Genomic DNA, 144,179 nt, shown 5'->3' on the forward strand with positions numbered 1-144,179 from the left:
ACATTGTGGGTAAAGCTGCTAAGGGAAAACCAGTTTCCTGTAACAAAGAGTTTTCCGCAAACCAAGGAAAATGTTTGAGGATGCCGAATACTGAGGAGTGTCAAACATCGACAATCAGTACATCTGCGGGGATATTGTAATGTCCCTTTAGCAAAGGCATTTTGTGGAGTTTTTCTTAATATCAAAACGTAGCAGTGTAAGAATGTACTTTAACCAGGTGTTGAAGGAGTATTGGCGAACAAAGAGAATCCACATATGTTCAATGGAAGTTGAAAAGTTTTTAAAAGAGAAATAACTAAAGATTCAAGAAACAGTTACAAAAGTGAAGGAAAAAGATATAAAAGAGGATTTTATTTGAAAAAGAAGGTTGTGAGAGATTTGGATTGCTGCTTCTGGGGGACTCTTGTGAGACCTTGTGGGGAAAAGTAGTGATAGGACTCTTTCTAAATTGAACAGCAGTATTTCTTTTCAACATGGCTATTTGTACAGAAATTGGAGTCTGTAAGCTCTCATTATATAAGGAAAAAGGAGACATTTTAATCTGTGTTTTTATTTGTTCTCTATTTTATCGCAAGTTTTCCCGTGTGGAGTCCCAAATCTTTCTTTGGCATTTCCTTTGTTAATCTGGTTGTAGATGTATTTGTTACAATATTTGTGAGTTCTTAAAGTTTTATATTTACGTATATGTTTGGAAAAAATTATTGCTTACCCTATTAATTATCATTCATAGGTGCGGAATTAATGATCTGTGTCATATGTTTTTTTTCTTCCCCTCATTCTTAGTCTACCTTTGGAGGTTTCCTGTGGTTTTCTGTGCAATGCATCAGGGTTTTCTCTTTTCTTTTTCCTAGAGTTTGCCTTTTCTACTTTCTGGCTAAAAGCATACCCCGAAAACCAAACTAAATCATACGAGAGAGCTGCCCCTCTCAAACGCAGAGGAAGATCACTAATTCAATAGTGACCTCTCCAACTGTCGGTGTGTTTGTCATAGTCCATTGGGCAATTCTAAGTCATTTTCAGAAACAAACCACAGCGACAAATCTGTTTACCAACAATGTCACAAAAATGCTAAAATCTAAAGATTTGGAATACATCAAACTCGAAAAGATTATGTCCCAATCAAAACTATAAAGGCCTATTTTATCATTCTATTGACTAGAACAGCACAAAAATGAACTCTAAACTGAACAAGTTCAAAAAAAGAAGATAGTACTTGATGTATCAATTAATACAGCTCTAATTCTGTGATAACAAAAACCTCGAACCCAACAAAGGTTTGTAATTGAAATAATATTGAAAACAAAACTACAAAGAAAACGATTGCACCATCTAATCATTAATAGCTTTCTACTCAAATACCTAAAATAAATTTATTTGATGAAAAAACGAGAAGTTGTTCCCTGACCTAATTTGACCAACGACAATATAATCAACAGACGTAAGTGAACTACATAGTTACCACTATAAATCTTAGACCAGCACTTGTCCCTCCACCAAATATTGACAATTCAAACTCCATATACTTGTGTTGGACTTGCAATCAACCAACAATAAAAGAAGAGGGCTCTTGTGTGCCCTAATTGTGCATCACTTACGTCAATTGAATGGGGTGGTGACACAAGTAACCCCTGTTGTCTTCTAGTCTTTAATACTCTCTTACATCATTTTTATGGAGAAAGGCCACTTATGAATTATGTGGTTCTACAACCAACTTGGTGAAATCAACGAGGAAGTGTTCCCCCATTATAACTTGCATATATGTGCAATTTCAGGCCAGAAAGGTACTTTTTTAAAAGTGGTGGACCACTCGCTCTGATATGCAGTTGTAAATAACTTTGGGTCAGCAGGGTCATGACAATTAAGGATGCATATCTTGCAGTTGCACATGTTGGTGCCTGTGAACAACAGTGAACTCAATGAGTGTCCCTAGTAAGTTCTATTCAGATTATAGGTGCAACATGTGAGCCCTCGGTATCATCAAATAAAAAAAATCATCAGTTCATTGAATGTCAAATTGACAGAGGGGAGAATAATGAACTGTAGTTAGACAGGAGCAAGGTCGACATGTGGATGGACAAATCACAATCATGAAAACACTTGAGATGGGGTGGTAATGAGGTGATGGTGAAAAGAGCTGTTTACAAATACAACCCATTACAAAAAAAATTGTATACTCTGAAATATAATCTTTGCAACAGATTAGATGGCTAAACATTTGGGGAAGAGAGGACTCCAAATTAGGAAGCCAAGCATCCTATGAAGATGATAGAAAATGAGAACCATCAATTTCTTTGAGCGCTGTAGAAAGGAAGATGACAAGCTTAGTTGTGTAGATGGGACCAAGTTGCTAGGTGGAACCATCATGGAGATTCATATGGTTGTGCATGTTGTTTAATCTGTAGTTGGAACAACTTCATCATCCAGAGCATAAGTTGGTGTTCAAATGCATTCTGTTGTTGGTGTTGGTTGTTAATCTGCCAGGTAAGTATTTGTCCCAAGTTAGGGTTTGGATTTTGGATGGTGCTTTGAGGAATTCTCATCTAGATGGCAATAGAGCCCTGGAGAAGTAGGCCATGCACAACCACAATTCTATAGTGGAAAAATGGAGTCCACTCAAATTGGATGAGTCAACTTCTACAGATGAAGACTACAATGACTTTACTCTGAGCTTTGGTGGCTAAGAAACACCTGATGAAACAGAATCATAAGAGACATGTAACAGAAACACCAATTGTAATGAATCATGATTCAATGAGAAACATAATGGGAGAAGGGTGTTTCTAACATATTATACAGATTTGTGGATAAATGAATATAGAATATGATTTTCTGTAGATTTGCATCCATCGCAGGAACCAGTAATAGTTTTGAATCAAGTGCACCTCAGTGAGACTACCCATTGGGGTTGTTTCCATTTGCAAACTGGTGCACAAGTGTTCAATGTTTGATCATATGGTGCTAGTGCACACAAGGATTTCTTGTCAACACTGATACCCAGAGACCAATCTCTGGGAGTTTAAGCCCAACCACTACTGCTAGAGTTCTAAATGTAATTGAGACAATCCAGTTCTGGAAAATTGTTATTTGCACCGTTCCCCATTAACAACAGCAACATATTCATAAGTGTTTTTTTAAGCAATAAGAAGAGCATAATAAGCATGAAAACAATGTCTATTCAGAGAATGCAATGAATAAGACATTTAAGCTCTGATATAATACATTATCAGGACTTCAAGTTTTGTTATATAAAATTATCGAACAATAATTTAACCCTACAAAAACAGTTTCCATTTAAATGATTGGATGATTAACCAGGAATTGGCATGCTTAATATGATTTGAACTTTTCCCAATCTTTGTTTCTAGCTGTTCTCAGCTAATTCACATGGATATGTTTTTCAAGCTATCATCTGCACCAAAGATACCCAGTTCCTGAAGCTACAGTTGTAGCTAGTCTCCATATTGTATACTATAGCTAAATGCAACAGATTTTTCCATCTCTATCCACATCGCATTCAATTCAGCTGTATTGTCTGCCAAATAAAAGACAAAAGATACATCAACTTTGTGCAAAAAAATTGACATAAGCATAAATAGTCCAGAATACAGATTGAGATTATGTAATCATGAAGAAGCCAGAAACAAGCCCATCCAAAAATGCTGAAAGGAGGCTAGGTTGTCCATATTTCAAAAATAGCTCAATTTGGCTCAAGGTAGTTTCATTAACATACCTTCCAAAGGCCATCATTAAGGTAATGCATATTATCCACACCAATTCCTTTGTTGATAGATTTTCTGACGAAGCAAACAAAATAACTATTAAACCACTATGCAATACATAGAAGAAATCAGAATTTGATGAATAAACTAATCTTGACACTCCATTAACAAAAGCTACAGCTGTCTATGTAGTGCAAGTTTCTCATTCAAAATGGCTGCAAGAACTAAAAAATGAATGAGTGTCACAGGTTGTTGCTCATGACAACCAGCTGTATTACATATATAAAAGGGACAAAAGACCATACTCATCACCAAAAAAATAATTTAAATTATTGATCCTGGTACACAAAGTTTTCATTGAGACAACATAAGCACAATCCTAACTGCATTCAAAACTAAGCATCCCCCTCCTTGTCCCCGTTAAAGAGAAATTTAGAGGAACGTCTCCAGAATGTCTCCCCATAATAGGGGATGTTTCCTGGGACACCCCCGTAGAACACAGAAGTACTACTGAGAGGGGAGGGTGGGGTGAATCAGTAGTACAAAATAAAACTTAATATTTCTAACTCCTTTAAGATTTTACCAAACTTTAATCTGAAGATGAAAGATTTGAAAGATGCAACTGCAGAAATTAAGAAGATGCAACATCAAGAGCTCAACACACAAGATTTTACGTGGAAACCCAATGTGAGAAAACCACGGTGAGAAATGCCGCTAGGATCTACTGTCCTAATCCGGCCTCACAAGTAAACTGATTAAAATTCTCTAAGGGCACCAACCCACCAAACCTTTCAGAGCAACAACTCTTTAGGGCACCAACCCATCAAACCTGTCAAAATAAGAGCAACAACTCTTTAGGGCACCAACCCACCAAATCTTTCAGAATAAGAACAACAATTTCAAATTTTTGAGGCATTAACCACACAATACAAAACAGAAAATCCAGATTACAAAATGACAATCTCTGAAGTTTTCAACAGTATCGATGTTATGTGAACAATTTATCAAACTTCTTATCTTCTGACTTTCTGAATGTTTAGAAAGCATCAAGTATGAGCAGCATTCTGTGATCAGTAAACTTGTACATATCTGTTTGTCACAGTAGTTAACTCCAGATACTTCTCTTCCTGTGTTTCAACTTAGAATAAACATTAGACAAACTGTATTTTAATGTGTGAATAAGAAAATAATATCTGCACTTCCAGAACATAGACTTCTGAGCACAAATCTGTACGTAACCTTTAAATGAAACTGATCAAAAATAAGACAATCTAAAATTATACCTTTCTTCTGTAAAAACTGATAATACCTTGGTTGCAACCCAGAATGATACTCACTATGTAAACTGACCTTTCACAATTACGATCACAGCATCTGTATAACTCACCATGTATATTTATGTATATTTATGTATACACAGGAACAAGAGAATATTGGCAATCCTCGACCTTAGTATCTGCACATCCTATTCACTTTATCATTGCAGTGACTTCCTTATTGATATCAGTGTATCTCTGGGAATAACATGCATTTCTATCAAATCGATTACAATAACAAAGTAATCATCAACTTGAATCCCATTTGTCTTTGCGAGTTTCAACACAACTATCTTCTTTTGCCAAACTATCAACACAACTATCAACTTGAATCCCCTTTGTCTTTGCGAGTTTAAAAAGAACCATGCCCAGTTGTATGGTTAAAATTAGTTTATAACTGCCCAACCATCGAACCAACTAGTACTGGATTCTTTTTAACTTTTTGTTAATTAAATAATGTAACCAATGACAACTACCATCAGTTCTAACCTAAGTTACCGGTTCCGGTTCGGATTCCGGTTCGGATTCAGGTTCGGATTCAGGTACGGATTCGCAGATTCGGCAAATTTTTTTATTTTTTTTGGTACCGGTACGGGTTCGTCCGTACCCGTACATATATATATTTTTATTTTTATTTTTTTTAATATATATATATGTTCAAACTTCAAACATCAAAATTATATATGTTCACAGTTCAAAGTTTCAAACATACAAATATGAAACATACAATGTAACTTTCCCATACAATGATACATAAATGATAACAGATAAATCATAAATCATAAATCCATAATTGCCAATGCCAATAAATATTCTGATATTGATATATCGTAAATCATAAATGTAATATCATATTCATAATTTGCAAAAAAGATAATATTCAAGTTTCAAGTTTCAACTGATTCAAGTGTCAAAATGTTAAAATAAGATTAAAAAATTTGTTTTTTAATTGTTTTTCTTTGTTTTCTAACCCGTGGGCCCCGGTTTTGGGAACCCACGGGTTTGGGTTCACCCGGGTCCTCCCTGGTTAGACCTGGGTCCCACCCGGGTCCTACCATTAAGAAAAGCAGATTTAACATCCATCTGCAGGACCCTAAAGTTCTTATAAACTAAAAATGCCAAAAACATACAGATTGCTTCTAAAGATTGCTTCTAATCTGGCTACTGGAGCAAATGTTTCATCAAAATCAACCCCTTCAATTTGAGCATAACCCTTACAAACCAATCTAGCCTTATTCCTAACAATTTTGCCATTTTCATTCAATTTATTTCAAAAAACCCATTATGCACCAATGACATTTTTGTTAGAAGGTCTAAGAACCAATTCCCAAGTGTTATTTTTCTCAATTTGTGCTAATTCTTCTTTCATTGCATTAATCCAACTGGTATCTAAACTAGCTTCCTTATAAGATTTAGGTTCCATTTCAGATAGTAAAGATAGATAAGCTTCTTCATTATAATTAACAACCTTTTTCCTTGTTTGAATTCCATCATCTTTATGCCCTATTATTTGTTGTTCAGGATGATTTCTTCTGATAAACTTAGAAGGTTTCTTTTCACCAACATTTTCAAAAGTAATATCACTAGCAGTTTTTGAATTAGATTCAACATCATTATCAGAAGAATTTGCAGGATTAGTTGCACCAAAATCATGTGAAGTATTATTGGGATTAACTTCTACAACAGTATCAGATTAAAGAATAGACTCTTCATAGTTGTCACTTTGAATATTTTCATCAATTTTTACATTAACACATTCAACTATTATGCTCAATCTATTCTTATAGCATTTGTAGGCTTTACTGTGAGTAGAATAACCCAAAAACAACCCTTCATCACACCGAGAATCAAAACTACCCAAACCATCATCTTCTCTTTTAATAAAGCATTTACTGCCGAAGTCTTTAAAATATTTTATCGAAGCAAACTTACCATACCACAATTCATATGGAGTCTTCTTGCTATGTGGCCTCAATTGAACTCTATTGAGAGTGTTTATCATTGTATGTATTGCTTCCACCCAAAATCTGGCTGAAATTTTTGCATCATTAAGCAAAGTTCATGCCATTTATTTGACATTCATGTTTTGTCTTTCCACCACACCATTATGTTGTGTTGTCCTGGTTGCAGAATATTGTCTCTTTATGCCATGCTCTTCACAATAAGCCACAAAATCGTTAGAAAGAAATTCTCCAGCCTTATTTGATCTAAAACATTTAACTTGAAAATCACTTTCTTTTTCTACCACTGCCCTGAAAATTTTAAACCTATCAAAAGCTTCTGATTTTTTCTTTAAGAATGTCACGCATGTCATACGAGAAAAATCATCTTCAAATAACATAAAGCACCTTTCATTTTTCAAGCCTTTAGCCCTTGTTGGACCACAAACATCAGTATGGATTAATTCAAGAGATTGCAAACTTGAATATTCTTTAGGCTTAAAACTGATTCTAGTTTGTTTACCTCGTTGACATTCTTTACAAATGATATTCTTAAGTTTAACAATCTTGGGCATATGTCTTATTGAATTCATGGAGCTTATCTTCACAAGATTATCAAAATTAACATGACCAAGTCTCCTATGCCACAGCCAACTCTCATCAACCTAACTTATGAAACAATTCCTACCTTTTGCTTCTTTTAAGTCATAAACATTACTATCAGTTCGATCTCCTTCAGCAATAATTTTTCCTGATTTAGGCTTTCTTATTTCACATCCTTGAGCATTAAAATTCACAAAAATAACCATTGCCGCATAATTGGCTAACACTAAGCAGATTATACTTTAATCCATCAACATACCATACATTATCTGCTTTGAAAATGCTATTAATACTCAAAGAACCCTTACCACGAATTTGTACTGAAGATTTGTCCCAAAATCTTACCGTACCACCATTCCAATTTGTAAATGTGGAAAACTTGCTTCTATTGTTGAATCTGATACTGTTGTAGAAGTTAATCCCAATAATACTTCACATGATTTTGGTGCAACTAATCCTGCAAATACTTCTGATAATGATGTTGAATCTAATTCAGAAACTGCTAGTGATATTACTTTTGTAAATGTTGGAACAACCATTGTCTATTATCCAAAGATTCTCTCTTGTTGCATCTAGAGCTGTTTCAACAACAAGAGATCTTTTCTCCTTCTTTCTCTAGACTTCCATTTCCTTTTTGTCTCCAAAATCTGCAAAACTCATGTGACAATTTGTTGCAATATGTCCAACATTCTGACATTTAAAACAAACCACAATAAAATTCCTTAGGGGATCAAATGAATTTGGACTAACAAAATTGATTCTTCTCCTTGACCTGATTCTGCAGTTAATTGCTTTGTGACCAAAATAGCTACAAAAATTACAATAGCCATAGAAAGGATAAAATCTTCTAGAATACCAAGTATTCCTTCCTTGTGATTCAAAATTGTTAATTTTTCAACTATTTGAACTTTCACCCTTTTCAAAACCCAAACCTGGTTGATTATTAGTCTTTCTCTATTTACCCAACATTTTGTTTAACATATCTGAACTTTTTCCAATCTTAGTTTGTTTTTTGAAATTATATTTAACTTCTCAATTTCTCTTTTTAAAGAAACTACTTTACTTTATAATTTTGAACAATATTCATATTTTAAAGAAAGTTCAGATTTTACCATCTTTGTTTGTCTTTTACCTTCTTCAAGTTCAACTCTCAGGTTTGTGATAATTAGATTTTTAGCTTCTGTCATATCCCCGTGTAGACAGCGGAATCATTAGAAGAAAAATTGTATGCGATTTGTACACAAATGTATATTTTCCAACTATTCAAGTTAATAAAATTATATTAACCGATTAAATGTGTTTGCACCTTAACTAGTGTTATTAAGGAAAGGATGCGATCATCCCCAAGTCATCTCTGGAAAAGATGCCATGCTTCCAAGGGGGTCGCATGGTTTTATAAGGTATAAATCACGCACACCAAGGGAAGCACGAGAGAAGGAGGTGACATGGAGAAATCGCGAGGAGAACCCGCAAACAGGTAATCTTGTTACTCAGCTATAATAATACTTTAGTTTCATGTTTAAACCACCCACGGATAGCCTGTGAATGTATCAGGCTGGCACAATGCGGAGGAAGAGTTGCTGGTTCTTCCCAGCAATGAAGAACCAGCACCTAGTCGTATAGAGCACCCCCTCCCCATCACCGGCAATCTGGCGCATTCCCAGGCCAGTTCGTCTGAGTATCGCAGAGCATCCATGTGTTATCTTTCATTAAATATGTTTTAATATGCAAATTGAATTCAATCTGATTTTCTGTAACTCATCTCTGCATCAATGGGAGTAAACATAATCAAAGTAATTGAATAGATTTATTGCTAATCAATCAAAAATTTGTATCGATAAATGAATATTCTTGCCTCATGAATTAATCAAACCTATAAAGGATATCTTCCCTGTCAAATAATACAACCCGCAATGTTAGGTTTAGGTATAAGTCGTAAGAGGTACTCTAAGAATCGACAGAAAGATAAAAATAATTCACAAGCAATACTTACGAACTAAGGAGAGAATAATAATAAATGATAATCATGTATTCTGAAAATAAACCTGATGTAATTAACCAGCTATCCAATTAACAGGATGAATAAATAATGACCAAGTAACACATTTTCTGGAATCGTTAATCTTTGTAGACATTTGTTATCTTTCTGTTGCTTTCTGTTTGTCAGCACATTTGGAATATGGGGTCCCAGCCGGGAAGCGTTGGACCCATCCTCAGGTAACCCTATGAGCCCTAAGAGACAGGATGGGTTTGGATGGGTAGCCAGCCAACCTGGAGCGTCCCCAACGTCCTTAAATGGGCCTGTTTTCGTGTAACAGTTATGTAAACTAATTTTACTATTATTGCTGATATATCTATATTGCGACATCTATAATGTTGCAGGGAACCCTAGAGCCAACTTATTGCCCAAATCAGATCTTTGGAGTAACGAATCTGATCTTAATCATCAGGAAGGCAAGGCAGGTACAGCAAGATTCATTACAGCTTCTACATCTTTCAATTGTTGTGATTTCCTTCTTTAATTTGCCGATCTCATCTAAAGCACACATCAATTCTCCTTCAAGATCCACTTCACTTTTTGCATCACTACACAAGTTAGCATCAATTTGATTTGAAGAAGTTGCACAATCATCAGAATCAAATGCCTTGCTAGTATCAGAATTAGAATTTTCTTCTTTAACACAAAGTTTTTCTTTTTCTTAAGAAATGAAGCGTTGCTTGTAAGAAAGTTGTTCCTTATTTTTCTTCTTAAAGCCTTCATCTTCATCACTATTAACATATGGACATTTGGCTGCAAAATGCCCATTTTTCCACAATTAAAACATTAAAGAGAAGTTTTTCCTTTAAGTTTACCAGCCCTTTTGAATCTTCTAACTACTTAGAGACAATGAACTTCTCTACTACTGAACTACTTCTCACTAGAATATGGCCTTCTTTTTTGAGTTGTCTTTAAAAGTATGGGTGGCCACTTCTAGAACACTTCCAAAAAATCTTATTACTAATTATTGAAGGTGGTAAGAGATGATTAGGTTTGAGACTCAAATTACCAAGAAATCAAAAGAAATGGCAAATAATATTTAGGGATGCATGTCTACAAACACCACTACTTTTGAGCACGAGTATCAAATGAGTAAGGCAACTTCTAATGTTGGATACAGATTTACAATCGTATGAAAGGTCTGTGAAATCACTGATGACATAAAAACATAATGAAAGGATGTGTGGATTTACATGTGCAAAGAAGAAGGTCCATAAAATCAACGATGATGTAAGAGACAAAATGGTGGGATGTAAGAAAACTCTCCTTTATCACAATATTTCCATTTCAAAAAGATCGTTGAAGTAAAAAAACTCTTCTTTATCACAGGTCAAGGTGATGGCAGTGAATCCCATTACTGTCGTGTTCCCTAAATCTGCTCATGCTACAGTACTTGCTGGTGTCTTTTGACTACTTCCAAAGATGTTGTGATTGTTGCTCTAGTTGTTCAAAGTTTATCCAATGTCAATAGATGAATAAGTATTGCTTAGTTTTCCTGGCAGCTACATAAAAAATTGCTACAGCGAGCGAGATTTTGTTATCTGCAGATGCAACATCTTCTCGATATAGAGTTGTTGCAGCAGCTTCAAGTTCTCGTGAGGATCCTTTGGCATCAAGAAGTTGCCCTTGAAGGGAGATGATGTTAAGCATTGCAAAAACTAACAGTAGATCGGCTGGGGGGAGCCTGGCTTGGTCAACACCAAATATTATGCAAAAATCCAAGAAGATCTCTTTGTCGGTTATGGGTCCTGAAACCAAAAAGGGTGTTTTGAGGTATTCAGGGTTAGGTCTTCTCTGTTGCTTTCAGAAACTCTAACCTAACCTGGCAAAGTTGCATGCTTGGGTTTCCAAATCTTGGAAGCCTTTATTGTCCAAAGATCTATTTCTTTACCCATCCACTCAAGCGTTTTCATCAGCATGTTCTCTTGGAGGCAGGGCCACGGCATTGGGGTTGGGCCATGTTGTGTATAAGACTGCAGTTACTAGAACATGTTCCTTCTTCTGAGACCTTTGTCTTGTCCTAATTTGGATCCAATTGCCAAATCTTTTGCTTCAATTTTGGCATCCTTCTAGCTTGATTGCTATTCAAAAATCTTAAAGAGATTCATATCTGTAACACCTAAAGGTGCTTGTTGAGCTGGACCTTTCTAATTAATGGCCTACCTGAAGAGATTAAGTTACAGGTTGAGAAGACCATTTGGCGACAACATTTAGATTGTGAAAGGATTGCTTTTTTGTGCAGATCGTGCTTCACCTATGGACATTTTAAAATGAAGACTGTTCACACAAAGACGAGAAGGGTTGCTTGTCTCCTTGGTGAATCGGGGCAAAGACATACCACCAATTAGTTTGGGTGACCCTCCTATGTCAAAGTATCCTTGTCTTCTTCCTTTTGCAGATGACACAAAGAGGGTAAGGGTTGCTTGTCTCCTTGGTGAATTGGGGCGAAGCCACACCACCAATTAGTTTGGGTTGTCCCTCCTATGTCAAAGTCTCCTTGTCTAGATCTTTTGCAGCTGCTCCTTCAGATGATAAGATGGTTCCTCTATTGTAATTGCTCTCGTTTTCTCCAATATCATTTTCTCTTCATCCCCTTCTACTTTGGGCCCTTCTCCTACAAAGGTTGTCTCTCCCTTTCAAACCCTTCCTCAGGTCTTGATCACTTCAAGAATCAACTCCCCTTTTTGGGATGTCCGACAAATTTTAGGAGGTAGTTTGTCTAGTTGCGTGGTTTCCCCCTATCCCTCCCTGCCTGTTGGGTGATCTTTAGACTTACAAGGAGCAACCTTGTCCCCTACAAAATTTGTCAACGTCATCAAATCATATAAGTATGGATGGCTTAGTTGTTGGTTTCACTCTTCCGCTTTAGTTGGTTTTTAGTTATCTTAGTTGCTTGTTAGAAAAGTCCCCTTTGTTAAGTTCTTATGTACTCTATTTGTGTTTCTTTGGGTGAGAGCCCCTATAAATACCCTTTTATGTATTCTTCTACTATATTACCAGATTCCTTGCCTAAGGACCTGATCTGAGCGCAGGTGTAGTGCAAGTGTAAGTGCAAGTGCGGTTTCAGTTCACCCATGAGTTTGCTAGGCCTCCTGAGTGATACCCTGGGCAAACTCGGGAGTACCCACAACATGGGCAACCAAAAAAAGTGCCTTTTCAACCAAAAAATACATGTTTTAATTCTTTCATACACACCACCACCCCACCCCACCCAAATGTGCACCCTAAACTTCCTCTATTTGGTGTTTGGTATCATTTCACAAATGCTAAGCAACAAGAAAACAATTGTTTTCCTCCAAACTGCCATTGGGGTTTTGAAGGTTCATTTTCTTCAAAGGTAAAGGCTACACAAGAGTAAGACACACACCAAAAGCTTAGAAATCATTGTTGGATAAGGAAGATTTAACCATCAAAAGTGAGTAAATCTTCCATTTTTTCAAGTTTGGAATTTATTCAAGATTTTTCAAGTATTCTTTTTTTTCTGAGCTTTTTATACATAATAAGGGTTTACAATGCCATTCTTTTTTAACTATTTCAATAATGTTTTCCATTTTAGGTTCATAATGGCTTAAAGTTCTAGTTCGGTTGCCCAAGGCCGAAATGAAGAGTCCTTTTAAAATTGATGCAGTGTCGCCTCTTTACCAATATACAAAAATGATTAAACCAATTTCAAGTGGTGGGAGTTTTCTTTGGCGGTGTAACCATTGTAACATAGAGTATACAAGCTCATATTTTCATGTGAAAGCTCGCTTATTCGACATCTCTTTACAAGGAAAAAAAACTTGTAAGGGGCCAAATAAAAAAGGATTGCCACAAGATCTAATACTGGCTTATATAAAAAACAAGATGACATCAACATGAGAAATAACAAATTAATGGGGTCTTGCACATCCTCTTGCCAAAAAAAGCTCGCAAAAACCTCCTAGTGTCTTCACACAACCAACTAGCCCACATTCTTTCATGCTAATGCCACCTCTACTAGAGAAGAAAATGCTTTGGTTTCACGAAAAAGAAGCCCATTGGACAAGGCCTTCAAAAATAAAATCAGAGAGGTGGATCAGAGCATTGCTCGTCACATTTATGGCAATGGACTTCCTTTCAACATTGTTAGAACAACTTATTGGCAAGATATGGTGAATACCCTTTACAATACACCTAATTATGTTAGTCTTGGGCATGAAAAGGTGTGAACCACCTTATTGGTGAAAGAGAAAACTTCAACAGAGACATCGTTAAGAGAGATAAAGGATACATGGTCGAAACAAGTGTGTCCACCATTTCCAATGGATAGAAAGATAGCAAAAATAGACCATCAGTCAATGTTATAGCACTGCCCCCTAAAGGAGCAACGTTTGTCCCCTAAAGGAGCAATGTTTTTTAAGGTAGTGGATTGTGAGGGGCAAGTAAAAGATGCAAGTTTCATTGTCAATATCTTGATAGAATTAATTGACATGGTGGGACTTGAAAATGTTGTCCAAGTTATAACGAACAATGCTAAAAATTGTAGGAAAATTGGGTCTATAGTGGAGGCTACATATAGTTAAATTTTTTGACACCATGTGCAGTCCACTCACTCAATTTAACATTGCAAAAGATTGGCGCACAAATTGAAATGGTCAAACAAATATACATGGAGGAACAGATTCAAATGTTTGTGAATAATCATCATATGTCACGAGCCATATTCAAGACCTTCTCCAAGTCGGAGTTTTTTAAGGTAATTTCAATTTCATTTTTTAATATCTATGTTACCCGGGGACGCGTCCCCGATATTTTTTTCAGCCGTCCCCGTCCGGGGGACAAGAGACTCCTAGGGGACGTCCCCATAAATTCTGCATATAGACAATGAATTTTGACAATGAATTCTATAAGCAATTTGACTTTGACTCTCAATTTAACACAAATTTGCCATAAGAACTCTACTAGTTCTTATATGTTAAGGTTCTATAATGGATATGTGCATGTTTTATCAATGTTTTCATATGAATATTTTAAATTTCCCTCTTTATTTTAATTTTCCCTACTTTTAAATAGTCGTCCCCTAGCCGTCCCCAAAATTGGCAAAAAAAATCACTGTCTCGGAAACGTGTACCCCCGTCCCCTGTCGTCCCCGTCCCGGAAACTTGGGGTAACATAGTTTACTATATATATATATATATATATATATATATATATATATATTACGTTTTTTATTGATGATATGTGACGTGTACCGTGTTAGGTTTTTGAAACATGATTTGCATCTCACACAATTGTCTTAAGACGACTTGTGAAGGTTTGAGAGGCCTTGAACACTATGGTCATCAATAGCTTGTGGAGTGTATGGAAGTAGTCAAGCACAAAAAAAGCCCAAAAAGTAAAAGCATTGAGTGGTGGGCTCGTGTGGAATATGTTTTGAATTTCACTGAGCCCATCTTGAGCATGATTAGGTATGTTGATACTGATCGCCCACGTTTGAGTGAAACTTATGATGCCATGTACTCCAAGGTGGAGAAAATAACAACAATTGTTGAAACTTAGTAGCTTCGGTAAGATAAATGATTGAATGAGAGACTTCATTTATCTCTCATTCAATCATCTACCTTATCAATATAACTACAATCTAAATGTAGACCTCGTGATTAAATAAATGAACTTGTTATAATCATCTTATATTCATAATCGATCATACTATAATCATATTACTCATGCTGTGATTGTAATAAGATCAGACCAGATTTATGATAACTATCATAGCTATCATATGATAGCATCGATTGATGATATCATATGATAACTATAATAGTTATCATCCTAATCTCATATTATACTGATCGATGATTATTTGACATAACCCGATTGTTTTACTTGACGTGAACCGATTGGTAATCGGTTTAATATGTTAAATGACGTGACCGATAGTTATCGGTATAACACTTAAGTGAAGCAGTGCCTATGCACCGATCAAGACATGTCTTGATCAGGCATGTCAAAAGACATGACCGGTCAAGGCATCCCTTGATCGGTGGGCATTGTCTGTAAGTATATGTCAATGAAATGTTGTAGAGGCATAGAAAATGATTAATGTTATCTTCAGCAACCTATGACATAAGAAGCAACAGAAAATATCAGTAAAAGAATAACAATATTATACAACTTCAGACTTGGAACATAAATTTGAATATCATTTGCATGGTATCAGAGCCACGCTAATCAAACCTAAGGCATTCAAATTTGAGAAGTTCAAACCGAAGATATAAACATCATATTTCCCATGGCTAATGGTATCAGATTTGAGGACAGACTTGAAGGAGGCGACAATTTCTCAGCATGGAAGTTCGAATTAAAATGATTCTAATAAAGTTGAATCATTCGTAAGAGTTGAACCTGAAGAACCAGAGAATGAACCTGACAAATCGACATGGATTGAGGGAAATGAAAAAGCCATGAAGATCATAGTCAATGGAGTGAGAAATCGCATCATGCCAATAATAACAAAGCATGAGACTGCCATATGTTCAAAGCACTCGAGAGTGCATTTGAGATAAACAATGCAACTAGAACCCTGGCTCTAAAAAGGGAAATAAATCATATAAGTATAAAAAAGGAGAGTCAATCAATGCATACTTTATGCGGATATCAGCCCTAAGGGATGAACTGGCAACGCTTGGATATGAGATCCAGAGCAAAGAGCTAACGCTCATTGCTCTAGATGGGTTGCCTAGTACATGGGAAACATTCGTCCAAGGCATTAGTGCAAGAGCTAAATATTCAAAATTTGATAGGCTAAGAGCAAGTTGTCTTCAAGAGGAGTCAAGGCTAAATAAGAAGGAGATCAAACAAAAGAACATAGATGAAGACCTCCATGTTCTAAATACCAACTCCAACAAGAAAAACAAGAAGAAACATTTCAAGAGAAAGAACCGACATGAGAAAAGGTCATCTAAAAGAGACAACTCTCACATTCAGTGCTTTAGGTGTGATCAATATGGACACTATGCAGCAAGATGTCCGGATAGAATCAAACAACAAGCTACATTTGCAAAAGTTAAAAGGGAAGAATATGACTCCGAGAAGCATGTATTCTACTCTGCACTCTCCAGTCAAGTATCCAATAAATCTAACACCTGGATCATTGACAGTGGGTCTTCAAGACACATCACTGGGTATAGAGAATTATTGGATTCCATGTTAGAAGAAACTGATGAGGAAGTAACCATTGGTGATGACTCTGCACATCCAGTGAAAGGCATCGGTACCTGCACCATTAAGCTGAAGATAGGCATGTCTCTTCAACGCACAGAGTTCTATTCGTTCCTGGCATCAAGAGGAACTTAATCTCCATATCTGCACTTGAAGATGATGGGTACAGAATAAAATTCATGAATGGTAAAGCCCTAGTATGGCCACAAAACTCTTTCATCAAGAAGGCTACAACCCTAGGACATAGAAAAGGCTATTTATATGAGGTATGTACTGAATCTAACCTAGCCCTACTTCATGAGATTACAGATTCAAATGAATTTGGCATAGAAGATTAGGTCATTTAAACTTTCGTGCTTTATGTTCAATGGAAAAATTAGTAATTTGTTTGCCTAAATTAAAACAATACCATTTTGATACATGTAAGGGGTGTGCCCTAGGCAAAAATACTAAGAGTTCCTTTCAGAGTAGTTCTAAGAAAACAAGCAATGTTTTAGAACTAATTCACTCTGACCTATGTGGGCCAATGTCTATACCATCATTAGGGGGGTTCCTTTACTATGTAATAGTCATTGATGACTTATCCAAGAAGAGCTGGATCTATTTTCTTAAACGTAAAGAATCTGAAGAGATTCTCAAGAGATTTAAGGAATTCAAATCTCTCTCTGAAAACTCTTCCGGAAGGAAAATAAAAACCTTAAGGACTGATAATGGGAGGGAATACACCTCAGACATTTTTAGGGAATTTTGTAAAGATGTTGGGATTAAGAGGGAGTTCACTGTCCCTTACAACCCCCAACAAAATGGGGTTGCTGAGAGGAAAAATAGAACCATTGTAGAGGCAGCCAAAGCCATGCTTCTTGATCAAAACTTAGAAACTCATCTTTGGGCAGAAGCCTCCAACACTGATGTATACATACAAAATAGGTGCCCTCACTCCCACATTGAAGATAAAACTCCTGAAGAAGTTTTCACAGGTATAAAAACTGATATCACTCACTTTAGGCTATTTGGATGCCCTGTCTACTTTCATATACCTAAAGAGAAAAGAACAAAACTAGAACCCTCTGGAAGAAAAGGAATCTTTGTTGGATATAGTGAAACCTCTAAAGCCTATAGAATATTTGTGTCTAGACATAGCAATATTGAACATAGTAGAGATGTAATATTTGAAGAAGACATAGCCTTCAAAAGAGCCAAATACTCTATTGAGTCAGAAATCTATGTTCCATCTTCAGACATAGAAGAGGATTCCACTCCTGAGATTCAGAGGGAGTGCTCAGAAGAAAATGAAGAACAAATTCCTCCCCAAGAAATCACTAAGAAAAGACCTCTATGGGTTCACAAAACAATGGAAGATGCAAGGGATTTTGAAGCTCCTTCAGGGACTTTTAGAGAAAGTAAGAGGCCCCGAAGATTCAGTAGCTATGTAGCCCTAATGAATGATCTCTCTAAATCAGAACCTAGAGTGTACCAGAAGCTCTTAAACATCAAGTTTGGAAAGATGCCATGTCAAAAGAATATAAATCCATCCTCAACAATGATGTATGGGAAATTGTTCCTAGGCCAAAAGGGAAATCCGTTGTCTCATCCAAGTGGCTATTCAAAATCAAACATGTTGCAGATGGTAGCATAGAGAAACATAAAGCCAAATTTGTTGCCCGGGGGATCTCACAAAAAGAAGAAATAGACTATGATGAGACATTTGCTCCAGTTGCTAGATACACCTCTGTCAGAACAGTACTAGCCATTGCAGCAGCCAAAGGTTGGAAAGTCCATCAAATGGATGTGAAAACTACTTTCTTGAATGGTGAAATTGAGGAGGAAGTTTACTTAGAACAACCAGAAGGGTTTGAGATCCACAATACAGAGACACATGTGTGCAAATTAAAGAAAGCTCTATATGGTCTAAAACAGGCTCCCAGGGCCTGGTATGAAAGAATTGGCAGCTATTTGCTGGGATTGGGATTCTCAAAGAATGATGCAGATCCGAATCTTTACTTCAAGAAAGTCAAAAGTGACATGTTGATATTGATCTTATATGTTGATGATCTTCTGATTACAGGAGAAAATCACCTTATTGGTCAATGTAAGAAAGACCTTGAAAAGGAGTTTGATATGAAGGATTTAGGCCTTCTACAATACTTCCTTGGATTAGAAGTTTGGCAAAACTCTAACAGCATTATACTTAATCAAGGAAAATACACCTTAGACATATTGAAGAGATTTGGTATGATGAACTGCAAACCCATGACTTCTCCCATGGAAACTAATCTTCACAAACTGAAGGAGGCAGCAACAAATTCCCCATTGGTAGATCCTACGCTCTACAGACAAATGATTGGATCATTAATGTACCTGGTCAATACTAGACCTGATATCTGTTATCCAGTAAATGCCTTGAGTCAATTCATGTGTAAACCTAAGGAGATTCATCTTATGGCAGTAAAACATATAATGAGATACCTTCAAGGCACTCTCAACTATGGACTCAAGTATGAGAATATTGATTTGAATCTTCACGGGTTCACTGATTCAAATTGGGCTGGAAGTGTGACTGACAAGAAAAGCACCTCAGGGTGCTACTTCAGCTTGGGTTCAGCCATGATATCTTGGATTAGCAGGAAACAGTCTTCAGTAACTCAGAGCTCTACAGAGGCCGAATATATCGCAGCTTCCATTACGAGAAGTTGTATGGCTACGGAAGCTACTTGTGGGATTATTCGGAGAACCAATGAAGCCTACTATAATTCATTGTGACAATCAGAATTGTATAAAACTCTCCGTGAACCCTATGTTCCATGATAGATCCAAACACATTGAGATCCCTTATCACTATGTGAGAGATATGGTGGATAGGAATGTGATTCAGTTGCAATATATCAGTACAGGAGACCAGACAGTAGACATACTGACCAAACCTCTAGCCAGAGTGAAAGGTGAACACTTCAAAAAAGGTCTTGGTATGATTGAGTTATAATCAGTTTTGTAATCTGTACTAATATATGAGATGTTTAATGTGTAAACTTTTTTTGTCGTGTTATGACTTTATGGGCTCCACCCCCTGTGTACATTTCTAAAAGGTGACGATCTTTTAGACTATGAACACTTGTATTAAACATTATTAGGTGACGATCTTGTAATGTTGATATCATGCTGACTTGATATCACTCTAACTCATGATGTGCCATGATATGTTATGGTAGACATTATGTGACGTAATGTCAGTGCACATACCATAACCTGGATATAAGGGAATTCAACATTCTCAAGTATTTTATATCCAAGGTATCGCGTGTTATGCGATACTGATATCATGTGTTATGTGATATCTATGTCACGAGAAGATGTGATATATTCTTGTGTCACTCATTACATGATGCATCATGTCACGAGCATATGTGATATGATCCTTTGTATTATGAAGTCGTGTAATACATTTTATTATGAGAAATATGATGCTTATTTTTACATAGGTCTTCAGTTATCTTCCCTAGCTAAGAGGGAGTCTTGAAACTTAGTAGCTTCGGTAAGATAAATGATTGAATGAGAGACTTCATTTATCTCTCATTCAATCATCTACCTTATCAATATAACTACAATCTAAATGTAGACCTCATGATTAAATAAATGAACTTGTTATAATCATCTTATATGCATAATCGATCATACTATAATCATATTACTCATGCTGTGATTGTAATAAGATCAGACCAGATTTATGATAACTATCATAGCTATCATATGATAGTATCGATTGATGATATCATATGATAACTATAATAGTTATCATCCTAATCTCACATTATACCAATCGATGATTATTTGACATAACCCGATTGTTTTACTTGACGTGAACCGATAGTTAATCGGTTAATTATACTATTTGACGTGACCCGATTGGTAATCGGTTTAATATGTTAAATGGCATGACCGATAGTTATCGGTATAACACTTAAGTGAAGCGATGCCTATGCACCGATCAAGACATGATCGGGCATGTCAAAAGACATGACTGGTCAAGGCATGCCTTGATCAGTGGGCATTGTCTATAAGTATATGTCAATGAAATGTTGTAGAGGCATAGAAAATAATGAAGGTTATCTTCAACAACCTGTGACATAAGAAGCAACAGAAAATATCAGTAAAAGAATAACAATATTATACAACTTCAGACTTGAACATAAATTTGAATATCATTTACAACAATAATAGAGGCCAAGGAACATGACCCAACGGAAAAAAAAAATTCAAAATTGTGCAAAAAATTATCATTGACTACTTAAACAAGATGACCAACCCCTTACATCTCTTATCATTTGCTTTGTCATCAAAGTACTATAGCAAAGAGGTACTTCCATTGCTGAGAAGGGTGGCACCATATAGAGATGGGGAGGTAGTTGCTGGCCATAAAGCTGCACTTTGGAAAAAAAATAAAAATAAAAAAAAAAAAATATATATATATATATGAAGAAATGTAATGCCCCTTTTGGGATAGCCCTGAATCTTGCCCTAGAATCACAAATTCCATTAACATAAGAAGTGATGCATAGTTAGGGTTATAGCTTTACCAATTAAAAATCTTTAAGCAAGATATATCTTGGAATAGGTTCTGCAATCATATTAAACAATATTCGATATATATAATTCATAAAACCAATTATTTCTACAAGTGTTAGAAATCAAACATATGAGTACAAATATGTGTATATTAATAACCATCATAATCCATTAGATAAGTCATGTCACATCTATATTCATTTTCTTAGTATTCAATCATAATAGGGTTTGGATGAGGGAGCATGATAGGTTGCCCCAAAGCAATCCTCTCACTAAGCCCAAGAGCAGACTTAATACCCCTTGGGCCCTCATGGGGCAAACACGTCAATCATCCATCATTGGGTGGCCTACCTAATGGGGATGTTCGTCCCTGCTCTCCCTATTCATGTCACCTTATCCACCCACTTATGATTACGATTTCTCCATCAATCAATCATCGTAAAGATTGGAAAAGAATTCACAATAAGGTGCCCAGAATCCTCCTATCTATGCCCAAGGGCAGACTTTATACCGCCTTAGCCCACATATGACAGACACACCAATCATCCATCATGGGGTGGCCTACTTAAACGCTGATCTCGTATCTGCTCCCCTTTCTTGCATTTCCTTCTCTTCTCTACATGATTGCTTGTTGGGTTATTAATAGGTTAAAAATATAGAGTATGCATTTATAATATCACACAAACAATTATATGAGTTGAGTATCAATCCTACTATTTCATTTCATATCACTATACTTGTAGAATATAAGATTATTGCAGGGTATATGGTTTCAATCTGCTGTTGCAAATTAGGCAGATCTGATCAAATGTGATTTTCCTCTTGGATGCTGACTTCTGCTCTTTTGATTAAGTGTCGGTGCTGATTGGTTCCCCCCTTCCTTCCATCATGGTTCCTCCTTAAGTATCCTTTGGAGAGTTGTGTCTTTTGTGACAGTCACCTTCTCTTCAAAAGTGGTGTCTCCTCAATGTCCCTTTACCCTTAACTAAATTTAATCGCTGTTATCCACATATTAGATAGCTGAAGTTATTTCATACTTAACTGATCTTAATCGCATGTTGTTAATACAATAGATCACCGCTTAAAAGGGGATTGCTTCTCAATAATAACTGGCTGATTGCTTGTATACGTGCCTCATCTTATAGTATGAGAATATATTGATCAATTCGATGGAGAAGAATCCACTTTTTCTTGTCTTGTTTGATCGTGTATTATAGAAGATTGTGAAGTCTTAAAATTAAGACAATTTTCTAGCGTTAATTATTTATTTCTGATATGATAGTGAATATTATTATGACATGGTCAGGGACATGACAAGAAATCCAAAGTATTGCCCTGAGCAAGTTTGGTCAATTCATAGCTTCAAATAATCATGATGTTTCCGCTCTTCATGACAAAGATAGGATAAGTGCTGATAAGTGGCGGTATCTACATTGTCAAGGCTCCATTTTCTTGCAGCCTCTTGCAATTAAAATTCTCTCCCAATTATGTATCTTTCTATTTTTTATTTTTATCATTTTTCATTCGATGCTATCATAAAATATATTATATTAATATATTATTTTTTATAATTTATCTTTGAAGTTTTGGTTCTTGAATTATAAAATTAAATACTAAATTTTGTATGCAAACTTTGTTAGATATACCGGAATACTGAGAGGGGGGCTAAATCAGTATTCAATCAAACTTAAAATCCTTATTTAAAACAAGCCAGCAACAATGAAACACAATATCACAATTGCACAAGAGACACCAGATTTACATGAAAAAACCAACAAGGGAAAAACCATGGTGAGCAAACTACTTGGATCTACTGTCCAAATCCAGCATCACAATAATATAAATAGCATTACAACTTTGTTTTAGGGCTACAACCCAAGGAAGCAACTACTGCCTAAAATGCAATTTTATGACCACAACCAAAGGAAGTTCACTACTCCCTAATGATTACAACACTTATAGAAGGAGGCTACAACATCAAATTAGCATGAATAATTGATTAACTTCCACTGCAATACCTCAGTATGACCACATCAGCTACTTTCAGCTCACTGCCTCCAACACACTTTCTGGGTCTATTCAATGTAGCTACTGTTGTCATTTTATGACACCCTTGGTCCATCAGTGAGAACCGATCGGAGATATGTTCCATGGACCAACGCTGCCTAGTTGATCAAGGAGAAAAGCAGTGAAATCATGGTTTGAAGTGTTGTCTTGTCGGAAGTTCCTTGGCCCTCTCTTTCTCTAGCTTGAAGCTTCGGAACCCCGAGGTTCTGAGTTTCTTTGCCTTAGCTTCTTTCTTTCCTGCTCCGGAACTCCAAGTCTCCGAAGTTCCCTTCCTTCCCTTAGCTTTTCCTAAGTCTTCTACCCCAGAACTCCGGAACCCCCAAGTTTCGAAGTTCCTTAGTCTTCAACCCCGGAACTCCAGAACCCCCAGGTTCCGAAGTTCCTTGCCCAACTACGGAGACCCCGGTCCCCGAAGTTCCCCAACTACGGAGACCCCACTCCCCGAAGTTCCCTAAGTTCCTAAGTCTTCTACCCCGGAACTTCGGAACCCTCCGAAGTTCCTTAGTCTTCAACCCCGGAACTCCGGAACCCCCAGGTTCCGAAGTTCCTTGCCCAACTACGAAGACCCCAGTCCCCGAAGTTCCCCAACTACGGAGACCCCGGCCTCCAAAGTTCCCCAACTACGGAGACCCCGGCCTCCGAAGTTCCCCAACTACGAAGACCCCGGTCTCCGAAGTTTTTCAAACTCCGGAACCCCCAAGTTTCGAAGTTCCTTAGTCTTCAACCCCGAAACTTCGGAACCCCCAGGTTCCGAAGTTCCTTGCCCAACTACGGAGACCCCGATCCCCGAAGTTCCCCAACTACAGAGACCCCACTCCCCGAAGTTCCCCAACTACGGAGACCCCACTCCCCGAAGTTCCCTAAGTTCCTAAGTCTTCTACCCCGGAACTTCGGAACCCTCTGAAGTTCCTTAGTCTTCAACCCCGGAACTCCGGAACCCCCAAGTTCCGAAGTTCCTTGCCCAACTACGGAGACCCCAGTCCCCGAAGTTCCCCAACTACGGAGACCCCGGCCTCCGAAGTTCCCCAACTACGAAGACCCCGGTCTCCGAAGTTTTTCAAACTACTTCCGACTTGCAACACTTCTGGATGGCGTGAGCGACACTCAAAGCTTTAAATGCTCCAACAGTTTTGGTGACTTATGCACTTTTTTTTGTGGAGCCACAGGGGTGCATTTAATGTTTTTGGTAGGATTTCCATCAAGGGAGGTATGGGGCCATGCTGGTGACTTATGTCATGCCTGACTTTGGAAGGTCAGTCAATCCACCTTCTCAGGATTGCTCTTTGTGGGTATGGCTAGGTTGCTTGCATGTACAAGTCAAGTGCATGCACTTCCCTGCACCTCCAGACTGACATGCAGGGGCCATGATCACCATTGTAACCCATTTTTCTATATAAGGCTGTTAAACCTCATTGTAAGGGGTTCTCTTCCTGTTGCCTTGAGCTTTCTTATGCTCTTCTCTTCTCTTGAAAACTTGTAAATTTTTGCATTTCTGCAACTGTAAGATTGGCTTTTGGTCTTGTGATTAATTGAAAATCACCATTCTTGCCTTCTTTCAACCTATTTATGTTGTGTATGCTTTCTTACCTTCATCATAGGTGCATGTTGTGGCTCTTTCTCTTCATATATGCTGTGTTAACTGGTTTTCTGAGTGTGACTTGTGGGAATCCTTCTCCCCTCTTGGCATTCAGTGGATTCTAACCTTCATCTATGCATTGGGGTTACTCATATAACTGAAAGTTGTGCATCTTCAGGGTGTTTCAGTTAATTACTTGTGTCATTTGTGTAGGGAGAGGAACTATCTCTTCTTGGTGCATCACCTCCCTTGTTTCAAGCAATTTCTCTCTTCTCTTTTCCTCAGCAAGTTGTTAGGGTAGGCCTTAGGAATTAGTTTTAAAGTGTTGAGTTGGTTCAACACCTGCACTTGGATAGAGAAGGAAGCCGGCCTTCTCTGGAGATTCAACCCCCTTGCGCAAGGTCCCACACTTCGGGGTTGTTTCCATGTTTCACAAGGTTGCTGAGTTGATAGCTCAGCAAGGGTGCAAGCTTTTGTGATAACAGCTACCTTTGGCTCCCTCCGGTAAGCATTAGGCATTTCTTTGCACACTTCCACACAGCACTCGATCGCCACACACTTTGCAATAATCTGATCTTTCATTTATATTCTTTGCAAGCCTTCAAAACATTAATTAGGTTGCCTTCAAGAAGCATATAGATAAAACGTGTAGCATTACACCAGTCAACCATGAAGTACACAAGTCAAGAAAGATAGCTTGTTGCGAATCACAAGAAGGTTTTAACTGGGCCCAAAAGATATCTCAATACATCTTCCAAAGCAGCACGAACATATAGAATCATGGCACAAACATCAACAACCTTCTCCCAATTGACCACGATGAAATGTGTAGACATAAAGCATGCAACAACCAAGAGGTCGGCCCAATGACTTATGGGTGGAGAGGAAGAAGCTGCAGCCCAAACCAAAAGATGAATAGGACCCAAATCACTTTAGAACGCATCACCATGCTGGTGCAAACCTCAAAGCATAGATGCAAATACAACAGATTGTCCAGACAACCGCTTAACCTTCCATACATTTACTACAAAACACAGACAATTCCGAAGAGATCAAAAACTATTGTGCAAAGCATATACAGACATCCCATGAAGTTCATCAATGCTCTTGTAACCTTCTTTCACATTATTATGAACAAATGAGCTGGCGCAAGCAAACAAATACTGAACTCAGTAGCTCAATCAAACTAGAAAATAGAATCTTGAGATATAACAAGTAGGTTCATACTTGCAGTACACCTTGGGAAGAAGTAATGTACAAACAATATGGTCAAGTTACCAAAACCGCAAACGAAAATATTAAATTGCAGAGAAGCGTGAAGCATTACTTTGACCCGTCCTAATAATTAGCAAAACTATGTTCGCTCTGCATGCCCTAGAGATAACTGTATTGACTTTTGTGGCCTGTAGTGATAAACATGTAAACAACATATCCACATCTATCTTACTTCCAAACCACAAGACCATATCTTCAAAGAGAAATGCGGTACAATCTCTTAAGCCAGAGACAACAAAAATTGGTACTACATACCTGAGTTGTTTCATTGCAAAATTCTATCAACCAAAGCATATTTGACATGCAACCATGAACGACATATCAGCACATTTTGACATCCAACCATGAATGACATATCAGCACATTTTCAAATCCAACAATGAACATCAAGGGCAAGGAATTACAACTCTTCAATTCAACTCTTCACAAGGAACAACACATTGTCCCTCAACTACAACAATCTCCCCCTTTATCACAACAAACTCCCCTTTTGAACATCCAACCAAGTATATTCATTGTCATAGGTTGACATCAATGACAACACACGGAGGAGCTCCATATCTGCAACAGCCACAACACACAACACGTTGTTCCATATGGGTTGACATCAATGACAACACACTACAACAAACGCAACAGGTTGCAAGTTCCTCTTCAGCTCAGCAGAATTAGAGTACATACTCCATCCATTCGATCAGGAACAAGCATTTGGGTGCAAAAATAGCAAAAGATTTGGTCTACATACACTCCAACTTTCGTCTCTTGTCACCTAAGAAACCTCAATACAATGAGGGTGTGACAAAGAATTGGGATCTAGCCCCAAGTGTGCTGATTTAGATGCTAAAATTGCACAGCTTGCCAAGTCTCTATAGATGAGACAGCTTTTGCACTTGACATAGCTAGTGGGAATGGCAATCCAATGGATTGCTGTTCAGATGAAGTTGAACCAAATATTCACCTTGAAGCTTCTGATGAAGAATATGAATATTAAATATCAATTGTAATTTGAATTTTGGTTGTGTAATGACATTTTGAGGCTTGAGTATTATCATTTTTGCAAACTATGAATATGACATTATGAGGTATCTAGCTATATTATTTATTGGCAATTATGAATTGAAATTTAATGAGTATCGCTGTACTTATAGTTTATAATTTTGAATATAGATAGATAGATAGATAGATACCCATACCCAAAGGAAAAAAATTGCCATAACACCATACTGGTTTCCGGTTCCCCATACCAGAATCGACAACTTAGTTCTTCTATATCTTTATATCCTTTTCAATAAAAGATGCGTGACTGGTCATCACAAACTAGCCTTATAAGACCACTTATCTCATAGTTGGTAATAATTCTTATGAATCTAGAGAACTCATCTAGAAAGTACTGAGCACAATCTACAGTGGGGAGAAGAGTCGTAACACCTCAATTCTTAGGCGACAAACAGTCCAGAAGCACAGGAAGTTATAAATGCAACATTTTCACATTGATTTTATCATCAAAATAAACAATGGAGGCACAATATATTCAAATGTTTACAGCATATACTGTATAAATGAAAGTGAAGAAAGTATTTTGATGCAAGAAAATCCTACATATCTTTTGCCGACATCTTTGTGAATCCAATGGCAAGAGCATTCTCCTTTCCTTCAGCCATTATTGCCTGAAAAGTAGCAGCACGATGCAGATTTAGAAAATCAGGGGATAAAACAAAAAAATGGATAGTTTCAAAACAAACATGAAAAGCATCAATAGCCCACAAAACTGCATGGATAAAGTTTAGGAAATTCAAACTACATAGCACCTTACAATAATCTGGTAAGATCCTCAAGTTTCTGTATAAAATACTTGCATGGATACCCAAGAGCATGTCAATAAGAAGAACAAAATGAAAATCTATTCATACACCCACAACCCTATATACCATAGCACTCAAAAACTCTTAGCAACCTCCAAAAGTAGCCTAAACTTTGTTGACAACACTCAGAAAATTATGAACTTGCCATTAATACCAACAAAACCAAGCTAATGATAATCAAATCTCATAAGAGATCGTACCATCCAATTTTGTGTAATACCAATACTTTAAATTATGTATAATCAAACAAATACTATGGAATTCACTTCAATTGTTATTTAAATTAGAATCACAGTGTTGAAAAGAGATTCATTGGTGGTTGGAAATCTATTTATGGTATCGAAAATACATGTAAAGATCCCGAGATATGAGACACTAAAAAATTTCTCTTTGACACATTAGTCATTCTCGTTCTATATGAATGTTTACTCTGGGCTTGCAGAATTTGTCGTGAGATTTGCTACACAAATGAGAAATGCAAAAGCATTTTTAACCTGAATTTGTCGTGAGATTTGCTACACAAATGTAATATGCAGCCCTGATTTTTTTTTGAAATGACAATGTTTGCACATGTTTGGGAACCAAGAGTTTTATGGTTGCTGTTTTGCTTGTTTCAGATTTCATAAATCACATATAATGCATTCTTGACATACATTTTGCATTGAAAGAAACACAACATCTATATGCCCAAACAAGTTCATCATTAAACTTTGTAATATAGCATATAAGCTGGAAATTAGTGCAATACAATAACCAGACCTTGAAATACACTCTTTGGGTGATTTTCAATACATGAACAGCAGGTCAACCAGCATATAAATTTGCTCCAAAGCACCAAAATGCATAAAATCTGTCTCCAACTCTCTCCAAACTCCTTCCAGTTGCTAAGACTTAACTCCAACTCCAACGCCTTGGTAAAAAATGTTAGTTTTTAGGATCAGACTGATAAGAACATTCAGAAATGAAATAATGAGTACACAGAACACAGTGGTACTCTGGGAAAACTCTCCCTCTTGGAGGTGAAAAACCCAGCAACAAATTCTCAGTTTGTATTATGTCAAAATCAGTAGAAGTCTTACAACTTTGCTTCACAATTGAAGCAATATAATCAACAGATAATAATCTGAATTAGGGCACACAGTGAGATGAACAACACTCAGACTTATCTGAAGGATTCCTGCTGTAGGTGGTTGCTGATCAGACACAGAAGTGCAGATTCTTCGCTTGGCAGGAGGACAGATTGCTATGGTGATTCACTAGACATGAAGATGATTTGATGCATCAAAAGACACCTTCGCTGTCCCTGAGAGAGAGTTCGCTGTCCTTGGATCAGGTCACTTGTTGAAGGTATAAAATCACTGCTTGCAGAAGGAACTCGCTAACCAAGAATGCTGCTCCAGGTTTGCTGATCAATGAAGCTGATCAATCACAGCCTCAAGCAGAAGTTCGCTACCCCTATACATGCATTCGCTGCCCTAGATAATGCAGTCTTCAATCTTGAATGAAGTCGCTGATGCAGAGGAACCAATTCGCTGATTACAAGATAGTAGTCACTGATTGTTGAACAGATGTATTTGATACTTGCAAAAGACTTCAAATATATGTGTCCAATTCACCTAGACACCTCAGGTCGGCCATTTCAATTTGGCACCAAAACATAGGGTTAAATTACAAGTTACATAAGATAGGGCCTGTCCTATTCACAAGTTACATTCAATATAGGACCTGACCTATCCACAAGTTACATCGCCCAATTAGGGCCAGTCCTAAAGTAAGAATTGCACATTTGAATTTTGCCAAATATAGTTATGGCTAAGGCCGACAGGCCAATTAGCCATCAAAAGATGCTAGGTCGGCCCTAGAAGGGATCCGACCTAACTACAACATCAACAAAAAAGATTAAACAATCACCAAAGTACAAATTGAAACCTCCAAAGTTCCAACGTGACAACATGGAAAGTAGTGTTGAGCCCTAGAGGGGTGATTTGGATCAAAAAATCATTGCTTCACAAAATAACTAAGTTACGGATACGGGTACAGATTCGGAGATTCGACAAAAAAAAAATCTTGGGTACGGGTACACACACACACACACACACATATATATATATAGATTTTAATTTTATATATATATATATATATATATTATATATATGTTCAAACATCAAAATTATAAATATGTTTTGATGCATTTCATGCATCATATGGGGCGAAATTAGGGTTTAGATGTTAAAAAAAAATTTAAAAAGGTGTTTTTGTGTTTTTAACTTTTTATGACCCGTGGGCCCCGTATTTGGGAACCCACGGGCCTTGGTTCTCCTGGGTCCGCCCGGGTTCTCCCTGGGTTCCTCCCAGGTCTTGCCCAGGTGGTTGGGTTCTTTGTGGGTCATGCTTTCTCCCTGGGTGCGTTCTCCCTGGGTTCCTCCCGGGTCCTGCCCACGTGGCTGGGTTCTTTGTGGGTCCTGCGTGGACCCACAAAGAACCCAGCCACCTGGGCAGGACTCGGGAGGAACCCAGGGAGAACCCAAGGAGAACCAAAACCCGGACCCAACCCATTTTACCAAGAACCGATATCTTAGCAAAATACTACAAATGACACATTTTGAGTATCCTAGGAGCTAGGAATCCGATTCTCCAATACCCAAAATGATATAAAAATAACCAATGAGTTATGAGCCAAGGTATGAATTTTTGTTACTATGGAAATGAAGACCAGCACTGAGAAAAGCATCCAAATACACAAAAACTCAAACAGCACTCTCAAAATGAACACATCACACCAAAAACTGGAAACCCGCATCAAAATAGTTTGAAAACCTTCATTATTTGCAAAATATTACCAATTGCAAGCTAAAACATGTGGACTCCAACCAGCTAGGGTAGATATTTCTCCACTAAAACCAGCACCACTATAGAAGGTTTTCATCCTCAACCAGCAACAAGAGAACTCTTTGAGTTCATTCCAACAACATCTCCTTAAGTTGTCAATTCAAAATGCTCAAAATGAGAGCCAAACACACCAAAAAATTATGCGCCAAAGTATAAATTTTGAGTTGAAATCCGATTCTCCAATACCCAAAATGACATAAAAATTAACCAATCAGTAGCACTGAGAAAAAGCATCCAAACACACTAAAAGTCGAACAGCACTCTCAAAATGAACAAATCACTCCAAAAACTAGAAACCCACATCAAAATAATTCAAGAACCTTCATTATTTTCAAACCCATATTATCAACTCCAAGCCAAATCCCATGTACTCCAACCAAATAGGGTAGATATTACACCACCAAAACCAGCACCACATTAGAGGGTTTTCATCATCAACCAGCAATAAGAATGCTGAAAATGACAGCCAAAACTCATATTTATAGACTAGAGAGAAAAATTAGGGCAACCAATTTGAATTTGAGTTATTTTCCCCCACTTTTATCTTTTAAAACATTTTAATTTTCCTCTCTCCTTGGCATACCTTTTTGGAGCTATAAAATAAACTTTTAAAACTTAAGTTTTGTCCCCCTTCCCTAGGCATAGCTTTTGGGGACACTTTATGAACACTTCATGTCACTTAAGCTATAAAGTTACTTTTTAAATACACTTAAGTGAAATCATACTTCATGTCACCTAAGTTATAAAGTTACTTTTTAAAAACACTTAGAGAAATCATAAAATATTATTCCTCCAACCTTAGAAAACTCACCAAGGCCTAAAATCGAAAGCACGTCACTCTAAAGCTGAGAGGAAACTGAATCTAAGAAACAAGTTCTCAAAATAGTACTTACTAAAAATAGCTTATTCTAAAAATAGAAACTCTATTGGAACACACCAAAACCACTAGCTTGAGATCTCCGCAAGACATTGAGTCCCCTAACCAACTCTGCTTAGCCCATGGAAACCAAGGAACAAACTAAGAAGAAGTCCAAATTGACTATGTGCAAGAAGGGGACATTACAGTCCTCCCTCCCCACGATTGCTTGTCCTAAAGCAATCGCAAGTCTGGATGCTATAAAATCTGCTCACTCTCCCATGTAGCATCTTCCACTGGTAAGTTTTTCCACTTCACCAAGTACTCTCTAATAACCCTCTTCCGCAGAGTACGCTCTCTGAAATCAATCATTGCCTCTAGAATCAATATCAACTTGCCTTCCTCATCCAAAGGACGCAACTTTGTAGAAGGAATCACATTACGTGCAAGCAACTTCTTGAGGCATGATACGTGGAGAACATTATGCACCTTGCTACTCTCAGGTAGCTCAAGCTCATAGGCCACCCCTCCAATCCTCGTGGTGACTCGGAAAAAACCATAGAAGGCTCAGCGTCTCTAACCCACTCTTCTTGAGAAAAGATTTTTTGTAGGGCTGCAATCTCAAGTTAACCATGATCAAAGATATCCTGACTCTCTTGAAGAAGATCTTTGACTCTAAGTACTCCGCAATCTCCAAAATACAAATCAATGAAGACAGGAGTTTCGTAGCCATACAATGCCATTAAAGGTGGTATTATAACAGTACTCCCCACAACTACAACTGCTTAACCTATTAGGGTTTCAAGCAGATCCGAAGCAAATATGAACTAACAATTATATGCAGATTTAAATATGAAAGATAAAGAAATAAAACAGGACACAGATAACACAGAGATTTAACGTGGTTCACCCAGAATGGGTTACGTCCACCATACACAGCCGTCCAATCTTTCTTATTATCCAGCAAAAATAGTACATCAACCTTACAATGCCTTAAGCATCCCAGCCGCTTATAACATGCATTTTTAGGGCAACAAACAAAGTCGGCCTTTTTAGGGTTTTCTTACAATGTCGGTTTTCATCAACGAAAAATGGCAAAAAAAAAATAACCCCGGCGAGGATACGTGCTGAGTGTACAGTACTTTGTTGATCAGTCGCCACATTTCAACATAACCCACACCTGCTACCCTGAAACATAGTTGCATAGGTACCTTGCACCCATTTGTTGATAATCTCAATTTGTTCATCAGTCTGAGGTGGTAGCTAGTGCTAGGAGTCAACTTTGTACCACATAGCTTAAAGTTTAAACAACTCTTGCCAGAACAAGCTCATTAAATTGATGTCCCTGTCACTTATAATTTTCTTAGGTGTCCCATGGACTCTAAAGAACAAATCTGCCACCTGCACTACCATATATCCTACTGAAATGGCATAAAAATGAGCAAACTTAGCCAATCTCTCCACTAGGACATATATGCAATCCTTCCCTTGCACCTTGGGAAGTCTTGTAATAAAATCCATTGAGATGCTTTCCCACTTCCGAGTAAGAAAGGTTAGAGGCTAAAATAGACCAACAAGGTATGTATGTTCATTTTTGTTTTGTTGGCAAACTTGGCACACGCGAGCATACTTAATAATTTCATCTTTCATCCTCTTCCATGAGAATCTCAAAAAGGATTTTCCTACATGTCTTATAATATCTAGGGTGGCCAGCCATATGAGTATCATGAAATATCTTAAGAACCTTTAGCTTAAGCTTACATTCAAGAACTAGCAGCAATCTTTCCTTGTAAGATATGAGATTAACCCTTACCTTGTACCTATCATCCTACAAGGAACCATCCAAAATGCTATTGGCAAGGGTATGCTTGGCATGCTCAACATGCATTTTCTCTTTCCAATCAGTTGTTATCTCTGTAAATCAACTCAAATGTGGCCTTCTTGACAGCACAACCAGTACATTCCTTTTCCCTTTGACATATTCAGTGTCAAAATCATAGGCTTGGAGCTTGCTAACCGATTTTGGTTGCTTATCATTGAGATCCCTTCTAAACTAGGAAGTGCTTGAGGCTATTATAATCAGTTTTAACAATGAACTTCTCTCCAACAAGGCATTGTCTGAATTTAGCCAATGCATGCATTATGGCTAACATCTCCTTATCATAAGTGGAGTAGCTCCTCTCACCTCCTCTCAACTTCTTTCTCTCAAATGCTATTGGGTGTTTGTTTTGCATAAGGATAGCCCCAATGCCTTCACCTGAAGCATCACACTCAAGCTCAAATGGCTTAGAAAAATATAGAATGGCTAAAACAAGAAATGTGTTCATCAAATGCTTGAAGTGTTCAAATGATTGCTGCACTAATTTAGACCAAGTGAACGCTCCCTTTTTAGTCAAATCTGTGAGTGGGGCAACCAACTATGAAAACCCCTTGACAAACCTCCTATAGAAACCACATATCCCAAAGAAACCGTTCAATTGTGTGAAATTAGTGGGTGGAGGCCAATCAAGTATGGCTTTGATTTTCTCAAGGTCTACACTGACTCCCTTACAGCTGATTGTGCACAAGATATAATAATTTTGTCATTCCAAACACGCACTTTGACTCCTTCGCAAACAATGACTCACCCTCAAGGATACCCAAAACCTCATCCAAATGCCTCAAGTGCTTCTCCCACGACTTGCTAAAAATAAGCATATCATCAAAGAAAATCAACACAAAGTTGCATAATTGCTTACTAAAGATCATGATCATGCAAGACTAAAAAGTAGCAGGTGCATTGGTCAAACCGAAAGGCATGACAAGAAACTCAAAGTAGCCAAAGTGACATTTGAATGTTGGTTTCTCTATGTCCTCTCTGACCCTAATCTAACGGTATCCATATCTCAAGTCTATCTTGGAAAAATATACTACTCCATGTAGCTCACCAATGAGTTCATCTATCTGTGTGATGGGGTAGTTGTTCTTAATAATCTTCTTATTCAATGCCCTGAAATCTATTCACATACGTATGGTCCCATCCTTCTTCTTCACTAATACAACTAAAGAAGCAAATGGAATCTTATTTTGTCTAATGTACCCCATCTCCAAAAGCTCCTTAATCGCTTTCTCAATCTCATCCTTGTGCCTCTGAGGATGTCTATATGGTGTGGTAACAACTGGTTTGGCTCCTCTAGCTCAATCACATGCTCAATGCCTCTATCAAGCGGCCTACCTGAGGAATGCTACTGAAAACTTTGCTTCACTCAAATAGCAAAGCTTGAATGTCAAGATGATATGATCTCTTCTCCTATTCTATAACTATAAGCATAACTATGCACTCGGCTGCCCATTCTACCTAATCATGTATAAATAGTCTCTCCATGCGTCTGAAAGAAACCACTCGTGGCCCTCCATTTGACACTCCCCTCAACACCACATTCTTATCCTCTTATTTGAATTTCAGCTCCATGGTCTGAAAATTAAGTGTAAACTCACCAAGCAAACGTAGCCACTATATACCAAACACCGCATTCATTTCACCAATGCTAACCACGTAGAACTCATCCTTGACTTCACAGTTTCCCAACTGGAGACTCGTCTGTGGAATCATCCTTGTGCATGTGATAGTAAACCCATCTACAACCATCACCTTGCAGCCATCTACATCCTATGTCTTAAGTCCTTTGTGTGCTACAAGTCCTCCATCTATGAAATTATGATAGCACACGTATCTATCAATGCCATCAATCGCTGCCCACCTAATACTCCTTGAATGTGAAGGGATTCATTCTTCTAAAAGCTGTGGCCAAGTGCTCAATTACTCTCCTCTCCTTTTTCAAACTCTTCTAAAGACTCTTCTTCTTTTTCATTTAAATCGGATTGTTGGTCTGATTTTTCTGCCGCTGATTCTTCAGCTGAATAGTACTCTATTTGGTTCACCTTCCATTTTCTCGCACACTGATGTCTTGGGGCCCAAAGTTCTTTGCATGTGAAGCATTATTTTTTCTTGGGGCCTGTTGTGACGTTTTCACACATCGCCCCATTGCAAATGGGGACCCATGTTTTTTTTGCTCGTTTTGTTCGTTTTCGCTTTGCTTTTTTAGGGTTTTGTTAGTTTGTTAGTTGTCTGGATTTAGGGTCAAGCCTTAGGGTTTTAATTACCGTCTTTTCGGACCAAAATCCAGTCAGTTTTGGGAGCTTTTTGAATTTCCTTTTCTAGAATGCAAATTTTGAATGCAATGAATTTGCCAGAATGGTCTAATTTTCAATTGGAATGTTGATGCAGAGCTTAAATTTGTCTAAGTGTTGAAGATGAAATGTGAATTTTTGTCCAATTGAATATTTTTGACCAAATTTTGACTTTTTTGATATTTGATCCTGGGCATTGGAAATGATTTGTTTTTGCCTTGTGAAGTGATTAAATGTGTAAAATCATGTTATTTTGGCCTGTAGGAGCAAAATCGCTCCTGTCCCTCAGTGAAGGACGGGAGCTCGTTTTCAAATATTTTACTATTCCTGCAGGGTCAAGATGAATTACGAATTGGAAGTGATGGAGAAAGGCGAGATCTTTCCATTGAATATAAATTGAAGATTTTCATGAGCACAGAAATGCCTCCAGGGGAAAAATCGCTCCTGTCCCTCAGTAAAGGACCGGAGCTACAAATCCAATTTTGCTTTGTCCTTGCAAGATTTTAACGTCTGGACGATGTGAAAAGGTCCAAAGAGGTGCATTTTATCAAATGAATATAACTTGAAGCGCTGTCGGGGAGATCAATAGGGTAGCAAGTCCGGCTTGAGTGAAGTCCTGACCCTGAAATTTGGCTAAGTCTGGAATGTCCTGATCCTGAAATTTGACTAAGTCTGGAAACTGAAAAAACCTCCAAAAACTAGATTTTGCAATATATCTCCTGGAGGTCTGAAACCACTCTCAAACATCCTGAAAGTATATATGGAATATAACTTAAAGTATATGTCACTTATACTTAAATGTTATATTCCATAAAAATTATCCTGATAGAGAGTGCGAAAAGTCAAATTTCGCTCATGTCCTTCACTGAGGATCCAGAGCGAAATGCGCTCCTGTCCCTCTCCAAGGGACCAAGGCGAATCGCTCGTGTCCCTCACCAAGGGTCCAGAGCGAAAATGCTTAGTTGAGCCATTCCTGACCTTGTTTGGACGAATCGAGACATAAAAGGCATGGTGAAGGACGAAATGAGCATGATAGAACATCCAGACTTGATCAAAAACAATGAAATGATGAAGTTTTGCCTAGAGGGTCAAATTCGCTCCTGTCCCTCACTGAAGGACCAGAGCGAAGTTCTTCATAAGGTACGTCCTGAACAAAGACCAAGCAAATTTTATGTTCGAAGGCAAGAAAGGAGGTCAATCGAACCCGTTGAAGACAAATTGAAGATTATCAAACGTCAACAAAGGACCAAAATGCTTAAGTTCGCTCCTGTCCCTCAGGAAGGGACCAGAGCGATTTTTGTTGTAGATGATTTTCTCACCAAATTTCAACCGATCTCAAGGCATGATTGAATGAAAGGAGGCATTGTGAATCCGTTGAATATAATTTTCGAAGGTGATGAAGTGAAATGAGGCCCATAAGAGCAAAATCGCTCCTGTCCCTCTCCAAGGGACCAGAGCGATGAGGTACGTCCCTTTCATTTTTATAATTTTGGCGCCAAATAAACATTTCAAATTTTCCTTAAATGCCAAAATCGATAAATTTTGAAAATCCTATTAAATTAGCATTTAATATAGCATTGATCATTTATTAATTATTTTGCCTTTATTAAAAATCGAAATTTTAAAAATTAAAAAACGTTGGCAAATAATTAATTAAGTTTTTTAATAAAAATTGAGTGGAGCGCTTGATATTTATTTGTTTATTTTACCAAAAGTCGGCCTTTTACTTTATTTTAAATTCGCTTTTAATTACAAAGTCGGCCTAGTAGTAATTAAGGTGTGAGCGCTATAAAGGGAGGGTGAAAGATTTCATTTTTACATCACCTTTTTATCATTCAAATGCGATCAAAGGGAGAAGTGCGAAGTTGTATTCAAAGGGGCGAATTTTATTTCAAAGCAAGGTGGTGCGAACTTGAAGTTTCCATTTGAGCGAAGTTGCCTAGGACGTCAAAGACATATCAAAGATGGCGAAATTGCTAACTTGAAGAGGAGATCATGTCCAAGACTTGAAGGGTGGCGAAGTTGATAAGAGGAACGTTCTTTTGAAGATCACATCAAGACCATCTTATTTCAAATTTTGCCTAGGCAATTTTATTTATTTTGCATTTTAGAGTTAAGCTCTCAAGTAAGGTATGGCAAGATCTCTTGTTTTAATTTCAAACGTTGATCGTCATTGCCTTAATTTTGAAATTTTGTTTTGCCTTAGCTCAATCGTTTTTAGGAAATGATTAATAAAGGACTTATCATTAAGTTTCCTAAAATTTGCTCTCTAATTTATGTTATGTATTGCAAAATCATGGTCCTAATTTTGAAATGTTGTGTAGGCATCAAATGGAGGTCTCTTCCAGAAAAATCAAGCTGGATCAAGGACGGTCTTCGCCGGGACGGTCTTAGCCAGGACATGGGCGACCTCTTTCAATCCAGCGTTCCAAGGCGAGGTACATCATCTTCCTGCACATCAAGGACGCAAGGAGTTAGAACAAGGGCTCGTTGAAGAAGCAAAATAGATCCAGAGGAATTAATTAAAGCAAGTTTCTCAACAACATCAAGATGAATATCTACCAAGTTACAAGTGTTAGATGAGGTGGCGTCCTAGTCATCATTTCTCCAGTCAGTGTGTTCCACCTCAGCATGACCAGATTCAATGTACTTAACTCATGAAAGGTGGCACAAACTCCGATGTACCTACCCTGGCTATCCATTGGTCAATTTTTCTAAAAGGGACATGTGTCCAAGCAATACAATTTTATCATTGGTCAAACATTAAATGTTATGTAATGGTTGTAACAAACCCTAATTAGGGTTTTTCATTGTTGAATCTTGGCCATTGATCTTGAATTGATCTAAGCCATCAAATTGTATTGTGGGCACTATATAAGCCCAAACATTTCATTTGTAAAATATAATTTAGAATTAGAGAGAGATAGTATAGAAATAGTTGAAAGTAGTTAGTAGATAGAGAGTAGAATAGGAGGACAAGGCAAGAAATTGTTGCCATTGATTGTAAACAAACTCCATTTTCATTGAAGTAATGGTGAAATATGTCGTTTTCTTGCAATTTGCATGGTTTCTTGTTGAGTCTTCAATCTTAGATGGTAGATAATTAGATGAATGGAGGAAATGTGCTTGATTGATGGTGAAATTCGTATATCCATACTACTAGCAGTTTGTTGATTGCAGACTTGCCTTGCGTAGTCAACTGGAATCGTTCAGCCTAAGCTCAATTTCAATTTGTCGCCTCTTCATTGATATGCATCAACTTGGATGGTATCTATGCCTGCGGTGATGATTTGAACATCATAAAGCTTCCCATAGAAGATCGCACTAGTCTTGTGTAGATGTTCCATTGATGTCAAAACAAGACCTAGTTAGAGTTTCATAAAAAATCAATCATTGCTCCTACATCCTTAGTATTAGGATTAGATCCTCTCTTCGCCCTTATCCTTTTTCCATTTTTTTAATCTAAGTTAGTAAGAGCCTGTGTCCAGCAAAGCAGATCGGAAGTTCAATGTAAGTCCCCTTGTGATTCCAGCAAATCACATCATACCACTGGAGCTTGTCCACACGTAGAGACCCTACATCAAAGAACCTTGGAGTCTACCTAACTGATCCTTTACGCGAATCTTCAGCAGTTAGAGACTATTTTCTCAAGAGAGGATAAGATACCCTTAGGTATTTTATTCTGTGTTAGGCTGTGTACAAAATACACGTCAACAGGGCCCAAAGTCATTAAGTGTCTCACTATCAAGTCTTGTAATTGGTTTCTTTCACTAATTGGAATTTTTTGAGAAATGTTTCTTATCTTTCTTGTTAGGAAAAGACTTGGACTGAAATTTAGATTGTGGGGCAGCCAACTCCATACTCCTTGCCTCCATAGCTTCATGCAAGGATGGAGAGTCAAATGCCTCAATCCATCCCCTAATTGGCTCCATGAGTCCCTCATTGAAAAAGACTCTGTAATTCCAAAATCCATAACTGAAAGCCTCTAAAAATATGATATGTAAGCCTCCACTATAACATATTGTTTCAACTGTGGTAACTCCCTCATGTGCAACTCGGGATCTTTTATGTCAAATCTCTCAATGAGTTTATTAGTAAACTCATCATATGTAGTGATAGATCTATGACCCAAAGTGATAAGGCCAAGGTACCACCACTCATGTGCAACTCCATCCAAGTGGAGAGGCAAACTTAATTGCCTTATCCTCAGCCATAGTTTAAAGAGCTAAGTAATTGTCCAACTTCTAAACTCATGCTCTAGTTGTACATTTGTCACTACCATCAAAATGAGCAAGTGTAACCTTGCCCAATGCCTGCTACAGATCCCTTTGAACTACTAGTCCTCTATGATTAGCTCTTCCTCCAGCTCTCTTCTTCTTCTGATCCATGAACTCATTGAAAGTCAAATGATTTTTTAGAGCATTTAGAAGGGTGTCCTATTATGCATACGCATTCCACAACTCACCCACCAATGGTAGAGGAGTCTCATGAGCAACCTGTAATGCACATCTTCATATAAAAATGGGTTGGAAAGGCCTAGGAACTGTACTTGACCCTACTGCTATAGGCTGCCTCTATCATTGTTACTCTGCCGATTTGTGGAAAGGTTTTGTTCACTAAATGTTTGGTTACCTTGTGTACTGTTTTGATTGCCCTCTATGTTGTCTTGTGTCATGTTTGGTATATTCTGTCCAAATTTAGCCAGGAGTCGTGGCATCATGTCCATCATTGTATCAAACTTCCTCTCGATCCTCGAGTAAGGGCTAACAGAACCAGCTCGTCCCTTATCCCTCTCAGCCATGTCTCCTGTAGTGCTCTCACTATCTTTGGGAGGGTCCTGATGTATCCCAATGATACCTAAAACTGTCCCACCTTCTAGAACCTGTGGGGAGCTGCCAATGAGTTTTCCATTGTTCCTTGTTAAAATATCTCTGATCTCTCACTCATAAAAGATATGCAATTCAATGATGTCGTTTAAACACAGTAGGAAAGATTGCTCTGATACCACTGTAATATGCACCCCTGAATTTTTTTAAATGACAAAGTTCTCATGGTACCCAAGAGTTGTTTGTTTGCTATTTTACTCGTTTCAAATTTCATAAATCACATATAATGCATTCTTGACATACATTTTGCATTGAAAGAAACATGACATCTATATGCCCAAACAACTAGTTCATCATTAAACTTTGTAATATAGCATATAAGCTGGAAATTAGTGTAATGCAATAACCAGACCTCGAAATACACTTTTTTGGGTGATTTTCAATACATGAACAGCAGGTCGACCAGCATGTAAGTTTGCTCAAAACACCAAAATGCATCAAATCTATCTCCAACTCTTTCCATACTCCTTCCAGCTGCTAAGACTCTACTCCAACTCCAACGACTCAGTAAGGAAGATTAAACAATCACCAAAGTGCAAATTGAAACCTCCAAAGTTCCCATGTGCCAACATGGAAAGTGGCACCCAGGCCTAGAGAGGCGATTTGGATTAAAAAATCATTGGTTCACAAAATACTGGAAACGACACATTGATTTGAGTCGCTCGGGAGGTAGGAATCAGACTCTCCACTATCCAAAATGATATAAAAATTACCAGGGAGCTTTGAGCAAAAGTATGAATTTTCGTATCTCTGAAAATGAAGACCAGCACTGAGAAAAAGCATCCAAACACACCAAAACTCGAACAGCACTCTCAAAATGAACACACCACACCAAAAATTGGAAACCTGCATCAAAATACTTTGAAAACCTTCATTACTTTCAAACCCATATCATCAACTGCAAGCCAAAATAACTGAAAAGTAAATCCATGCACTTCAACCAACTAGAGTGGATATTTCACCACTGAAATCAGCACCATTGTAGAGGGTTTTTGTCCTCAACAAGCAACAAGAGAACTCTCTGATTTCATTCCAGCAGCATCTCCTTAAGTTGTCAATTTAGAATGCTCAAAATAAGAGCCAAAATACATATTTATAGTGGAGGGAAGAAATAGGGCAACCAATTTGAATTTGAGTTATTTTCCCTTTTTATCTTTAAAACATTTTAATATTTCTCTCCTTGGCGTACTGTTTTGGAGCCATAAAATAAACTTTTAAAACTTAAGTTTTGTCCCCCTTCCCTAGGTGTAGCTTTTGGGGACACTTTATGAACACTTCATGTCACTCAAGTTATAAAGTTACTTTTTAAAAACATTTTAGTGAAATCACAAAATATTATTCCTCTAACCTTAGAAAACTCACCAAGGCCTGAAATCGAAAGCACATCGCTCTGAAGTTGAGAGACCAAGTGCCCCAAATAGCACTTACTAAAAATAGCATATGCTAAAAATAGAAACTTTGCTCGGACACACAAAAACCATTGGCTCAAGCTCTCCATAGGACATTGAGTCCCCTAACCAACTCCACTTAGCCTACAAGAACCCACGAATAGGCTAACAGGAAGTCCAAACTAACTAGATGCAAGAAGGGGATATTAAATCATACACATTCTTTTCATTAAAGTTTGTTATACTTTTGTGGAGTCTAAACCTATGAGTAAAAACTAATTATTTTCAGTAATAACAGACTCCTCCATGTTGCTTCTAACATGAGTGACAACCACAATCAACTGAAGAAATATTGGACTACATATACAAAAGCTTCGTTAAAATATTGGAGTATGAAAAATGACAACCTAATCAATAATATACATATATATCAAATCTTACATCCCTATGAATTTTAAAGAAATCCATAGTAGTAATAAACTCATCCACAAGAGGAAGAGGAAATTGCAACTTGCTTGACTAGGAGTGCGAAGCTTTGGTGGCGGACTCATCAAGCGGATGAACGTGCAAGTAAACTTGTGAGATCGATCAAGTCTTGGGCGGAATTGAAGGCAGCCCTGCATGATCAATTTAGGCCAGGGAAATCGGATTGGATCATCTGATCCCGCTTCAACGAGTTGAAGCATACAGGCACAATCCGCGAGTATGTGAAGGCGTTCCAAGTGTTGGATCTGGAGTGCTCAAAGTTGAACAATTTTGAGAAACTGATCCTTTTTACCAGAGGCTTGCAACCCTGGGCGAATGACGACTTGAGGCGTCAAAAGGTTCAGACTCTTGTCAAAGCTATTACCGTTGCAGATGGGCTGCTCCACTACAGGGGCGACCCGGCTAAAGGCTTTGGAGGTGCCTGAGCTGAGAACTACAAAAAGCAGTTCCATCGCAATGAAAAGAAGGGAGGTGCTCCTTCGAACCAGAATGGCGATCAGAAGGGCAAGAAGGCTAAGAAGCCTCGTGAAGGAAACAACTTCAAGAAGAAGGATCAGGCCCCTGCTGAGAAGAAGAAAGATCGTGATCCGGGTTGTTTCATCTGTGGGAAAGATGATCACTGGGCGCGGAGCTGTCCAAACCAGAGCGGGATCAATGCACTGCTAGTCGAAGAGAAGAAGATGCCCGGGATGAGCACTTTGCAGCTCCTCAACTCAATGCAAACTCCACAGACAGGAATGTTGTCAATAAACATGAGCTTTGCTATGTTGAGGCATTCTTTGGGGGAGAAAAAGTAATGGCAATGGTCGATTCAAGGGCGACCCACAATTACATATCAGCCGATCGAGCCAAGACACTTGGCTTGAAGATGGAACCTACTACGTCGCATTTCAAGGCTGTTACAGCACCTACACAGAAGGTAAGCGGCGAGATCCGGAAGGAAGTCATCCGAATCGGATCCTGGCAAGGTGCGGTCGACATGGTTGCCATCGAGATGAATGAGTTTGATCTCATCCTTGGATAGGAGTTCCTAAGGACTGCTGCAGCAGCAGTGGTGCCGCATATGGGTTGTGTTTTGATACTTGATCCGGGCAGACCTTGTATGATCCCCATGGTGAAGTGCAAGGAATCGGACTGGGTACTCAATGCATTGAGTGCGAAGCAAGTTTGTAAGAGTGGTCAAGATGATCTATTTTTGGCTACATTACTTGGAGGCTGGGATGAAGGGGAGCCGCCCACGAGCTCCAACTCCTCAGCCATTCAAGATGTTCTGCTAGAGTACGCGGATATCATGCCTGACAAGCTTCCTGTTGTTTTACCACCACGGAGACATGTAGATCACAGGATAGAGCTAGAAGCTGGAGCAAGACCGCCTGCTAAGGCTCCTTATCGTCTCTCAGGACCTGAGATGGCTGAGTTGAGATAGTTGGCTGAACTCGTTGAGGCGGGATACTTGCGTCCATCCAGATCTCCTTATGCTGCCCCAGTTCTGTTTCAACGCAAGAAGGAAGGGACACTACTGCTGTGTGTCGACCACAAGGCGTTGAACAAGCTAACAATCAAGAATAAATATCCATTACCCCTCATAGCGGATAGTTTTGACCGCTTATTAGATGCAAGAGTGTTCAGTAAGTTGGACCTGAGACAGGGCTACTATCAAATCAGGATTGCACCAGGCGATGAAGAGAAGACAGCCATAACAACCAGGTATGGGAGTTATGAATTCTTGGTTATGCCTTTCGGTCTGACTAACGCACCTGCTACGTTTAGCACTTTGATGAATGATGTGTTTAGGCCATTGTCGGATAAGTGCATAGTAGTGTATCTGGATGATATACTTGTGTACAGCCAAGATTTGGATGACCACAAGGAACACCTCAGGGAAGTGTTCAAACTGCTCAAGATGCACAAACTGTATGCGAAGAAGGAAAAGTGTGCATTTGCACAAGAGGAAGTGTCGTTCCTTGACCATATTGTTGGACGTGGTCAGATCCGCCCAGATCCGGAGAAGCTACAAGCCATTCAAGACTGGGAGCCACTTCATAATGTTCACGAGGTGAGGCAGTTCCTCGGCCTGGCCAACTACTACAGGAAGTTCGTTGCAAGCTATTCCAGGATCGCAAGTCCCCTCACTGATTTGTTGAAGAAAGACAGAAGTTGGAAATGGGAGGAGAAGCAACAGAGTGCATTTGATTCCTTGAAGGAGAAGCTGACAGAGGAGCCAATATTAACCTTGTCGAAAGTGGACAAATCTTTTAGAGTTCCAGATGAGACTGATTATAGTGGAAATCCACTCGCTCTAAGTCTTTGGAAGGCTGAGAGCCTAGGCAACAATGGGGTGCTTACTGCAGGATGGATTGGAGATCTGCGAGAAGGCAATCCCCCTTCTAGCACCTACACTGCCACCATTCAGTTTAGGAGACTGAGAGGCGGCTCAGTACACTTGTATGTGGATTTCAGAATTGACAACCATCTTTCGGACTCGGCGGATATCTTCTCGGAGGAAGACATCTTTGACAAGTGGGAGTAGAATGGATCAATCTCCTTGAGAGATTTGATGATCCTTGGTTATAGCGAAGCGGCTCGCTCTGGAGGATGTTACAGTGCCTTAACCCTTTTGTCAAGCTGCTCAGAAGCCATTGGACGATGGAACTGGACGGATCAACAACATGTTGCATCGGAGCCGATATTCATCGGGCTTGCAAAATTGGCTGAGTTGCTTTCACATGAGTTCGTGTGTAAGTCTTGGTGCTCTTTTCCCAACTTAACAGAACAATATGGTTCAAGGACAACGTGATGATCATTTCAAGCAGGGAAGTGGTCAATCCGATCCAACCCGAGGCAAGTGCCAGTTTGAGGCTGAACACCCTGCGAATCGTGCAGGAAGAAGTTGAAGACAACGAGGGTTTTGTGATTGCTCGACTTGAAGATGCAAATGAGGGCAAGTCAAGGACTTCGCCACACGGAGCAGATCAAGCCAGCACACCTCTAGAACCTCATGCAGCCTCCATTTCATTCAGGCGACTTGGTGACGGTTCAACCCAACTTTGTGTTGATACCTTCCAAGATTATATTGGGTTCAATGATGAACTGCGCGAAGACGAAATCCTGGAGAATTGGGACCAGCGCGGGTTCATCCGTTATGGAGAATTGCTAGACCTGGGAGACAGCTCAGATGTGTCCGACTTGGAGAGATGCAGAAAGACTTATGAAATCATGGTGAGTTGTTCACAAGCTGTCGATCATTGGAAATGGGATGATCACGAACATATGCCTTATGAACCACTGAGGGACAGACTTGTTCACTTGGCAGAGATTGTGCCAAGGGAGGAAGAAATCCAACCTGAAGATGAGGACGAGTTTGAGCTCCTTCATGGAGGGAGTTCCTCTTCATAGAGCTAGGCATTCAGTCGTGGTTCCTCCCGGGTGCAGAGCAGGCTTGCACTGGCGTCGAGGGTGCCGCCACTAGTTTGGTGGGGGAGGATGTAACGGGTCTGCACTTTGGTCAAGTCAAGCCGACCTGCATGGGTTTTTGAGCACGGACTAAATAGGTCCTATGGTGGGGTTTATTTTATTTTCGCATCGGAGTTTACTCTTTTGGGCCGACACCGACATGACCGTTGGAGCGGGTCATTTAGGTCCAGGCAGTTAGGTCAGATATGTCCTGACCTATGCGGGCCGACATCAACATTACCGTTCATAATTATTTGGAACGGGTCATTTAGGTCCAGGCAGTTAGGTCAGATATGACCTGTGCGGAAATAGGTCTGAGGCCATCCTCTATAAGAAGGAGGCACCGCTCATTCTTTGGTCATCATCAGTGAATGAAGGAAAGCATTCGAAGGCATCCGATTAAGTTTGGGAGCGAAGTAGTTCGGTGGCAAGACATGGAGCAGAGGAGCGAACTTGGTTCTCCTGCCGCTTTGCGGGTCTGCGAGGCTACTTTCTTTATGAGCCAGGGGCTCCATTGTATTCCAGTCTATGTATCTATCTGGGGGTGATCTATATTCTTCAATACAGCGTCCTATCCTTGTATTGTATCGTTTTGCATATAATAAAGGAATCTGGGCAACTCGCCCCACCCATATCTTGGTCTGTGTTTTGTTTTGTCTCAGTTTTGCATTGGGACTGATCTGATCTGTTGCGCATTCCGCATAGGCGCAATGGTGAGGCATAGGCCGGGGTCCTGCTTCGTAAGGCAACTCCTTGCGAATCAGTCAGGATCATCGGTGCCGCATGGGTTCTTCCCAAAGCCCGTGACAACCTAATCAATAATATACATATATATCAAATCTTACATCCCTATGAAGTTTAAAGAAATCCATAGTAGTAATAAACTCATCCACAAGAGGAAGAGGAAATGCTACAAACATTGTATAAACCCTAATTTGATCAATTAAATTATTTTCAAACATTGTTAATTTAAAAAACAAAATGAATATTGCTAAAATAAGTACTAATGCTCACAACCTCTACAATGAAACTGATTGTTGGACTAACCCAAAACCAACTTAGGGAGAATGCAATTGTAGACCATGCAACACCAATGAAATTGACTCTTAATAATGTCAACGTAACTTCACTAATCAGTGAATCACCTACTCTCCATGAGCTTCTAGCTCCTACAAATCAAAAGGGATTGGGCTCATTCATCTCCACCATGTTCAAACATAGAAATAATATTATAAAGTATATCTACTCACTCTTATATTTATGTATGAGTACCATCTTAGTTCTCTACTTCCTTTTCTATAGATATTTCAAACACTAAAGAAAGGGCAGGTGATTAGTAAAGAAAGGCAAGGATTGTTTCATCGGTGACAAATTTAAATATGGCACTTCATAAATAGACACTCTTGATGAACTAAAGGTCATAGAAAACAAGAAGGCAATATCAACAAATGCAGCAACTTGAATGCTAAAATGTGACATCGAGCTAAAAAAAAAAAAGCCATAATTTTATTTGAATGATACAATTTGATAGGTCCTTAAAAGCAATTCAATTTTCATGAATGTTAAATTTGTTATCTAAGTCATATATCAATAACAAAACTTTCAACAGCCTATCAAAGTAAATCTCCATATCAAGAAAAGCATATACCACAGGTGATTCTGCAGGAACTTCTACATCCAAGGCACCGCCAGGGGATGTAAGTCCAGGGCACATGACGTTTGCTCCAGAGAGCACAAATTTGATTGCACCTCTATCTACCTGCAGCTTCTTCATTATGTTTGGATCTACAAAATCAAACATAACTAAAATCAAGCCCATGTAGTCACTATATTAGATGCAGACTGCTGGCATAAACCTTGTAACAACTAAAACAAAAGCCTCTTACACTGGTGTAATAAGCGAAGAGTTGGCATGTAAGGACCATCCCGCACATTGAAAAAGAGAGGCACATTATTCACCAAAACCAAATTCAGATGATTCTGACTGTAAAGAAGGAAAACACAAGTGATAGATCAGAAAGCAAAACTCTCTAAACATTTTAAAAGATGATTCTGTATTAGGATTTTATACATATGACCTATCAACATCATAGCCACAACAAAGGTAAAAGGAAACTTATATCTTTAAACTTTTCAACCAGGGCAGGTAATTAAAAAGATGGTAAAACTGTTGCCACAATAGACATACAGTGCACTTTCCTACAAAAGCATATTTCCATTGATTATCCCATATGTCCATCTTGATATTTGGTTCCATCTTGTTTAAGAAAGGGAAGATGATTCATGATTTAAAGCAGCATTCAAAAGTAACAGAAAAGAAACCTCCTTGGAATAATATGGATGGTGAAGCAAGCATTCTTGCAAAGGTTTATGCTTAAATTTCAGAAGAAAATCAAAATTCAATTGCATATTAATTAACATTTTTCATTAGGGACTTCTGCTTACCCTCAAACAAAAATTAAAAACAGACGACAACATACTCAAAATATCATCCAATAGAGACAGGAGACCAAGTAGTACATAATACATATAACAAAAAAGACATCAGGCTACACACCAGGGAAAAAAGAAATTGTAAGGGTCCAGTAGCTCAGTGATAGAGCACCTTTATATGCAAATGGGAGATCCTACTAACAAGTCCTAGATGATCTGTACTTTTCAGTATTGTATCAAGCCAAGCTAGGGTAATGGAGCATAATGGAAGGTCAATCCACACTCATTAAAAATATTACCTGTATAGATGTCAGAAGCTCAATGGTAGAGAATCCCAGAATGCTAATGGAAGGTTCTCAGTTCAACTCCCAGCTAATTTACGATTTTCGACGCTATTAGTTATATTATTACAACACGAAAAACAGTTTTTTGAGGATTTTTTCTAACAGGCAGATTGCTATGCCTATTGGAAACATGTTACTATCCTGTTATATGGGTATTGTCTGTATTAAGTGGTTGCCAAGCTACATATAGCCGAATCATACAATGTATTTTCAACTGATTGTGCTCCAATTATTCTGTATGGTATCTGAATCGTATTGATCAAGGGAATATGATAACATCGACAGGACAAATCAGTTCTGAAGTTTCAGGTTCAGAAATGCACCCCAGGAACCAGCAGTAAGAAACCACCAGTTCCTTAAAAGGAAGTTTTGTACCTACGGTAGAAATGAGAATGTGAAGCAAACAGCTAAATATTTTCTCTTCCACCTCTGGTTCTAGAGTCTTCCTATGCAGAGGGAGAACCCTCCAACATCTATTTAAGGACATGAGGTTGAATTGGGACATTCAGAGGCATTCCATAGTGAATGTATCTTCAATTGTAGGATGAGAGAATAAGAATGCAGCACAAGGAAGAAGTTCCAGGTAAATTACACAACTCATGGTTGGAGATATTTCACACCAAAGGGTAGTACGAAGAGAGGAAACACATGGAATGGAGTGAATCTTCTACTTTTAATTGCTACAATATTCCAAAGAAGCTCAGGAGATGAGCATTTGCCACTTCCAACTGGGTTTCCTTGCCTTGAGGTTTCCTGGATAAATGTATCTCTCTAGGGTATCTTACAAATAAAAATTTATTTTGAACAATAATTTACACAAATATAATCTTGTAGTCAATTACAAATCAGTTGGATCAAAGCAGCAAGTTCCTTGAGGCTTGCAGGATGTTTTAGTGACAGAGGAGATTTGTGTGTATAACCAAATTTCCAAATCTTTGACAAGGTGCTGTTGGAATTGTTGGTTGTGCAGTTCAGCCATGACAAAGATACTAAAGAAGACACTTGAGGATCTCCAAGCATCACATAAGCAGGTGCTCTCAGAGAATGGAGCTCTTTGTGAGGAGGTGCATCACTTGGAAGAAAGAATCAAGGAGGTGCAAGCTAGCAAGGAAAATCAAAAAGAATCCTTCATTGCAATCCTTGAGCAATTGCAACACTATCAGAGCTCCAACATGATGGAGAAAAGAGGAGAGAGGAATCTACATTAGAAATTGGACCAGCCTCCACTGTAAAAGAACCAAGAGTGAATGAGGTATGCAAAGAGAGCACCCATTGCATGTTTTTTTTCAAGATGTTAAATATAATAAATCCATTTGTAATGTCCCCTTTTGGGATGATCCTGGATCTTGCCCTAAAATGACAAATTAATTTGAAATAAGGAATGTATATAGTTATCAACATAAATCCTGGTTTAGGCCCTGCAACCATATTAGATAATATTTGAAATATAATTCATAAGATTATTCATTTCTATTAGGGTTAGGGATTTGACAACAAATATAAATACATATACACATGTCAATAATCATTTTAACCTACTTAGATAAACCAAAGAAACATTACTTTGGAAAAAATCGCAAGGGGCGCTGACTGATTCCCCAATACGGGGAAAAACTCGTTGAACTAAATCAACGATTTTTTGCGGATTAAATCACTAATAATCGCATTAAAAATCGCGATTAAAACTAGCTTAAAAATCTTTATTTTAATTTGATGCGAAATTGCTAAAAAAACCCTAAAAACGGCGACAAAACGTCTTAAAACTCATTCTCCTGCCATAGACCAGGCACCATAGTTGCGGGCTAAGTCACCGCATTAGAAATTTGGCAAATTTCAAAAAAACATTAAAAATTCATTCACATTCGGCCCATAATTCGTATGGAGCAAAACTAGGGCTTTTAAAACTGAAATAAATTTTGTCATCTGGTACACATTCACATTCAAGAGGAATAGGCATGAATCTCGGGTGGAATAAATAAGCGTATTCTCCTTCAGCTACGTTGGAACCATCTATTTGATTAAAATTGCTGGCATGCCATCAATCCGCTGCAGAAAAAGACTTTCGAAGAGGAGTTTATCAGAATTTACTATACATATTAAATATAATGATAATGTATAGCAATAATGATTAAAGGCCCGATATACAATAGTCATGGTGAGCCCCCTACTCAGCCACTTCGACCATTTAATGTATAAAGAATGTATTTAAATTATAATAATTAAATAATGTGTTTTTAATTTAGTAATATATAAAGATAATGTTTTATAAATTACGAAATATGAACAGATGAGGTATTGAAAGCCCTCAAGGTGGTGGCGCGCATGGAGGTGGGGAGAGGACTGCGAGACCAGTTTGAGGAAGGGCGAGCGGTCCAGTTTTTATCAAGTGAAGAAGGAGACCCAAACTTTGGGAATTTGGATTGCATGCCGAAGATGAAGACCGAAGCAGCCAAAGGAAAAGCTCTGGCAGACATTGCAGACGAACCAGAGCGATACCAACTGAGCGGATACAGTGCTAAAAACTCGTTTTTTGCTTTCTGCTAGTTGCTGGTTTTTAAAAAAACAATACTTTATGGATGACTGTAATATTTAGTGCAGAAATGCACGATACTGGTTTTATTTCCGTTTTAGCTTGAATGCTCTTCATAGTAGGCTAGGACTGTTAGTTTTTTGGGCCAATGTTGAAATCTGTATGGCCTCGGATTATTGTAGCCTTTTTTTTGGAAATCAATATAACACAAAAATTACTAATCAAAAAAAAAATATAATATTATGTAATTTTAATAAATAATAAATTTGATGATTTCATTTCAAATTTATTTTATTATATGATAGTATTTCGAATCTATTTAAAATTATAAGTTATTGATAATTTAATGAATTTATTTTTCTTATATTTAAAAAATTTAAATTTATATTAGGCGAATTTAATGTAGAATTTTTTCCGAATTTTTTGCCCTTTCCGAACTTCATCTGAATTTTATGGTTGCCGAACTCGAATTCGAATTCGAACGCAGTGACTTAGGTCTCGGGAACGAGCTTGCACAGTCGCACGAGGTTTGGCGTGAGGATTTCTTCAAGTCTCGGCTGTGACACAATTTAATAAATTTGAAGCCAAAAATTATATTTGTTTTGCTAATGTATTTACATTAATACATTGTTTTAATAATTTGATTTAGAACAAATGTATTTACAAATAGAAAAAATTTATTCAATCAGAATAAATCATAATAAGAAATTCAAGACTACTATTTTTTAAAATAAATTTTTTTTGAGCGAATGTTTTTTATAACTTTATTATAACTATTTAATTATTTATGATATATTAATATACTATAATTTAGTAATTCTTTATAATTAACTGTAACTGTATAATAATTATTTAATAATTTTTAATATACAATTGATTTGTTTAATATAGATTATTTAAAACCAGTAATATATTTATAATACAAAGAAACATTATATGTCATTGAAAGTTTCCCTACACTGAGATATTGTAATCGACATTTTGACATCTATCTGTTGTCCTCATTTTTGTTTTCAAAAATGAAGGACCACTACGGTAGAATTTTTATGAAAAAATTGAAATTTTTACTCTATGGCACACTTCCCGAGGCAAAATTTTGACTAATCCTTGGACTGGCTTGATCCTCAGTCCATTCTCGAACTACGCTTCGAATTTCGTCCAATTCTGGGTTCGTTTGCTATGCCTTTCCTTCAATTTCGGGTTTTAAAACCCAGACTGCAGGTGGAGAATTTTCTTCAAACTGCAAGTTTTAATGATATTCATTGTTATGGTCTTTGTAGGGGAATTTTTGATCAATTACATGTGCACTTTTATTTTAAATATGTCACTTGTAATTTATTTTAAGTTTCCCCTTTAATGTTTTTATCTTTTTATTGTTTTTTGGTCATTTTTAGTTAAAATAGGGATTTTTGGGCTCAACTGCAAGTAAACTTGCAGTTTGTTCAAAAAACCCCTACTTTAATGGTTTTTACATGTAATAGGGATTTTAAATCCCCATTACATATGTGCAAGTGTTTTAAACTTGTTGTAGGGATTTTATTTCCCTTTTACAAGTATTTTTAAACTTGCAGTTTGTCTTCTAAAACCCGATTTTGGCTTGGTGAGTGAAAAAGTGAAAAATTAAACTTGCTATTTGTCTTTTAAAACCCAATTTTGGCTTGTAAGTGGAAAAAGTGAAAATAAAACTTGTTATTTTCTCCCCAAAACCCGATTTGCATGATTTTGGGTAATTCGAACTTGTTGTTTGTCTCCCAAAACCCGATTTGCATGAAAAATGGATTTGTTGAAGATGTCAAAGCGATTTTTTGGGGAGATTTGCTAGAGATGCAAGGCGTTTAGGATTCTATCCTATTCTCATGCATTTACAAACACATTTTTCGCCATTTAGAGTTTATTATTACTGGTTTTTGGAGCTAAATCAGCAAAAACGTGGTTCTTTCAATCCACATTTTGGGCGTTTTTTACTCCATAAACCTGCAATCTCCTAAAGCGTTTTGTCTTCTTCTACCTAGGCGTGGAGGGTGAGAGGGTTTTCGCACCATTTAATGATGCCCTCCAATATGCAACAAGTGCCACGTTTTTTTTTTACGTGAATCATTATGGCTGCGTTTTAGAAGTCTTGAATGCCACGCATCTTCAAGAACATGGATCGTTTTACCTTGAAGTACCAAGGCGTTGAGGTTTAAGAAGCATTCAAGCATTTTCCATGACATTTTGCTCTTGCTTGGTGCCACGTTTTTCCATATAAAACATTTTTGCAAAAAACGTGATAAGGGTTTGGTATTCCAGATTGCTCCTTTTCACCGGTTTTGCTTCTTCATTTCAAGAATTGATGCATTGTTGGAGAAGCATTTTGCATTTTTAAGAAAGGTATGTTCTTCCTTTCTTCTCTTCATTTTATTATTTTCTTGTTTTCTTTAATTTTCGTTATTAGTTACATTTTTGGCATGAGATGTTCTTCCCCTAAAAAATGGTTTTCGTGAAAGAAATCTTCCCCTTTGAAATGCAATTGTTAAATTGCATTGTTCTTCTCAAAATTCCTTCTTAACTTGTATTCGGGATTTTTAATCTCGATTACAAGTTCGCTGGAAATTCTTGTTCTTCCCCTACGGTTAAGAAATTTAACCATCTTTGGTTAAAATTCCAAGCTTGAAAAGTGTGAGATACCCCTCCCTTGCAAATTCGGGTTTTAAAAACCGGATTACATGTTGAAAAGTTCTTCCCATTTTCATGAAAATGACTTTCCCGGATATTCCCATTTCTACTCATTCACGTTCCCCATATTCGTACTTTCCATTTCCATCATTTCCCGCAAGTCAAAATCCCATTTTTCGTCCATTTCTCCATTTTCGAATTTACAAGTGTACTTGTATTCGGGTTTTAAAACCCCAATTGCATGTATGTCCTTTCCAACTTGTATACTTGCGAAAATTCTCCCAAGATCCGAAATTGGTCAAAGTCAAGATTTTCCCATTTCTACATATCTCCCCTCTTCCTCTCACAAAACCGTGAAATTCAGAGATCAAAGTTTTACCCATTTGAAGAAGAAAGAATGATATTTGCAGCTGATTATGATGTTGCCTTAACTCTTTTAAGTCTTCATCACAGCATTCCAGGTTCACAATCAATGTCAGATTTGCCGGCATCGCCAACTCCAAAGAAAATGAAATATAAATATGACAAATACCAGAATGAAGTTGCACCTTCCCAGGTTTCTTCTCCATTGGATCGCATCAGGGACACGGAAATAGGGCACGTTGATATGGCAGAATTCATTCACAGGGTAGAAGATCCACAGGATAACAACTTGCAGCGGCTGTTGGACAGCCATATCCATCATGCATCTTCTTTCCCAGTAGCTGCCCTAGAACCTGAGTTTGTTCTTGCATGCGCCCATCATTTTGACAAAGAGTCAAGAGTCATCAAAAATGATGATGGTGAAGCTATAATTCGTCTTTATGCGGATACAATCGAGAAGGTCTTCAAGATACCTCCTGCACCTGTTTATATGGAAATCACCAAAGAAAGTGCAGCAGAGTATTATGTGAAAAGGGAAAAAGATTGCAAACGACACATCAATAGATGGATCCAAGGGCCTCGTCCTTCCTTCTCAAGATGGGCAAAGTTGTACCGTTGTGATTTCAAGTGGGAGATAGGAGACACCATCACTCTTCTCAGCAGGATGATGGGTCTTGAGCACTCTAATGTCTTTGAGCCATGGATGTATCAATTCATTATGTTCATACGGCAGTCGCATCACATTTCATGGGGTGAAATCATCAGCAATGCCTTGTGCGAACAACTTGCAGCAGTTCCTACCACTACGACCTTCTTCATGAATTCTTATTTGGTATATTTAGCAACATCACTTAGACACTTTCCAGGTCTTTCTACCAAGGGTGATCGCTCACTTATACCAGTTTCGGAATATTATGACCAGTTGCCATTGAAACCTAGCAGACTGCATTTCAGAAGAGTCCAAGATGCATTCTTCGGATATTTCATGTGTCAGTTTGACGTGGATCTCAGAAACAAAAGAGTATCAGATGAGGCATGGGTCAAGGTGTCTGAGTATGGGTGTTTATTCCTGCAATTTCCCACCTTCACCTATATGAGGATTGGATGCTATGATGGACAGCCATACATGCTTCCAAGATACCCAACCGATAAGATAATTCTTATGGAGTTGGGAAGACAAATCATGGCTGTTCATACTTTTCAGTCTGCTAGACACAAGGTTGGAATGGGGATCTCTAGCACAAACCCATTAAAAATTGGTCGATACTCCCTTGTCACATCTGTGAAAGCTAAGGCCATGGAGGTTGAATTGCAGGAAATCAAGCTTAAGAGGTTCAAACCTAGAGCTGATTTTGATTATAGAGGTATGAAGGAGAAGATCAAGAAATCCTTTGTGCATGTTCATCGCATTGAAGACATCTGGGTAGATCTTCGCACGGAAGCCGAAGTTCTGAAGATGGATTACTGCAGGCTCACTGTTGAGCAAATTGTTGACTTGAACTTGGCGGATATCCCACAAGGGATGATCGATGACGGGCATATACTTGATCCTGAATACATTTCACGAAGAGCTGAGGAAGCTCCACTTCCTTTGATCCAATGGTCACATAAGGAGTGCGTCTCCATCCTTGACAGATTTCAAACTATCTTGGCCAACACTAACGCATGGCTGAAAAGTAATGCTGTTAGACTTATCAAAATCAAGGTTGGTAAAGAAGATGATTCTACAGGGCCTCTTGGACGGAAGTCTGAGATTGAGATTGATAACAAGGAGGGTGTTTCATCTTCAGGCACAAGGATCAAGTTACGAGTTAGTCGCGTAGTAGTGCTTCCTCCTGAGGAGACGACTACTCGTGGGAAGGAGAAATCACGGTTCCATGTTCGGGTGATCGATCTGGATAATCCAGAAGAGGGGCAGCAATCTGACAATGCGCCTAGGTCTCCAGTTTCAGACTCACCTCACGAGGTCATTCCTCCAGTTTCCATAGAGACGCCTCCTTCTCCTCCTAATTTGCTCATAGATGAGTCTCCTCAGAATGCAGTTCCCATTTCAGCATACGAGCCTTCTCCTGATCAACAACAAGAAAGTGTGTTGAAAGTTCCTGAAGATAATCCCACTTGCATTCAGTTATTAGAAATCGATACTTCCACTTCTGGTTTTGAAGAATTCATGAGGCAATCTTCATGTCCATTGGTAACTGAGCAAACCGTGGTCGCTATTCAAACAGATATTCCTCCCAGGGTTACCACGGTAATTCAAACAGAAACTGCTTCTCCTTTGCCTACGGCTACTACTGGAAGTGAGTTGATGACTTTGCCTCCATGGCTTAGTTCTTTCACCCCGAAAAGAAAGAAGCAAGAGATCTCACCTGATGCCTTGGACTACCAGCAACTCAAACAGTCCAGATCCAAAGTTGCTAAGAAGGCAAAGACTATCTCTAAGGTAACTGTTGATAGCAACAAGATGAAAGTAGCTGAAATTGTGGAACCTATTGCAGATAAACCACTTGATGAAATGTCAACTGCTGATTATAAGGTTACAAGGGTAGAATTGGGCAAGCAAACACATGAGGTCATTAAACATGATGCTCAGTTTTCTGTTGCTTCACTAGTGCAAAGGTGTGACGATCTTCTTGCAAAGAAAGACAAGCTAGAAGAAGAAAACCGACAGCTCATGGCAGCCATTCATAAAATCACAAAACCTGCTGCTGAAGGGAGTAACTCCATAGGTTCTTCTGGTTCCCAAGAATCGATTCGTGGAGTGGAAAGGGCTGCTCAAAAAGTACAAGCACTGGATTCCTGGATTGATCAGCTTCATGATCAATGTATACAAGTGGTGAAAGACATTTTTCAAATAATGTCTAAGTTGGAAACCATTGAGGAGAAACTGGATCAGACTTCTAACACTTTCAAAAAGAATCTGGAAAATGTTGAGAAAAGTCTGGCAATCTGGCGTACCATGCCCCAACAACAGCTGAGTATTTTGCAGGAGCACGCCATCATCTCTTCCAGAGTCATGTACTTGGAATTTGAGGAACTCATGGAAAACAAGACCCTTGTTCTTAAATCCCTCATTGAGGAGATCAGTGATACAAGAAGATTCCGGGATGAAGTCTATCGAGGTATTGTCTCACATTGTGAAAGGGCCTCTTGCAATATAGTAAGTCAGGATGGAGAGCTGATTCCAGAAGAAGAGGTTCTTGCTGATTTACAGATGAGGATTCATAATGAATGGAGGAGTGAACAATTCTCGACAGCTTCAATTCAATCATTGACGAAACACCAAGCCTTTTTGCATGAGATCCAGTCTATCCTGGATAAAGACAATTCCGCACTCCTCCGCTGTCATGACACTATTGTGAAGACTATGGTTGTTGCTAAGAACACCCATGAACCGAATCCCGAGGAACTACAAGCAAGCATCCGGAAATTTCGAAAATTCGTGTCTTCACAAAATTCAACTTAAGTGTTTTTCAACACTTAGTTGAATTTTCCCTTTTTTGTAATCTTTAATTGTAATTTTGTTTTGACAAGTTACATGTAAAAGTAATTTTTGTAAAATGCAAGTTACACATTACTTGCACTTTTGTAATTACATGTAAGGCAACTACAAGTTGTGTCCGATTAGGACTGTAGTTGGAATAAGTCTTAGTTAGTTAGAGTAACTCTTAGTTAGTTAATGAAGTCTCAGTTATTTATTGAATGAGTCTTGGTGGTTGAGAGAATCTCTCAAGTTAGTTAGGATCCTCCCACCTTTTTCTCAAGGCTCCTCTTCTATAAATACTTGAGAGGTCCATTGTAAATATATCTTTTGGGAAAGCAAGCAAAAACTCTGCCAAATTTACAGCAAGAAGTCTTTGAGCTTATGTATGTGAATTGAAGGTTTTGAAAAATAATAAAGAAAGATTACTCAAGTTTTGAGTCTTTGAGTTACAAGTTTGAGTTTCATTCTTTTTATTTATTCTATGCAAAGTGTTTCTAAAGGAGCTTAGTCCAATCTGATTTGAAGTCTTTGAGCTGCAAGTAGAGAAGATTAATTAAAATAGGAAAATCTCTAGAAGGAGCAGCAAGTATTTGAGCTTGCGTCTATTCTTGAGGAAAATTACTGTTTGATAAGAAATAGCAGCAAGTCTTTGAGCTTGCATTAGTTCTTGTCTTTGTGTTAAAAGAATAAATTATTCCAGTCTTTGAGCTGTTATCTTTTATTCATTGTAAAAATTTAGTATAGCAAAGGGTAGATAGGACTTCCAATAGTCAAGTCTTTGAGCTTGATATTGCTGTCCCGTCCCGAAGGAAGTGACGGAAGTCTTTGCGCTTTCAGGAAACTTCATTTCCTTTCTCTCATTTCACTTGAAAGTAGTTACTGTTGTTCATATTCAATCGCTATCCTTTTCTGTGAAGAGAAAAGGATATTGTCTTTCTTGAAGAAAGAAGAACGATTGCTGTCCCATCCCATTTTATTTTCCAAGTTGTAGTTAGATAGGGGGAGCCTTCCCTTAATTAGGAGAGTTTTTACTCGTGTGCTGTGGTTGAAACCACAATTTTGTATATTTCCCCAAGTGTACAAAATTTTCAACCAACACTATCACCATCAGGATATTTTTTATGTTGTGGTATGTTTTTGTGCAATGTAATTAGTGATATGAATATAAACAACGAAAATCTATTTTCTACAATTCATGTGTTGAAGTGTCTATTTTATTTGCCTACAATATCTCTATGCTATGGAAATGCTCTTAAATATTAAAAAAAGTAGTTTTTGATTTTTTTTTGCATTTTTTTACATTTTTTTGTAAATCCAATTTTTTCTCGATTTTTTCACGATTTTTTCAAAAAATCTTATGCTTTTGTTTTGCTGATTAATTCCCCAAACGATTAATGTTTCTTTGAGATAAACCATGCAGCTTGTTGATCTTAGAAATTAAGCACCAAAGGTTAAATTTCCCTAAATCAATCATAGTAGAGTTTGGTGCCCGGTTGTTGCTCAGCCCAATTAAGCCTCAAAGAGCGTAGCGTCTAACCAAGACAACTTACCCCTTGGCCCACAAGCAGCAGGAACGTCCACCTTGATGATTCCATCCCTTGGGGTGGCCTACTTAATTTGAGGTAACGCAGGTCATTGACAAAGACTGTTCAAAAAAATTAAGCCCAAGAGCGTGTTGATGTGTATTTTGTACACGACCAAACACAGAATAAAATACCCAGAGGTATCTTATCTTCTCTTGAGTAAAGTCTCCGAATGCTGAAGATATCGCAAAAAGGATCAATCGGAAGGACTTCAAGGTTCTGCTTTGTAGGATCTCTACTCACGGATAAGCACCAGTGGTTGTTGTGTTTACTATTTTTCAAGGGGCCTTACGTACTTTCAAAGAAAGCTTGTTCACGTGACTACCTTTCAGATGAGGGAACAGGATTTTCCTAAAGCTAACTGGTTTTCAAAACAGATCAAAAGATAAAGGATTCAAGGAAGAGATGCTTAAACTAACCCTAAGAATGACTTAATGAGGACTGGTCTTGATAAGATTCTACCAATTTCAGTATCGCCAAAGGATTACAACTCCACTAGAATTGGTGCGATCTTCTAAGGGGATTCAACGATTTTCAAATCACCAAGGAGATAGATACTATCAATGAGATACATATTAATACTTCTAATGATGATTGAACTCTTAATCAATCTCAAGGTTTCTAGTTGACCACACAAGGCGTTCTTACAATCAGTAAGGAGCTAGTGGTTTGGAATGTGAGTCTTATCAAAGATCCAGCACAACATTCGTCTTTCAAACTTAAAACTTAAATGCTATCTCTACTAAGAGTGATTCAAGAAGATAAACAACCATGAAAATAGCCACAAGGATTGCAATAAAACACCATAACTTCAATATTTTATTGATCTCATAGCCAAATAAAACAACAATTGTTCAAATTTCTCTCTTCACGCCTTATTTCTCTGCTACTGATAATAAACTTATTTCTCTCTAACTCTCTAAATTTTTTCTTACTAACTCTTTAAAATGAAATGAGTGAGGGCTTATATAGCACTCTCAAATACAATGAAAGGCCTAGATCAAAAGAAGATCAATGGCTAAGATTCTGACACCTAAACCCTAATCAGGGTTTGTTACAAAAAAAAAGTCCCCATTTAGATAAACATTATCAATCCATAGCCAATAAGAATTGGCACAAATAACGAGGAGACATAGACCAATAGGAATTAAGCTGCCACATCATTTTATAACAACTTTTCATCTAGAACTTTGTTCCCCTTTCTATGCTCTTTTCTAGCATATTCAATGAATCTGGACGTGACCGCCTCAATCTCAGCAATGGGAATCTCAGGAAGATTCTTCATCCGTTCTTCAAAGTGAAGAACTTGATCAAAGGCAGTGAGAAGAGTTGTCTCCCATCCAAGCTCCACCTCTTTTGTTTTCTCAATCAGGAATATAGCAACATGCATCTGATTTCGCTGCTCTTTGGTGATTGTGTTCTCCTCTTTGCAAAAGATGATCCTGATCTTGTCTTCCAATTCTTGGATGTCTACATCCGTCTCGATCTCAATTCTTTTGCCAAGGATCGTACACAATACCTCAAATACCTTGTCTTGAATAGGGTGGATAGTTCCCTCAACTTGGCTGCACCTAGAACTGATATCTTCGAAAAGAACTTCCTTTATCTGGAGCAAAGTTGACCACTGCAGAAGACTATGGGCTTCTCCACTCATTATCTTCTCTTGTGCTAGAATTTGTCTTGGTGTCCTTATCACTTAACCTCTCTAGTGTGAGCAAATGCATCCACAGTTACCAATAGATTATGGATGATCTCAAGAACTTGGATAGCACGGTGGACCGTCTTCATCATCCTTGTTGCAAATTTTATGGCCACCTTGTAAGATTCATCAATCCAAGAACTCATGAGTTGGACCAAGCTCTACCCTTTCTGCCTCATTTATTGATTCAAGAGGAAGTGCATGCAAAGGAGATATTGTTGGATCCTGTCGTCTCAAAGGTTGATTAAGATGGCTAAAATAATTCCTCCAAGCACTGACCTCCTTTTCTAGTTTCTTATTATTTTCCATTTCTTCTTTGAGTGTCATTAAGTGCTTTCAGTGAATCAATTGCTTCTTCCATGGCTTGCACAGTGGTAAGTGGACCAAGATCAAATGTTTCCAGATCGTATTCTTCTGCTAGAATCTCATCCTCATACTTGTCCACCACTGGTGTAGCTATCTGCACTTTTCTGGATCCTGTCTCATCTCTAATTACCTTTGACATCTTTGTGGCCTTCTTCTTTTCTATTTCTTCATGAGAATTTCCTATGAGGCTTTCCAAGTCAAATACTTGTTCTTCCTCTTCGACCACAACTACCCTTGTCAACCTCTCTTTTAACCAATCTGGAATGATAGATTTCCTTTCCCTCACTTGTATTTCTTTAGGTAGAGGTCTATCTTCCCTGAAAGGAGATGTTGCTTCATCATCATTCTTTTCTTCTTGTTGCTCATTAGCACCAACCTGGGGAGATTGACTTGATGAATGCTGAGGTGTCTGTCATTTTCCTTGTTTATCATTTTGTACCATGGATTCCATAGACTCATCAATTTCATACACTATCTACCTCTGATCTTCTCCTTGACTTGCTTCCTTTTCATGCCTAGAAGATGTGCTTGGTGGGCGATCAGGATTCATTTTCTTCTTCTTCTTGGAAGGCTCTCTCTTCTCAAGTCCTTCTTTCCTCTTTGAACCTTTGGAATGAGAAGTATTCTCACTCACACTTGCCTCTCCTTCTTCTAGTCTTGTTTCCAAGGTAAATGTCATAGATACATTCTGCTCCTTCAACTTTTGATGCCGTACGTCCACCCATCTGCGAGTGCAAGATAAAACAGGAGTCATCAAAGCTCTTAGGTCTAAAACCTTGGGCTCATTTCAATCTACCTTCACTTCTTTATCTTCCTTCTCATAGGATGATTGGAGGTATCTACCATTGTCTTGGGCTTGATCAGCTACTCTATAAATTTTGCATTTCCTAATTGTTGCGACCTTTTTCACACATCGCCCCATTGCAAATGGGGACCCTCTCTTTTCCTACTTTCTAGGGTTTTTGTTAGTATCCTATGACCTTTTGCTACAGTTTCACCAAGCCTTGTCTAGTTCAGAGCATTTCAGGCCCTGACGACTGAAAATTAGTTTTTGCAAGTTATGTGATTCTGAAATGCGAACACCACCAGAGTGCTTAGAGAGGCCAAAAGACGAAGATCGCAATTGATTTGGACGAATTTGGACAACTTTCTATTTTTTGAAAGTTTGCTTTTTTGCTTTTTCCTATTTTTTAGGAAGTTTCGTTTTTGGCATTTTTAGCCCGATCCCCGGTATGGCTATTTTTAGAAAGTTTTCCTTATTTTTTAGGGATGTCTTCTTTTTTGCTTTTTCGGAATGGGAACCTAGGGTTTGCACTGATACCACTGACCAGCTTCGACCGAAACTCAAAAAATCCAAGTTTTGACCTAAAAAGCTAAATCCCTAGATTTTAGGCTTTTTGCTTTTTCAAGATGCAAACCTAGGGTTTACACTTGCACCACTGACCAGCCTCGACTGGAACTCAAAAATTCCAAGTTTTCACCTAAAAAGCTAAATCCCTAGATTTTAGGCTTTTTGCTTTTTCAGGATGCAAACCTAGGGTTTACACTTGTACCACTGACCTGCTTCGACCGCGATCCAAAATTTTCAAGTTTTGACCCAAAAAGCTAAGTTCCTATATTTTAGGGGGTCATGGCACCTTCAAAGGATAATCAGCTCAAAAAATCTTCCTGATCCTCAAATGTCCTGAAATTTGGCTAAGTCTGGAATGTCATCCTGATCCTAAAATTTGACTAAGTCTGGAAAATTGGAGAATCCTCCAAAAACTAGATTTTGCATTATTAGTCCTAGAGGCCTGAAACCACTCTCAAACATCCTGACAATATATATGAAATATAACTTAAAGTATAAGTGGATACTTAAATGTTATATTTCATATATAGTCCGCCCTCTTGAGAGACCTTCAAAGTCCGCCATGGGTTGGGAGGTCATGTGGGAGCACTCACCAAAGTCCGCCAAGGCTAGAGAGGTCATGTGGGAGCACTCACCAAAGTCTGCCAAGGCTAGAGAGGGCATGGGGGAGCTAACACCAAAGTCCGCCCAAGGTGGAGAGCCTTCCAAAGTCCACCCAAGGGGAGGTTGCTTGAAGTCCGCTTAGGGGATGGGTTTGAAGTCCACCAAGGTGGAGAGCCCTCCAAAGTCCGCCAAGGTTGGGAGGCTAAGGAGGAGGAGTGATAGAAGTCTGCCCAGGTTGGGGACACCACCAAAGTCCGCCCAAGATGGAGGTCATGTAGGAGCCCTCTCCCAAGTCCGCCAAAGTAAGAGAGCAAGGTAGGAGGTGCCAAGTTTAAAGTCCGCCAAGGGTAAAGAGAGCTATGAGGAGGGACCTTCAAAGTCCGCCCCATGCCTTAGCCAAAATTTCGCCTTGATGGAGAGCCATAAGGAGAGACCTTCAAAGTCCGCCCCATGCCTTAGCCAAAATTTCGCCTTGATGGAAAGCCATAAGGAGAGACCTTCAAAGTCCGCCCCATGCCTTAGCCAAAATTTCACCATGTAGGAGCAAAGGCTAAAGTCTGCCCCATGCCTTAGCCAAAAATTTTGCCTTGAAGAGAGCCATGAGGAAAGGTCTCCAAAGTCCGCCATACCTTGGAGAAGATGGAGATAAATTTCAAAAGTCCACCTACGCATTGAAAAGTCAAACAAAATCAACAAGATGCCAGTGATGTCACAAAATCCACTGAGATTTCAAAAATAAATCCAAAATAGAAAGTTTTCAAAAGGAGAATATTGGAAGATTGATAAGGATTTCGAACTTAAATCCAAAATGGAAAATTTTTTTAAAAGAGAATATTGGAAGATTAATAAATATTTCAAACTTATACCAAATTGGAAACTTTTGGAAGATATTTTCTTCGAATTTGGAAACATGACAACACTTTCCAAAAGAATGAAGTTAAAATTGGAAACATGATTTGGAAGATTTTAAGGGTTTCTGATTGAGGATTTAACTTTATTTACAAATACTTCGTTGTAAACTTCATTTCTACACCAAGAAGTTCGAAAATATTAAGGAGAGCATAGTAAAATACTTTCAGTTTGGAGTTCATCTGGAGAAAGCTTTGGATATTGCTGGAAGTTGGATAAACTTTTTTCACAAAAGTTTCACAGATTTTTGGAGAAAGACAACCAGTATAAGGACGAATTATTGAATCTCTCCTGAATTTTTGAGTATTTTTTAAGGTGAAATTAAATTCATGATGCAGATTTATGTATTTTCTGAGTTTTTCCAGAGTTTGAGAAATGATTTTTAGTGAATTTGTTCGAATTTCTAAGGGAGGAAAATCATTTTTTTTGGCTAAGTATAAGAAATTTTCGGAGTTATAACACTTGGTGTTGGATTGTGATCACAGTTATCTTGAAGGTTGGAGAATTTACATGTGAAAATCCCATTCTCATGGCTAAGTATGAAAATGAAGTGAAATTTTCCAAACACTTAGCCGTTCGCAGCCTCGATTTTCTTTAATCCAAGATAGATTTCTAACTTATTTTCCTTTGGTTTTACAGGTCGCAGGAGGAAATAGAAGCGGGATCATCATAGAGATCGCAGTTGGAGTTTCAAGCCAAACGAAAGATTGAGGACAAGTTCACAGGCAAGGTTCATCCGGGCATGAAGAGAGCCAAAATTTGGCTAAGTATGGGAAATGTTTCACAAAGAAAATTCCAATTTCCTCAATCATGATGAAGGCATGTCAGGGTATCGAGAAGGAGGACATGATCACACCGAATGCCTGAACAACTTGATCCCATCCTTTCATATTTGCAAGGGGTTATCTAGAGCTTTTACCCTCCTCCCACGCAACAGAAATCGGCAATTGAAGGCAGGATCATCACAGAAAACACAAACGGAGTTTCGAGCCAAATTCAGAATTGAAGACGGGCCACGAGCAAGGTTCGTCCGAGTATAGAGAGGGCCAAAATTTGGCTAAGTATGAGAAAAACTTCACAAGGGGATTTCTCCTCCAAATTCGAGGCACTTGAAAGAATCTCAAGGCATCAAGAAAGAAAAGTTCTTAGACTTGGTGAAAATATGGAAAAGTTAGATAAACTTCCAACTTCTTGAAGAATTTCATATCCTGAAGGAATAAAAAAAGACAAGCTCCCAAGCAGAATCAAATGGCGACAAGAAAGAATCAAATTTCCATACTTAGACAATTTCTTGACACAAATTGGAGAATTCAAGAAAGACATCCAACACGTTGAGGTGGCACCTCGTCATTTTCCAACCAATCAGATCGCTCCAAGTCAGCATGTCCAGGTTCGATGAACCTGACTTATCCAGAAGCTTCTAGAAGGGCACACTTCACAATGCAACAACCTTCTATTTTCATTGATGGTTCATATTTAGCAAGAAGGACAAGTGTCCCAAATGTAATTGGTCGAGGGTAGTTAGTTTTGGGAAACCCTAATTAAGGTTTATAGCTTTCAATCTGGGCCCTTGATCACTGTTTGATCTCGACCGTTCATTTGTTCTTGAAAACTATATAAAGCTACCTCCTCTCATTTGGAGAGTGTGAGGTTTTCGATATATTGTTGCTTAAGGTCATTTCCAGATAATATATTGCATGTGCGCTACTTTGTAATCTCTATTATTTGAATGATTTGCATGGTTTCAATTGCCTCAACACTTAGTTAAAATTAACTTAGATTTGCTTTCATTGTTGTTAATTCGAATGAAGGATTTGATAAGTGTAAATTGATGGTGTATCTCCGCTCATACTTTTGGTAAATGGATGATTTCCATTCTACCGTGCAAAGTTAGTCTGAGCCCATCCCCTATGCATCCCAACATCTCGATCATAAGCACAACCCATTGAAGATTGCACTGGCCTTGTGTAGTTGTCCCTAGTGTGGCGAAGCAAGGTTTGGTTTCTCGAGAGCACCCAATTGATACCGTCTCCAGAATTCGTAGGATTAGATTAGCCTTCCTAAACCCTATCTCTTTTTCCATTTCTTTTGAAAGTCTAAATCCCAGAAAATTCCAAAAAAAAAAAAAAGAAGAGCCTAAATTGCTATATCCATCTAAGTCCAACAGTTCAAGAATACTTGTCAAACGTAAGTCCCCCTTGAAATTTCAGCATACACTACCCAAGAAGCTATTCCACGAAAGTCGCTTGTTCGCACATATAGACCTTGGAATCAGTAGTGATTTTTCAGGAGAGGATAGAATACCTTCGGGTATCCTATCCTAATGTTTGGTAGATGATAAAACAGACACCAACACTAATGAGATCCAAGGGTAACCTGGAATGCATCTTTCTTTTGACCTCTACATCATCCTGGACATTCATCCAAAAGTCTTCCACTTGAAACTCATGTTTGTACTTCTTCCCGACTGTCTCTTCTATATGACCATGAGGATCAAAATTCTCCCTTGAGGCAAAGGATGTGAATGAATATAGAGATAATTCCTTCTCCGCATCTTCCGCGGCCTGAGTATTAGGACACACTTCAACTCAGTTCCCTAGTAGGATGGGTACGGGAATTCCATTTCCATGCTTGTGTCTTGATGCCTTTCCATAAGCTACCAACTGCCTAGTCACCTCAAGTAGTATTATCTTGTCTGTAGGATATCTTGACAACATGTAGGGAGGTGAAGGACATCCATGAACTCTGATGTATGTGAATTTTGGAAACTGAATGAACCATGCACCATGCTTCTTCACAAGCTCCTGTGCATCCAGAGACAGTCGATTGTGAATCCCTCCTTGCAATGTCCTGGTGATATACATCGTGAAGGTGTCATTGACTAGCTTGTAGTCACTTCCTGGCGGATGATGCAGTTGAACATAAGAATCACAAACTCTTATTTCTCCGGGTCCTCTTCCAACAACTCCTCTGTGAGGTAGTCCTGCATACTCAAAACCTCTGATCAAGGCATATATAACATATGAACTCATGTGAAATGACTTGGTAGGCTTTAGTCTTCTCAACTGCACGTCCAGGTTGTTGCTAATGATTCTAGCCCAATTGAGCATTCCCTTTCCTTGGACGATCGGTTGTATGAAGAAGAGCATCCACTTGTCGAAGAAGAAAGCTTGAGAGGCACCTGTGACACCGATTGAGCAAGGTTATCAAGTCCTTGAATTCTTCTTGGAAGTCGATTCTGTGCGGTGTATTGGGAATCTTGTTCAAGCGAGGTTGACTTTTGAGCAACGAATTCTTGTTGATGAAGTTCAGACAAGAATCAAGATCACCCTTGTAGATAGACCTAGCTCCTTCCAAGCTCTTGTAGATCATGTCTTTATGCTCCGGGAGATGAAAAGCTTCACTTATAGCTTCCTCTGAAAGGTAGGCTAAGATAGTTCCATCCTTGGCTACGATTGTCCTTGAGTGGAAATCATAGTGTCCGGCACACTCGATCATCAACTCATGACACTTGACTGCGGAAGGGAAACCTGCAGCCTTGATGATGCCACTCTCAATTATCTTCTTTGCAACAGGGGATGGCTTGCCGATGTAGGGCGCTTCCCGAAACTTCTTCACATTGAAATTTCCTAGATTGGTGTCTCCGATATTGCTCCACTTGGACACGATCCTGGTCTCCAATTCATCATTTCTCTGATCCTCCTTGATGAGAGCCTGTTGGGTAGTGGATCCTCCGGCCTTGGGGGTCGTCATTTGATACCTCTTCCTTGATTTTTTAGCTATCAACCTTGAAAAATGAATGAAGGAAGAATGAGAATTTGTTGGACAAAGATGTTTGATCTGAATTTCTGGTCCTCTCTTTGATGGATTCAATCTTCGATCAGCCTTCAAGAAGAAGTTCGCCCTAAACCATCCTTCAAATATCTTCCAAAATCTGGAAATTATCCTCCAACCTGCTCAATTTCGCACCTCCAAATCTGCTCTTCAAGTTCGCACAAGGGAAAATGAATGAATGATTTAAAATTGTCAAAACACACCTCCCTTATATAGGGCGCTCACCTTGCTTTGCCTCAAGGCCAACTTGGTAAAGGCTTAAATAAATTGAAAAAACTCCTCCACAAGCATGGCCGACTTGTTTACAAAGGCACAATAATGAATTTTGAGCGCTCAAATATGATTTTTTAATTTTTTTTAAATTGATTTCAAAGCTAAGGGTGTAATTTTCATTTATTTCAAGGCTTAGAAAAGTTAATTGATCCATTTATAAGTGCCTCAATTTATGCGAATTTGCCTTAGTCTCCCAAATGTGTTTAATTGGCAAATTTAATGAAAAACTATAGGCCATCTTAGCGAATGCTAAAGCTTGATCAAGGCTTGATGAATTTTCATTCTCCTTAGGCATTAGAATATTCATAGTTTAGGTCTCTCCGAGGAGGCTTGTTTGAACTTTTTGTCTAGGCTTGTTTACTTCATTAATCAACATCCTTACAACCTAGATTTGCCATCTTTCATGTTCTTGTCATCATAATTTTGCAACTTGCCTTCGGCTAAGTCTAAACAAGGTGAATAATAGGTGTCTTTAAGGATTTCACCCTGGACCCTTTGGAAGGGTCAGGAGCGATTTTTTTTTATTAGGCCTTAAATACCCCATTTTTCTCTCCAAAATCCTACGGAAGGTGAACATACGCTTGTTTTGGCTTAACAAAACCTAGGATTTCAACCTTTTAGTCTTTCACATGGGTAAATTAGGTGAGAATGGGAATTTCGCTCTAGACCCTTTGGAAGGGTCAGGAGCGAAATTCACTTTTTAGGTCACAACTCACCTAATTTTGATCAACAACCTTCTTCAAGGCAATCTCCAAGGTCCATTCATCTCGACCACGGACTTGGCTCAACACTATTTTGGAGGAAACGTTGCATTTTAGGAATTTCTCTCTGGACCCTTTGGAAGGGTCAGGAGCGAAATTCACCCTTCAGGTCAAATTTTTAATCTCCTTCACTTCAATTCATCTAGACTCCATCATTTCGAATCCACTTCTCAACTTGCCAGTATTGGTTTGATCCTCACAAGGCCAAAAAGGTCAAATTTGCTCAAAACCTAGCCAGGGACGGGACCCATCCAGAATTTCGCTCTGGACCCTTTGGAAGGGTCAGGAGCAAAATTCCAATTTTAGCTCAAAATATGCATCTTTGATGGTCAAGAATCTATCCAAGGCAATCCAAATGGTATCTCTCACCTTGGTTTAAGCCTGACTTCACTCAAATCTTGAGGAAAAAATCAGTTCACAAGGCAAGGAAACCCCTCTCTTTTCTCATCCAACCCAAATTTAACTTGATTTTGCAAGGAAAAATAGGTGATTGAAGGATTTTCGCCCTGGACCCTTTGGAAGGGTCAAGAGCGAATTTCTTTCTCTTAGCCCAAAATCATCATTTTGGAGACAACAATCAACTCAAGGGAAATCTCAAGGGCATCTTTCACCTTGGCCTAGGCATGGTTTATCATAAATTTGAAAGGAATATGTAGATTTTAGGATTTTTGCTCTGGACCCTTTGAAAGGGTCAGGAGCGAAAATCATGTTTTAGGGTTATTTCCTCATCCTTTCAACTTCAAATCACCTCCAAGACTTAGAACACCTTGCCTTGCAAAGAAAATAGGTGGAATTGGGATTTTCGCTCTGGACCCTTTGGAAGGGTCAGGAGCGAAAATCTTGACTTGAGCTTACTCCTTCATCATTTGTCCTCAATCAACTTCAACAAGGCAAGAACACCTCTCCTCACACTCATCCACACCATAAAGAGTCAAAGTTGACTTGATTTTGTAAGGAAAACAAGGTGATTTTAAGATTTTCGCTTTGGACCCTTTGGAAGGGTCAGGAGCGAAAATCTTGTTTTTGGCACAATTCCTTTCGTTTCAATGATTTCTAGCAACTTGAAGTCATTCTTAGGGACATCTCCTTCTTGATTTTACCTTAGTCAACACTTGATCTAGCACAAAGTTGATAGCAAAGAGAGGTTTTGAGAAAATTCGCTCTGGACCCTTTGGAAGGGTCAAGAGCGAAAATCTCATCTTTGACCAAAAATCATCACTCTCAACTTGAAACTTCATTGCAAGGTAAAATCTCATCTTTCTTCGCCCTAGGAACAAGGTTTTAAGCCTAAGAAAGGTCAAAAAATTAGGCTTGTAAGGAATTTCGCTCTTGACCCTTTGGAAGGGTCAGGAGCGAAATTTCCTTTCCTAGCAAAAATCCTTTATTTTCATAGCTACCAAATACTCTTAAAGGCAAGGTCAAGTTCATTCTCCTTCTCATTATGCCTTGGACATCAAATTTTAGCCAAACAAGGAAAGAAATGCATCTTAGAGAGATTTTCGCTCTGGACCCTTTGGAAGGGTCAGGAGCGAAAATCTTGACTTGGGCTAGATTTTTCATTTCTCCATTTCAAAACAACCTCAAGAGACAAAGACAAGCTACTTCACTTCCATCCACGCCATAAAAAACCAAGGACTTGACCTCCTTCAATGCAAAAATAAGAGTTTTTAGGAATTTCGCTCTGGGCCCTTTGGAAGGGTCAGGAGCGAAATTCACCCTTTTGGTCCAAAATCCTTCACACTTCAATGCTTCCAAACATTCCAAAGGCTACAAGATGTCCATCCTTCCTTTCAAAGTACCCTGCAAATCAAAATTTAGTCAAACTTAGGAGGAAATGAGCTTCAAGAGGGTTTTCGCTCTCAACCCTTTGGAAGGGTCAAGAGCGAAAATCTCATTCTAGGCTAGATTACTCATTTTTCAAACTTCAAACCACCTTAAGAGGCAAAATTAGATCATTTTCCACCTTAGGAACAAGGTTTCAAGTCCACTCAAGGCAACAAATGAAGTTTATGATGAATTTCGCTCTGGACCCTTTGGAAGGGTCAGGAGCGAAATTCTCCTTTAGGCCAAAATCTTGCTCTTCAAAAATCCACCAACTCCATCTCAAGGCAAGATCAAACCAATTCATCTTCAAACATGCCCTAGAAACCAACACTTAGCCAAAATTGGGAAGGAAATGTGGGCTACAAAGATTTTCGCTCTGGACCCTTTGGAAGGGTCGGGAGCGAAAATTATTATTTGGGCTTGACTCTTGACCTTTTCAACTCCAATTCTCTTTGAGAGGCAAACATAGATCCTTCTTCATGCATCTCCATCAAGATCCTAACTTTAGCCAAGGGAAAAATGAGAGTTTTCAAGAATTTCGCTCTGGACCCTCTAGAAGGGTCAGGAGCGAAATTCATCTTCTTGACTAAAATCCTTCATCTTTCAATCTTTACAAGGCTAGAACATTCAAAAACATCACCAAGCATGCCTTAGAAACCAAAAGCTTGTCCTAAATAATGAAGAAATTGAGGTCTTTAAGGATTTCGCTCTGGACCCTTTGGAAGGGTCAGGAGCGAAAATCACTTCTTAGGTTGATTTTCATCTTCCTTTCAACTCATTCTCACACAAACTTGGCCAAATCAACTTCCTCTTATCGCAATCAAGACAAATCTCCATTATACTGGGTCTAGGTGAGGTCAAACTAGGTTTCAAGGTCAAAGGAAGGCAAAAAAGGAAGATTTCGCTCTGGACCCTTTGGAAGGGTTAGGAGCGAAAATCTCCATTTGGGCTAAAATCTTCATTTTCCCAAGGTCTAAAAACTCTTCTTCAAGGCAAAAAATGTATCAACTTTCTCAATTACGCCTTAAAAGTCAACAACCTTGGTCATATCTTTCAAAACTCCTTCAATCATCATCAAGTGCATTTGTTCATCAGTTTCTAAAATCACCACTTCCATCTCTCTCTGACCACCGACTTTGTTCAATCGACTCAGACCTGGAGGAAAACGGGACTCTGACAAGAAAACCATCAATCCAGACCTACCCTGACCTGAGACCTATTCACCCTCTTTCTCGATCTAACCATCTTGATTCACAACTAACGACCTCCCTGTTGATGTGTATTTGGTACACGACCAAACACAGAATAAAATACCTAAAAGGTACCTTATCCTCTCTTGAACAAAGTTCCCGACTGTTGAAGATCTCGCCGAAGGATCAGTCGAGGCAACTCCAAGGTCCTGCTTTGTAGGATCTCTACTTGTGGATAAGCTCTTCGCGGTATGATGTGATTTTGCTAGAATCACAAGGGGACTTATACTTGACGACCTAAACGTCTAATTTGCTGGAATCACAGGATTTCACTAATCTAGATTTTTGAAAAAAAGGAAAAAAAGGATGAGGGCGAGGGAAGGATCTAATTCTGATACTAAGAATGTAGGAGCAATGAATGATCTTTGATGAAATTCTAACTAAGTCTTGTCTTGATATCCCAGGACCATCTCCACAAGGTTAGTGCGATCTTCAGAGGAAAGCTTTATGATGTTCAGATCATCGCTACAGTCATAGACACCATCAGGCTGATGCATATCAATGAAGAAGCGACAATTGAAGTTAAGCTTAAGATGAATGATTCCAGTTGACTACACAAGGCAAGTCTACAATCAACCAACTACCAGTAGTATGAATATACAAATTTCACCATCAATCAAACACATTATTTCCACTCATCTAATAACATGAAATCAAAACTGAGAAGTATAAAGACCATGGAAATTGTTGAATCGACCCATAGATTTCACCATTTCTTCAATGAAGTTTTACAAGCCTTTTACAACAACATCTTGGCAACAATCTTTGCCTTCTCTTTCTATTCTACTCTAATTGCTATACTATTAACTGACTTATTCACTATTTCTAACTATTCACCTTCTAACTCCTGACTAACTATTAGCCTTTACAAATGAGGAGCCAGGGCTTATATAGCGCCCTCAATACAATTCAATGGCTCTGATCAATTTGAGATCAATGGCTAAGATTTTACAATGAAAACCCTAATTAGGGTTTGTTACAACAAACTCAATCTGGCCAATGAAATAATTGCATTATTTGGACACGTCTTCTCTAGAATATTCGACCAATGGACAACCACGGTAGGTACATCGAAGTTAGTGCCATCTTTGATGAGTCAGGTACATTGAATCTAGACATGCTGAAGTGGACCAACCCGACTGGAGGAGTGATGACTGGGATGCCACCTTGTCTTTCCTTCAAATGTTGGACTGGAAGAGGTCGTCCTTGATGAGGCTGGGCTGGAGAAGGTCGTCCTTGTTGATGTTGGGCTGGAGAAGGTCGTCCTTGTCCTGGCCTGGTCTTCTTTCATCTGCCAAAACAAACCAAAAGATGATTAAGGACACATGATAAATTCATTTCAACATAGCATTTTCAACTTAAATCATCAACAAAAAGATATTAAAATGAAGCTAGTTCAAGACTCTTTCCAGGGATAGGCCCTATAAGAATTTCGCCTTGGACCCTCTGGAAGGGTCAGGAGCGAATTTTGCATTCCTGGCTCATTTAGACCTCTTTTCAACGTTACCTCACATTTAGCTCCTCGCCTGGCCCCAACAAGGTGAAAAATAGCAGTTTCAAAGGATTTCGCCCTGGACCCTTTGGAAGGGTCAGGAGCGATTTTCTTGATTAGGCCTCAATTACCCCATTTTTTCACTCCAAAATCCTCCGGAAGGTGACCATATGCTTGTTTTAGTCCAACAAAGTCTAGGGATCCATCCTTTTAGCTTCTCATATGGGCAAATTAGGTGATAATGAGAATTTCGTTCTGGACCCTTTGGAAGGGTCAGGAGCGAAATTCCTTCTTTAGGCTTTATTTTACACTTCCTTCACTTCAACTCATCTTGCAAGGCTTAAACAACCTCTCTCCAGTCTTTTCATGCCTTAGGAATCAAAATCTTGTCTTGACACAATGAGGAAATAGTGACTTTGATGAATTTCGCTCTGGACCCTTTGGAAGGGTCAGGAGCAAAATTCACTTTTTGCTTGCCTATTCACACTAAATTTCACTTTCTTCACTTCACTTCATCTGGAATCCCCCATATTGAACCCACTTCTCAACTTGGCAACATTGGTTCAATCTTCACAAGGCCCTATCCAGAATTTCGCTCTGGACCCTTTGGAAGGTTCAAGAGCGAAATTCTCTCTTGAGCTCAAAATTCACATTTTTTGAAGATCCAAATCTTTTCAAGGCATTCCAAATGGCTTCTTTTACTGCAATCTAGGCTTAGTTTTACTCAAACCTTGAAGAAAAAGGTGACTTTAGTGTTTTTTGCCCTGGACCCTTTGGAAGGGTTAGGAGCGAAATTTTCATTAGGCTTTCAATTTTGCATTCTTGGCAACCAAAATTCATTCTAAGGCAATCCAAATGCCTTCTCACACCCTTGTCTTAGGTTGGCCTTGCCCAAAATTTTGAAAAACAATGTTTTCAAGGATTTTCACTCTGGACCCTTTGGAAGGGTCAGGAGCGAAAATCTTGTCTAGGCTCAATTCCTTCATCATTCATGGTCTTTAACAACTTAAAGTCATTCTTAAGGGCATGCTCTTTTTGATTTTGCCTCATCCCACACTTGACCCAGCAAAAAACTTGATAGCAAAAGAGGTTTTGAGAAAATTCGCTCTGGACCCTTTGGAAGGGTCAGGAGCGAAATTTTCATTTTTGAACCAAAATCATCATTTTCTAAACTTGAAACTTCTTTGCAAGGTAGGATTTCGTCCTTCATCACCCTAGGAATAAGATTTCATGTCCAAGAAAGGTCAAAAGGTAGGTTTATAAGGAATTTCGCCCTGGACCCTTTGGAAGGGTTAGGAGCGAAATTTCCTATCCTAGCTAGAATTCTTCATTTTCACAATCTTCTAATCATCTCCAGGGATTTCAACATGTTCATACTTCATCTCATCATGCCTTGGACATCAAATTTTGGCCAAATAAGGCAAGAAATGTGTTTTAGAGAGATTTTCGCTCTTGGACCCTTTGGAAGGGTCAGGAGCGAAAATCTTAACTTGGGCTAGATTCTTCATTTCTCCCTTTCAAAACGACCTCAAGAGGCAAAGACAAGTTATTTCTCTTCCATCCACGTCATAACAAATCAAAACTTGACCCTTTTCAATGCAAAAATATGAGTTTTTAGGAATTTCGCTCTGGACCCTTTGGAAGGGTCAGGAGCGAAATTTTCATTTTTTGTCCAAAACCCTTCATTTTCAATGCTTTCAAACCTTTCAAAGGCAATAAGAATGTCCCAGCTTCCTTCCAAGGTACCCTGCAAGTCAAAGATGAGCCAAACTTACGATGAAATGTGCTTTGGGAAGATTTTCGCTCTGGACCCTTTGAAAGGGTCAAGAGCGAAAATCTCATTCTAGGCTAGATTACTCACTTTTCAATTCAAACCACTTCAAAAAGCAAACTTAGATCATTTTCCACCTGAGGAAAAAGGTTTCAAGGTCAAACAAGGTAGCAAATGAAGTTTATGATGAATTTCGCTCTGGACCCTTTGGAAGGGTCAGGAGCGAAATTTGACACTTTGGACTCTCCGTAGAAGAAAGTTATATTCCATATATACTTTCAGGATGTTTGAGAGTGGTTTCGAACCTCTGGGAGTTATATTGCAAAATCTAGTTTTTGGAAGATTCTTCAGTTTTCCAGACTTAGTCAAATTTCAGGATTAGGACATTCCAGACTTAGCCAAATTTCAGGATCAGGGCATTCCAGACAGCCAAATTTCAGGGCATTTGAAGATCAGGATGACATTCCAGACTTCATCACTCACCAACTCGACCTAACTCAGACCTTCAAGGATGATACTCACTCACCAAGCAAGACACAATTAGCAACAAGAGCAAAACCAGGCCCCAAGGAAGACTTTCAAAGAAACCCTAATTCTGGGGCCCTGTGGACTCACCCTGGCTCAAGCAAAGCCTGTAATCCAACAATCCCCTCAACAGCACTCATCCTGCAAAGGCTAACAGACAAAACCCTAAAAGACCTAGAAAACAAACCCCAGAAAGCAAAAAGAAGGGGTCCCTATTTGCAATGGGGCGATGTGTGAATACGTCACAACACTCCCAAAACTAGGCTAGACTCAGCTTGAAAGAAACCCTAATACGAGCTTTCAGAGATAAACCCTAATCTAGCCATCCCAGGCGACCACTCGCTCAAATCCTAGCAAGCAGAGAGAAAACCCAACTAAGGGAAAGCAAGACCCAAAGAAAAAGAGGGGGTCCCCATTCTAATGGGGCGATGTGTGAAATGGTCACAACAGAGTGCATAACATCTAACCAAGACAACTCGCCCCTTGGCCCACAAGCAGTAGAAACTTCCACCTTGATGATTCTATCCCTTGGGGTGGCCTACTTTAATTTGGGCAAACCGTGTCTACCACCTCTTCCCTAATATATTTTCCTCCATTCCCGTAATGATTGTTTATAGGAATAAAGAATAGACAAACTTGAAGAAACATACTAGATTTGCCAAGTTTTTAATGAATTGATAAAAAATCTATTTTAAAGATTATGGATGCATAATGTTAATGCCCCTATTGCATACCAAATACTTGCTAGTGTATAATTCTGATATTTGCCTTATTACAGCCTGATCAGCTGCTTATACTCAGTTTTATATGATTATGAGAATTTCCTCTTCTTCGATCATCTTATCTGGATCAAATAAATAAACATTTTTCCAATCTATTTGATTCCTTCTTAGTTACTGACTTTTACCTTCAATAGATACAAATGTTGTTCTGATTCAATTAACTTGCTTGATGCCCTCCCCTGAGTGCCAGTCTGCAATAGATATATAACCCTCAACCGGTGGTGGGGGGTTATGTCTTTTCCATGGTCATGTCTCTTCCTAAAGGTGGTGTCTCTCAACCATCTGACCGTTGCCCTTGTATACAATTTCTTTATACATTAAGGAGGTTGGCCATGATTAATTGTTGCTTGTTTCTCCTAATCACTGCCCTGTCTTAATTGCTGCCTTATTAAGTAATGAGATTGCTGCTAAATAATGAGATCACTGCCTTGGAGGTAATTGAACCTTTCTACCTCTTAAATACACGTCCTTTGTCATTATTCAAAAGGGAGTCGGCCTTGAAGTAATATAAATAAACTTAATTTAGTCCAAACATATCGGCCATAATACAGATTAGTCTGATTTTATTCATCTTTATTTTGAGTCGACCCTTTTTGGGAATTCGCTGCTTAGGAATTATTAATATTTATCCTAGTTGGCCCTCTATGTTATCAATCCCTCAGTTAGCTATTAATAGTGGTTGCAATCTGGTTTAGGGGCATGAAACCATTGGCAAGTCTGGAAAGCATTTTGGTTTTGGGGAGAGAGGAAGAAGGAAGTGCAGCTCTAGAGCTGATGAGAAAGACAAAAATTAATCTTCCATGACAGCTTTTCAAGCTTCATCTCTTCAGGCAATTAAATCTTAGGTGTCCTTCGCTGTATTGGTTACTAGATTATTTCTAGCTCTCATTTGTTGTGCCTTTCTCTGTTGATGCTTGTGTTTGCTGTTTAAATTTAAATTTTGGCAATCTTTGTTGTGTAATCTTTTTGTGATGCCCATTTTGAATAAGAATTGCATTGAGGAAGATTTTTGCATGTTGAGTTTGAATCTACCTGTCTTGTTGACTGAATCTTGCGGAAGACTTACATGTTTGGCATGAATCTTTGAATTCCCAATGCATGTGGATTCGCTTGTTTGATTGAGTTCAACTCTTGAAAATACTCAACATATTGGAGTTGAATTCAGCTGCACCACACTAGTTGGGACAGTTTCTATCCTTCTTTTTCTCTTATTTTCTCTCACACATCCTTATGGCACCTTATTTAAGGATTATATAAAAAGTGAAGTTGAAGGAAGTTGCAAGGTTAGCTATTCCATTATTTATTGCACATCGAAAGATTCATGATGAAGAATATTGTAAGTATCATTATTCTCCAGCACATTGTGTGCTCAAATTGAAATTTTTTGAATTCACCACTCTTTTATTTGAGCCTTGTGAAGTTGTAAGTTGTAATATGTTTACTTATCGATTTCTCACAGGGATATGCTGCCCAAATATTTTCAAGGTTGTTCTATGTAATTTTGTCATAAAATTATTAGTGAAACCAGTATTTTCCCTCACCCTATGGATCTAAAATTATTCCAATTATAAGGGTTGTTGTTTGTATCATTTTTCAAAAAAAGACCGACATTGTGGCATTTCTTGAATGTCTCTAAGTCATGTAACCAGCCAGTAAAACATTTGCTAAAAATTATAAGGTAAATTTGTAGAATCTCATCTTCGCCTAGGATAAAGACTAGTTTTGGTAGTTTTAATTTCTAGAGTTTGATCCAAGTATACAGACTATATTATCAAAGTATCTATCATTTTCAGACTCTTCTAAACCTTAAAGAAGTGTGTAGTTAAGTGTTGCTACAAGGCAAAGGTCACCATTCATTTGGCAACCAACCTTGTCTAAATCAAATGGTATCAGAGCAAGGTCTAGGTCTATGAAAAATTGTATGTGAGATGAGTCTTGTTCAAGTCCACGGTTGAGGTAATGGGTTTGCAAGTGTTGAATGCTTGTAACATAATACCTCCAAGGAAACAAAGACCAACATTAGTTAGAGTGGACCAGATAGTTGGAGAGTTCCAAAACAGGCTAGTAGCCTTGGAAATCAACAATTGGAGAAACCCTGAAAATAATGATGCAGATAGGGATCAAGAAGAAAAAAGGATGGGAGGGGAATAAAAGATTGAAGAGCAACCTTTTGATGAGGCAGAAGACTGATTCTTGAGAGCTGGTATTGCAAAGATAGGCAGGAGACAAAGATAGATGTTAGGATCTCATCAACTAGATCAACTGAGACAAAGTAAATAAATAATAAATAAAATTATTAAATAATTTGTTGAGGCAAACTTTGGAAGGCCCACTTTGATGAATATCATTAAATAATTTTAAACAGCTCTATAGGCCGACCTGCTCTAGCTTTGTAATAAGGCGGTTTTCCTCAAGTATTTATAGAAGTCTTCGCGGAGTTGAAAGCATCAATGAAATTCATTCTCAAGCTGCATTAAACGAATGCACCAGCTTCTTCGACACCAATCTAAGAAGATTTATATTTGGAAAGATGCAACCCTTACTTGATATCTCTTTCAGTTAGTGTTTGTAATCATTGCCTACTCTGATCCTCACGGCACTAAGGAATCAATATTTGAAGCACAGTAATACTAATAATAAAATTAAAATATAAAAGAATAAAAATAAAATAACTAAAATTTAGTTAAGTTTAATGAATAGTTAGAAGGCATGAAATGAAAAGTTGCGACTCCCTCAAACGTGAGATATAAAAGGGAGAAGAGAACCTCATTTGAGAGAGGAATATGGGGATCAGAAGTGCAGATCTGATTTAAATAAGGAGAGCAGATCTGATTGTGAAAGCTTGTGTCCCTTTCAAAGGGCAGAAATAATGAAGAGTTGCACTCCTTCAAATGAACCTAATGGTGAAAGAGCGTATCTCTTGCCAAAGGGCATACATGATGAAGAGGTGTGACCTCTCCCTCACATTAAGAGATAAAAAAAAGAAACGGAATCAAAGCATCCAGGGAGATCACCATCGATCAGATCAGAACAAAACTGTTATCAAGTTACAGGCAGTAACATCCTTGTTCTTGGTGTTAAAATTAATTCATTAATATTATAGAGAACATGGAAAAAAGAATCAGGAGTTATCAGACTAAGCAGACATTGTGGATGTGGCTGGCACACACAATCAGGTAAGTAATGAATACGTGTTTCTACCAATGTTTGTATACAAATACAACTCAATTTATATCAGCATCAATGTTATTTAACATTGAAACACAAAACATGCATAAGCCTGTATCAATCATTCAATGATAACAATAAGGGAAATCTATAACATTGTTCTGCATTAAATAATGATATCATCTGCATCATACAACGGCTATGGTCATTGGTGGCATTATATGTGAATAAAGGGGATAACACTGCTAGCACAGTTCTGTATATTGGTCTATGTTCATAATAATCTGAGGACTGTAACTTAATTCATAATAATCTGAGCACTGTAAATCAATTTATGCAGAATACAATATAAATACTGTAGGATAGGGGGAACGGTTTAACAAGACACCCTATCATGTATGGTTTGATAGGGAGAACGGTTTAACAAGACACCCTATCGTGTATGGCTTGATAGGAGGAACGGTTTAACCTTTAATAAGACACCCTATCGTGTATGGCTGATAGGGGGAACGGTTTAATAAGACACCCTATTGAGTTTGGCTTGATAGGGGGAACGGTTGATTAAGACACCCTATCTTGTTGGACTTGATGAGAGGGAATGGTTGATCAAGACACCCTATCAAGCATCCATAATAGCTTACTGTGCTTTCATTAGTAGCCAAGTAGCAGTGTGAACAATTAGTAAATCATGGTTCATGTTTCTAACTTCTGTATTAACAATTATTTATAATCAAATGTGTGCTTACTTTATTCTCTCTTTATTTCATACATCAATCATTTATTTACTTGGCTATAGTTGTTGTTATGATTACTTATTTATGTAGCATGATTTGTAGAATGTTTCCTAACTTTGTTTTGCAGGTCTTTATTCCTAAGGAGATAAAGGTACTTTCCCCCTAACCCTCTTCTATCAGTTAAAAATCATATCTAGGGTAAATCTAGGGCAAAAATAAGGTCTCTTACAAAGAGGGACAATACACTAGGGAAGAAGCCTTGTTGCGTGTCTGTCATGACAGCAATCAAAAGAGAATCCTTGTCACCAAGTTCACACAGCTTGAGCCACGGAAAGTTTCATTATAGAGTCATCGACATAAGGAGGCATCTGTTTGAGTGCAACACAGGGATGCATTCCTAAGTGTCATCTGCACCAAGGATCAGGTAGATAACTTTGGAATCGAGTTTTTGGAGGTATTTAATTCTGAAGTGTTCGTTGCTAGAGGTGACTATGCCACATTAAGGTGCATAGACTCCAATAACCCTCAATATCATCATAATAGCTTGAGATAATAACAGTATGGAATTCTGAATGATAATAGCCAGTGAGTACGGAGAAATTCTATTGGCAAATGGAGGCTATGGACCTTGTCTCTCCAAGCACCTAATTCATTTTCTTATGTTCCCTATTATGTCTTTGCAATGTAAATATCAAAAGGGAGAATGTTAAGATTGTGTGTGCCATTCACCTTGCAAATCCTACAAGTCTAACATAGATATTTATTCATGTAGATAAATAAATAATGTATGATCTCCAAATATCAAGAAGTGGGCAAGATGGACGGTCATGTGAGGGTGGCAACATTATTTATTTATTATTTATTCTCCTAGGGACTTGGAATATTGTTGCAAGTGAGTATTGAATGAGTACTTACATGAAAAGATCAAAGTTAGAGTAACAAAACATTTTCCAAATATAGTTTTCATGAAATGCAACTAGTACCCTCATGGAGCACCTAAGCTTGGCATATAACAAATTATGATAGTTATGATAGAATCTATGGTGCATAAGGTGTGTAAGATATATAAGAGTTACTTTCCATTTCAAGTGTTTGCCCATTGCATTATGGGGTGGTGGATTTTTCCATTTCAAGTACTTATGGTTTCTGATTTTCTATATATTGGATGCATAGAATAGAGGTATTATTGGTCTTTGCAGGTTTGAGGATGTTTATCCTATATGATTGCTTTTAGAGTGAAGCAATAGTTTGATGCATTAATGTACTCATATTTATTAGATTAGTATAGAATTGTGCTCTCTTTGGTGGTGAGGTTTACTCCGGAATGGGTTTCCCAAAATATATTTAGGGTCAATTTTACATGATGCTGATTTTATTGCTGCTTTATAATTCCCATTGACTTACTAGATGTATGTTAATGGGATTTGATTATTGTGGTCAATGTTCTCATTGTGTTGTTTACCCAGCTTTTCAACAGTCTCCACTTAGGAGACATCTTAATGGGGTTGATGAACAAATAAAAATATAAAAGGTTACTGCTGCCGAAAAATGTGGGACAAAAGTCTCATGGATCTTCTTCGAAACTTCTCCACCATCCTTTCACTAGTTCAATTCAAGCATCCTCTCCTTGGTTGTGTCACTGGTTTCATTCCATGCAAAGTCTCACCCACAAAATACCCTCTTGTTGTATTTAATAAAATGGTGAATTGGATCAATCTAGTCACTTCCACAAGACATGTTCTACAAAGAAGCAAAATGCAGACATAATGACTAATCCCTTGGAAGAGATAATTTGTCAATTTTTTAGAAAAAATTGGAATTGTGTCTGGTTTGATCATTACAAGGGAGTATTAGACATATTATTGGAACAGGAAAAATGGTCATTTGAGAGTTTTTGAAAATAATAGGCAGACTCTTACACCTATCACAAACTTGTTACAATCTTGTTAATTTTTTAGATAAATTTGGAATTGTGTCTGGTTTGATCATTACAAGGGAGTATTGGACATATTATTGGAACAGGAAAAATAGCTATTTGAGAGTTTTTGAAAATAATAGGCAGACTCTTACACCTATCACAAACTTGTTACAATCTTGTTATATGGGTATTGTTTGTAATAGTTGGCTGCTAAGTTATATAATAGCATCATAAGATAAAATTTCAACTCCTTGTGCAATTTCCTATGAGCACTAGTAAGAAGATACTATGTTTAGAAACAATGCAACAACACTTTCAGTCAAATATTAAGAACTTTAATGGACTTTCATCAGCAATCATACAAGATTAGAAGTCCAATTAATTCCAATTTTCTTCCAATCTAAAGATTAGAAACTAATACTAACTGGGAAAAAAGCAATCTGCGATATAAAACCATAAGGCTTTACAAAGGAGCAATGGTGAGTAGCACTAGGAAAAAAAAAAGGACAGCATTGTATTAAAATACATCCCCATATTGAAAATCCCATTAAAATAAAATGCTGAATAAAAGGGCAACATTGTTCAATCCACAAATGAAATGAAAATTCATGTCTCAGAAGTTTTCATACAGAAATTTTGAATGCTACTTAAACCTTACCAGAAAGCATTTCTTCCTTTAATAATGTCAATGTTCATCATACATTTACACAATAGTCAACTACGACTGATTAGGATGAATGATAATGCCCCATGTAAAGAAACATGAGTGCATGCAACATGAGATACAAAATTATACCCAAAGTAATTGCAAAATATCAAAACTGGTTTCAAGAGATCAATTGACTCCAGCCAAAGATATATTTATGGAAAAAATGTCACACTCAGCCAAGACAGGTACAAAACATGTCTTCAAGTTTTTTAAAAGATCAGATGGCTGTTTTATGTCACAAAATGGAACCAAGAATCTCCAGAGGAACTGGAAAGAAGCTAATTTGAACATCTGATTTTTCCAATATCATGTCAGGGCAGACTTAGAAGCTGGAATGTATGTCCATATAGTTAATGTTTGAATTAAAGAAACAAGACTGTCTATGTTATCGAACTCAACACAATATACAGAAGAAATATTTCCTCATAAATTTCCATTTCCTTGTTGTGGTTTGACAATTCAAAATTTGAGTCTGAAAGATAATTCTGATTTCCTTTACATTTTTTCGATGAACTATTACTATTTGTAATATACAAAGGTCAGTTCCTTAATAAATCAACAAAGTAGGCCAGGTGAACACTAAATTATTTGAGCAAACATTCTGGCAATTTTTGCATTCCACTGAAACAATATTTCCCCTATAGCATATGCAGTAAAATAATTACATTTATATATTTTCTTTTTTCATCTTTCCAAAATTGCAGAATGAACTAAGAAGCAAACATAACTTCTTGGACCAGCTAAATACTCATGTATCAGTATAAATGTGGTGACACTGAGCCGAAATGGGATGAGGCAAGAGGCAATCCCAGGAGATTTAGGAAGTTCCTTACACCATTAATTGCTTGTGCCAAGTTAACATAAAATTTAGTACAAAAAGTAAAAAGTATGGTACAGTACATAAAAATGTATCCAATCACCAACAGTGAACTTCCTTTCAATCCCTCTCCTATAAGATTGAAATACCTTAAGGTTTTGTGCCATTTATAGATTCTCATTTAGTGGGTCAAGCTAGCATAAAATTTATGTACAAAAAGAAAACAATATGATACAGTATGTAAAAATGTATCCAGTCACCACTACTAAACTTCCTTTCACTCCCTGTCCTATATGATTGAAATGTCATATGGTTTTGTGCCATTTATAGATCCTTATTTTGTGGATCAACCACTTGATACTGCATGTCTAGAAAGTGGAACAGCAACATTGTGCTAAGTTATCGTGTTCCACATGCTTATCAAAGGAGGCAATTCATACCCATGGTGCGTCCTTGATGAATGACATGCTAATGTCAATGCGATACCTGTCATGTTACTGTTTTCGACCAATGACATTATCAATGAATTGTCCATTACCTAACTGTCATTTAGTAGTTTTGACCACCTGTTTTAGATTACAAATGGCACTCATCTTTCTTGGTGGAAGTTTGGCAATCATGTTTTTTATTTGCAGAAGCACTCTATGATAGCTGCCCAAATTTTTTGTCACACTAATCTCCTTTAAGTTTGATTTTTCTTTCTCATATGTCTATGACTGTCTACTTTGCTGTTCTCTTCAAGAGATTCCATCTCATTTTATGTTCAAGAAAGCCTTGTTGACAGTGAATCCAGTGACAGTGTTATCCTGGGATCAACTGCATTGTAGAATTAGTTCCTGATATTTTGGGCCATGGTACTGGATCCATCATCGAGGAGAGGATACAATAATGTTTTTAATTTAACTGCCACTTTAATACAGTGTTCCATGGGGATGCATCCCACCTGAAAATGCACAAGTTTCAGGAACGGGAACATCCCCGAGACGCAGGGACGCCTGAGGAACGTTCCACTGCCATCCCTCCACCGCCACCAAGTTTCCTCCATCGTCTCCAAGACATTTCCTCACCAGAGGGACGATTCTCAAAATTTTCTTGTGTCAGAAAGCCAATGGGGATACTGTGACATCCCTGAGACTCCCAGATGTCCCTCAACCATTGAAAGACTGTTTGGTATTGTTGAGTCTATCTCGGGCTGTTTGGCATTGTTTGGGGGCAAACATGGTTGCATAGAGTGAATTTAAGGAGGCTTTAAGGAGTTGTTTCGACCTACAATGGTGATGTTTCGGGCCTGCAACATATTTTTTAGTTGTACCAGACCTGCATTGTCATATACAGTAATTTGAATCAAAATGTATTCCCTACCTACAGTGATTATTTCAGCTGTCTTTTCAAGGTATTTTCCTTTATTGTTTTCAATTGGATGCTAGTTTCATGCAATTTGGGCAATCTAGAAAGTATCTTTTTAATGTGCTGACCTGTACAAACATTTTTGTCAGCTTGTAATCATTATCAGTACTTAAATAGCAGAAATAGCATCATTTCAGTTTGCATGGTTCTTAAGCTTGTTAAAATATAAAACATCATCTAGGGTGGTCATTACACATATAAAGATGATTTTCATGAGAACAAAATTGAAATAGATCTATGCTATTATTTCCAAACTTTGAGCTGAAATGGTAAAGCTAATTAGAACTTTTACTGTCTTTAGGGTTAGATCCTTTTAAGATACTCCAGCACAATCTTTCTACTTGTAACTTAATGTTCAAAGTTAAGTGCAATCATTGCAATGTATTTACTCATTCCTTATTGTTGTGACCAAATCACACATCACCCTATCATAAATGGGGACCCCTCCTTGCTTTGTCATAGCTTAGAATAAGTATCGAAGTCTTCTTGTGAGATGATCCAGCATGTAGTGAGTTGAGCGATTCACCTTTAGAATTTGAAAAGAATCAAAATTTGGCTAGGGCATGAAAAAGATTTAGGCTTCCATTGCTTTCAGCACCCCCTTCCATTGCTTCCAACATCCCCTTCCATTGCTTTCGGCACCCCCTTTCATTGCTACCGGCACCCCCTTCCATTGCCACCGGCACCCCCTTCCATTGCTATTGGCACCCCTTGTCATTCACTGCAATGAGGTATGAACTGTGATGAGGCATGAAGAAAAGCAAAAAATTTGTCAAGATCGATTATAGAATGAAAAGATGGCGATGTATTGAACCTCACACGATGCGAGATGCAATGAATGAAGAACCACAATGCATATGATGCATTCAATAACACTAAGCTTGCATGACGAAATCTTACGCCTTGATCAATGCAAGTGTGATGAAAGGATACAAACCATGATCGAAAAGCATTAAATGAATGATCGCACAAATGCAATTATTTAAAATCGATCCTTTGTGATGCTGTAAAAAGCAGGATGAATCATTCAATTCGACAAAGCTAGCACTATCACCATCAAAGTTTCAAAATTCTAAGTTGGCGATTAATATTTGAAGGCAAAAATTGATGCATTTTCATCAATGATCGACCAAGAGGCATTGAATGAATATCGATAGTGCATTTGTTAACTCGATGAAAGTAAATGATTGCATTCAGTAATGTAGTGTTAATCGCACTAAGTCGCCAAGGCTGAAAAATTTGAAGCCTCATACAAAGGCATTATTGGGTCACACTTAATGATAGCCATTTAATTGATTGAAACCAAGAGGGCTATGTTCGAAGTTGGATGTCAATAATGAATTTGCATTTTAAAAGATCACTGAGCAACAAGGCAATGAAAATCAATTAATCTGATCAATGCAATTGGGTGATTACATTTAATGAGTGAAATACAAAGTTCGAAGCTCTTCTAATTTGTATCAAAGGCAGTCATTTAATACATGTTGCAAGATATTTACAGATGCACCCCGACACATTTGATAAAGACAGCAATCAACTCCCATTAATCTTTTAACAAGGTAGTGCAATTTTGGATGAAACTGCCATATGTGCAAATTGAAGAGACTATTAAATGAAGGCAACAAAGACTACGATTTTAAATGCAATTCATTAAATGAAAGTTGCAAACTCCTTGTGATGAGGTATCGACTTCTATAAGCTTCAAATTGATCATTTAGTTTGATCAATTTGAATTCGATTTTGCCTTTGCATTCTTTTGTTTGTCAACAGTCGAACTTCAACAGCGAATTGAGGGTAGCGATCTAGTCAAGTCATTCCCAAATTGACAGCAAATTCATCCTTCACCTGTAGCGATTGCATTCAAGGCACAGCAAATTCCTCTACATGCTGCGACTCCAATTTGCCTTCATTTCCAGTGATATTGGGATCACTGTTTGACATCGAATATATCTTCACCTGTAGCGATTGCATTTTGAGATAGTGATCTCAAACCTCTGATCAGCAATTCGCATCCATTAACAGAATGATGGCACTGTGACTTTGAAGTTGGCAACCTGAGATCGAATTGTAAGTGCACAACTGCGATTTTGATTATGAGGAATAGCGATCAGTGTATCATTACTTTCCGGACGTGATATTGTCAAGCGATTTGGGTAAAATGAGGCGATATTCAGTGACGTGATTAGGACTGATTGGACTAGGACACTCAGCGAACTCTTTATTGGTCATAATTTTGTATTCCAACATCACTGTGAATTCATCTTATCAGCGATTTTGTCCAATAAGTTTACCTTGATCAGCAATCTACATTGATTTGAAAGTGAGCTTCGAATACACCTAAATTGATCAGCGAATGTGCAATCATTTTAATCACTGCGTTTGATCAAAATATCCATAAAGGGGAATTGTCAATATTAATTAACAAATCAGTTTTACTAAGTTTGTGATTGCTGTCCTCAAAGGTAGAGGAACGATATGTCTAAACATTTGTAGTTCGATAAACAAAAGTCTTCATTCCCTGAGATCTGCTGTAGGAACCACGGACTGGTGTTGCATTTTAAAAACAAGATTTTGGCAATTAGAATAAAGAGAGAATAGCGTAGTTTAACGCATGAAAGAAAAAGCAATATTAAATATATAAATTATATATTTAGTATTTTAAATATATAAATTGTATTTACAATCAAGAATACGTAAATTATGTTTATAATATTAATTTATTTTATTTGAATATTTCAAGAATATTATTAGTATTAATTAAATAATAATACTTAATAAATAAATTTCAAATAATCATTTGTTAATAGATATTATAATAATTAATAATAATAATAGCTTCATTTAGGTTATATATAACGATCAAGGAGGGGACATGACATGTGGCATATTGAACTGACATTGCAAGTAAATAGGCACACAACTAGGTGAGGCAAATACACACAGCTTAAGCTAACAAGCAACCAATTAGCTCCAGCAAGCATACAGGCACACAGGGAGCTCAACCAACCAGGCACACAGGTAGCTCAACCAACCAGGCACACAGGGAGTTTAACCAGCTAGGCACACAAGGAGCTCAACCAAAATTCATAATCAAACTCAAATAAGCCTTTGACATTAATGACAAATAATCCAACAACTAATCTCCTTGAAGTTTGTTTTTTCTTTCCCATATGCCTATGACGGTCTACTTTGTTGGTCTCTTCAAGAAATTTACTCTCGTTTTATGTTCAAGAAAGCTTTGCTCACAGTGAATTAAATGGTAATGTTCTTCTGGGATAGTGCATGGTAGAATTAGTTTCTGACGTATTGGGCCACGATACTGCACCCATCATCAAGGAAAGGTACAATCATATTTTTTTATTTAGCTGTCATTTTAATAGCTTTGATTTGAATTCTAGATTACAGATGGCACTCATCATTCTTGGTAGAAGTTTGATAATCATGCTTTTAATTTGCACAGGTTCCATATAATATCTGCCCCAATTATTTGCCACACTAATCTCCTTGATGTTTGATTTTTCTTTCTCATATGCCAATGGCCGTCTACTTTGTTAGTCTCTTCAAGAGATTGACTGTCACTTTATGTACAAGAAAACTTTGTTCATAGTGAGTCAATGGCAATGTTCTTCTGAGATCAACTGCATGGTAGAATTAGTTTCTGGTGTTTTGGGCCACGATTCTGAACCCATCGTCAAGGAAAGGATACAAAGCAATAGAAATTGCATGTATGATAAAGCCAAGAAAGTATTGGGAAAGATCAGCTATTCACATCTACGGGTAAGAAAAAAATTATTAAAATGACCTAAGTGGTAACTATAGCTAATTAGTTAGAATATTTAGAATTTTATCACCTAAAAAATCTTATAGGTTAAACCAATGTTAACCTATGTTCCATGGAGTCTAAGAACAAGGCGATGAGGGAGCCAAGAACCTTGACTTGGGGACAGCAAGGGAATAGTAAGTAGCTCATAGGGGTCTAGGGGTATAGCTCATAGGGGTCTAGGGGTAGAGCCCTGTTGTGACCAGATCACACATCGCCCCATCACAAATGGGGACCCCTCTTTTCTTTTGTCTTAGTTTTAGAATAGGCTGTTGAGTGTCTTCTTTTAGAATAAATCAGCGTGAAGTGAGCTTATAGTTGCAATGGTTGAGTTTGAGCGATTCACCTTCAATTTCAAAATCTGGCTAAGGCATGGAAATCAAGGGACACCCCGTCCTTTGACTAAGGACGTTTCGTCCTTTGACTTAGAGTGCCCACACAGTTGCATGATCAAGCCTTCCTAGGCTAGGAGCGCTTCATATCTTGGCCAAGGACGTTTCATCCTTTGAGTAGGGACGCCATCAATCAAGAACGTTATCCCATCCTTTGACCAAGCTGCTCTATAATGTGAATGATCTCTCCTAGCAAAGGCAAGTACGCCGTGGGTAAATTTTCGCTTTAAGATGTGTCAATTAATGCATGCCGTTTTTGAGAGATAATGTTGCCTCGGAGTTAAAATGTGAAGCAATCCATTCAATGAGTGCAATAGACAAGGAAATGATGAGATCCTTAATACGTGCAAGGTGTAGCATTCAATTTGGTAAGTTTACTTTGTGCGATGTATGATAATGAAATCCTTTATTGGTATTGATTGCAATACATTTAATATATGGTGATCGCGTTTAATGAAGTAATTACAATACATTTAATGTGAGTGGCAATCTAAAACAAATCCACTTCAAAGGCACCGCAATTTTTGAGAAAGGGATGCTCTCATTTAAAATTTGAAATTGATAACTATGCAAGCATTAAATGAGTGCAACCTAGTTGTCAATTGTTTAATTATAACGCATTGAATGAAATTTGCCAAGCGCCTGTGATGAAGTACCAAATTTCTCTAACTCGCTATAAGCTGGTGTTGATCATTTCATTTGATCAACACATAATTGATATTGCTACTGATCTCATTGATTTCCAGCAATAACAAGCTACAGCGAATTCATCTTTTTAGGGTGCGATTATTGCTCCAGGTTGCACCAAGGTTATAAGCTATAGCGAATTTATCTAAGAGCGATTAGAAACACCGACTCCAATTTGAAGGCAAAAGGCGATTATACCAGGCAACACCCACATCGAATGAGGCTTCTTCACAGCAAGTTTACTTCGAAGGCCAGCGATTAGAGTTCTGATCTGATATTTCGACAAACATTACAGCGAATTACTTCACCAGCAAAAGCGATTTTGATGTGAGAATACAGTGAATGAGCTGAGTGTGATCAGCAAAATTAGAAGGAGATTATCAGGCCTGCATCAACAACTTGACAAAATCCAGCAGCTGATATCAAAGGCGCACTCATCTATAAGGGCAATTTGGTCAAGTCACAACCAAATTGAAGTCTCAGTCTGTTGTGAAACAATTTGTAGGTTTGAGATAAGACATTTCTATCACTGTTGTATCAAATTGCACCTTGCCTCATGACTGATTTATGTTTGTTCACTCTTACCAATGAGACCCTTTGTTATTCTAAACTTTTTAACATTTGCAAGGGCTGTCATTAGTATAGATGATCATGTTCTCAATCAAGGGTTAGAGATGCACCCTAGGGTTTCGAACCTTAGTTTTAATTGAATACCATTTTACAAAACTAACTTGTACAACTCTCACAGGTGAAGGATGGCTGGAGCACGAAAGGCCCTCATCAGGGAAGATTCGAAGAGTGATATAATGGAGTCCAAAATCACATCATTTTGGGGCAACGTGGGAGATCTCAACCTAGGACAAATCGACATGAAGAAGTTTCAAGGGTCACTATACACTACCAAACCGTCAGGATACTCCAAGATGATGATGGTCAGTGGCATCGTGAAGGCGGCAGGCTTCCCTTTATTAGTACAGTGTAATGAGCTCATTGTTGAATGTGCTAGACACTATGACCCAAGCAAGAGGATTATTGTGGCACCTAATGGCAGAGAGTTTGCCTACCTTTCCGAAGATGCAATCAGCGAGGCCTTTCACATACCTGAATTCAACATGATATATAAAAGCAAAGAGGCTGCTAAGGTAGTCTACGATGATGATCCTGACAAATGCCAAGGTATAGTCAACAAGTACTGGTTATTGAAGAGCAGACCTCGTATATCCAAGGTTCCTGGTAAGCTCCACAAGATTGATTTAAGGAAGAGTTTGGCAATTTGATCACGCTCCTTACCCGAGTCTTCGGGATTCCAAAGGCCTTCCAGTTTGAGACTTAGATGTTTTACTTCATGGAAATCATATCAATGTGAAAACAGAGAATCAATTGGGCAAGGATTATTAGCAACAACATTGATATTCAACTCAAGAGGCTTGAGCGGACAAGGACATTGTACATGGGTTCATAGATCATATTTTCACTCACCAAGGCTTGTGAATATGCGGGATTAACATACAGAGGTCCAATTGGTACAAGGTCAGGACAATTGAGGGCATGTGAGTCTTACACACAGCTGCATTACCATAGCAGCACACAATACAAGAGGGCGAATGATGCTTTAGCTATGCACATCATGAGGACACTACAAGGAGGCATTCATCAGAGGCTATCCCTAGAAGCAAAGGAATTAGTAGAGAAGTTTGGTGCATGGTTCATTCAATTTCCTAAGTTCACCTACATAAGAGTTCAAGGATGCTCTTGCCCGCCCCTTATGTTACCAAGATACCATATCGACAAATTGATATTGCTTGAATTGGTGAGGCAATTAATGGCATACAAAAAACTACAGAAGAACAAGTTGAAGACAAAGATTTCATTTCCTATTTCACTAGGACGATCCTTGGAGGTATGTATGTCCTTGCAAGCAGCGGAGAAGATAGATGAAGAATTGAAGTCTTTCCCCCTAATGCCATACTCTCCTAGAAACAACTTTGATCCTTACGGCAACATCCAGAAATCTAGTGGAAGGAAACATGGGCATAAGTTGCAATTAGAAGATCATTTTATGAATGCATTACATGATTTAGAGATAAGGAAGAAAATGTGTTCAAGGCTACCCATTGATATTATCAGAGTAACCCAAATTTTCAACGTCCCTAATCAAGCACACAATGGTGGAAAACGTCTCTTGCTAGTGTATGAGAAAGAAAAGAACAAAGAAGTGAAGGTCAATTGGATTGAGATGGAAAGTACAGACTTGAAGGACTTGATGAAATCGGTCCTATCCAACACTACGCTACTCCTAAGAATGCAAGAGGCAATGAACAATTGGATGAAATTCAACTAAGCTCTGCTTTGCCATCAAAGAACAACTCCACAAAGCTAGTGCGATCTTCTAAGGAGAGGAAAATGATGTTCAAATCACTACCAATAGTATAGACACCATCAAGAAGATGCATATCAATGAGGCAAGTAGCAATTGAAGTTAAGCTCGTTAAGAGTTCCAATTGACCACACAAGGCAAACTTACAATCAGCAAATCGCCAGTGGTATGGATATATGAATTTCATCATTAATCATTCACAATTCCTTTCATTCATCTAAGTATTAATCGTCCAACATAAAGATCCAACAAGAAACCATGCACTTGTAAAGAAACAACACATTCCACCATAACTTCAATGAAAAGGAAGTTTATTTATAACTTAGGCAACAATTTCTGCCTTCTCCTCCTACTCTATTCTAGCTGCTATCTGCTATTAAACTATTCTTGAACTACTAACTATTAAGTTGCTAATCGCTATTAACTATTAATCTCTATTAACCTTTACAAATGAGAAGTTCAAGCCTTATATAGAGAGCTCATTACAATTCAAAGGCTCAGATCGATTTGAGATCAATGGCCGCGATTAAAAGATGAAAACCCTAATTAGGGTTTGTTACAACAACCTCTTCTTAGACAATGAAATAATAACAATATTTGGACACATGTCCTCTCTAGAATATTTGACCAATAGATAGTGGGAGGAGGTACATTGGAGTTTGTGCCCCCATGAATGAGCTTGGTTCATTGAATCCAAACATGCTGATGTAGAACCTTTTGATTGATGGAATGGTGACTAGGATGACACCTCAGTTTGCTTGTACTTGGTAGATCAACACAAAATGTTTGAGCAATATCTCTTGATACTCAACATTATTCACTTGCTCAATGTGGTGATGATGATGGGAAGCATTGTTATGGTCAAGTCAATCCTCCATCTTTGCTTGCTTATCTTGCCTTGAGATAGTTGTATGATCTCTCCTTTACACTTCAAGGTTTTGACCTCTTCATGTCACCATGATGGAATATTGTGCTTCTCTTGTTGTCATGCTTGTCTTGAGTGTCCTCTTGTGCTTGCCAATGAAATCCTTCCTCTTGAAGACATCCATTTCCATCTTTAACTTTGAAGTTGTGAGGATTGTTGATACACTTTATAGCATAGACTTTCATGTGGTAGAATTCTAATCTCCCTTTGTAATGTCCCCATTTTTGGAGGCAGAATAATTAATTAATTTAATTAATTAAGTTGTCCCAATTAATGATATTTCTTAAGGATAGCTTAATCGATTATTTTAATTAAAAGTATTAAGTTAAACATTTATAAAGTTATCAAATAAATTAAAATTAAAAGGTAACTTTATATTTAATTAATTTAATAAAGTAACTTAAACTAATATTATATCATGAAAGTCACTTAAGTGAAATAAAATTATTTTTAATATTATTTCTAGAAGCTTCTTGAAAGGTTGGAGAAAAAGTATAAAAGAAGGACAAGTTAAGCTTCTAGTCATCTAGGATTTGATATTTGATTTGGAGTTCTTCGTGGTGAAGGAACCAACTAGGGTTTCTTTGGGACAAATGGGACACCCTTCGAGAAGCAACTATATGCTATCCATTCATTCACTGTACTTTCCTGCAAGACAAGAGACTTGGACCAGATTGGGAGACAACCTTCGTCTCAAACTTGGATGAAGTCAACTACCTAGAAGATCAATTGAAGAACCTGCCTATAGTTCCAATAACTGAGATTGAACCTTTTAACATCCAAATTCATTAAATTTGCAAAAAGAGAAAAGGATAAGGGCAACAAGATTCTAGAAGAAAGTTTGCTATGATCCTATGTAGCATCGAATTTTCCTACTGGAGGATTTTCCTTGTATTTTGTGCCAAATGGATGTTGCATCACAATGGCTAACATTTAATGTTTTGCAATAAATTAGGTATTTTGTTGTAACAAACCCTAATTAGGGTTTAGGTGGCAAAATTTGGGCCCTCAATTCTAGTTTAATCTTGGCCATCCATTGTAATTGAGTATAAGCTCAAATCATTTCATTTGTATCTCATTAGAGGTGAGAAATCAAAAATTAGAGATTAGAGTAAGAAGATCGATCAAAAGACTTTGAAAAATTGTTGCTTGGCGTTTCAAAAATTAATAAAATCATTAAAATGTTGGTGACTTATTGAGTTTTGGAGCATTTGCTTGTTTCTTCATTCCCTTTTGTGAGAGCTTATAATTGAAAAGGAAAAAAGAAAAAATTAGAATAGAGTTTGTTTTCGAGTATTTTTAGATGAGTGAAAGATGCATGTGCATGATTGATAGTGAAGCTCCACTATCCATACCACTAGCAATTTGTTGATTGCATACTCACCTTGCATGGTCAACTGGAATCATTTAGCCAAAGCTTAACTTCAATTACTATTCATTATTGATATGCTTCATTTTGAAGGTGTCTATGTTTGAGATAAGTGATTTGAAAATCACCAAGCTATCCTTAGAAGATTGCACTAGAGTTGTGGAGATGTTCATAAGATGTCAAAGCAAAGCATAGTTGGGCTCACTTGAGATTGTCCATTGTCTTGCATTCTCGGTTTAGAATAGCATCCCTAAACCCACTCCTTTTTTACTTTTTTATTAACAATCAGTATAAGTAAAGAGAGCAATATTGCAACATCATTTGAAGAATGTCATACCATTGAGATTGAATCAGGATACTACGTAAGTCCCCTCGCAGGTACAACAAATCACCTCATACTATTGAAGCTATCCAACACGTAAAGACCTGACACCGAGAACCTTGGAGTCATCTCAAGTGATCCTTTTTGCTAATCTTCAGCATTTGAGAAGTCTTTATTCAAGAGAGGATAGAGTGCCTTTGGTATTTTATTCTACGTTATATAGTGCATGAAAACACCATCAACGAGCCCCCAATGGGACAGAGGCAGCACAGTCATGGGGGTCAGGGGGCAGTTTTCGATGCAAATGAGGACAATTTTTAAGTGTCTATTGCCAATTGTGTCTTTCTTTGATAGTGCTACCCATAGTTCACATACTCGGACAATTGTTAGGTGTCTATTGCCAATTGTGTCTTTCTTGTGTAGTGCAAACCTGAAATTTGACTTGCAAAAACTCAACAACTTTAAAAAATAATTAAATGTAATGTCCCCTTTTGGGAGGACACTGAATCTTGCCCAATATACTTGTAGAATTGTTGCAGATTATGTATTTTCAGTCTGCCGTGGTAATTGGACAGATTCAATTCGATGTTGTTTCCCTCTTTAAATGCACAGGTCTGCTGTTTATTTCAATCTGATCTGCTGCCTATACTCAGATATATATGTGTGAATGAGAATCCTTTCCATTCCATCGGATCTGATTCTCTGGTTATTGATTAAATGTTTCCTCTTCTTTTCCTTCAATGCCTGCTTTATTATTGTTTGCAGATTTGTATTTGTCTTCTGATCTCTTTGATAAATGTTCATATCATCCTTCCAGATTTTCTTATAATAATTCTGATTTAGGTCTGCTCCTAAATCTGTGATTTTAATGCTTCAGATATTTAAATATTTTTTCTATTCCATGGATCCTTTCTTCTCAAATGATAACTTCTCCACTTTATATCCTCTAATGTGAGGGAGAGTCTCACCTCTTCTTGAAGGTCACAACCTTTCACAATTACCACCCTTCGAAAGGGTCACAACCTTTCATCAGTTCTGCCCCTTGAAAGAGTCGCTTTTTTATCTTCTTCCCATTAATGCTTCCTTAATTCCTTTGCTCCCTTCTTTCTTCCTTTCTTCCTTTTCTCCCCAAATGAAGTTCTCTTCTCTCCCTTCTATATCTCATGTTTGAGGGAGTCACAACTTTTCATTTCATGCCTTTTGACCATTCATTAAACTTAACTAACTTTTGATTATATTAATTTTTATTTTTATTTTTTATATTTTAATTTATTATTATTATTTATTAATAAATCCTATTTCAACAAGGGGACATTACATTAAATCTCTTAAAAAACAATTTTTTTGCAAAATTCAATTGCAAAATGCATTAAATGAATCTAAAAAACCATGAGAAAGTGTTTTATATTAGATTTTATTCTTGAATACATATGGACTACAAAATCGCATCATCATGCAAAACTGGATACAAAAGCTAGCTACTAACTGATAACTAATATGAATTTATGATAATTTCTTTTAAAAATCATCATCGTAAATTGCATATCTAGGCAAGTAAAAAAATTACAAGCTTTTACAGTTTCCTCTTCCCCATTCTAGTGAAAAATTGGGTAGTAGAGAGTATGGTCCTCGCATTCAATTTTGACTCCCTGCTTGGCTCCACCCTGCTACTATAGCAAAGACTACTCTACCATATCAATGTCATCCAATGACAATCTAATCTCCCCTGCTTCTACAGCAGTCACATCATCCACGGCCTACCTCTCAAAATCAACAATCTCATCCTCTAAAATCATTTCACAAATTTAGCAAATTGAATCAATTTAATGTTTGTATGTGAAGTCTGTTTTATTTCTTGCAACATTAATAAAGTAGCTAATAACTAGCTACACACATGAATTGTATGTGCTAGGTGTGGCCAAAGGCCTAAATGCTAGGGGTTTGCAAGGGGGGTTGGATATGGCCCCCCACCATAGCTAAGGGATATTCCAATGAAACCATAAGGCCTTGCCAAAGAAAAATTGCATTTGTATGACACATGCTTAGGCTTAGGAAAAAAATTTAAAAATTGAAATTCTAGAAAAAACTGGAAAAATAAAATTCAACTCACCTCAAAATCACCTAAATAATCTTCCCAATTCATTGTAGAATACTTGCTTTATGTTGTGTGTGGTGTGGAAGGTGAATTGAGGTTTTATAGAGCAAAAAATGCAATTTTTCCAAATCAAAATCACCTCATGACCCAATATCCACTTTTTCACACAGAATTGCTGTGTTTTCACAAGTACTCACAAAATACTAGTGAGTTTACTCTGTGAGTACTTGTTGATGTGTATTTTGTACACGACCAAACATAGAATAAAATACCTAAAGGTACCTTATCTTCTCTTGAATAAAGCTCCCGAATGCTGAAGATATCGCAGAAGGATCAATCGGAGAAGCTTCAAGGTTCCTGTTATGTAGGATCTCTACTCGTGGATAAGCTCTTTGTGGTATGATGTGATTTTGCTGGAATCACAAGGGGACTTACACTTGACGACCTAAACGTCTGATTTGCTGGAATCACAGGATTTCACTAGCCTAGATTTTTTGAAAAAAAGGAAAAAAGGATGAGGGCGAGGGAAGGATCTAATTCTGACACTAAGAATGTAGGAGCAATGATTGATCTTTGATGAAATTCTAACTAAGTCTTGTTTTGACATCCCAGGATCATGTCCACAAGATTAGTGCGATCTTCGAAGGAAAGCTTTATGATGTTCAGATCATCGCTACAGGCATAGACACCATCAGGCTGATGCATATCAGTGAAGAAGCGACAATTGAAGTTAAGCTTAAGCTGAATGATTCCAGTTTACTACACAAGGCAAATCTGCAATCAACAAACTGCTAGCAGTATGGATATACAAATTTCACCATCAATCAAACACATTTCTTCCACTCATCTAATAACATGAAATCAAATCTGAGAAGTATAGAGACCATGCAAATTGTTGAATCGACCCATAGATTTCACCATTTCTTCAATGAAGTTTTACAAGCCTTTTACAACAACATCTTGGCAACAATCTTTGCCTTCTCTTTCTATTCTACTCTAATTGCTATTCTATCAACTGACTATTCACTATTTCTAACTATTCACCTTCTAACTACCGACTAACCATTAGCCTTTACAAATGAGGAGCCAGGGCTTATATAGTGCCCACAATACAATTCAATGGCTTAGATCAATTTGAGATCAATGGCCAAGATTTTACAATGAAACCCTAATTAGGGTTTGTTATAACAAACTCAATTCTGGCCAATGAAATAATTACATTATTTGGACACATGTCTTCTCTGGAATATTCGACCAATGGAGAACCGGGGTAGGTACATCGAAGTTTGTGCCATCTCTCATGAGTCAGGTACATTGAATCTGGACACGCTGAGGTGGACCAACCTGACTGGAGGAGTGATGACTGGGATGCCACCTTGTCTGACACTTGTAACTTGGTAGATGCTCAATTTGATGATGCTGAGAAGCTAACTTTAATTAACTCTTCTGGAACTGTCTGCTTCTTCAACGAACCCTTGCTTTAACCTCCTTTGTCTTTGATGTGCAGGATGGATGGTGTACCTTTCCTTCAAATGCTGGACTGGAAGAGGTCGTCCCTGATGATGCTAGATTGGAGAAGGCCGTCCTTGTTGATGCTGGACTGGAGGAGGTTGTCCTTGCCCTGGCCTGGTCTTCTTTCATCTGCAAAACAAATCAAAAGATGATTAAGGACACATAATAAATTCATTTCAACATAGTATTGCACACCTTAAATCATCAACAAAAGATATTAAAATGAAGTTAGTTCAAGACTCTTTCCAGGGACAGGCCCTATAAGAATTTCGCCCTGGACCCTCTGGAAGGGTCAAGAGCGAATTTTGCATTCCTGGCTCATTTAGACCTCCTTTGAATGTTACCTCACAATTAGCTCCTCGCCTGGCCCCAACAAGGTGAAAAATAGCAGTTTCAAAGGATTTCGCCCTGGACCCTTTGGAAGGGTCAGGAGCAAATTTCACTTTTGTAGCTCCCTTCTTCATCATTTCATCTTGAATTCTCCTCACAAAGCAAGGAAATACTTCTCTTCTTTCATCCAACCCAAGATTAACTTGATTTTGCAAGGCAAAATAGGTGATTGAAGGATTTTCACCCTAGACCCTTTGGAAGGGTCGGGAGCAATTTTCCTCCTCTGGCCTAAAATCATCATTTTTGGAGACAACCATCAACTCAAGGGCATCTTTTACCTTGGTCTAGGCATAGCTTAGCATAAATTTGAAAGGAATAGGTAGATTTTAGGATTTTCGCTCTGGACCCTTTGGAAGGGTCAGGAGCGAAAATCTTGTTTTAGGGCTATTTCTCCATCCTTTCAACTTCAAATTACCTCCAAGACTTAGAATACCTTGCCTCACTCCTCTCTAGGTCATAAAATCAAAATCTTGACTTGATTTGCAAGGAAAAAAGGGTGATCCTAGGAATTTCGCTCTGGACGCTTTGGAAGGGTCAGGAGCGAAATTCTCATTTGGCTTCAAAATTTGCATTCTTGGCGACCAAAATCCACTCTAAGGCAATCCAAATGACTTCTCTCACCCTTGTCCAAGTTTGACTTTGCTCAAATTTTGGAAGAAAAGATGGTTTTTAGGATTTTCGCTCTGGACCCTTTGGAAGGGTCAGGAGCGAATTTCCTCTTTTGAGCTTGTTTTGGCTACTCCATTACCTCAATCCAATATTCAAAGGCAAGAACACATCAAAGTCCATCTAACCATGCCATAAAACTCAAGAATTTGACCATCTCCAAGAAGAAAAAATGAGTTTCCAAGAATTTTGCTCTGGACCCTTTGGAAGGGTCAAGAGCGAAAATCTTGTTTTGAGCTTATTCCTCCATTATTTCAACTTGAATCCACCTCACAAGGCAAGAAAACGCTTCTCCTCTCATCCAACCCAAGTTTGACTTGATTTTGCAAGGGAAAATAGGTGATTGAAGAATTTTCGCCCTGGACCCTTTGGAAGGGTCAGGAGCGAATTTCTTCATTTGGCTCAATTCTTTCAAACTTGATAATTATTGACCATTCAAGGACATGTCTAAGGACTTCTTTAATCATGATCCACACTAGATTTGGCATGAAACTAAGGGAAAAGATAGGTTTTACACAATTTTGCCCTGGACCCTTTGGAAGGGTCAGGAGCGATTTTCCTTTTCTAGCCCAAAATCATCATTTTTTCAATCCCAATCTTCTTTGCAAGGTGAAATTTCATCTCTTTTCGCCTTAGAAACAAGGTTTTAAGCTCAAGCAAGGTTAAAAATATATGCTTGTAAGGAATTTCACTCTGGACCCTTTGGAAGGGTCAGGAGCGAAATTTCCAGTGTTCCACGGGGACGCGTCCCCCCCCTTTTTGGGCACGTCCCCCCGTCAGAAACGTCTCGGGGACGGGGGGACGGGGACGCGACGTCCCCCGCCGTCCCGCCGTCGGGACGCGGAGATGTCCCCGCGTCTCCCAGGGAGACGTGGAGACGTGGAGACGTCTCCTTGGGAGACGTTTGGGCGTCTCCCAAAGAGACATGGAGACGCCTCCACGTCTCCTTGGGAGACGTTTGGGCGTCTCCCCGTCCTTCAAGAGACGTGCAGACGTCTCTCCAAGGACGGGGAGACGCCCAGACGTCTCCTGTCGCCCCCACTTATATGCAATGTTTAAAATTAAAATTTTAAAAAAAAGTGAGTTTTTAAGTTTTTTGAGGGTTAAGGGGTAACTCTAATTGGACGTGGGCCAATAGAAAAATAACACCTGATGCCTTCAGAAAATAATAAAAGTATTTTTGGCCTCGCAGGGCACTGCCCCTCGACCCCGCCCTGTATCGCGACAGGGAACGCGCAAGGGGCGATGCCCGTTGACCCCAACTTGGGGGCGCTGCCCCCAAACCCCCGTTGAAAAATATAGGGGGAAACCGCGCCGATAGAAGTAGGGAAAATCTAACCTCCGAGTTTGATTAGGCTCCATATAACAACACAACTTAGAAATCTTGGTATTTAGATTTAGTATTTCAAATTTCCTATAGTCTCATTTGAAATGTAATTCTTACACTGTAATACTGTCATACATCTTTTCAAAACTAGTTTTTCAAGTACTATATGTATATGTACAAGTATATGAGCACCACCACCCCGCCACCCCCCCCGCCGCCGTCCCCCCGCCGTCCCCAAATTTAGGCCCTTGGTCCCCCCGTCCCAGAAATGCATCCCCCCCGTCCCCCCGTCCCCAACGCCCGTGGAACACTGGAAATTTCCTTCCTTGGCCAAAACACTCATTCCTTAACTCCTTCAAACGTCCTTAAGGGTTTCAATATGCCCATTCTCTCTTTCAACATGCCTTGGACATCAAAACTTGGCCAAATAAGGAAAGAAATGAGGTCTAGGAGGATTTTCGCTCTGGACCCTTTGGAAGGGTCAGGAGCGAAAATCTCATTCTTGACTTGATCCTTCATCTTTTCAACTCCAATCTTCTCTAGAAGGTAACAAAACATCATTCTTCACCCAGGAGACAAGGTTTGTGGTCTAAGCAAGGTCAAAAAAATAGGCTTGCAAGGAATTTCGCTCTAGACCCTTTGGAAGGGTCAGGAGCGAAATTCCCCTTCTTGGCTAGAATCCTTCATTTTTTCAAAGCTTTCAAACATTTCCAACGTCCAAACATGTCTACTCTTCCCTTCAAAATGCCTTGCAAATCAAAATTTGGTCAAATAAGGCAAGAAATGAGTCTTAGGTTGATTTTCGCTCTGGACCCTTTGGAAGGGTCAGGAGCGAAAATCTTGATTTAGGATTTAATTGCTCATTTTTCAAACTTCAATCTTCTCCTGAAGGCAAATATAGATTGTTTTCCACTTGAGGAACCAAGTTTTAAGCCCATTCAAGGTAGCAAATGAGGATTATAGTGAATTTCGCTCTGGACCCTTTGGAAGGTTCAGGAGCGAAATTCCTAATCTTGGCCAAAATCCTTCACATTTCTACGTTCCATCACCTCAAAAGGTAGAGACCTGTTATTTCCTTCCCAAATTCGCCCATGGAACAAGGTTGGTATCCAAAACAAGGGAGCAAATGAGGCTTATGAAGAATTTCGCTCTGGACCCTTTGGAAGGGTCAGGGGCGAAATTCCTAATTTTGGACAAGATCCTCACTTTTCAAAACACTTCTCAAGGCAAGAACACATCAAGACTCACACACAATGCCTAATAAACCAACGCCCATCCAAAACAAGGAAGGAAAATGAGGGTTATAAGGATTTTTGCTCTGGACCCTTTGGAAGGGTCAGGAGCGAAATTCCTCTCCCAGGCTAGAATCCATCATCCCAAGGTCTAAAATCTCTTCTCCAAGGCAAAGTTGCATCAAACCTTCTCAATTATGCCTCAAAAGTCTACAAACTTGGTCAAGCTAAGGAGAAAAATAGAGGAAATGTGAATTTCGCTCTGGACCCTTTGGAAGGGTCAGGAGCGAAATTCACCTTAGGCCATGATCCTGACTTCATTTTTTCGTATTTCTTCATTCAAACAAGTGCTTTTGCCTTCATTCAAGCCTAGGAATGCGTTAGTTCTAGGTTTTGGTCAAAGTAGAACGTCTTATGGAGAATTTCGCTCTGGACCCTTTGGAAGGGTCAGGAGCGAAATTCGCTTTGGACCCTTTGGAAGGGTCAGGAGCGAAATTTGACATTTTGAACTCTCCGTCAGGATAATTTTATGGAATATAACATTTAAGTATAAGAAGGAAATGTCACTTATACTTTAAGTTATATTCCATATATACTTTCAGGATGTTTGAGAGTGGTTTCGGACCTCCAAGAGTTATATTGCAAAATCTAGTTTTTGGAGGATTCTTCAGTTTTCCAGACTTAGTCAAATTTCAGGATCAGGACATTCCAGACTTAGCCAAATTTCAGGATCAGGGCATTCCAGACTTAGCCAAATTTTAGGGCATTTGAAGATCAGGATGACATTCCAGACTTCATCACTCACCAACTTGACCTAGCTCGGACCTTCAAGAATGATACTCACTCACCAAGCAAGACACAATTAGTAACAAGAGCAAAACCAGGCCCTAAGGAAGACTCTCAAAGAAACCCTAATTCTGGGGCCCTGTGGACTCACCCTGGCTCAAGCAAAGCCTGCAATCCAACGATCCCCTCGACAGCACTCATCCTGCAAAGGCTAACAGACAAAACCCTAAAAGACCTAGAAAACAAACCCTAGAAAGCAAAAAGAAGGGGTCCCCATTTGCCATGGGGCGATGTGTGAATACGTCACAACAGTACTCATGGGCCAAAAAAACTCATGAGTACTTGGAGAGTTTGCAAACTATGGTGCTACCTCCCTTTTTGGTCCCTCTATTCCAATTAATAGCTTTATTTATCCATCAAGATGAGGCTAGTAACTTCTATTACCAGTTGGATTCTCCAATTGATCTCGAGATCACTTTCTGTTTTGTGAATTAAGTCTTCTATGGAGCCATGCAGAAATCAAAAAATATAAAAACAAACGTTGCATTGATGGGAAAGAGAGAAAGGAGTTTCCAAAGTCTGATGAACCATCTGAAGCATGACAATTGAGGCATTACGAAAAGGAATTAGAAATCCCAGTATCATGCGAACCTTTGATGAATGGAAAGATTATAGGAAAGGAAGTGCTAAAGACAGGAAACAACTTTTCTGGGAAGAATAGTCTGATGAGCAAGTCCACTGGAAAAATATTACTGTAATACTGAACATAGTTGATCCAGCTTGAACATTTCATGCTGCAGGCAAGATAGTGAAAGGCTTTTCAGTGTGAAGGATGGATAATGATTTTAATTTAGGGCATTCATTCTAGAACTTCACAATTTGAATGAAAAAGTTTCTCATGCCTGATTCTTCCACAGAAGACAATTGACACCAATCAGACTGCAATTACTAAACAATGTCTCCCTTGAGAAAATCTTTCTGCATTGGAGGAGCAATTGAAATCCCTGCATCGCTACAGTCTGACTCTGGCTCACAAGTATGTGCACTGGTCTGCAATGATGGAAATTGGAAGTTGTTCTGAGAAAAGAAAGGTGCTGCCATGCTGAAGTGGGAAGCAGCAGTGGTTCAGACGATAAGGCTTCAATGATGCATTGGCTTGTGTAAAGTTCTTGCAGATGTATTGTTATCAATCTCAATAAATTATTTTGAGGTTTCTAAACACTTCAACTGGTTTAGCCTCTATTTGTTTATTAGACTAAGGTTTATAGTTAGCCTTTAGACAACTTTTTCTCAAGCAGGAGGCTTTGTAGACAGATGAATGTTATAATTACTAGTACTTGAACAACATGACATTCAATTTTGTTCCTCAAGTACTTATAATTATTACCCCTCGTTTTTAGTTACTATGATAGGGCTATAATTCTTATTTTTGGACTAGGGCATTGTCTCTAAAATTCTAATACACACAACTTTTATTTAGCAAATAAAAGAAGAGAAACTGATACAATTGCACATAAATTTCCATAGACCAATTTCCCTGATGGGAATTAAAACAAAAACCCATTCATTCTAGTTACTCCCACTAACTTACAACAATCATGCTTCAGAATTCCCATGTCCTTGATTTTTTAATATAAATCGGCTAAAATTTGGAACTAAAATAACCCCAATTGATTGAAAGTCTAGATTAATGAGTAATGATTCTGCTTATGGCTGTTGTACCAATTTCTGATTTTCCTGGCAAACATATGCCATTCTTTGCCTTATTTGGGAACACAATCATAGTTTTTTCATCTCTCGCTGTACGCCTACAGCAGACTTAGATTTGGCACTCCAATTTTTCAATTTAACACAACATAATTTCTCTTTTTCTAACTCCCTATGATTTCTAAAGGATAACTAGCAAATAAATGGAATAGAATGGATAAAAGCATACCATTTTGCAACTATAAGAGGGGATTTTTTTGGAAGCAGGTCATCAATCACAGGATCCAGATCTGGGTACTGTTGAGTGAATGAAAACAAAAGTCTCCCTCAATAGTGATCAATTATAAAAAATAATTTTTCTGCATTATTTTAAAGCAAGTTTTCTTCCATACTTTACAAATATACAATTATAGGAAATAAAACCTCATCTAGAATGCTTTGACGGATCTTTCGTTGCACTGATGCCTTTACTTGATTGTGAGACGAGATTTCTTCACTAGTAAACCTGCAAAACAACAAAATCATTTTTAATAATGCTCATTGTCAAAGAATGCTAAAAGAATCCAATTGTACTTACCATAGAAGTAGATATAGCAATATATTGGAAAATATCAGATCTCACACTGCGGGGTGATATTTCAAATGAGATAATCATGATATTTTCAAAAAAAAAATGTCGACTGCTATCTTGACCCAAATGTTCCAATATTTTCTGATATTATCTAATTTTTCCCTTTTAAAGTCTGTAAAATGCATGTTTTTTTTTGCTCAATTCAAGTTTGCTCTGTTTTTAACTACAACAAAACAGAGTTGTTTCTAGAATTTCTCGAGTATTAAATTGCTTTGATATATTTAGGATGACCAAGGTATTTGATGAAAAGCAGCTGAAACAAACTAGATGTGAGCAGATGTTGGAATTTCAAAAACAAGAACTAAATTGTATTCCTTTATGAGACTGTTTCATGCTGTTTGTAAACTTTGCATCTTGTGTTATGGTGATATTAAGGGTATCTTTGTTTGTTCATTGGTTTGTTAGCATTCATGATTGGTTAGGAAGAAATCTATGTTTGGGAGGATATATGGTCGGAGTTCTTTTGACTTCCTTAGACTTTGGAGCGCTGATTCTGATGTTCTCAGTAAAGTAACATTGTGTGAGCTATGTCAGCACTCCTGCACATCTCTTGGTAAAGGTTTTAAAATGGTGGTAATATAGAATGTTCTGAGCACTGTACCTCCTATCTCTGTTGTAAGCAATGGCTTAGGATATGGAGATGGTGGTGTGTTTGGTCTTCATGAGAAATATGGTGCATTGCTTTTTCTCCTATCTACCAATTACAACATTGAGCCACAGCTTGAGGATTGAATAAAAACCAACAGGTCCCTTTGTACTGGCTTTACATTAGATGGGGAGGATGAAGACCCTTGAATTGTATTTGTAAGTGGTGAATAGTGGTCTAACTCAGTTGATGACTGAACTAAGTGATTGCAAGCAATCCAGTTCATATTGCATACAATCACATCCATCTAGTATACAATAATTTAATATGTTTACCTCGTTCATATAAAAAAGATTGATGATCTAGCATCATTTCAACATATATACCACATTAAATAAACATCATGAACTATTAGCAAATTTCATATAGACCAGGGGCTGCTCTGAAAACACACTGAAAATTGATTTTTACTTATTTTTTACTTCCTTAAATTACACTCCCGAATGTCCCCTTACAAACTAAATTAGGGTGTTTAGAGTTTACGGCCCCAAAAAAGCTAACAAAAAACAATTAATATAATCTGCTAAACTAAATCCGACAGATGCATTAGCATGCCGCAGTTTACAACTGAGTGAAAAAAAAAAAAGCAAGTGCTAAAAATACTACAAACCAGGCATCTAAACAACATCTTGAGCCCTCTAAAAATAGTTACTAAAACTCCAAAATATCCCATGCCAAAAACAGCAATTATTAGTTCTAAAACAGTGACTAAGTATAAATTAAAAAACTAAATTTTGTTTCCTAAACAAGTCTTCGGCTACTAAAAAGTGATTCTTAAACATTAAATAGAATTTGCTAATTCTATTTGTGTCTAATATTTCAGTGAACTGTAGAATGTATGAAACCATCTGCATCAACAACTAAGATAGCTTCAGCAGCAACAGTTTGACATCATCCATCAGTAACTCAACTTCTTTTGACCTCAACAACATCCTATTGTTTGACATCAAATTTTCCCACATTCTCCCCCTTGAAGTCAAGTCCCTGTATCTATAACTTTGTCTTTAAACCTTTAAGTATTATATTTCCTATTCCATTAAACAGAATATCCACCAACTATTCTTCTCACCTGCAAAACTGAATTGAACTATAGAATGTACAAAAACATCTTTGTCAACTCTCTACTATATTCACTACCAACTGGGATGACCCACAGCGAACAGTTCAATTTCATCAACATCAGTAGTTTGACTTTGTCAACGTCTTTTAACTTTTTCTACATCCCTTCAACAGCATTCTTAATTTCATCAACATTTTGTTATTTGACATCAAATTTTCTTACACTCTCCCCCTCAATGTTAAATCCCTTTATCTACAACTTTGTTACAAAATATCACTGTAGGATTTTTTATTGTCTTCCTAGCCCTATAGTCATGATCAGTGTTACAGGACCCAGACTCACCTTGGACTCTGCAAGCTGATTTTGGACTCAAACTCGGAGTCAACGCCCAAACTCAGCAAAAACTCGGCAAAGACTCGGCAAATTGAAAACCCAAGAAATTTAGAGATTTTTAAGGATTTGAAACTTGTTTCATGCACCCTTTAATAAATAAACCTTAAATACACAATAATCTTACGAAATAGAAGCTACTTTGAACACATACACAAGTATACATTGATCACATAAGTATAAACACAAATTTTAGCTTAAGTAAATAGCACATTAGATATATAAATAGCGTCAAATGTCTACAAAAGTCATGGAATATAAAGCTCATGGCATCAAAAGCTCCAAACAAATATGAAAATAAAAGCTATAAGTCTATTGTTCAAATGAGCCTATATCACTCGGCACCCCGGCCCTCCTATGTGTGCACCTAAGATAGGTCCTGGATGATGTTGCAGCCATGATATCTGCCTATGTCTTAGCCTCAGGCTAAGTGACATCCACATCATCATCATCCTCCAATCTCTAACCTCCTCCTCTACCATGGCTACTACCTCTCCCTCTCAATCCACCTGATCAACCCATGCCACATCATAATCATTAAAGACAGGATCATCAATCTCAGTGATCCACTCTGACTATGGATCAACCTCCTCTAAAGTGATGGGAGACGTGTCAATGCCCAAGATCTATTTATGACGAAGGCAAAGGTTGTAATGAACATACACAAGAATATTCAACCTTTGCACTAACAACCTGTTGTGCTTTTATGAGTGTATGTGCTCAAGCATACCCCAATTGCGCTCACATCCTGAAGCACTACATGGCCAGCTCAATCAACCTACTGGCTTTTTCTTCAATGGCATACTATTTTTGCTCAAAGGGTTGTTTTCCTCTCCTCCTTGTGCTTGAAAACAATAAGAATGATTTTTGGAGGTAGAAACAACAAATATAAAACCTTTAGTTTTGACTGAGACCTTTTTTAATTGTTTTTGGTCACTTTTTCTCTTGGCTGAGCAACAAAGTGCTGGGCTCAAGACTCAGCGAGTCTACCAAGTCTTGCAGACTTGGTGAGTCTGCCAAGACTCTACTAGCCTCAGTCAGACTCTGAGAGTCTGAATCTACTGTCCCAGAGACTTTACAGAGGTGCCTCACCTCTGGACTCAGCTAGACTCAACGAGTCTTGCATAGTCTTGTAACACTGGTCATGATATTCACCAACTGTTCTTCTAACATACAAAAGTAAATTTCAACTTTCTTATCTTATACTAACTCTATTGCATAATACCAAGTCAGAGGGCTTATCATGTGGACATACAAACACTCTTAGACAAGCATAGCATGGTCTTCAATGAAATTCCTCTAGGATTGCCACCTGATAGAGGATTCCACCATATAATCGAATAATAAAACAAAGGAAAACCAATCATTAGTTACTCCTTGTAGTAGTCTAAGAGAGATTTAAGGAGGAAATTGAAAAAACATTTAAGGAACTAATAGAGATGGGTTATCACAAACCAAGTTCTAGCCCTTTTGCATCTTTGATCGTCCTAGCAAAAAGAAAGATGGAACTATGCAAATATGCATAGGTTTCAAAGCTTTAAACAAGAAAACAAAAAATAATATGTATCCAATACCTAGAATTGATGAGTTAATACGTGATTTGCACAGAGCAATGTACTTCTCAAAAATTAAATTGAGATGTGTATTATCAAATATGAGTGAAAAAAGAGAACATGCATAAAATTGCTTTCCAATGTCATTTTGGACATTTTGAGTTTTTGGTTATGCCCTTTGGTTTAACTAATGCTCTTGTTACCTTCCAATCATGTTTTAGTATGTGAAGTCAGTTTTCTTTATCCAGCATTGATTAAGCAATTGACAAAAATTTCTAGGACTTACTATTTTTGGCCACACGTGTAGTTGATTGACTCGCACCTTCTATTTTCGAAAAGTGTTCTTCAAAGAGGATTCAACAACTTAGATGTTTTATGATTTACTCTATCATGTTTCTTTTGTTATGAGATGAATTGTGGATTGTTGTGATACAAAATTCTTCCTACGATAATAAATATTGTGGGACCTTTGACCATGGTTTATTCCTAATACATTACCAGGTTTTCCACATAAATCTATGTGTTTTTCATTTATTGCTTTTCATTGTTTATTCTTGAATTGCGTTATTCTCGATATCATGTACGAACCATGTCTTCAAAAATCAATTAAGGAAGTTTGTCTCACTATTCTTTGATGATATTCTGATATACAAAAAATTTAAAAAAACTTGGAAAAAAAACATCTACAACATTTGGATGAAGTTCTAGGAATGTGGAGCAACAATTTTTTTTGCTAAAGAATCCAATTGTGAGTTTGGATTTACAAAGATTCTATATTAGGACATATTATTAGTGCACATGGAGGACAAGTAGATCAGCAAACTATACAAGGTATTTTAGATTGGCCTCCATCAACCAATTTAACGCAAATGAGAGGATTCTTTGGGCTATGTAGCCACTATAGAAGATTTATCAAAGGATTCTCTCAATTAGCCATTCACTTGACAAATTTGACAAAAAAGGGCGCATGTGCTTGGATAGAGACAACTCGATGGGCTTTTTGATAATCCCAAGGAAGTATTAAGTTCATGCCCTATTCTAGCTATTCTAGATTTCTCACTTCCTTTTGGTATAAAATGTGATGCCTCAAGTGAAGGAATTGAAGCAGTGTTAATGCAAAAAGAACATCAAATAGTTTTTGAAAGTGGAAAGCTAAAAGACATTGAAAAGAGCTATTCCATTTATGATAAAGAGATACTAGCCATAATGCATGCTCTCAACAAATGTAGGCAATATCTAGTTTGTGGAAGGTTTGTGGTCAAAACATATCACAATTGTTTAATATTTTTTCTTAGCCAAAGAGATCTGAACGACATTTAACAAGAGTGGGTAAGTGAGTTTCACACCTATAACTTTGACATCAAATATGTAGATAAGAATAATGTAGTAGTCAATGTTCTATCAAGGAAGCCTTATGTTAATTATTATAGGTTTCTCTTGATTGGAAAGCTAACATAGTAGTAGAATATCGGAAGGATGCATTTGACACTAATAGTCTCGAAGGAAAGATCCAAGATGATAAGCATAAGGTAGTAGATGATCTTATTTCATACATAAGTGGAATCTATCTTACCCCAAGATCTAAGGTAAAACATAAATTTTTAAAGGCTGCACATGACACACCCCTAGCAGGTTGTCAAGGTTATTCCAAGACCTACCAATAAATTAGGGAGAGATTTTCATGGAAAGGCCTCAAGGAAAAAGTTCTTAGGTACACCTTAGAATGCCTTAATTGCCAACAAAACAAGACAAAAAATGTTTTTCTACAAGATTATTACAACCTTTACCAATTCCAGTTTTATTACAAGACTCCTTAAGGCACAAGGTAAAAATTGTAAGTTACGGTGATAGACCAGCTAAATATGGTTATTTATTTACCATATCCACAAAGTTTTATGTACCTAAAATGGTTGATTTACTTTTAAGAGAATGTTGTTGATTGTATGGATTGCCAAAAAACATAGTAAGTGGTAGAGATAGTAAGTTCATTAGCTTTTTTGGCAAGAAACCTTTTGTTTAACAATAACTAAATTGTCTCCAAGTACTACTTATCACCCACAAGCTAATGGATTGAGAGCTATTTAAAAAATTATGTAGTAGAGAATTACACAGCTTGGATAAAATGGTTTTATTTGGGGGAACATTGTTACAACACAACATATCATATATCCATCAGGATGACAACTCTCAAGGCCTTGTATGGTTATGATACTTTATCCTTTGTGGATTTGATCATTTCAAATAGTTGAGTAGTAGAGGCAAAAGGTCTAGTCAGGCAAAGTCAGAAAATAGAATCACTCAAGGAAAACCCACAAAGAGCACAGTATCAGCAAAAATCATATGTTGATCAACATCAAACTGAAAGCACATTCCAAATAGGAAATATGATCTTAAGGCTACAACCTTACAGACAATCTTCTCTGAAAAAAAGTGTAGCAAAGAAGTTAAAACCAAGGTTCCATGGCCCATATAGAATCAAGTGAAGAGTTGGGAGGTGGCATACGAATTGAAATTGCCAAAGAACAGTAAGATTCATAGCGCATTTCATGTCTCCATTAAAAAGAGCACTAGGAAGTCAAATTATTCCTTCAATAGAACTACCCCCACTGAATGATGAAGGGAAACTGACTCTGATTCTTAAACTATTATAAATTTTAGAGAAAGGAAGCTGAGGAACAAAACAATGACAACATATCACATCCAATGGAAAGATCTTCTTCAAGAGGATCTATCTAGGAGGGTGCGAAAATTCTTCAAGATCCAAATTTGCCATTGCTTCAGGACAAGCAATCTTCGAAAGGGCAGATTGTAATATCCCCTATTAGAAACAGGTACAGATATGATCGCATGGATATTCTAAGTAACCATGTGTCTTTCAAAAGATATTAATTTAATTAAATTTGCCACCCAATTAAAAATTCACTGTTGGTTTAGAATTAAGTATCAATCAAGGAGGTCGTTGGGTTTTCATATTTCAACTGATCATCGCTTACCCTCTATAGCATTGAATATACTCCTTTGATTTTCTTAATTAGTGACATTTGAAGGGTTATGACTCTTGGAAGGAAAAAGTAGTTAAGAAAAAACAAACAAAGAGAAGGAGCATCATGATTGAAAAACAATTTTATCATCTGATTTTATTCCTTATAACATATAGAATTATGACTCAATTAACCTAAGGACGAAACCCTTTTAGATCTAGACTATCAGACAGAATTTAATAAATAACTGCAGTATTGGAATAAATTACCAGTCATAAGAAAGGGATATTTCGCATGTTTCTGTGCCATATTCAGAGCAATATTTCTCAGCATTATAACTGATATACAGTATTAACTATTAGCAGTAATTTCTGAACAGATCTCATCAAAAAAAAAGGATTTCATGTTTATATATAAATGAGCAAAACTATTATAACTATGTGCTAGGGTATGATATACTCCAAAAACAATTAAGAGATATTACAAGGCCCTTTTGGCGATTTAGGTTTTGAACTTTTCCTGATGATCGACCAAACTAAACTAAACTTTTTGAAATTCACGCAATATGGTATACCAAAAAGTTATGGAAGGCAATAAGATGTGCCAAAGACAATAGACACACACAGAGTCCAATGACTGTATGAATGCCTGCAGACAGTTTTATGCCGTTTTACCCACCGATGAAATTATATATAAGGTAAAGGGTTGTCAATAAAAATGTTGAACAGCGGCATTTAATACCAAAATCTTCATAATGAAAATCTTGAAGTGAACATGGCCAAATAAAAAGAAAAATACAAGCGCAGAGTAGTAGAGGCATACTTCTTGAACATTTTCGCAGGAACGTGAATCACTGAAAGTGGGCTGCGTTTGGATTTCTTGAATGAATTGTGGTTGGCGAATGCAAATGGGCTCGATGCAGAATAAGAAGAGGTTGGGACAAGCGAATACTGTTTTTCCTTTTATGCTTTATAGATTCGCATTAGACTCTGAAAAATAGAAATATAAAGAGGAATGCATGCCGCCGTCTGTTTTGGACAACAAATTTCTCTTTGCGATAAACAAGATGCGACACCAATGATGCTCCTGAGAGTTGACAAAGATTTGGATATTATTCTAGAGGGAAAAAGTGTATGTACTTAGTTCTTTTAATTTTTATTTTATTTTTAAATATATATTTTGTGTATTAGGTGAAAAATATTATGTTTTTTTTTTATTATTATTTTATTGAGAGGAATCTACAATGACATCAAAATGTCCTAAACAAAAATTTATTTTTGAAACAATTTGACATACAAATGACATGTAAATGCATGAAATATGTCATGTTTCAGTTTTTGTGGAGGTGTTATTTTATTACTCCAAATAAAATACAACCCTCGCCACTTGTCTCCAACTAGATTCACAACTTTTTGTATGCATGACTTTAATGGATTTGTATTCTTCGTGTTTAGTATTTTAGAAGAACATTTATTTTAAAGATGATTATCTTCTACTATAAGATATCTCTCGGCATATTTTACATATATTTTTTAATATAGGTATAATAGTATGTATATAAATATATATATATATGAGAAATTGTTGATGGGATTTTGTTCTCTGGTCTCAACAGTAAGTGTTTATATTTCTTAGATTAAATACTAAGTATATAAAAAATTATTTAATGTTGTCTCCTAGACAAGATAGTGTTCATAATTGTATCCCTCAAGTTCAAATGTATTTATCGTTTATCTTAAGATGACCCTTGCACCAAATTAGGTTATTTCTCGCTAACTTGCATGCATAAATATTTGAATTTAGCACCTAGGATGCTATATACAAGTTGAGACCTAAGACACTAGAACATATCCTAAGATCTTAGAATCTAAGGATCTATCAAGTGATATTAAAGAGTGCTATCAAGTAGCAACACTTCAAGGGTTGCATTAACATTAACATAATATGTGTTTTAGGCATTTATCATCTATGTGTTTTTTGTCTTTAAATCTTGTGAAGTTAACAAAGAGGCATAGCTCAAAGCTAAGGAGGTTCCATATTACATCAAATTGCATAAGGTGCTTCTTGGTAGCACTAAGTCATTAATTAGATATCAGTGAGGAGATTTAAAAATTTTACAATAAGAAAGGACAAAATGATGGTAGGGTAGATGAGATCATTACATCTACAAACAAGTTCGCATGTAGTCATTGTGAGTGTTTGAAAATGGAGAGGTCGATTTAGCAAGTATGTTTTAATAAGTCTTTTGATTCCCTCTTCTTGAAAGTGTTTACTCTTTTCTCTTCTTGAAAGTGTTTACTATTTTCTCTTCTTGATCAAAAGTCTAATTATTTTCATAAGTTTTCCTATGAAATGTCTCTTGTGGCCTCTAGGATTCGCAATTCATTATTTGTTAGCTCCAGAGCTTCATAGTTTATTACAATAGTAGTACTTTCTTTTCATTTTGAGCTCTCTCAATCTTAGATTTTTTCTTCCCTACATTCTTTCAATAAAGAGAAGTATCCAAGTTTGGGAGAGAAGATTGCCAAGTTGGGTCCTTGAGGATTAGCTTGCAAAGAACAATAATCAACTTCATTTCTTAAATAATTTGATATCTTGATCATGTGAAGTTTTGATTTGATTTTATTTTGGAATGGCTCTTTATTCAAGTATTTTAGAGTTGTTGTTAGAAGATTACATTAGTCATTTTTTGTACTAGGTCTATTATAATATGTAAGATAACCCAAAATAGGATAGATTAGTTTATTTACCTAGGCTAATTTTTATTTCATTTTACAATTATCATTCTTTGTGGAATTGTTTAGAGTAGTCATTGGTAGATTAGAATGGTCGTTATTTTTGTACTAGATCTATTGCAATATGTAATATAGCCTTGTTGGGTGAAAAAATTTCAAATTTGAGGGAGCTTACAAAATATGGATTTTCACCACAATGTGTGAGACAATACCTCTCAAAGAGCAAGGAATAATCTCTCCTATTTATAAGGGAAGGCTCCCCCTTTCTACTACAATCTCTATTTACTCTTAATCTACCTGTTAAATTTACACTATTTTCAGGATGAAACAATAACTTAGTTCTCTTTTTTCATAACAAGTATTTCTCCAATTCTCTGTTTAGAACAGAGCAACAAAACAATCCTAACTTGCATTAATCTTAAAAATCTATGCTAAATGGAAGCAAAGTGTCCATGAAAGTAAAAAGCCTTTCGTTGCTTCTTTTTCTGAAAATGACTTAAGGGGTGGGCCTTTTATATATGAAAGAGCTCAAAGTCTCCTTCAAACACTCAAGTCCTATCAACCACTGCAACCCAAATATTGATATACTGTAAGCATAAAGTCTCCCAAATATATCATAAAACTTTCTACTCTAACAAGATAGCTCAACCAAGCACAAAGACTTTGCTTTATTATCCACTTAATACAAACTTTTTCAGTTAGATATCATAACACAAAGTCTATAATATTTACTTTATCTCTTTTAACTCGAATAATTTCCACAAAGAAAGATTTAATCTCAAAGAAAGTGGAAAAGAATGACATGAGAACATTCCCTCACACAATAAAGTAGTCCCAATACAAATATTGGATGCGACCCCTTTTCTTATTTCATTAAACTTTCTTGAATACACTACAAGCTCAAAGTCTTAGATATCTTTTCAATTATGTAGAATTTCGACGTATTACCCAAAAGAAGGAAAAAGATCCTTATTACAATGAGATCCCTCATATATGTGGAAGAGGGATAATGCACAAAAAAGGAAAAGTTACAACTAATTGTGACTGAGTCAAAAGTAGAGACCTATTTGACTTAGGACATGTGCAGTCCTACATGTGCACTTTAGAGCATATATGAAATGACACTTAAGGTGTCAATTGGAATTACAAAATGCCACTAGAAAAGGATGATAAATCTAAGTGTCTTTATCTTCACGTTGATCTCATTCGTAGAATTCTTCAAGCTTTTGTAGATAAATTTTTATTTGAGCTTCATCAAGTCCCTGAGTATCACTGGTGATGACCTTGACCCGTGTAAGAGATTCTCCCAACTCAACATAGCATTTCTTATGTTTCTTCAAGAGAGAATCCAGAAAATCTAGAATGAACTAAAGATCAACCAAGTTGTCAATAGAGGACAAAGAGAAGTCCTCTCTCTCAATTTCAACGATTAGCAACGAACTAAATTCTTTGATGATTTTATCAACATAAGAACTCCATGGTTTTCATCTAAGAAAGTGCAAGGAATTTCTGACACTTTGTCAATAATCTCTTTCTTTTTATCCATATATTCCTTACGAGCCTTTCTTAGGTCTTTGATTAGCCGCTCCAAAGTATTCATTTGATGCTCTAATGCTTCCTATTGTTCCACATACATATCTCGAGAAGGAATGACACCATTTTCCATAAGAACATTTGAGTTGAAATCTTCAAGTTTCAACCATGCATCAAAGTCCTTCTCCTGTGTTTCCAACTCTTGAAAAAAGAGTTCTATAATGTTATCCACCTCAATCTTCATAGTATCAAGATTATTGACTATGGTGATCGCTAAACTCAGGAGTTGTGTTCCTTGGCTGAGCATTCTATCCATCCATTCACCCACTACTCTGCTCTGTGAAGTTGCTTGCTCGACTCTCTTCATGACATGTTCATCCAGTGATGAAGTCATTGGTTCAATTTCTTCGTGGGACTTGGTCACTTTAATTAGAATAGTAGTGAGTTTCTCAACCTACACTTTAAGTTTATATTTCTTAATTTTTTCCTCATAATAACTATCAACAAGAGCATCTAGAGCTGTTTGAGCATCTCCTTTGGCAGAATCATGAGTCTGTTTGCCCAAATCAACCCTGCTAATAGTATGATCTGAATCCTGAACTTGATCGATGTCCTTATCAACTAGATGAATGACAATCTCTGCATATTTGTTTTTAGCTTTATCTACCTTTATCCTTAACAAGGTCTTGGCTTTCTTGGTGGAGATGAGCTGACTAAAATCAAAATCATCTAGGGAGAAACAACTTGTTTCTTCCTCTTAGGAGCATTGGAGAACAACCATGGTGGTAAGGAAGAATCATCATCAACATTTGTGACTAAAGCTTGAGATGGATCTATTTGTTCCCGGGAAGTAGTAGTCACAAAAGGTGATGTTTGGTAACAACAATAGGGGCATTCTCAAGAGATGACTCATTAGGCCTAGGACCAGTCTTTGTCATGAATTTATCAAAATCATCCAACACGGTGGCTGGCACTTTGAACAAATTTGGAAAGGTGGAGAAAACATTCTCCATATTATCTACGGGGTATCTATAGAAAACTCACTAGCACTAGTGGAAGAAACACGAACAATTGTACTATGAGTGGCACATGTGACAGTATATCCAAAAGGTTATGATTCAAATGAATAAATAGGAGTATGAACCATGGTTGAGAAATAAAGAGATGCCTATGGAAGGGATTCATGGGACTCATCTATCTAATAAGTCTTGGAAGATTGTGGTGATCCCTCTTCATTATATTCATCATTATGCTCCCCATTGTTGTCCTCTTCACCTTCACGTTGATCTACATCAATAGGCTCTAGATCAGAAGGTTCACCATCCAAATGCTCACCTTGTACCTCAGACTCTTTTACCTCTTGAACACTTAAAATGGATGGTTCTCCTTGGGCTTTTCCTTTATTAGCCCCAACTGTGAATTTCAACTTTGGAGCCTTCTGGGGAGTTGCAGGATCTTTTTTATTCTTTGTTTTAATCTCTAACCTTTTACTAACGGGTCCTGCAATATCATCATCAAAACCAATAGAGAAAGGCTTCAACTGAATTCCCTTGCAAGAAATCCAAACATTAGTATTTACAAGAATACATTGGAATCTATCTATAATGGATGTTGCCTATTTTTGTGACCATTGAATAAGTTGAAAAGGTATTGAAGAAACTTTATTTTCTACATAGGTAAGATCTAGAACATTACTATCATCTTCAAGATTGTCTGAGATATCAACAAGGTCAAGCTCACGAATCTACTCCACTGTGAGCTGACAATAATCAAGTTTCCTGACATCGTGCTCTGTCCTACAATCAATCCAGATATATTCAATATGGTGTACATGGACATATGCTTTCTTCAATTTATTCCTCATTCCTCTGTAATCAAAGTCTCTTCTTTCCTCGAAGAATTTCATAGTTACTCTTCTCATTTCTTTCTTCATTGCCCTTTCCTTGAAGATTGAGTTGATGGAGCATCTACCAATAGTCAAGGAGAACTTTAGACCTATCTTATGTGAACCATATTGTGCTTCATGTATTGCCACCATTTGACGAGCCAATTCCATTAAGAAAATTTTATCTGAGGGATACCTTGGGAGCGTAAAAGGTTTACCATTAAAGCATCCCACCCTGTGATAGGTGAAGGTAGGGAATTGTACGAACAAATACCCATACTCGATCACTACTTCCCATGCATGATCTGACACTCTTTTGTTTTATAAATATTTTTTAAGCATGCACATGTGATAGCTAAAGAATGCATCATTCACCCTCCAAAAATAATAAAAATTGTTCTTCAAAACCAACTAGGAATAATATTCATACACAACCACTTGCCTCATGTCTCTTGACGTAGACAAACCTAGGAAATGCCTTATAGAAGTTGTTGTGTACACCAAATAAGATGTCATGTAGAACTTCAGAGTAGTTGGTACCTTAGTGAGTTGCTCACATATGGTATTGCTTATTTGCTTGCCCCAAAATATCTTCTCCTTATTTTGCCTAATAACATCAATATACTGATACATCCATTCATAATAGGTATTTGAAGTAGGAAGCCCTTTCACCCTGCTCAAGAGAGTAACCAAATCATTTACCTCTTCAATGAAATCACTTCTAGGAAAGGTTTTTGGTCACCCAGCAATTGTAGGTCTTGAGGTCTTTAACCAATTGTCATTCATATTCTTTCTACACTTATTCGAGTTCTTGTCACAGTAAGCTTGTGCTGACTGCATGGTGATATCAGAATAATTTTCAATTCTTGGACATTTGAAGATAGTATCAAAGAAGTCTTCATCCAACCTGATTAGTTTCTTTCCACTTGTATCCTTCACACTCCTACTAACAAGATCAAAATGATTTGCAGCTGTCATAACAAATTTAGGATCCTGAGTAGACATTGGGAATGTTGAGACTAGATGAATACCATTGTTGATGGTAGGCTCCATCTTATAGTATGAGGATGGATGCTCGATCATTTTAATAAATTTTGCTAGGTCTACATGACCTATTTCAGTATCCCTTATATGATCAATATTGGAAGACACTGACGAAGGTGGGAAGATCGGATGTGGATCTTGCTTCTTGAACTCCATGACCTTTCTCGGTGATAGTTTTGTCATCTATATAGGAATGACACTATAGCATAGAAAAATCATCAATACTTGAGAAGAGCAATCATGAACCATCTTGATCATTTTGAACCAAATAGGATCATGCATCGATTACATTTGATGACATTAGGGCTACAAAAACCCTCATTGTATCATGGTAGAACAAGTGTAAATTGGGTCGATGAACCCTATTTACATGTGTGTACAATTGGTGTAATCCGGGTTCATAAGCCTGAATTACACTTAAGACTAAGTGTGGCTCAAAGGTGCAATTCAAGTTTGTAGACCTGAACCACACTTATAATAAAGGTTAGGTATAGTTCAAACCTATGGACCCGAACTAAACTTGGGGAAAAACTTGTCACTGGTGCAAGTCAGGCCCTTAGGTTCGAACTACACCTAGAAAGTGCAAAGAGTAAAACTAGTGTAAGTCGGACCTATGGGTCTTCCATACACCAAAAAGTGCAAAGGGTAAAATTGTGTGGGGAAGACCTATAGGCCCACCATACACCAAACAATGAAAGAGCTAAGGAAAGGGTGGGGTTCGGGTTTCTAAACCCGAACGCCACTGAAAGTTGGTGTGGTTCAGGTTTACAAACCTGAACCCTACCATTGGTTCAATGCACAAAGGGAAAAACAAGGCGATGCTCAGGTTTATAGACCCAAGCAACACCATGTATATGGTGTTGTACGGGTCAGTAAACCCAAACAACATCAAGGATTAGTGTGCAATGTCATTCAAATGAAGTGCCATCGAAACAAAGGACAAATAAAGAAGGGTATTCGAGTTGATGAACCTAGATACCACCATTCACTAGTGTGGTTCGAGTTCACCAACCCAAATAACACCATACATTTGGGAAAAAAGAAAAAGAGTATTTAAGATTCGAATACCATTCACAATCAACAAGAATGCAGCTTGGGTTTTTAAACCCAAACCACATTCACCATAGGAAATATTTCAAAAAGAAAAGAAAACAACTTTAGAAGATGAATGAAAAAGAACTCACTCACGATACCCTACAAATTTGGAGGAGATAGAAGCTTCACAAGGTCCCCCTTAAGCCAAAATGATTAAAGACAAGCAAAAAGACTCCTAATCGAATCGGTAAAGGAGGAATTAATAACACTCAAAGAGTCATTAATAGGTGCAAGTCGAGTTTGTAAACCCAATTTGCACTTAGTATTGACAAGGTGCATTTTGGGTTCACAACCCCAACTTGCACCTATATGCAAAAGGAAAGACATGAAGGAAGGTGTAAATCGGGTCTATGAACCCAATTGCACCTAGAGTCCAAAATGGTGTAAATCAGGTCTATAGACCCGATTGACACCTATAACTCAAAAAGTAAACTAACTTGGAAATACAAAATGACAATCATGCATGAGATAATAAAATCATCTCAGAATGTGTGCATACAATAATTGAACCACAAATGGGCCAAAAATTTGTAGTGTTACCCCAAATTTTCCACATGTCCAAATTGGGGATTACAAACCCAAATTATGATAGATTGATTTATATCTTAGATTAAAAGTAATTTCTAGTAGATTAGATTAGTCATTATTTTGTACTAAGTGTATTGCAATATGTAAGATAACCCAAATTATTATAGATTAGTTTATTTTCTACGATCAAATTTATTTCATTTTATAATTATAATTCTCAAGATAGTGGCTTGAGTTTTCTTTCAAATCATTCAGACGGTCAAATAAAAGAAATATATCAATAAATTCCTTCCACATGAAATGATTGACAACTAACAAACAAAACAAGTCAATATCGATGGAAAAATTGAATTGTCACGACTTATTTAAACTTATAAAATATTATTTTATTGTAAAAATAGAAAAAGTAATATTGGATGGGTCATTAATTAATTGTAATAAATTTAAGAATGTTTATTATTTAAACTACATTCAAAATAAATAAATAAATAAAATAACAGAATAAATACATAGTATCGTTATTTGCATCAGGTTTATCATTTTAGGGTAAAATGGTCTCCTTTTATGTGCATGCAACATACAAAAATTTAAAAATAAAAAATAAAAAATAGGTATCTTCATTTTAATAGTAGCAATTTTTAAATTCAGTTCATCTTAGCATTCAAAATATACACAAGACTAAAAAAAGGTAGTTAAGTCTCGTTAGTAACGTAGTTTAAAAACACATGGCATAATTTTAGATTAATCTTACATTATTCATTCATAATATAGTTCAAACATTGAAAATATGCATTGACAAATTCATCATAAAGTTTTGAAAAGAAAACATTCAATTTGTAGGAACTTTATCATTAAAGCAAAGAAAAATCCCAAACATAGATTGCATACTCAATATTTGACAATCAAACATTCAAAAACCAATTAGACTCAAAAAAATTAAATTTTTTCATGTATTACAAGTCAAAAATATTTGAACCAAAGCTTCAAATAGATTTCTAGTCATATTTTCCTTCTATTTAGTATAGGGTGTGTCGTGCTTATGTGAAATCTTAGCAATAGAGTGATGATCAATTAGCCATTAAACTACCACATTTGGAAGCCATATTTGAGATGGAAACTCTTTCTCTTGATATATTCTTCCAAAGTGCTCATTGAGACCTTAACACATTTCACATAGAAATCAACACCCCATAGCTAACCCTAACCATCCACATTACTAAAACTAATCCTTGACCAAAGATTCTCATCCTTCATGTGGAACTCCTCCCTTATGAAGAGAGTAGCATACCTAAATTCCCAACCTTACAACTAATGTTTCCTCATGAAAAGTAATGTTAGATCCCAAATCAATAGATTGATAAAACCTAAAGATATTCCAAGTCTTATGCTCGATTTTAGCACTGGATTTGACCAATGAACGAGATTCAACCAAAGTTGAGTTTCCTTGCACTTAAGGCTTTGAAAAACCTAGGCGGGTAGACCTATGCAAAGCCTAAGGATCTACTTCAAATTATATCATACATTGAGCTATGCAGGTGGTTCTCAGTGAAATTTAACAAAAGCACTTATTACTCAACCTTAGACTGGCTCTAGCCTTGGTTATTTGTCATTTACATTGTAATTGAGAACAAAATTTGACTATGTACCTACTCCTAAGGACAAGAAGGTAAAAGATAATCTAAATATTTAAAACCAGGACTAGTCTGAAGGCAGAATGTGTAAGACTAACCAATGCCAAAAGAAAAGCTACAAAGTAATGCATCAAGCATTTTATGCATGTTAGATCTTTTTGAAATGTTATTACCTTGTAATAAAAAGACCACTTAAGACTGTTGGTATTTTGGTATGGTTTTGTCATTGATGTCAACACCTACTAAAACACTAGCACTTTGGAGATCCAGCAGCATTCACCGACAAGCAAGTAACTATTGCACAGTTACTAGTATATGGTTCACCGGCAGGCTATAATGATCACCGGCACTTGGAATGATATGGAAGACACTTGGTAATATCGAAGACATCGTGTGGACATCTTATCTTAATGAATTAATCATTGGTATATTCATATTTGCATATTTGCTTTTACCAGCAAATAGGTCCAGGGTTACACCAGCAGGTTTATCTTTTCTAGATCAGCATGGCACGCTATGGAGATGATTAATTATTGTTGTAAATGCATTAAGCCGACATGTTCAATCGTTTATTGCATTGGATATTATATTGTTTGTAAAACATTTTTATTGTAATATTTTGTAGAGCCGACCTACTAAAATTGGTCTTAGGTTATGGTATAAATGTAAGATCTTATTTGTAAGATCAAGTGTGGAATGCGAAAAAAAATTGTGTGAAGGTATATGCTAGATTAAGCGGTGCAATACACGTAAACATCATTTGAAGGTGAAGCTAGGTTTTTGTGGAAGCATATCAGCATTACACCAGTACTGAATCCAGCATATGAAGATGCTATTTTTGTGCAGTACATTCTTATTGGATTTAACCATCCAACTGTAGTTAGTGTGACTCCCATTTTGTGATTGAGCGGTGAGCTCTAGGCTATTGGCCTTTCTGCATGTGCAGACCCCATTTGTGTACACTCACTATTTGCAGTAGTATCATCTGATTGTGGGTAAGGTTTCCCACTGTGGTTTTTCCCCTTATAGGGTTTCCACGTACAAATATTGGTGTTATGTGTTGTGGATGACTTTGTGTTTATGTTTCATGCATTAATCTTTACCGGTATAGCAATTAACTGTTAAAACTATCTACCGGCATACTTAACTGGTTTACCGGTATTAAGCATTAAGTTGGTTAAGTTGTTTTTGGTTTGAATTTATTTGACAACTGATTCACCCCCCCCACTCTCAGTTGTCTCTGGGACCTAACAATTGGTATCAGAGCTTAGTCCTCTTTTGCAGAAGTTTAACAGCTTGAGGAGATCTAATGTCTACTAACTATTTCAGGAAGGACAATCCTAAACTTGATGGAACCAACTATGGCATATGGAAGATCAGAATGGAGACACATCTGAATTGCATTGGAAAAGACATCTGGGAAGTTACAAAGAATGGTTATACTACTGTTGTACCAGGTCAGGGAGATAAAACTGGTTTATGTGAATACTAAAGAACAACTTGCAGATATCTTTACAAAACCTTTGCCCAAGGAGACTTTTGAATATCTCAGAGATTAGCTTGGAGTCATACCACCACCGGTAGAGACTTAGACAGTTGATGATTGTCATCAACCGATAGAATTAACAGACAAATCTTTTACTTCAGTCTTTGATGAGGAAGCTACTTCTCAGGGGGAGTAGTTGGTATATTGAATTGATTGGTATTTTGTATATGAACTTAGTTTTGTTGTAACTTTGGCATTTGATGTCAAAGGGGGGGAGATATCTATGGAAAACACATTATCTTCTGAGGAGAGATTGGTATTGAAAAACTTTGGATAACACATGTTGCTCCCAGGGGGAGAGATTGTTGTTTGGGAAAGACTATTACTCTCTGTATGTATTTTGATTTCTGGTTATGATCTTTTTGGAGATTGTTGGTTTTTGGTATTTGGCATTTCTGTTTTGGCACTTTGATGGTTTTTCCATCTTGTGTTGCCATCAATGCCAAAGGGGGAGATTGTTGGTATTTTGGTATGGTTTTGTCATTGATGTCAACACCTACTAAAACACTAGCACTTTGGAGATCCAGCAGCATTCACCGGCAAGCAACTATTGCACAGTTACTGGTATATGGTTCACCGGCAAGATATAATGATCACCGACACTTGGAATGATATGGAAGACAATTGGTAATATCGAAGACATCGTGTGGACGTCTTATCTTAATGAATTAATCATTGGTATATTCATATTTGCATTTTTGCTTTTACCGACAAATAGGTCCAAGATTATCCAAGGTTACACCGGCAGGTTTATCTTTTCCAGATCAGCATGGCACGCTATGGAGATGATTAATTATTGTTGTAAATGCATTAAGCCGACATGTTCAATCGGTTATTGCATCAGATATTATATTGTTTGTAAATGTTTTTATTGTAATATCTTGTAGAGCCGACCTACTAAAATTGGTCTTAGGTTATGGTATAAATGTAAGATCTTATTTGTAAGATCAAGTGTGGAATGCGAAAAAGAATTGTGTGAAGGTATATGAGAGATTAAGCAGTGCAATACACATAGACATCATTTGAAGGTGAAGCTAGGTTTTTGTGGAAGCATATCAGCATTACACCAGTACTGAATCTAGCATATGAAGATGCTATTTTTGTGCAGTACATTCTTATTGGATTTAACCATCCAACTGTAGTCAGTGTGACTCTCATTTTGTGATTGAGCAATGAGCTCTAGGTTGTTGGCCTTTCTACATGTGCAGACCCCATTTGTGTACACTTACTATCTGCAGTAGTATCATCTGATTGTGGGTAAGGTTTCCCACCATGGTTTTTCCCCTTACAGGGTTCCCACGTACAAATATTGGTGTTATGTGTTGTGGATGACTTTGTGTTTATGTTTCATGCATTAATCTTTACCGATATAGCAATTAACTGTTAAAACTGTCTACCGACATACTTAACTGGTTTACCGGTATTAAGCATTAAGCTGGTTAAGTTATTTTTGGTTTGAATTTATTTGACAACTGATTCACCCCCCCCCCCTCTTAGTTATCTCCGAGACCTAACAAAGACGTCAAGTAACCATTCTTTTAACAATACCCCCATTATGTTTATAAAAGCATTTACTCTATCCCTTGAATCGACAACAATTACAAGTGCAACTCAAATGCAACAAATATAGATGACAAATTTGAAATAATCCTTGATTATTGAATTTCAAAGGTATTACATCTCATCTTGATATAGTCACGAGACAAAATAAACTCATGAAATCCATTTCAAAGCATAGAAACATTGTAGACTAATGCCTAATAGCTACAAATCTTCACTTTAATTTTGACACTTTACAACTTTACGTGAAGTTTCTGCTTACACCTGCAAATTTTAGAAAATTGGAACCCTTTACAATGAGAAGGAAGAAGAATAAAAAGAAGAAGAAAGAACCTCTAGATCCTTTCTGTAGTTGACACCTGTCTCCCTCCTCAAATTTTGATTTGCAACAAAATACTTATTTTCCCTCCTCTTTGATCTGCTTCTTTCTTTTGTTTGCAACAAATGAATTTTTCCTTTTCCTTCCTTTATTTGACCTTACACTCCCACGGAAAACATTTCAGTTGATGAAAAATATTTTCAATAACACTTTATACTTTTCCAAATAAAATAATTCATCATTTTCCTTACTTCTTTAGTGAAATCATTTTAGATGATAAAAGTATTTAATTTGAACATCTTGCTCCATCTTACCCTCTTTCCATTTATCAACAACCTTTGTAAGAGTAATTTACCCCTGGTGAAAGCATGTTACATGTAACTTGCATATTATTCTCATAATGAAAATAATAATTCCCTATTTCTCACGTGAAGTCATTTTACCTTTCAAGTAAAACAAAATCCCTGTCTTGGCTCTTTAACATCATTTCTATTTTGTGCATATTTTGACCCAAAAACAATGTCCCTTTCTTTCAATTTTCACCCCTTTGCTTTATCACTTCATTTTCCCTTTGATGAAAATATTAGCTTCACTTTATTGGCCCCCTCTTTTACTTTGTTTGCAACCAATTTCATTTCATGTTGCCCTTGTGTTGCCTCCCCATGAAAAATATTTTGCATTTAGTGATAAATACTTTCTTGTAATTACATTAATCATTTCTCTTGAATGCATTTTAACTTGGGTGAAAAATATATTCAATCATTGCACATTATACCTTCACTTGTAATTGAGCTTTTTACCCTTTTCCATTCATTTAATTCCTTATCTGGAAACATTTCACCTCTAAGTGGAAATATTTAATTTGTATCTGCATAAATATCCCTTTGCTTGATGAAATAATTCCTCCTCAATTGTGCGAATTTATCAAACATTGAATTACTATGGTATTTGAATTATTTTATGTTACTTTAACATTAAAACTATGCCTTCAGAGTGAATTAACTCACTGTCTGTTCATTATAATCTACTTTGATATTCTATAGTCTTCTTGTTGCACCAGTTATTAGAAGTTCACTCTTAAACTCTGTACATTCAACTTTTTATCATTTCATCATTTGCACCTAAAGAGCCCATCACCTTAGAGCTTTGCATTGTCTCCCACATTAGTTCTTGCATCATATAATTTGAAGAATGTGTGAACCATAACCATTGAATCTGTAAAGTAGCTAAACATTAATGCACAACATTGCAACCAAGATGGTATCGAGGATAACCCTCCAAAGAATTAATGAACGAAGCCCAAATGAGAGTTGTCATTAGCAATGGTGAAAGCCATTCAAAGGAACGTTTGATCAAATGCTTTCCAATAAACTTAGAAGACATTTTAAATTGTCCACAAGCATGTTGATCAATACATGAATGTCAAACACAAAAATCATCCACCATTCTCCAAGTTGAACATAGACCAATAGCTCCTAAAGAGTTACAAATGAAAAACATGGAGAAGAACAAAGTTTCAAGCATATTTATTTGAAGGCTTCCATATATCCATATACCACGCTCCCTCACTATGCAATTTTTTTACCCTTCTTCATATCGCACAAACCAAATACGTAGTGCTTGAACAATTCTCAATGCCTTTTGAAACAAGACAATATGCATATAATGAATGCTCAAGATTGTGGGATTTCCATATATTACTACCCCAAGCCAAGGCAAAATAGTGTCAAAACCATTGAGTTGAAAATACATTGCCTCCACACTTTACATTGTAAGGAAACACAATTCCAAGAATTTGCCACAACAAATCTGCCATTGGTGTTGCCTCTCTGCAAATCATTTTGGCTTGATTATTTTGGTTTCACCAGATAGCGGGGAGAAACTTAATAATGTTGAAACATTATTAAAGCCTTCTCGAAATTCATCATGGGGCCCCACCATTACTGTGCGAACAATGCTTTTGATATTTTTTCAAGTGACCAAATTGGGCCTCATGCATTTGGAATTGCTTTATAAAAAATTTCAAACCTGATCATGAGACCCTGAGTCTAAACCAACACATTGACATATGCCATGAGAATTTCTATTACCAATAAGTTCATTGTGATTCATCATGGGGTGCGAGATATTGAAGGTCAAAGGTAGCCTCTGGGGCTGCTTCAACAAAAAAGTAGTTTTCAAATCCATCCAAACTCTAACTACTTTTGATTTTGAAAAATATCAAATTAGGTCCTAGGGTTGTACAACCGAGCATATGTGTTTATGAATATCACAAGAATATGACTACCAACTAGGACTCCATGAAAATCATCTAGTTGCAAAATACTAATGGTCAAAGATAGGTCCCCAGACAAATTTAGCACAGTGCAGTCATCAAATTTCACTAAATCCTAAAAAACTTTGGGCTATGTCCTTGCACTAAACATGTGCACTCATGAATATGAAGAGAATGTTGAATATCCCAGACAACTGAGACGGGGGTGAATCTGTTGTCAATTAAAATCTTTTACTCATTCCACAAAAAATACACCCAATAAACAAACTTCTGATTACTTAACCATAAACATATATAAGCATGAAAGAGCACACACATGACGCATCTACAAGAAACACAAAATTTTACATGGAAAAACAAAAAAAAATGTTAATTCTCAATTATGAAACACTTGAACATTAGGGTGACACCAATTAAGGTGATTTTAACAAAGGGTGACTAATTGCCAGAATGCTCACTACAAGTGGACTCACTGCCCAGCTAAAACCACCTATAAAAAAGGCTCATTGCCCAGAAGAGGAAGAAGGAAAAAGAAAGAATCCACAACTAAAGCACAACTACCATAATGTTGTAATGCCACAAGAAACCTTTGGCTCACCGCCTCTGATACCAAACAACAACAACAACACACAATCACACTGTTCAATCACAACTTCAAATAACCTCACACAAATTTGCACCAACAAATTTTTCTTTTTCAATCCACTTGATTCTACATGTTTCTCATTACAATCATCCTTTATTTATATTGATCCCTTGAATTAGGAATCTCCCAAGTTGACCAAAAATAATTCACCGGAACACAATTTGAAATAGGTCCACACTAAACATTCTTGCAATGGAAAGAAATGAGAAGTAGATCACACCACAATACACTGCATTGATCAAAACAACATGTTATCCACATGCCTCAATCACCAAAGTAAAAACATAATCATTCAAGGTCAACAAGACCCGGAATGAACATATCAAAAATCACAACTTCGGAGCATATCATCACATCCCAAGTCAAGATAACAAAGATAAAGACATGAACAATATAAATCCAAAATATTATCATCAAAACCAAAAATGCAAACTGATGCTCTGCAAAAAGGGAAGGTTAGTCAATGATATCAAGACACAAAACAAGAAAAGAAAGGAAACAGTTAGTGTCAAAAATCACAAACAAAATACTTTCTTACACAAGCATATCAAAAGAGATATCAAAAACATGATGAAACATCTAACTAAAAAGGTAAATATTATGAGGCATCTCCAAATGCCTCTTAACATGCTCTTGGTTTCTTCTCCCTTGTTCCTCTCCTCTCCAAGTTCCAAAATAGTGTAGCTCTCAGCAGCTTTTTGCACTATGGATGCTTATGGAGGTTTGAGTTTGAAATATTGCTCTAAATGTAAATAAAGAAGCTAATAATAAGCTATTAATACTAAAATGATTTATTTTAACCAAAATGACAATATATGAGTTGATTATGCTAAAATGCTCTCTCAAAATGCATATAGCTTAAATGCATACAAGTTTTCAGGATCTGGATTATGAAGAAATGAGCTTTATTTATAGGTAAAATGGAGCAATGGATGGTTGAGATTGAGCAATCTCAACAAGGGTCAGGATTGAATGATTTCAAATCCATGTGAGGGTTTTCAACCCAATCCTAGGATGACAAGTGTCAATGTGAGATAGGTTGAGAGGAGAGGGAATAAGCATTAAATGCTTGACATGACCTTGGGAGTTAAAGTCAAGGTTAGTTGAATGAATAAACTCTTTATTCAAAGAATAAAGCTTTTATCCAATGGATAAACTTTTGTGCAAAGGCAAAAGAGATAAACATGGTCAAAGCAATAAATGCTTGAGGAGACACATGAGTGCAAGTTGAAATAACCATAAATGGTTATGTAAGAGCCATTAATGGTCATGTAAGACCCATTAGTGGTTTTGGAAGACTTTGGAGGTTAAATTGTTGAACACACAAAGCATTAAATGCTTTTCAAAGACTTTGAAGTCTTTGAGAAGTGACTCCAAGTTGTTTAGGAATGTGACAATAATTAGGGAATGGATTAGGCTAATTAGGAAGGGGTTAGAAGAATCTAGAAGGGGGTTTAAAAATGCAAGTGGATTTGGTGGGTGAGGGAAAATAGGATTTTATTAAAATAAAATTAATTTATTTCAATAAATGTGTGCAAGTTGCATTTGTAGGAAAATGCAAGTGGGGGGATTTATGATTCTAAATAAATGTTTAATTTAATTTATTTAAAAGAGGAATAGGAGGATTTAATTAAATAAATAGATTTTATTCATTTAATTGATTGTGAATTTGGTTTAATGAATTAATTAAAATAAATTGATTAATTTATTTAATTAATAAGAGAATGTTTGAAGATGAATTAATTAAATATTAATTTAATTAACTGATGGCTAGTGGATTTTTAATCAAATAAATAGGAAATATTTATTTAATTAAATTGGACAGATTTATGTGACTACATTTGCCCCTCTTTAAGACGGTGCAGTTTATCGCGTCGTTTCAAAGAAAGAAAAATAGGCGTGAAGAAATATGCCCCATAAAATGTAAATTTAATGGATGGTATGCCCCCTCGAGAGATGGGCCAAAAAAATTCGAAAAATCGGGCGATCTCTCAAAAAAGAATGAAAAGTGGCAGGGTGGTAGAAGAGAAGAAGTTAGCAATGCGGGTGAAAAATAGAAGAAATCGGGGGTAAAATGGAGAAATGGGAGGCTCGGGAAGGTTACGGGGACCACGACGGTGAGCGGGGGAAAATTATGGTGATTGCGAAGGGTTTAAATATGGAGAAAGGGGTGAAAACATGATCATTTGTTACCGCGACCAATGTGAAACCAGAGCTCTAAGATTGACTTTTGAGAGGAGCGAGCAACAATCAGGATGCCGGTACCAGTTGCAAAGTACCGTTTTGAGCGAGTCTGTCGGTTCCAGCGGCCAAACGACTACGGACCAGTGGTACGCAAATTTGAAATTTTAATTTTTATGCATTTTTTATACGCTTTTGGCTGAGTCCAAGTTGAGTTGGAACAATAGCGCTGAAACTACGTTTTGGCGCTATTGTCCAATTAACTAGCGTTATTGTGCCGCAATGGCGCTATTGAGGTGTTGTTTGAGCGCTTTTGCAATATTTAACGCTATTGTAGGCTAGTTTAGGTGCTTTTGATGTATGAATGCTATTGAGTGCTTAATTGAGCGCTTTTGTATTTAAGTAGCGCTATTGTTGTTGTTGTAACGTTTTTTGTTTTTTTTAGCGCTTTTGGATAGCTGTTTAAGCGCTGTTGTTAGGGGTTTAGCGCTATGGTAGATAAGTAGCCCTTTTGTGTGCAAAATAGCACTTTTGTTTGGAAGATAAGGAATGCCCCAGTTTGTGTGAAAATCTCCCGATGCCAAAGATGGATGGATAGGGAGGCGAAGTGGGAGTTGTTTTGAACCATAGCAGCCTGATGAGACTTAGGTCATTAGGAGAAAATGCCCGTTGAAGTCTAGGTGTGCCATGATTGCTTAAGACCCGAAGATACTTGATCAAAGTATCTGTTGATAGTCTTAGGTTTAAACTTAAGAAAGTTTGAAAATAAAACAACTAATGAGGAGTGATTGATGTCCGTGTGTAGGAGGATCTACGTGTGGTCTAGTTACGCGAGAGACATCTGGCGACACAGGGGTTGCGAGATCGGCTGACAGAGGCCAAGATCAATTGCATTGTAGCTACGGGTTTGTATGATGTGATGCACATGCTCGTGATTCGGATGAATCACGGATTGATTACGGCGTTAGCAGAGCGGTGGCACAGCGAGACGTGCACCTTTCACCTTGCACAGGGGGAGATGACAGTGACCCTAGAGGATGTGTGGCGCATCTTGCGTATTTCGATTCGGGGCAAGCTGGTGACATATGACAGATCCTGGGGGACTCTAGCAGTACAGAGGTTCTTCGATGAGGATGTTTTTATTGATGATGGCTCCATTGCTTGGGATGAGATTGCGAATTTATACGAGCCTTTACCAGCAGTCGTATCCGGCATTGTGGGAGGACTACTGTGTCCTGATAGGCGCTCTCATGGTCTAGTCGTTGGATGGGGATAGGTGATAGAGAAGATGATCACAGAGGGGACTCGATTCGCCTAGGGACCGTGCGTGCTGATGCACCTTTATCATGAGCTACATGAGATGGTATACCATGGGAGGGGCTCCTTAGCAGTGGGAGTGACGCTGCTACATATCTGGGCGTGATAACACCTACCAGTGACTCGACCAGTGAGTCTTAGGTTCTGCGCAGTGGATCAGCCGTATATGTTTATGTATAGCGGTATGATGAGTCAGCCCCACTTGGGGAAGTTAGAGTGGTGGCGACGGGCATTAGATGATTTGGATGCAATTATATGGAGACCTTACCTGGAGTGTGAGCCCTGGGATGATGATGCGGAGGCATTGCCCTATGTGTTCATGACCCGATTCCTCATTGGGAGGACCTCGTACCATGTAGAGAGACAGGTGCCCGGGAGAGTCCTGAGACAGTTTGGGCGATGACAGGGGTTACCTAGTGGATCAGGGGAGTATGCGCGGGTGATACGAGAGAGATATGCATGGGGGCCAGTGCTATCGTATGACCAGGCACTGGCGGAGTTTCAGATGCTGCAGGTGAGACCTTGGGATATACAACTGAGGTTCGTGGATGCAGGGGTATCAGATGAGTACACGCAGTACCTGATGGCTCATTCGATTCTACAGATATCCGATCCAGCAGAGTCGGTGCCCGATTTTGAGGATGAGAGGGGACGGAGACGGAGGAGGGTAGGAGATCGAGGACTGATAGTAGGTGGAGGAGGGAGAGGAGATGGTGGAGACAGAGGAGGTGGTGGAGGAGGTGGTGGATTGGGGAGTCAGATTCAGCAGAGAGGGAGAGGCGGATTGCCACTGCGGATATCGCAGGGACCATTGATGCAGGGAGGAGTGAGATTGGGCGGGAGAGGGATGGAGAGGGAGATACCGATGGAGAGAGGGGAGGGAGCCACTGGAGAGGGGCATACCGGTGAGGCAGCTATGGAGATAGGAGAGGGATTAGGTGGAGATGTGCGGGAGCGATTGATAGTACATTTGTAGTCTCGACTTGAGGCATCTGAGGCATGGGTGGAGGATTTGGAGGTGGCAGCTAGGGATGTGCAGCTATTTGCATGGGAGTCAAAGCTGACTGTAGTGCTGTAGGAGAGGGACGGTGCAGTGGAGAGGTTAGCGGAGCTACAGGAGAGAGTCCGGGTTGGGGTAGGAGCACAGGGTCCTACTGGGGAGGTGATGAGACAGTTTGGTTGTGCACAGGCCGAGATAGAGTATTGGTGGGGACTATATGAGCAGGTGGTGCTAGCTAGTCAGCGAGCACTGAGCTATACACAGATGCAACAGATCAGGTCAGAGCGGTCGCAGAGGATGCAGAGCAGTGGGGGAGTGATGGGTCCTCTACGGAGAGACAGATCAGGGGGTACAGGAGCTAGTGGGGGATTGATGGGGCTAGTGGGGGATTGATGGGGCCTCCACGGAGAGATAGATCAGATGGTGCAGGGACCAGTGGGGGAGCAGGTGGTGATGGTGGTACAACATCTGGTCAGAGTGGCATATGAGAGAGCATTTTTGTATATATGTATTTTATTTTTGGACTGTATCTTGGATGGCTCTTGGTAGCCGATTTTGTAGACTTCATTGTACTTGGATACATGAGATGATATATATGAGGAGATCCCATTTTTTGATGATATGCATTTGATATGTATGGATGCTATGCAGGATGGTGATTGTATGATTTTTATTGCTTAGATGGATACGTGTATATGTTATGCATTTATGAGATGATTCCTATATGCATGTTTTTATGATGATTTTATGATGTTCAATACTGATATATGAATGCAAGTTTATACATGTGTGCATGTTTGATTTGATGTGATGCTTTATGTATGTAATGCCATGATGATAATGTATGCTTATGATGAGTTATGAATAGGATTTTGGTGTTTCCTATTTTGATATAATGATGAGATAATGATATGTGATGATGTTAATGCAATGAATGAATGATTTATGGATGAATATGCATCTAGATGTTTTTAAATGAATGCAATATGGATAAACAAAATGTAAAGTACAAATGTTTATATGATGATGCCTAAATGAATGCATATGTACAATGGATATATAAAATGATATGAATCAATGTTTTGGAAACAAATGGGTTTTATGATTCTAAATGCCTTAATATGATTAAGTAAAAAATGATAATGTTATGATACTACAACTTATGGTTTTAATAACTGCACCTTAATGCAATTAAAAAGGGATAATGAATGCAATGTAAATGAATCCCAAAAACAAGCATAATAAGATACTTAATAATGGATGAATGAATGCACCTTTTAACTAATGAATAGATAAATGAATGTATGCAATGATAAATGATAAAGGATAATGAAATGATAATGGATAACTGACACTAAATGAATGCATAGTAAATGGTTTAATACAATCAAGGACAATTTGATCCCATGAATGAATCTAATTATTTATGATTATGCAATGATGCAAATGATTAATGAAGACTAATGTCAATAAACTAAATGAACTATATGCAATTTAATTAAAATGTCATGAATGTACTTAATGCAAAAGGCAACTAAATGTAATGATGATATGATCCTGAGGAAGGCAAGGTTTTTGAGACTTTGCATGATGCATTGATGATGTATCAGAGTACTCAGTCGTGATTGTATCCAAGACCAGCTTAATGTTCACATAACTGTTCATATGAACCTTGCTCATATTTGCATACAAATCATACATATGAATGAGTGAATGGATGGGTGATATGCAACGAAATGCAGTATATAAACAGATGAGATGAAATGACGATCCATAGTGCTCTATTTTCATCATTGAGCTTTAAAATGTTGTAAGAAAATACAAGCATCTTGACATAATGATTCAAGATGACCAGAGTAGTTCTTACATGGATTTGATATAGCAGTTTAATACAAATGACTTGATATAATGGGTCAAGTCGACCAGAGTATTGCTTGCAGAACAGACAAGGATCATCTCTGTTTATGCATGACTTGGATCATCCTCCTTGATCTTGAATTGATCATATCATGAGACAAGTTCATACCTTAATAAGAGACAAAAACCTTTATCCAAATTGGATGAGGAGGAACCAAAGAAGGAGCATTATTCGTGTAAGAAAACAGCATGTGCAAAAAGAATAAAAGAATATGGATCCTTGGAAATGGTTCATGCTCATATGGTCGAGGTATACACTGTAGTCAGCAAGTCGTAATGATCTATGACTACATTTTGCATAAGATCACATAGCTTAGTGAACTTCCCACGTAGACACCATTAGGACATGCCCCAGAACTTCATCGGAACAATGCGCAGATGATATACAAACAATGCAGCAGGAACCTGATATAGATAAACGAATGAATTACTCACAAATCAACCAAGTATTTTAGAGCTTAACACAATTTTCTTGTCAAAGAAAATGTCATTTTGTCTTCGTTTTGGTAAGGAAGGATTCATCCTCATTGAAGACAGTTTTTTATTGTTGATGTTGATTGTTTGTTTGATGTTGAGAAGTGATCATCGTGCGAGAATTTGTTCAATGTTTGTTTTGTATCTGCTCGAATGAGTATGTACAATGTGGTGCCATGTTTTTGTGTGATTTTCGATGTTTTTTGATGTTTTTGGATTTTGAATTGTTTTGAATGTTTTTGGATTTTTGAATTGTTTTGAATGTTTTTGGATTTTGTGAGATAGTTTTGAATGAAGAACTTTGAATGAATCATAAGACAATGTAGAATCCACCTCCATCAATAGGTTAAGGGAATTGCCCCCAATTTAGGCATGACTATAAAAAAGCGGGATGCAGGATGCATGCAGTACTTTCTTGGATTTGTAGATTTATAACAAGCCATGGTTGATGGATGGATGGATGTATGTATGAAGTAGATGTGATCGCAACAAGTCTGAAAGACAATGGAGCCATAGCCTTTACGAGTGGCGCCTGTTTGCCAGGTTTTCACCATCGCACTTACCCAAGGTGCCACCGAAGTGGTTGTTCACCGTTTGGATGCATGATTTTTCTTTACCTTTTTTTTTTTTGATGTTTTTGTATTTTCTTCAGGTCATTTTTCAGGATGTTTTTGGTATTTTTGCCAGTATATATGGGAGCCTGATGCTCTGTGCAGCTTATGTGTAAAACCGTTTGAGGTGCATGTTGTTGATCGGATCTGCTAGTGGTTCTCCTTCTGAAGTAGCCAACTGATATGCCTCGGACCCAAATATAGCAGTGACAACATACGGGCCCAACCAATTTGATTCAAAATTTCCTTGATGTTCTCTGTTTGGTTGGTTACGAGGATTTTCTCGAAAAACAAGATCACCCACCTCGAACGTACAAGGCTTAACTCGATGATTGTAGCTTCGGCTCATGTGCTATTGATAGGCTTTGAGGTGGTTGTATGCATCTTGTCACTTCTCATCAAGTAGCTCTAAGTCCTGAAGATGGGATACTCTGTATGGTTCATCGTCGATGAGATTGTGCAAGGAAACCCGTAGTGATGGGATCTCTACCTCAATAGGTAAAATAGCTTCGACACCATAGACCAATGAGTAGGGAGTTGCGCCTGTAGGGGTTCGAATGCTAGTTTGATATGCCCATAGTGCTGGATTTAATTGAACATGCCAATCACGACCGACATCATTGACTGTCTTCTTTAGGATCCTCAATGTGTTTTTATTTGATGCTTCGACCTAACCATTGCCTTGTGGGTAATAGGGAGTGGAAAAGTGGTGACATCTTGATTTTTGAAAGGAAAACCGTTATCTGTGATGATGGACATGGGTACACCATACCGACAGATGATGTAATTGAGGATGAATGAGGCGATCTGCTTGCCGGTGACTTGGGTAAGTGGAATAGCTTCGATCCACTTTGTGAAGTATTTGATGGCGGTAATAATGAATTTATGGCCATTGGATGAAGATGGATGGATTTTACCCACAAGGTCAAGACCCCATTGACAAAAAGGCCATGGTGTTGTGATGGGTTGCAATTCTTGTGCCGGTGCATGTATCAGGTCGCCATGAACTTGGCATTTCTTGCACTTTCTAACAAAGTAATATGAGTCTTTTTCCATAGATGGCCAATAGTATCCATTGTGCAGGAGTTTCTTGGCTAGTGACGGACCACTTGCATGGGTTCCACAAATTCCTTCATGTACCTCTTCCAAGGCCTTTGTTATCTCATCTTGTTCCAGACATTGAAGGAGAGTACCATCAAGACTGTGTCGGTATAGGGTTTCGGCAATAATGGTATATCGAGCAGTTTGGCGAATGAAGGTTTTACGTTGGTTATTCGATTGGTTGGGAGGAAGGGTGTGATCGCGGAGATAGGTGTAGAACTCACCGTACCATGGGGATTCAAAACCGACAAGGCGACATATCATCTCGGATTCGGGGATATCAAAAGGGGGGATCCAAAGTTGTTCTACCAAGAACTCGTAGCGTGTGGAAGATCTAGGAGAGATGCGATGGTAGCCATAGCGTCAATAGCTCGATTCTGATCTCTTGGTATCTACTCAAAGGTAATTGTAGTAAACGATGCCTTTAGATTGTCCACCATGTTCTTATAATGCATGAGTTTATCATCCTTGGTCTGATATTCATCTGTTGCTTGTCGAATGACCAGTTGTGAGTCACCATATACTTGTAGTTCTTGTAATTTCCATTGTACAGCTAGCCTGAGTCCTGTGATCAAGGCCTCATACTCTGCTATGTTGTTAGTGCATGGAAATGTGAGCCTGTAAGACTTCGGGATGCTGTCACCTTGAGGTGTGATAAACAGAATGCCTGCCCCCGAGCCATGCCCAGTGTATGAACCATCAAAGTATAGTTTCCATGGTTGTGCTGTTGTGATCATGAATATCTCTTCATCTAGAAAATTGGAAATGAGAGGATGATCACCTATGAGTGGTGCATCAGCCAACTGATCTGTAATAACTTGACCTTTGATAGCTTTACGGTCTACATACTCGATGTCAAATTCACTTAGAATCATCACCCATTTGGCCAAGCGGCATTGACTGCTTTGCTGAGTAAATACTTTAGTGGATCAATCTTTGCAATGAGTTGTACTTTGTGTGTTAACAAATAGTGCCTCAGTTTAGTGGCTGCCAAGATTACTGCTAGGCAAGCTCGCTCAATAGGTGTGTAATTGAGTTCATAGCCAACTAGTGTGTGAGAGATGTAGTAAACAACACATTCTTTCCCTTCAGCATTATGTTGTGTCAGTAGTACACCCAATGTTGTACTTGTTGCTGAGATATAGAGTAATAACGGTCTACTTGGATCTGGTGGGATCAGCAATGGTGTATTCATGAGATAGTCTTTAAGCATTTGGAATGCTTGCTGGCATCTGGCATCCCACTGAAAGCGGATGTTCTTGTGTAACAGGTGTGTAAAAGGATGACACTTATCTGCCAGTTGTGCAATGAATCTTCGGATGGATTGTAGCCATCCTTGCAATATCCTTAGCTGACTGATGTTCTTTGGTGGTGGCATCTCCATGGTTGCTTTTACCTTTGCTGGGTCGACCTCAATACCTTTGTTTGAGACAATGTATCCTAGAAGCTTCCCGAAGGTTACTCCAAAGACACATTTCTTTGGGTTGAGTCGAACATGGTATTGTTCCAGTCTATCAAATATTTTATCTAATATGTTGAGATGACCTTCTCTAGTGAGTGATTTTGCTAGTAGGTCATCAACATAATCTTCCATCATAGTATGCATCATGTCATGGAAGATGGTTGTCATTGCTCGTTGATAGGTTGCTCCTGCATTCTTGAGGCTGAAAGGCATTACATTCTAGCAATATGTGCCCCATGGACATGTGAAGGCTATCTTATGTTGGTCCTCTGGTGTGATCTTTATTTGATTATATCCTGAAAATCCATCCATGAGTGAAAGCATGGCATGTCCTGCTGTTAGGTCTACTATGATGTTGATATTTGGTAGGGGGAAGTCATCCTTAGGACATGCCTTATTCAAATCTCTGAAGTTGGTACACATGTGGATGCCCCCTTGTGGTTTGCCGACATACACAATGTTGGAGATCCAATCTGCATAATCAATTGGTCTAATGAAACCAACATCTAGGAGTTTCTTGAGTTCTGTTTTGACTAGCATTGCAATCTGAGGATGCATCTTACGAAGCTTCTGTTTGACAGGTTTGGCTCCTTCTGCTATGGTGAGGTGATGCATGACTAAATCAGGATCAAGCCCAGGCATGTCTGCATATGACCATGCAAAGTTGATCTGACGCTTTTGAAAGAACTCTATAAATTTAGGCTGTTCCTTTAGAGTGAGAAGAGATGCCAGATGTATGAGGTGAGGATTTTCAGGAGTCCCCACATTGTATTCTTTGGTTTCCTCGATGAGAATCGTTGATCGTTCCTATTGTGTACTAGCAGGGAGAATGTCAAACCCTTCATCCTCAGGCACCTCATAGAGGTTTTCACCATTGGATACGCTCTTTCTTTTTTCTTTTGTTGAATCAAACAGTGCCACGGTGTAGTTTTCACTGGAAGATCCATGTTTTATTGTTATATTTTTGCAGCTGAAAGGTTTGGCATCCGCCCCGAAGTATGCTGCACTATTTAGTTCTATGGCGAATCCAACTTTGTGATCCCCACTTGGTAGGTTATCCCTTAATTCCAAAAAGTCAATGATGGCCTCATCGTTTTGGAAGAGGTCAAGACATGGGGGATTTGGTTGGTTCCATTCGATGAGTTCAGGATGGATAATGGGCATTACTTCATCGATTAGGTTAAGTTAGTTAGATGTATCAATGAGGGTTAAGACAGTGTGGTGAAGGTCATTGAAGGTACTCTCCCTGTCAAAATCAGGCGTTGGATGAGACGTAGGGTCTGTGGAAGACGTTTCCAGCTCAGGAACCCAAGAAGTCTTTATCTGTGCTTCTCCGTAAACAGGGATGTCTTTGCATGGTGGAGGTAGTGATGTGTCTTCCTCATATGAAGTATTAAGCTGGATGGAATCAAATTCCCATTCATGTGAGTCGGTCTCCGAATCACTTTCCAGCATCCGATTACTATACCATACTAGGATGTCCTTTGAGTTAAATACTGCAGGTGTGATCGGTTGATGTACCTTTGTAGATGAAATGATCGGTGTTGCAGGAAGGATGATGGGGATCAAAGAATCCGATACGAGGAGTATTGGTAGTGTTGACTCAGTTGCTTGTGCTGGAACTGCTGGTGTTGTAGATGCTGTTGCGGGTTCTGACACAGTTGCTATTGTTAATGGTGTTATTGATGTTATTGCTGTTGCTGACGGGATTATTGGTTCGCTTGGTGGGATGATTGGCATTGTAGATGGTTGTGTTGGGATTTGAGCCTCAGTGGGGTAGTTGCAATGGTGTTTGATGCTACTTTGATAATGAAAGGTGTCCTCTTTGCAATAGGCTGATATAGTGGTTTGTTGGGTTTTCTTTTGAATTTGAGCTTAGGAAATATCTCCTTTTCAAAGCCTAGGCCTGTATTACCTTTGGGCTTTAATTATGGTAGCAGAGGTTCATGTCGTCCTTGTTTGCAATATCCCAAAGCACTCTGACCATCATACCCCATTCTTTGCATAATGAGGAGGCCTTTGCCATATTGATCCATAGGAAGCGTAGCTTGCAGTATATCAGTGGTGATGGGATCTTTATAGATCCATTCCGCTAAGTCCTCATCTTGGGTTTCTTCTTCTTGACTCTTTCCAAGGATGAAAGACGTCAAAGCACATGCTTGCATGATCAGTGGTTGCTAGAGTAACTGCTGTGGTTTACCATGTGTTCTAGGAGAAGTGGGCATTTGTCCCACACAAAAGAGTTGACTCAAATTGTATTCCCCAGGACCTTCCTCTGCTATTTTCATCTTAAGCTTTTCTTGCTTGGGTATAGTGGTGTTCAAACTGGCAAGAGAGGCTGGACTTATATATGATGTGGAGGAAATGGCTTCTCTATTGTTAGGAACGGTAATTTCTGGTTGATGGTTGATATTATGACAATATGCAAAAGGGTTTGCATCGCCTAGGATTGTGATCTCTACACCATTATGTGGGAACTTGATACATTGATGGTAGGTAGATGGAACGACTTGCATGGCATGTATCCAAGGTCTTCCTAACAATAGATTGTATGGCAGAGGAAGGTCCAGAACCTGACAGATGATGTGTTTTACCACAGGGCCCACTCAGATTGGTAGTACCACTGCTCCTTTGGAGGAACGCTCTGCATCATCATAGGCTTTGATTGTGATCTTCTTGCGAGGATCCATTGATTCTATTGCATATCCCAATGTTGTGACCAACTGTAAAATACAAATATTTAGGCCTGCTCCATTATCAATCAAGACTCGCTTGATCCTGTGTTGGTTGATAAAGCCTTGAATGTGTAGCGAAGCGTTATGAGGTTGCTGGAAGGAAGAGTTGTCACTTTCGGAAAAAGTGAGACAAGGTGATGACTTTAGACTTCCAACCATGGCTTGAAATTGGTCTGTATTCAGGTTTGCAGGGACTGACGCCTCTTGGAGAGCTTGATCCAAGATTGTTTTATGAGATGGCGATAGGCGCAATAGCTCTAAAATGGATATAAGCGTGGGCGTTTTATCTAATTGTTCCACAAGATTGTACTGCTTTGGTAGGGAGGTGGTGCCTTGTGGAGCTGCCTTTATGGTAACCTTGCCGCGACGTGTAACAACATTGCAATTGGAGTTGGGATTCTTGATGGTTATAGTTGCAATTTGTTCACTGGCATCATACAGGTGATTTACAGTGTAATTATATGTGGCCTGCGTATAATCTATGGTATCAGTGCCTCTCCTGGAAGTGGAAGGACCCCTTTGATCTTGTGATGGAAGTGGATTTTTGAACATCAGATGATCATTGTTTGTTGTTTTTGGGTCATGTCCTTCTATTTCAATTTCTCCTCGGTCAATGAGATCCTGAATAAAATCTTTCAATCGGTGACAATTACTTGTCTTGTGTCCTCTCCCTTGGTGGAAATCATAGTGTTCAGTATCTCTCCACCATGCAGGTTTGACCTGAGGCTCATAGTTTGATGTTTTAGGTAGAGTGACCAAATTTTGAGAAATGAGTTGTCGCAATACTGTTTCAATGGGCTCCCCTAAGGGAGTGTATGTTCGTTTTTGTTTTTGCTGATGAGGTCTAGGTTCATCGTGAGATGTGATGCGACCTTGATTTGAAGGAACGTTTGTTTTATTCTGAGGTGGAGGATTTTGTCCTGCAAACTGAACCACAGGTTGTGCACTTTTGATAGTCCTGGCATCCACAACCCCATCATTGACGATATTCTTGTTTTTGTTCCAGAAGCTTGGTTTATCACTATTGAAATGTGGGCGAGGACTATCCTTTGGTTCATTATAGATTTTGATAAGTCCTTTCTTGATGAGGGCCCGCTCACATTTCAAACCCTTGGTGATCATGTCATTAAAAGAGTCTGTGTCTTTGACATCCAGGTGAAATTCCATTTCTTTGTTTAAGTTGGAAATGAATATTTCCACTAGTTCTCGTTCAGGTAACCGAAGAGAACGTCTGCTAGACATTTGATGCCATCGTTACAGGAATACTGAGAATAGTTCACCTGGTTTTTGTTTAGTGTTGCATAGATCAACCATGGTGATGTCGCGTTCAATGTTATGAGAGTAATGTGCTAGGAACTTCTGGATGAGTTCCTCAAATGTTCTAATGCCACCTGGTAGTCGGGAAAACCATGATGTGGTTGTTCCTCCCAAGCTTTGGGGAAAAAGGTGCATTAGGTATGTGTCTTCATATGCCACTTTGAGGCAAGTGGAATGAAATTCTCTGACATGATCGCGAGGATCTCCCTTTCCTCTATATTTTTTGAATTTGGGTGTTCTGAATCCTCGTGGAAAGGGTGGCATATAAAGATTCCTATCAAAAGGATAGGGACAAATGTCATTGAGTGAGAATTGGTTAGTTTTGACACCACTATGAAGTTGTTGGGCGAGATTCTCGACTTGTTGCCGCAACATCTCCATTTCATTTGGAGGAGGAGGTGGTGGGTTACCTCGAGGAATGTTATATCTGATGGGATCTCTACCTCTTTCCTCTTCATGGCAACTTTGTCATTCCGATGCTTGTCTTACTTGGGCAAGATCAAAGTCAGAGGGGAGTTTTGCTCCTTCTTGAGCGAGCTTTAAAAAGT

The 144,179-nt window shown here is 37.8% G+C and overlaps 1 protein-coding gene across 1 annotated transcript; it reads right to left on the reverse strand.

Annotated features, from left to right (window-relative positions):
• Positions 1–3,174: 3,174 nt before the first annotated feature.
• LOC131054787 (uncharacterized) lies at positions 3,175–113,807 on the reverse strand. Its single transcript, XM_057989383.2, has 8 exons — positions 113,542–113,807; positions 105,882–105,963; positions 105,688–105,755; positions 48,153–48,250; positions 47,915–48,051; positions 27,876–27,943; positions 3,731–3,794; positions 3,175–3,532 (listed from the first exon to the last, which is right to left on the reverse strand). Exons 1-8 carry the CDS (start codon positions 113,550–113,552, stop codon positions 3,515–3,517), a joined length of 546 nt encoding a protein of 181 aa, XP_057845366.1. The 5' UTR covers positions 113,553–113,807; the 3' UTR covers positions 3,175–3,514.
• Positions 113,808–144,179: the final 30,372 nt, after the last annotated feature.

The sequence above is a fragment of the Cryptomeria japonica genome, chromosome 3 (assembly GCF_030272615.1).
Source record: "Cryptomeria japonica chromosome 3, Sugi_1.0, whole genome shotgun sequence".
Classification (NCBI taxonomy): domain Eukaryota; kingdom Viridiplantae; phylum Streptophyta; class Pinopsida; order Cupressales; family Cupressaceae; genus Cryptomeria; species Cryptomeria japonica.

Bases quoted from the DNA above. Each gene is read 5' to 3' on its own strand.
- LOC131054787 (XM_057989383.2), bottom strand. The intron at 48,052-48,152 runs GTAAGAGGCTTT...TTGATTTTGTAG, and splicing joins TCTTCGCTTATTACACCAGT to ATCCAAACATAATGAAGAAG. The intron at 27,944-47,914 runs GTATATGCTTTT...GCTACTTTTCAG, and splicing joins TTCCTGCAGAATCACCTGTG to GCAATAATGGCTGAAGGAAA.